Below are 121896 nucleotides of genomic sequence, written 5' to 3'. Positions count from 1 at the left end.
ACGTCACGTCACCCCTCCCGTGACGCTCCCATACCTCAGATATACAGGGTGGAAACGTTAAGTGTTCTCACTCGATTATTTCTAAATTATACAAGATATCGAAAAACTGATTACTGATTCTGAAAGTGCTTTACGAGCTCTTTCAAACGATATCAGTAATAGGTTACAGAATTAACTGGATCTATCCGAAAATTCAATGTTTTCAACCTCCATACTAGATGTATGCCACTATGCCAGCCACACAATATTAGAAGTGTTAATTTTTTTATTTTAAATAATAAACACTTAAAATTAATTCGTGAATTGCATTCTTATTTAAAATTATTCACGGAAAACATTGGATTTAGGCTTTACTTGCTATAATATTATCAAGACATGAGTGCTATGATTGTGGCAGTATTAAATGTATGGAAGCTGAAAACATTGAATTTTCGAATAGATCCAGTTTATTTTATAACTTATTATTGGTACCATTGGATAGAGCTCGTGAAGCACTTTCAGGATCAGTTACCAGTTTTTTGATATCTTGTATAGTTTTTAATATTATGAGGTTTTACTAAATGTATGGAGGCTGGAAACATTGAATTTTCAGATAGATCCAATTTATTATGTAACCTATTATTGGTACCGTTGGATAGAGCTCATGAAGCACTTTTAGGATCAGTAAGCAGTTTTTGGATATCTTGTATAGTTTAGAAATAATCGAGTGAGATCACTTATCGTTTCCACCCTGTATTTATACTAAATAAAACAAGCATTTAGAATAAAAGGCGTTTTTATTTAACATTGATTACTCCCTCGCAGACAAACATTAGCTCTATGTTAAGAAGCGACCAATAATTGAGTCGTTCCGATTTATAATTATACAATAGGTATATTTCAACACCAAAATATATCAAACTTAATTGTAAGTGCATGTTCAATGATAATATCATTAGACTACATGGGTCTGGGATGATTTGAATCAATAGTCTGGTCTGCGAGCACGTAGAATTTTGTCCATTGACCCCAAGCTACCCATCCTTATCGCTCGCGCGTAATTATATTCTACAGTGGCGACAACTGGTAAGAGCAATAAGAATAGACTTCATTGAAGAGTTGTCGTTGAAGTAAAAATCCATTTTGAAAATTCGTAGGTTGAGTCTACATTTAGCCGATACATAAATGTACCAAGAATTCTAGAATATTGAATGTACTTCCCCCAGCACATAGGTCAAGTTGCAAATTTTAACGACTACACTGTGCCTGGAAAACGTTACATTAGTGACAACTGACGGTTAATACCGAAATCGCTTCACACAGCGTAAATACATACAAAAAACGCCGGTGCGAAGCGATCTCGAAATTACAACTGTCACATTGTCTAACTAAGGATTGCTTTGGGGCTACAAATAATCCCAGACCTCTAAAATCATAAACTAAAGATATTGAAGTACGTCTGTACAACATTCATACGATATAGCTCGCGCAACGAGAGTTGAGGCAAACACGCACTCACACTGATGTAATATTTGAATACAGAACACATTCAAATATCGAATACACTAGCTATCTCGCTCTGCTAAATGTCTGCAAGCGAGACAGAAACTTGTCAGTGCGACTACCTAAGACAGCGTATACAGATAAATCTTTCCTTGTGTCGATGGCCTCAATTATCTTTGCGCGAACTATACATACATGCCAAACTATTAATTAATAGAAAACAAACTATATTTATCTATATCATTTCAAACGCAACCTCGTACCGACGTGAAAAAAAACGAAAAAATATACAATCCTTAAGCCTTAGAGAGTAACGTGAGCTTAACCCTTTAGCTGGCGCAGAAAGTAATTTTCATTGAATTTGGACCTTAACACAATGGGATAAGGTAAAAAATGTGGTGGCAATATGAGAATAAGCCTTTAAAAGGTTAAAAGTATTGCAAAAAGCCATAATGCGATTCCCAGTGGACTAGAAATAGGAATTTAGTGATTCTGTAGTGTATGTTAAACTAACATTAATTTTATCTCTTTTTTACATCTATAGAATGAAAGAGACGGCATCTGACCAACTAAAAATGCTGTTAAAGATATTAAAAACCGTACAATTGTCACAGAAAAAGATAATACATTGACACATTCATCGATCTGTCTCTCTCTTTCAATCCAAATGAAATATTGCAAAAAAAGCTATTAGTCATGACCACAAATTCATATTTTTTGGAAGCATAATAATAAAATAACCATAATTGAGATTAAATAACTAATTTAACTTAAAAATGATACCGTAAATCCATTATTATATTGGTAAAATATGAAAACCACCTCTTTGGCACTTCTAAATCAACTTCCAGAGATCTTTTGTAGAAATAAACAAAACATGATAATTTAAGAAATTGATTCCCAAAAAACAAGCTGGTTTTAGCAGACTTATCAACTCGGAAAGGGATCAACACAGTATCACCTTTCGCGAGCTGTCAATCGCGAGGCGTTTACGTTACGGTGCGGATAAGTGTGCGTTGCAGTATGGAGTTTCATATAAAGAATACTGACCGGCTCGAGTTGATACGGTTACGATCCCTTTCTGGGTTAATAAATGAGCTACATCCTTTAATGATTTGATTTGTCGCCTAGTGGACGCAAAATTGGCGAGTGAAGACAACTATAAACGATATCAAATGTGTTTTTAAGTTACCACACGAACACAGTTTGGTTAAACTGTATCATCAAAAGTGACTACTCAACACAATTAGAAATTTTATGTGTGAAATCTTAAATCATCAAAATCCTGCTATTTCTCTAAAACTGTGATCTACGAAGTGCCAGCCCACATTACCCCCAAACAATCCACGTTTAAGTGACAAAATCATAGCCGAGGAACTTTTTATTTTTCCGTCTCACCCGAGGAGCTTTCTTCGGTGTGTCATATTCCTCACCTTCTTGCTCGTAGACCACATTATTCTCAATCACCCAGTCTTCCTCATCCGTTCTCATCTGGATCTGTTTCACTTGTTCTCGGACAGCTGAGAAGCGTTTTTTCTTCTTCTTGCTGGATTCCGGGGTCTCCTTGGTCCGCTTCCTAGGTTGTTCCTCAAGAACTAAGTGCTGGTATTCCTCCACAATGTAGTTTTCTGGCTCGTAGCTGGTCGTGATCTCGACGCCTACGGATGGGTCGACGTCCGGTAGTATGTAGTAGTTCTCGAAATTGCCTGTTGAAGAGAAGGAACATCAATTAATATACTGTTCTGTGTATAGGTATAATAACAAACTATGTTAAAAGTTTGTGTGCACAGAAGCACGGTAATACTATCTACCGTGACAGAAGTATCTTTTAGTTGTAATAATAAATGCAATTTCTTCTTCTTTTTTTGATATCACAGTTGTGTCAACTATTTTATTTAGAACAACCGCCGTACGCCTTTGAAAGAACTAAAACTAGTTATCATTTTAAATTTTTTTTCTCATTCCCTAATCAATTAAAATGATTTTTTAATGAAGAACTAAATAAATGTGTTATGAAATGAACCGAACTAACCAATTTAAGTATTTTTGTAGCTTAAAAGTATAATTCTAACTAACCCTAACATCTTTGCCCCTCATAAACAAGAGTCAAAACGTGGCCTACGTTTCACGAAAAGTAAGTCTAATTGTTTGTAATTCCTAAAATAAAAAATAAAATAATATAAATTCCACAGGGACCCAGTGGAATTTATTTTATTTTTTACGGCTAAAAGATGCAAGTGATAAAATCTTATTGACGATTTTAGACGACGTAGGGCTTATCGTGCCAAATTAAAAGTTTATCGTGGCGCGCATTCAAGGCCTAATGGTCATATCTGTCCCCACCGGGATTCGAATCGCTTACCGCACTCACCAGGCAGCGTAATCTCGTTCATATCGGCCGTGAAATGGCGCTTCTTCTTGCCGGAGTTGCAGTGCTTGATGAACGCGTACTTAGGCTTGGTTTCTTCAGGGATGATGTTGACCATCCACTCTCTGAAGATAGAATTATTTATTTGTTTATAAGGATCATCACGAAAGTAAAGATTGATTTACACGTATTAAGAAGTTAAGTAGATATAGTTCCAAAATACTGAACTGTCCTATCCATGACAGTGACAGTGGGGCGCCACCGTCAATACCGGATCGCTGGTTCCGATTTTTGCCATGTTGGAAACCATATAGTTGAACGATGGTAGCGCCCCCCTGTCATTGAGTTTGGTGGGACAGTTCAGCGTGGGTCATCTATAACTTAATTTTAAGTCTATGTCAAAACATGTCAAGTGACTTATCCGAAAAATTAAGTTAAGATCTTAAAATCACCTACTTGCTAGGTAGGTAATAGCCTGTTAGATGGGGATCGTCAACATATTAAGCGGGTATCAACAGCCGCAGTATTTATTACTGACAAAGCGGGTATCACCTGCTATTTGGATATCGCCACCCTGCTAAGCAGGTATCACAAACCTACTAGGTGGGTATCACCACTCTGCTAGACGGGGATCATCCCGCTAGGCGGGGACCGTCCTGCCAGGCGGGGACTGGAGATGGTTCCGACCTCCATGACATCCTGCTAGACGGGGATCGTGCTGCCAGGCGGGGATCGTCCTGCTAGGAGGGTATCACCAATCTGCTGTTTAGGTATCACCTGCAAGGTGGCTATCAACAGCCTGCTAGGCGGGGATCGTGCTGCCAGGCGGGGATCGTGCTGCTAGGAGGGTATCACCAACCTACTACATGGGTATCACCACTCTGCTAGGCGGGGGTCGTGCTGCCAGGCGGGGATCATCCTGCTAGGAGGGTATCACCACTCTGCTAGGCGGGGATCATCCTGCTAGGAGGGTATCACCACTCTGCTAGGCGGGGATCATGCTGCCAGGCGGGGATCGTGCTGCTAGGCGGGGATCGTCCTGCCAGGCGGGGATCGTCCAGCTAGGTATTACCTGTGCTCTGCGGCGGGGATCTCGGAAACCTGCTCCATGCTGATCTCCTGCTCCTGAGCTATCTCGTATATGAAGTTGTCGGAGATGGTTCCGTCCTCCATGACATCCTGCCAAGCGGGGATCGTCCTGCTAGACGGGGATAGTCCTGCCAGGCGGGGATCCTCCTGCTAGACGTAGATCATCCTGCCAGCCAGGGATCGTCCGCCAGGCGGGGATCGTGCTGCTATTGGAGTATCAACAGCCTGCCATTCGGGTATCACCTGCAATTTGGGTATCATCGCCCTGCTATCACCGACCTGTGCTCTGCGGCGGGGATCTCGGAAACCTCCTCCATGCTGATCTCCTGTTCCTGAGCTATCTCGTATATGAAGTTGTCGGAGATGGTTCCGTCTTCCATCACTTGGAGGACTTCGCTGCCACCGGCTGGCGATGTGGACGTTTGGGGGACTATCTGGAAGAATAATAAAATACGATTTTTAGTACTTTAACCCTGTATCAATAATTATGCGCAGTGGATCAATAATTATGCAAAAATCTCCGCATACTAAAATAATGGCTCATTTATTTGTGACAGTTTATATGAAAAGGGTCCCCTTTTTTGGAAGATTTACGGCCGAATACTGAAACACTACTCAAATCTGTCACTCAGCTGACGGGCTCCTAAATTTAAGTATCCTTCAATTTTAAATGGTATTCTCAAACGCTACTCAACGGATTTGAAGCCGTGATCAGCTAAGCAGCTCTCAAATGTATACATAATGGCAACATTTACCAAAAAAAGTATGTTTTCATTTACACAAATGATAACTTTACGTCTTTTATCCATTACACGCAGCATCGTTTGGTTATGTATTGTCTTTTATGGAAATATACTCAATCAACTTAACATAGAACAGTTTATTTTTAGTTTCTATTATTTATAAATCTCGTTTTATCATATAAAAAAATTAATGCTTGCATTTTTATTTAATTAAAAAAATAATTTTAAGGGTGATACTTTTTATTGTTGAAATCTATTAAGTGGCGATCGTGGACCGAAACGTAACCACAATTGACATTTATCATTGTTGACTGACAGAGCATCAAATTGACAAATCAACAACTCTTGGAAATGCTGCTATGCGATGTCCCCTTAATCCTCAGAAATAGGCATGTTTATGTAAAGCGATTTCATAGCAGCTATTTTGGTTGTTACTTCGTGCACTATACGATGCACAGTTGGCTGTTAGATTTGGAAGATATCACCTAGTACACGTTCATAACTTCCCGTTGCGTAGAACAGTAGGGTTATAATAAGTATTTGGTCCACTGGTTGTATGGCATTTGGTGAGGGGTTTCAAAGAGCTTCCAAATTATGAATCCAGAAACAACACCGTTTCTTTAGGGACGCGGAACCTCGCTCGGAATTGCATGTCATTATAATAATATTTTTCAATAGCGTTCAGCCTTATTGCGTTCCTGCGATTAGATCTAGGTATTTCCTCGAGGCTCGAAAGAAATGATAACGATGACACACATTATTTACCACTATTTAGGTCGATTTAGGTATAAGAATAGGATTTAAGATACCGCGCAAGCACTCTCAAATTTAACAGCTGCTTAAGACGATTTGACAGTTGTTTGAGTAATGCTTAGCGTTGAATGGCGTTTCAGTATGCGAAAATTCATTTAAGTGGCGTTTGAGTGCAACTTAATTTGAGAGGTGCTTAAAAATTGAGAACTGCTCAGATATTGTTTTGAGTATGCGAAATGTAAGTTTAGGAGCTGCTTAACTATTTGAGAAGCCGTCAAATATTTAAATGGCGTTTCAGTATTCGGCCGTTAACCATTTTTTTCTTGAGAAAAGTTGTTGTATTTGAGCAGTAGTATAAAGGGTGTAAAGGGGGTGCATTATTCATTTCGAGTTTCGGAGGCCAGATGTTCGCATATTTGTCCCTTATTCGCCTCTCACGACTTCTACGGGGTTTACAAAGTTAATAAGTAGGGACATCTATATTTACCTCTATAATCTGCTTAGGATCCTGCATCTTGGTGATGACCTGTTCCGCCTGGGTGATGGAAGCTTCGCTCTTGTCGGACTCCACTTTAACTACCCACAGCTGCTTGCGTTGCAGGTTCTTGAGGGACCTGGAAGGAAAGCATTTCATCATCAAGTCATTTAAGTACAAATCACATTTACCAACCCGCAAACGGATCGTACAAGGTGGACCGACGACATCATAAAGGTAGCAGGAAAGCGCTGGACGCTACCAATCGGGTAACATGGAAAGCATTGGGGGAGGCCTATGTTCAGCAGTGGACGTCCTATGGCTGAGATGATGATGATGATGAAACGGATCGTAACCGTATCAACTCGAAATGGTCGGTATTCTTTGTACGAAACTCCGTACTGCAACGCAAACTTATCCGCACCGTAACGTAAACGCCTCGCCTCGCATAGATAAATAGATTTTTGTATCACTGTTACGGTTAATGTGATAAATTGAAAATTATTAATAATAACCGGTTATTATGAATAATTACCGACAGTCGCGGTAAAAGTGATAAATTAATCACATTTAACAGTGATTATTTAATAATTCAACCTTAGTACTAACAAATTTCTTAAAAGCGAACAACATCTTGTGTACGTGCTCGTGTACAGCCAAACTTTTGAACGTTTTGATATCATATATTAATATAATTTGGCATAATGAGTTTGGAATGTTTCTTGCATAATATTACTTTTCCATTATGCCTATAACATAATGTTGTGATTTAAAGTGAAAAATAGGTTAAGGTGCGGCGGGGGGGGGCCCTTGGGCCACCCCTAAGCCGCCTATTTAGTTTTATACACACATAAATGACCTCATATTAATCACATTAACCAAATCATGCGGTAATTATTCATAATAACCGGCGATTATTCATAATTTTCACATTTATCACTTTGACCGTAACATCACTACTATGATTAGAAATAAAAATGTTTTTCATTTGTATGTTGCACTTTAAGGCTGAACGTTCTTCAGGGAGTTCAAAGGAACGGGACTATTCCCACCTCCCGTTCCTACCGCTGCAACTCCTGTGTAGCCAAGATCTACAGCTTGACCGCCAATAACCCAACCAGTGAAGGTCAAGTTTGTCCCGGGGGAAAGTTAAACTGTCATTGGACCCGCAACGAAATTAATCAGAAGAACAGGCGCGTTCTTTAACGTGCCGTTTATTAATCCGAGGTACCATCATCATCATCATTTCAGCCACAGGACGTCCACTGTCAGGTCGTCGGTCCACCTTGTGGGTGGACAAGAGGTACCAACTGTTAAGTATTTATTCTGTTTTTTTCGTTACAAATGGCGATAACTTTACTGGAGAAAGATAGGTTAAGATATTTTACTGGTCGATCTTTTGATATGTTATACCTATATTAATTCAATATAGCGATGATTTATAACCCTCCTTCTAGCGCAGTCGGGTAAAAAGCGATAGTAAAAAAAATATCTAGCAGATAAACTTACAGATATCCGAGCGTGTCGACCAACTGCCTCACGTTGAGACGCGACACATTCTCGGGTTCGTGCTTTGGCGGGTCCACGGAGTAGTTGTGGTCCATCCGTATTATATCCAGCACTGTGAACAATATACATATTATATTAAAGCCCGGTCCGTGAGCACTTAGAATTTTGTCCAATGACCCCTAGCTACCCATCCTTATCGCTCGCGCGTAGTTATATTGCTGTCGCGACTGTGCGACGGGCGCCCGCAGTGAGTGTGCGAGCGCGACAGCGACATAATTACGCGCGAGCGATAAGGATGGGTAGCTTGGGGTCATTGGACAAAATTCTACGTGCTCAGAGACCGGCTTTTAACTAAATATACACGGTATAAAAATATTAATAAGACTTGTAAGACTCCCTACAACATAAAATGCAAGACAAGGCAGGTATTTGACCGCAATCGCACCTGGTGTTAAGTGAGATGCAGTCTAGGATGGTACTTTGTAAAAATAAAAAGGTTTGTTAATTTATTATAACAATTTTTGTTATAATTATAGTTATATGTCGTCGATGTGATGTATATATATTTTATTTCATTTATTTAACAATATAACAACAGCATTCTATTGTAAAGCTACCATAAGTCAAGCAAAAAAATTCGAGTTTATTTTCTAGGTATATCACATAATATGCACGTGTATTTAACGTATACCTACTATACGGTATATGTATACATATACAAATATTTTATACGGTATTATAATAGGGTAGGGTAGTTGCCACCACCAGTCAATCGACAAGCTATGAAGTCACTTTTTTGCCAACACAAATATTGATTAAAAAATATTGTTCTACTTGAAAAAGGTACAAAAAATTAAGTTGCATAGAATTTGGTGTATATGATACATATTATATTGATATAATTCATATACTTATTCGTATTGCAAGCATGCTAAGTAGGCTTTTGCCCAACAGTGGGAATGGTGGGTACCTTTTGGTTTTTCTTCAATGAACTTTTCGAATAGGTTCTGGTACCCTCCGGACGCCGGGTCTGTAACGAGAACTCTAGGTTACTACCCTCAAAAACATAACTGTCTTTGACGCAGTTGGGTAAAAAAAAAGTTATAGTGTTGGGGGAGTGACGGTAGTTAAATATTGATTGCGACTGAAATGTAACGATACTTTTTGTTATACAATAAATTATTTCATTAAAATTTCTTAGCGATTAGAGTCGCTTCTCAAACTATGCTTGAGGCAGTTCGATTTTTTCAAGTTGTTTTATTTAAAAAATATTTTATTTTTTGCGTCTTCTAATGACATCTCAGTAATACACTGGCCCATTTATTGTCCCGAAGCAGTGGTAGGGTTAACACTGGGACGTGTAACAGTGCTTTTTAAAAGCCTACTTGCAAAATTAAATGAACTTTATGAGCTTTTTTTGATTACTTCTCAACAAACATATCAAGTAGTTGTTTTTGAGATATCATTGTCATAATTGCAGTTCATGTTTACGAATAATACCAATAGCTTAATCAATACTATAATTAAGAAAACTTTCGATACATAATTAAATTACTTTATATAGTTTTCACGAGTATCGATATACCTACCTATTCAAAGCACTATTAAGTATTGAGCAACTTATTAGTTTTGTACCAAGTGCATTATTGCATAATATAATATGGCATTGCATGATAGACCTAGTTCTCATATTTAACGTATATTTATGCCTATTTTTATAATACAGCTTGTGTTCCTCAAATCATAACGTATTATGTACTAGCTTTTGCCCGCGGCTTCACCCGCGTGAAATTTAGTGTCACAGATCGGCATAAAATAGTTTATAGCTATAGCCTAATGTTAATATGGGTTACAAACAATAATACTGTAAAGTTTAAAAAAATCCGATCGGTAGTTTTTGCGTGAAAGAGTAACAAACATCCAGACATCCGGACATCCAGACATCCAAACTTTGGCATTTATAATATTAGTAGGATTAGTAGGATGTATGCATTTTGAAAAGAACAGTATTTATTGCTTGACTGATGGAGTTTTATATTTAACAAACATAAAAACATAATAATATTGTTCACCAAGGCTTCTCCCAGGCTTCCTATGTCCTAGACTCGACAAAAAAAAATTAATTCTTTTGAATATTTTTTCATCATGATCATCATTTTTCCTGAACAAAGGACTTTCCACATTGACCAGTAGGGAAGAGTCTGCATCTGGCGCCTTTCTGCTACCTTTATAATATCAACTGTCCCTTGACACTACTTTTTATATTCCCAGTTGCCCCACCAGCGTAACATCCACTAGAGGCCGTTGGGATATAATTTTCAAAAAGGTCCCAGTTTCCTCCCCTGCTTATGAAGATCAGTAATAAAAGACTAGATCACTAAAACTATCTCTGTGAACGCGATACTTAAAAACTATCAAACTGCTTTTCATGAGTTTTCACAATTTGTTGAAGGAGGCTGGTCATTTTCGTAATAAATTCCTAGTCGTCCCCAGTAAATCAACCCTGGTAAAGATGGGAGCAACTGAGATTTACGCCCGTATTCACAACAACCATTTCTATGAAGGCTCACAGTGCGCGTGGATGCGGGTCACCCACGAACCAATCGCAGAGCTCTATTCAACGCTGTGCGTTCGATTTGCTGCTTCACTTAAGCAAGAATCGTTTGTGAATACGGGCGTAAGATTTTTTTTTAATTCTACATATATAATTTCCCACTTGCCCCCGGTAGGGGCCAATGGGAATAAAATTTCCCACTTGCCCCAGTGGGGGCGAATGGGAAAAAATATTCTTTTAAAAAGCACTTACTCTTCTTATCAGCAGGTGTTTGCTGCACCGGAGCCACCTTCTCCTGCAAGGTCAGCAGCTCGGGCAGCATGGGCGAGTCTATCCACAGTCCTTGCGAGTCCAGCTCGAAGTGGTACCTGAGGACAACGAGATTTTGTGTGTGGGTTCCAAAATCCTAAGTCTTAGACATTGAGTTATAATGTACTACGTAGTAATATTACTTCAATGGTCTTAGATCGTTTCATCCACGAAGAACACCAATTTTTGGTCCCGGTCGCGCGGGGTGCGGGGAGTTTGATCCGAGCAATCCGAGCGGCATTATTGTAGTGTGCGTGTGCACTCATGGATGATGTGGGCCTTTCACATAGGAGTTTTTGTATAATTAACACCGTGTTGACGACATTGAGTAGACTTTTTTTTAAATACCTTCATCCTTCTTTTTTATTTAATGTACTAGCGGCCGCCCGCGACTTCGTACGCGTGGATCCGTTTTACCCCCTTCATCTATCTTACGCGGTTTAGATTTTTTCATACAAATGTTTTTTCCCGCTAACTCCCGTTCCCGTGGGAATTTTGCAATATCCTGTTGTAACTAAGCTTTAAGTTTACTAAGGTACCTGCATGTCAAAGGACATCATCCACGTTTCATATATTTTTGGTCCAAAATCAAAAGTGCCGGCCAACAAAAAAAAGTGCTGTATAAGGCGGACGTATTCTATCAGAATACAGCACTTTTATTTTTTGGCCGGCACTTTTGATTTTGGACCAAAATGGATGATGTCCTTTCAAGAGTCTAACNGAGTTATACTGATACTATAGTGTAGCCACTAACAGCAGGGTTGCTAAGTCGGCCGAGCAGCTGCCGCACTCGGTCTGATGTACCTACTGATATTGTACATGCTAACTAAAGACTGAGTAGTACTGACAGCCGACTGATTGGCGTTAGCAGTGCAGTTGCCATACTCGCTAGATTAAATTTTCATCGACTACACCAACACCCGCTGCACTAACTCGCTCGTCACCGCCCTCGATGAGGAGACTGTTGTTGGGTGAATTATTCCATTATGAAATCAAAATCAAAATCAAAAATATTTATTCAGTTTAGACCACAAGTGGCACTTATGAACGTCAAAGTGGCACTTATGAACGTCAATTTTCGTCAAACGAACGTCAAAATTGAGAAATAGTCATAGTCTCACTGGGCTCCTGAATGGATATCACGTCTGACAAACGTAGCGTGCGACACGCCACCTTAATACTCGATGAACCGACTAGCCCAAGATTATCTAGAGAGTGAATAGGTTTCAGTATACTTTTGACTGTTGCAATAATTGCAGGTATAAACTCAGATGTGTCGTATTACATAAGAAATAACCAGAAGGTACCAGACGTGTGTTATAATTTAATAACTTGAGTTCGTGAGCACGGCTAACCAATTCAGGCAAATGTAGTGCAATTATTTGAATTATTTTCCTGATACTGTGATTCATTGAAAATTGTGTGTTGGGAAAAACACAACATTTGCTAGATTTAACATTTTGTTAGGTACTTAGCCTTACGACCTCTCTCAAACTTGTAGTATATATGGTACATACGATTATATACTTCTTTAGAGGTTGCCACCATCGAAAAACGGCCACGGGCAAAATACAAAAAATAGAGTACACCACTTCTTGCGGAACTGAGTTTTATTTATAGTTTCAATTGATGTTCACTGTTCTTTTACCCTAAGGTTTAGTCTCACTCAGGTCAGCACTCAAGGGAGGATCGTACAAGCCCTTTGAGAGTGAATCCCTGGGCGAAAAGCCTCTCGCCCACGTATTCGTTCGAAAACGTATTCGTTCACTTAGCTACGACACTTCGTGCAAGAATATTTACTCAGTATTTCCGAATACTCTTCAGGATATATTTGAAAGAAAATCTACAAGAAGGTACGGCAACGGCATTATATTATTGTTCTCGTAGCTAGGTACCTGCATACTTGGTTTTAACCAAAATGGGGCAGCCAGTAGCCAGTGGGTATTGTTTCTTCATTAAACGGTACATGAGTACATACTTTTTTTAACATCCTCGTTACTGAAAGCGTTTCCATGTTACACAAAATGACGGTCAATGCGGAAGCTCTTGTTTTTTCCCACGGCACTTTAAAAAGGGCAGGATATTAAACGTTTTTGTCTTTATTTAATTAACTATTATTATATTAATAAGGGGCAAATCATACGCTGATAAGCGTAATATGTGAACCCGACCTCGATCCCTTATATCGGAAGAACATGGGTAAACATATCGTTATGAGATGATACGGCAAAAATTAAACAAAGCTTCCCAAACTGTTGTGGACCCCTGAGGATCGGCAGAAGAATCGAATATGCAAGAATAGACTCAGCTGCACTAGCTGCTTAGAAAATGATTCGGAAAAGGGTTCGGCGAACTACAGTTGAATAAAACGACATTTTTACGGCTATCGCAAAATAACACCTATTACCATTAAATAAGCTGCCACAGTGTTTATTTTAGTGCATAACATAATACCTAGGTAATTTTACCTCAATCCACAAAAATAAGTAGGTTGGAACGCTTAATATCAGTGTCACACAAATCTTGAGTGTTAGGTACCTAGGTACGAGTTTATTATGTTACTTTCAATATAGGTACGTCAAAGTTTTCTTGCGCATTTTCCCGCTGTAAACAATGAGAAAAACAGTAACAGACGAGATCAATATGAAAGCACCAACACACATTAAGCAAACAAAAACCAGATTGCATGATGTTACCTTTATGACCCTCATTTTTCTTCCCGAGCTGTTTTTTTTTAGTATAATTGCTATGCTGTTAGTTAGATCATTCTTTCACAAAATGGTTTCGTCCTATCTTTTGTGAAAATTTCGCTTGCTCATCCATTAACGACTTTATTTATAGCAATAATTCTATGCGATGTTCTTTATAAAGTTTTTTCATTTTATACTAATGGTATGTTGTTATTGTAGGTACTTCATCTCAATTAATTAGACTTCAAGGTCGATTTGATGAAACTTAGTGAATAATTATAATTTATTTAGTGTTGGCAAAGAAAATTGGCCAGTACCTACCTATAAATAGATGGTATAAACGGAATTAATCATAGGTACTAAGAAATAATTTGTTACAGGAATTTTGCACTTTCCCCAGCGATGCCTATTTTAAATAAAGGGATAACGTAGTCCAAAAGTTTAGCAAGCGGTGGTATAAAAGTCAAAACTCCGGCGAGCGTCACCGCGTGCGGATATGAGACCCATTTCCGCCTACAATTAAAGCGCAGATACGTTCAAATTTGCAACGATTCTGCTGTTTAGCCCACTTTGCCCGGGTATTGCGGGCTTTCAATGGCTTCTCTTACGTTGACATTTACTCAATTTATGCAACAGTGACGAAGAGAGATATTAAGGGAGCCATTAAGTTGTTACCCAGTCTATGATTAACAGAAAATAATGTATTTAATCTTTATACATCACATGGTTAACTGGCCAAATGTGAGTTTTCGAGTTACTTTTCAAAATATTTTTCGGACACTAGGAGAGATAATTAATTCATCCTCATCACCATCATTTCAGCCACAGGACGTCCACTGCTGAACATAGGCCTTCCCCAATGACTTCCACATCGCCCGGTTGGTAGGTAGCGGCCGGCATCCTTGTTATCCTGCAGATAATTAAATTAACTATACAACTTCAAATCGAGCCCAATATTTATTACCCATCAAAATTGTACAAATAGGTATTAACTCTACATTTAATAATACTTTGCTCGGTAAGGTACAAAACATCTTTTATATTGAGATCCAAATTGCTTTGAAAACGAAGGTTTTCTATATCGTTGAACGTAATTTCGTTCGCCTAGTTAGTACATCATCAATATACAATATTAGAAGGGAACCCGATCGACCTGTTCTATCAATTCAGGTTGAACATCTACTCGGTTCAATTGAGGGAATTCCTCAGGGAGGATCGTATAATTAACTCAATCATATTCCTGCGGATCTCGTGTTCTATTATTGAGTCTATAGTTCCATCGTTTTAGAATAATGTAACTCGTGCTAGTTTAGTCTGCTACGTGTGTAGTGGGTTTATAATATTACGCACATATTAATGTACGCACGGATTGACGTATCATAAACTGGATGAAATTAATGAAAGGTCTGAACAGCATTCTTTAGAAGTGATGCCTTGAATTAAAAACACTATTTGAGTACAAGTATTTTTTTCTAATTGAGTGTCAGTTTAGACTGCATTTTTAGTTAGCATACTTATGCATATGGAGAAGCTTATCTGTGAACTAAAGTAACTCTGTTGATGATACATTAAAAATGTCAAACTCGGTTTCATTCATAATACCGTTTTCCAGTCACACAATGCCTAGTTTCCTAATGTCTATCTCTAATAATAAAGAATAGGATTTTTGCAATCTAAGCGTCCATAAATTATTTTAATTTATACCTAACCGTTTACTTTGCTTAGGATTAGGATCTATGAATACCTATTCTGTTGTTTGCTATAATACTAAACGGTCTCCTGAACAAAGGCAACAAAGCTTCACTATTCTGTATAATAAATCACGGAATCAAAGGATCCAGCTTCGCCCCATTTCTTCGACTTGGTATGCATCTTGCACCTTGAATCGCAGTATCTTATGTAAAACAGGTCCATTAGTAAAGCAAACGAGCTAATTGTCAACGACAGTCTGTGTAGCAATTAACAATTAAAGCACTTACCTCCACAGCGCAGAGAAAAGAGCCAGCACCACTAAATAGTATCCTAACTAAACCTCTGATTTACAAAAAATACTAGCAGCAACTAAGTAATTATCTCGAATGTCCTACAGTTCTTTTCGGTCTCCATAAATCAGAATAAAATACAATATTTTATGACAACTAGGTCATTTAAGTTTGATAGTTCTTCATCGTATATCGCATCGTCAATTAATATTGATGTGTTTTAGAGGAAAAATGCCACAAAATATTACGATTTCTTATAGATTCTTATTATAAGAATGAGATGCCAAGCTTATTAACTAATTTAATAATTTTTAAGTTGTGACGTAGGCGACTGCACGAAGCAGTCTCTAAGGTCTCTAAAATAACTTCTGATTGGATTCTACAATGCAACTCTTCTATTTGAGCTATGTAGTTCAGACTTCGCAGTCAAGTCTCACGTTTGTAAAACTGAACCTTGTGTTTTATTATTTTCCCGTAGCACAAATTAAGAGAGTGAGTTTCGAGTTACAAAAATGAATGAACTTTGACCTAAATTAATGACAACATTTAACAAATCGGTTTTAAATATTAAAATTGAAATTGTAAAATTATTTTTGTATTGGATAGAGTTGAATAGAGCGGAGCATAAATGAAAAATTTTGCAAAAACGGAAAAAATATTTAAACGATTTTCACGCGTACAAAGTGCTCACTAGCTGTGCTCGCGCAAATAATAAATATTTATATAGAAATGGATAGAACATCTCGAAATTATGCCTTTCTTGGATCCCTATTACGAAATTCAAAATTCAATATCAGTCATCGATTGGTCTAAATATTGAAATTCAACCAATCAGAAGCCTCAATGACTCTTCAAGCACCTTAACGAATGTAGGTACTAAAAATGCACTTTCCCAAGAGTTGAACTGGAGTACCTTTTTGGCTGCACTCTCAACTCTTGCTGTTGGCAAGCGCATACAATCCATACAAACGCCGCCTTGACACGATTTCTGTGCGTACGCATTATGTTCTGGGGCACTTTAGTTTGTAGTAACCTTAAAAATTAAAAAATAGTAGAGCAGTACAAAAATAAGATCCTTTTAATTTTTTTATTTATGTCACATTACAAGTTATTAACAAAAATTAACGTTCAGAATTTTAATTAAAAAAAAACATTAAGTAGGTGTTGAATAATGTATCTTCCAAGTTACCTATCACGTACCTTTTATTCAGATAGACGGAAACATGGTTAATCTGATCAGGGTTCGGGTTTTCAAAACGTGTGCGGTGTTTAAATAAATAAACCATAAGCCTTCTGATAAAAGGCCTGTCATCACTTGACGCAGATATTATGGCCAAGAATTTTTAGAAAACCCGGAACAAAACACAAGTGTAAACTTAGCATTGGCCGTGAATGAAAGAAAAGTTCTAAGAAAATCCACTACGTTGGCAACAGCATGGAGTGTTTCCTTTTGGCAACCAGCACAATCTATACATTATGCAACCAGGACTTCAGATAGTAATAGTAAATTTACTTTACTAAACCATTAACAAACAACCATTATTTATTAACAAGTACTAGCTATAGATAAAATTAAATGCTTGTTGAACAGACAAAAGAAAACTGTCTAAAATTCGAAATCTAGAGCACTTTTCCGTAATCACCCAATTTGATGGTACCTACTTTCTTTGTAGAGACAAAAGAATGAGAAAAGTTGTTCACATTATCTCAGCAATAAGTCACCACCCTGATTGCTGAATTAATTTCATAATTTATTTCTCAACACAAGAATAGTAGTTATTACCGCACATTTCAATTTATATTACAGGGTATTAGTTAGGTAATTGTAATATTAAAATAACGTAAGCATTTCCTCTAAAAAAATAGTTATTTTTGCGTAAAAAGCTATAGTTCATTCATGTCCGCTTATTTTTTCAATTCATATACTTCTGTAAACCTTGTGCTTTATATAAGTCTAGAATAAGTTACAAAACCGCGCCATCACCGCTAATCCTCAATAAAATCTCGCTCACACCACCTCCGCTCAGTCTACAAAAACTCAAGACTTAGTAACACGTTACGCAACCCCAGGATATTTCCTTAAATTTCGTCCAGGAGCGTTAGCATTGACCATGAATGCAGATCGCGCATGCCGCGAGTGGCGAGTCAAGTAGAGTAGCACCAGTCTCAGACAGACCACTCGCGCGACGACACGACATGCCCGCCGCACATTAGCTACGCCGGGGCTCGCGAACGCGTGTGCAGTGTACATACAGTGCGTTAAAAATATTACAATCCTGAAAATGACGGGGGACAACCACCAACACGTTTGTAGCTGATTATTTTCGGGTGTCGCTTTTTGTTGTCTTGAATGTTGTGTCCGCATTAACAATGTTGGTGTCGTAATTTAGGAAAATAAGGGAACAATAATAGGTAATTATAGAATAACGTTGTCGCATGTTGGACTAATATTTTTATTTGGGTTATTGTAAAAGTTGAAAACGGTAATTAGGTTAACATTGGCCTTTGGGTGCCAAGTGGAACTGTTACTGCCGATGCAATTGCCAAAATAAACTTAAATTTGAATTTTGCAAAGTAAGAAGTGCATTAAATCGAGTGCCATTAAATTGCATTCGGAACTTTGATGAATTTATTGAGGAAAATGTGATGCGTCAAGTTTATTCACAGACTGAATTGTTTACTACATGATTAATTATAATTTTGTTACAGGAATTAATTATTTGTTTGCTACTTAACATTATTACAAGCTAATTTTAGATGTACCTACTCGTACTTACAATTACCTACACCTTTTTATTCAAAAATGATCGCAACCACTCCCAACAAACGCTCGTCTCCGTTCAATTTGACAATGCCCCAAATAATAAATGTAACAAAAGCTTTCTCACAAAGAATGACGAATCGACATCGAATCCTGTGGAGGCAATGAAACCAAATATTGGGCCCCGATGAATAATGACTGTCATAATACTTAGTACTTTATATTCTGTAAAAAAAATCCTCAATGATACAGCTATGATAATTTACATAACAATGTGTTTAAAATAAAACAGAACTGTATAAATATTACACTTTACATTGTTAGGAGAATATTCATTGCTGCGAGAAAAACTAAAGGCCTAACTAATAAGCGCTATGATGTTAAATGTGCTAGAAACTTATAAGTACTCGTAAGTTATCTGAAACAAATAATTTTCAATGTGAATAACATTTTTTATAATTAAAATGCGATCGATAAATGTATTCTAATCTTTATATAGCCGGATTAATACAATATTAGAAACAGTTTCAGATAATGTTCGTTATTCACAATATGTAACAATGTTGCAGTCTACAATGTATTGTAAATAACCTAAAATTAACAGCCTCGTGTAGCTTTAGCCGCTTAATTACAAAATGTATTATTTTGCACACAAAAGCAACGGCACAAAGACCCAAGAAAATATCTAGTTTCGTAACGACAAAAACAATAGGATTCTTGTTTGTTCCGAATTATGAATACAAAACCCTCCGGGCTAGCAACCAAAAGCACATTGATACCTTGTCAAATGAAAGACCGACTTTTTCCTCAAATGGACAATGGAGGTCTTCGATCTTTGCTTTGGGGTCCATTTAACAAAGCCAAATGCAGCGAAAACAACATAAAATGCTTAAGAATGTCAATAAGCTTAAATATTTCTAAAAATATCACTCCTGCATTCTATAGACGTATTTCAAAACAGTTAAGCAATACGAATCTAAAAATATTAGAAACAGAAACGGAACGCGTCGCTGTTTGCGTTTTGATCTGCGATATGATGTAGTCAATCGAAATGGATTTGCTGATGTTTTGACAGAATTTCGGTGAAACTGTTCCAAGAGACGTGGTTTTAGAAACGATACATCACTGTGTTTACCGCCATTTGATTGAAGTCGGAATAAAAACTCTATCAAACCGTTCAACGGTGGAGGAAGTTTAATGAGCAAACAGAGCTGAAAATAGCAAATACATAATCAATATAGTAACACAGTTGCAATACTTCTACAGCAGTGTTGTTGTCAACTTTTTCCTTACAAGAATGTGCCATGAATCCATTGTTTTTGTGATTAATGGCGTCTAATTACGATGTTTAATAATATTATACCTAAGAGAGAGAAGAATCAGAATCCTACTACAGTTATTTGTAACACGACTGAAGTAGGCCTATGACTCTGATATTTCAGTCCCAATTAATACACCTAGGTAGAGTAATAAACCTATATCACAGTTTGTTAACCTCTGAATTCCATCGTGGTTTAAATCTCTTTTAGAACCCGAGTCTAAATTCTATTTGTCAACTTATTTAAGTTATTTTCGGGCAAAAAACATTATGCATAAGATCCTCAAACCTCACAAAGTGCTAAAACTTCACACCCGGACCGTAACCGAATCATTAAGGAGGTTAAACGTAGTCCAATTGATATAATCCTCTTGTCCAATGTTGTCGCCCACTTAAGTCTGACATTGCCACACTATTACCATTCCCTATCACGTGGCGCGAACGTCCACGATTAATTCATGTTTATTAAACAAATTAACGATACTACAAAGCTATTAGATACGCAATAACTAATTGCAGAGCACTGTGTCTGTGACCGATCGGTAAATCTAAAGATAATTTACGCGCTGAATTTCCCGATAAAAACTACCTTGAGTAACATTTTTCGAGTTAATATTCGATTCTAAGCGATTCGGTAACTCTTTTATTAATACGAAAAGTACCTCTATTACGAAAAACTTTCTAGTTCGTTTCGTTTGCGTATTCAAAGTGCCATCGAAAAATTTTGTATGAAAAATTAAACAGCGCCCCCTAGGGCGGCTATAATATAGGGGGCGCTGTTTAATTTTTCATAAAAAATTTTTCGATGGCACTTTGAATACGCAAACAAAATAAACTCGAAAGTTTTTCGTAATAGAGGTACAGCTTATTCGTTGCCTGCTTTTGTTTTTCCCGAACACTTACCCGGCCTTTCTCAAGGCCAGAGTGATAGGCACTTACAGGGCAGATATGTACCACCCTAGACAGCATCTCATTTTCAGGTTAGTACTTATTTTGTTTCAGTTTTACGAAAATTGTATTCACTTGTTTTTATTGCATTTTAACAACTGAAGCTGAATTTTAATATGCTTTTACTTCTATGCAAATTTTTTTGGTAACTGCGACATAGTAGCTATTTAGGTTGGCAACTATCATATCTAATAACCATGTGTAAGCTCCGATTCCCATAGATTGTTATTAAAGTACAGAATTTAAACGCATTAAACTGAAGTACAATGAATGTAAGTATTATGTAAAGTAATACATTCGTGAGTCTTGCTAAGTTCACTGTCGTGTTTTAAGGTAGGTAATATCTTGTAATCCACAACTCCTAAATTTCTCATAGACGCAAATAGATTTTACATGAACGTTTATTTATATTACGAAATATAAATAATACAATTTAAACTCTCCCTCAAGAAAATAAAGTTGAAGTTGAATAAACAACTAAAGTAAAAGGAAAAGGTTAGGCTAGACAAGATAAATTGTTACGACGCTTTAGGATTCTCTTCGGTTAGTTGGAGCAATTAGTGAAACTGGTCTTTCTGAACTTTTAGAACTTGGTACTTTTGAAACTCCTTGATAAAGTTATCAATGCCCACTTTGTCTTGACAGAAGGGTTGTACGTCACTTGAAACTTAAACTGAAATCCCATCAAACGTCGTTCAGTAGATTTAGAGTACGTACAAGATACATCGGTGCAAGTTGCATGAAGTTTAGGCAGTGACGTGATCGTTTAGGGCATCGACTGACTGCAGACTTTTTGGCAGAATCGTGTGTGAAATGCTTTTAATACAAGTATGGTAGCAAAAAACTTATGACAAGTATTTAGTTCGTGTGTAAAATGCTTTCACATAAAAGTATGATAGTAAAGTAACAGTTATTTTTGCACGTTAGCTTACAGTTCAAGTTTGGTTACTTTAATGGAATAAAGACAGTATCACAGATTCCTAATAAGTCACCGGTATGATGAATGATGATATGAAGAAAATTATAACAAAAAAAAAGTATTTTAGTGATTGCACCCCCTCAAAACCTCTGCTGTGATTTTCAGTTTTTTTTAAGTAATTGACATACAATCTAATAATTCAGCTTAGCAGTATAATAAGTATTTTCAGTTTTACAAAAAGTTCTATATTTGGTTATGAAATTGTTTATTATGAACCATCATCGAATAATCGATCGTATTATGCACCACTTGCAGTCTCGTTTGGGTGCGGCGGCCTAATGTGTTACGTCACATGACCAATTTATAGCTTAAAATTAAGCTCGATTTGCTGCCTAACCTCTTATCGAAAATTAAGTTTTGCCACCTACCTTATCACTCCGCCCAAGGCCGGGTTATTCTAAACTCTGTCTAGATCACATTATACAGATTAGCGAAATGTTATTTCAGCACAGAATATTACACTAACTCGTACTTGAACTTTACTGATATTTGTCTGCCGTTTTGTTCGCTAATTTCAGAAGAAATATCCACTCAAAGTCCAAAATTCACTTGACTGTTACGTGCTAATACTTATATTGAAGATCAAAATACTGCGAATAATGAAACTTACTAATATAGAGTCTTACTCTTACTAGCCTGTAATTTAGAAACATTTGTATACCTATGCGTCGTTAACGATTTTGTATTTGTTTTATATTTCGTCGAACATTAAACTCGTATTTCTGATTCCCTTCTGTCCTCTGAGCTATTCTGTAGTAGAGGAGCAGTTCTGTGGTTGATCTAAGCAGGATTTATTTTTATATTTTAACAGTCCTATCATAACAACTATACCCATCACTGCGCCAATTTTTAAATGCCAAAGATAAGATAAATATAGGTAGAAAGGGCTCTAATGTTTTATTGATGAGTCCAAAGACTGTTTAATAATTTTGCATAATATTTATGAATATTTCCATGAATTTCGGCCCTATCCCAACAGCCGCCAATAACTTATACTTCTAATAGTTAGAATAGTGATAAGTAGGTATATCCTTGTTGAAACATAAATCTTGCTCTATATTATTCTTGTTGGAACGCGACGGCAGAATTTAGGCGGTTTTCTCGCAAGAAAGCAATCTCTTACAGACAACCTGCAAGAAGACAGTTGTTATCTAACATTCTTATTAAGATCAACGTTATAAAGTTTTAAAACATTATTTATTTTAACTGTATGTATAATTAAATAAAGTGAAGGCATTATTTTATGCATTTGTTTATTTGATTTGGAACTATACTAGAGACATAAAAATACATACAAGTGAATCCTTTGGGAAAATTCTACGGCAAATGCGCTGCTGACCATGCTTGGTTCTCACAATGGCAGACGCTGCAGCATAATTTATTATGATGTAGGCGAATAATGTTGTTAAACATGCCTCGGCCGTCAAACTGTTTTGCATTGCATAAAGACTACTTTTAGTGCAACAGGAATTAGTAATAATCCTAAATATATTTCCCTTGACTCTCGAAAATTTTACCATACTTAATTTACATAAAATTGCTATTAATAACAATAAATAATATTCGAACCCTAACTTTTTTGCTAATAATTAGTTGGTTATTTGTGTTCACGTTATTGTGTTAATGATTTATGGTCCTAAACATATTAAACGCCCACGTTAGGTTTAGAAAAGCTCGAACTAAATCGCCGCCCGCCCAAGCTCCTACGCTGCCAAACCGCCCACCGGTTCTGAAAGTTTAGGCTAAGTCTGTATACAAATACATTATCTCAGGAGCCTGTGAGCTGTGGTTCTTGAATTTCATGCTAAACGAAACACAATTATGAGATACCAGGAATTAGACTAATTGCCACAATATTAGCATAACTTTAGCCAATTAAAATTTAAAAAAACAATCTAAGGAAAGTAAAAGAAAATATTAATATAGGTCGAAATCTAGTTTAATCGACAAAATGCTACCAGTAAAAACATAGGCGTACAATAAAACTGTCAGCCATCATCACCTATCAAATAGATGGTATTTGCCTAACAATTTCAAATTCAAAGAAATTATTTTTAGGTACTTTTTCATGGCACACATAAAATGGCCGTTCCAAAATAATATAGCCCTGTCATCGTCTTAGATACAAGATATTTGCTCGTGATGTGAAGTGGACATACGTTCCTATCACTTTGTTTGTACACGGTCATTTTAGTATATTTACTAGACATAGGTACCTAATGGTAAAACTTCTTCCCATAGTCACTCGATGTAGGTACTCAGCGTATTACAAAAGCCAAGCTAAACAGACGGACAGATAGACAGATATTACGTCTTCGTTGAAGTTAGAGCCTTATCGAAAACAAGTTAAGGCATAAAAAGCAAACCCTTCTAATTAATTTATCAGTGATTAATTACAGTCACGTCTTTAGGCTCGTGACTTTTAAGGCTAATGAATACCATTTAGCACAATTTAAATACTTATGTAATCAAAAGTTACAAGTCAAGATTACAACAACGTGGGGTATTTTCAGCTGGCTAAAATCGTAACTTCTTGGATTTTATCTTTTTCAGGAATTTCGCCTAACACTTCAAGAAAAATAATGAAAAAGATAATTAATTAAAGAAAACTCAACTCATAATTTTGTAACGCTCAAAATTATTTCGATTCCAGCATCAAGATCAACTCAAGTAAACGTGAGAGAAAAGTTTAAATATAAACCTACCTCATTACATGCCTGAATCTAGTTTTGAGTGTAGTTTCAGAATAGGAGCCCTGTGTTCAGGTAGTTTCGCAATATTTCCATTAATTTTCCCAAGGCTCTATACATAGATAATGTCTAACCATTAGGAACAAAGTCACATAGGTACCTTACATCCATCTTACAAACAAACAACGTTGGTTCCGTATTAAATGTAATAAACCTATTTATAGATTTATCATACAACTGTATGGACTGGACGATGTGCGCAGTAATAACTACTAGGTCATGTATTTTCCTTATCGTATTGCATCACAGGAGCAACACATTAATTGAGTGACACTTTATTGGGCAATTAACTGAAGGGCTTGTCGTTAACGAGTCACTTATGCAGACTGACTCAATACTTAAGTTATTGAGTCATATCACTTAGCAGAACTTGTCTAATTGCACTCTTTCGTTATATTAGACATNTTTTTTTCACCTACTTTTTGCGAAAAAAGTACCATACAATGTTATATTTTTATAATCCTGATAAATGTAGCTTTTAGGTCATATTTTTTTTTATTAGATTATCTCTAGTGGTTTAAAAGTAAACGACGTTTATTTAAAAAAATACTTTTTGGTTTTTGTGAATTTTACTCAATATTCCTAATTTTTTGTATGAAAAGGCAAAAAGTTTGTTCTAAAAATGAATTCGCCATCCTTTAATTATCCGAAAATGATACCACACTTGCCCTAATACCCATAGTTTTGAAGATATGGGCCTTAAAGTGAAGCGCGGCGGAAGGAAACTTGCCCCCCCTCCCCCTGCTACCACAGGGGGGGCTCCCGATGTCTACCGACGGAAATCCACTCAGTAGCACCCAAAGAACCACTGTTGCTAAAATGAGCCTTCTATACCAAAGTGGAGGGGTTCTTGCACTAAATTCCCTACTAACAAAAATGAATCTATGTTTGAGATTGAATTGAGTTTTGAATCATCATCATCATCATCATCTCAGCCATAGGATGTCCACAGCTGAACATAGGCCTCCCCCAATGCTTTCCATGTTGCCGGGTTGGTAGCGGCCTGCGTCCAGTGCCTTCCTGCTACCTTTATGATGTCGTCGGTCCACCTTGTGGGTGGACGTCCCACGCCGCGTTTTCCGGTACGCGGCCTCCACTCCAGAAACTTGCTGCCCCATCGGCCGTCAGTTCTGCATACTACTACTTCTACGAGATCAAATCAGAAATGAGGAGATCCGTAAACGAACTAAAGTCGCTGACATAGCCCGACGGATTAGTCAGCTGAAGTGGCAATGGGCATCTTAATACCGGTCTAAAAAAAATTCTTTCTTTTGTTTCAATTTTATGAAATTACGCAACGTTTTCCCTTTCACACGTCAGATCTATTTTTATAAGAGTTTTTTAACGGATCCATTCTTATTGCAAGTATGGCGGCCTACCCTAATGTGTCTTTCGTACTTGAAGGTCTCTTGTGGCCGTCGTTACACATTATTCGAACGTTACGAGTCTTCGCTTTTAAGGACATAGATGGATCCGAAAATACGGAAAGTCTATCCTTAAAAATGCTTTATTCAGTTAAGTCATTCAGATATTCTAAAATTTGGATTTCTTCAAAACAGAGCTAGAAACTTCGAATAATTTTCACACTTATTTAGTAGAGCTGTGTGACTTAAGACCTTTCACTATATAACTTATTATACCGCGAAGAATAAATATGGTAATTTTTATTTATTGCTTATACGTCAAATAGTGGCTATCTGTGTCGAATTCGTGTTTTATGTGTTATACGAGTAGTATTATTTAATTTCGCATTCCTCGTGAGTTATGGGTATTTTCAACATTAAATATCCAATTTAATAAGCCTGTATGAATAAATTAAAATCAATGACAAAGTCCTTGACTGGGTAACTTAAGACATCACCTTAGAATTTCCCAAAGGTCTTTTCTATAAATCACAACACAGTCATGAAAAGTATTAGGTAGGTACTTACCTATTAATATTGTGACACAGGGACAATAGTCAACTACTGTCGATTGACACTTGTCACCGTAAAATAAATTAATTATGTGTCAGCCAGTAACTTTTAGAACATATAATTAACTAGCGGCCGCCCGCGACTTCGTACGCGTGGATCCCGTTTTACCCCCTTAGGGGTGGAGTTTCGTAAAATCCATTCTTAGCGGATTCTTACGTCATAACATCTACCTGCATGCCAAATATCAGCTCGATCCGTCCAGTGGTTTGGGCTGTGCGTTGATAGATCACTATGTCAGTCAGTCAGTCAGTCACCTTTGGGTTTTTGTAATATATATTTACCACTTAAATAATGGGAATTAATATCCTTTAAGACTTGCATCGAAGCTTTTATTGTGCACTGGTATGTTATAGTTATTACATTATTGTTGGCGTCAACATTAATTACCCTATAATCGTTCGCTATGTAAGGTGAACTTTGAATAACTGGTGTTTACAAAATTAGTTCAAGCACTGGCTAACCTTCTTCTAGACCTTGATAAAAGGTCTCGATTTTATCCAACTGCAAATGTAAACAATGTTCACCATATCCCATGTATTAAGTTATTCTTAAGTTATGCTTAAGGACTGTAAGTTCCATTGATTAGTTCATCCGGTCAATACTACTAACGCATTGCGGTAAAATTACGGCTCTGATATTTATTTATTATACTAGCTTTTGCCCTGAGCTTTGTTTGCTTAGATTCGATATCCTACCTAATTATAGCACGTACCTACTGTTGTATTCTGATGTATAAACTATAACAAAGTAAAATTGTATTTTAAAACATCTACTATCCATATCCCCACAAACTTAAAGTATAGATTTGCTTTCTAACTACTGAAATAATTTCTAATGTAATAAGTTCAAGGTGTTATAAATAATAATAACGTCACGCACTTCAAGAGAGCTTTTCCTATAAGTACATTAGTTTATGTATTCTAAGTAAACACCAACCTAATTCCATATGCCACACGCGAGTCACTCCCTTACCCCACATAACAAACTGCAGCCGAAGACACGTGCTCAACTAATCGTATTTTAATGTATTCTCGGCGAACAGAATACATTAATGCCTTATAAAAATTAAATTGATTGACACTGCTGGCCAGTTTATTACTGACGCGACCGCAAGCATGACGTGCGAGTGTTGTCTGTGGTACAATATGTGGTGTGATTATTTGGAATTGGAACATATTTGACGAATATGGAATTCAAACAGCTGGGTCGAGCTGTCGGTAAAGTGGTGCGAGGACCAGTGTTGTTCGCTAAGAGATGTGCGACGTCCAGAAACGAATATTCACCACGTAAGTTTTGGATTTGTGCAGTTATCTGTGTACGCAAACTTGACCTTTAGGAGCGAACACGTTCCAATGGAAAGTGATAAAATTTCATACTAATCGCTGAGTAGAAACTTATTTGCAATCTTTGGTTGGATCTAGAGGTCAGTAAGTTGTTTTTACCGTCACTAAACTTAGACATTTTAGTGTGATTTAAACTGCTATAATATTTCGTGTTCCCTTTAACACATTGAATATTAATTGTAAACAAAATTATCATCGGAATGTAAGTATACAATATGATGTAGAGAGATGTCTTTTATTAATATCATTTTAAAATCTAATATGTACCACTCACCAGATCATTAGACTTGACATTTTTTTTTGCAAAAAAGTAATATCTACAAATGTTATCACAAGTTTTTCAACTCTCTAAGTTGATTCATCACTGCTCGATTCAATAACACAATGTGTGTCTGTCTGGTTATTATCTACTAGCTTTCCGCCCGCGGCTTCGCGCGCGTGGACCCCTGAACCTTATTTTTTTCCAAAATAAAATTTAGCCTATGTTACTCGTGGATAATGTAGCTTTCGAATGGTGAAAGAATTTTTAAAAACGGTCCAGTAGTTTTTAAGCCTAATCATTACAACCAAACAAACAAACAAAGTTTTCCTCTTTATAATATTAGTATAGACTAATAGCGCAATATCACATAAAAGTTATTTTGTCATGACGGCGGTGTTTTAACAACTGCTCCAACAATTTTATTCCATTCAAATAAACAACAAAATACAGTACGTATAGCGAGGTACGTTTTAATGCTACGGATGGTATATCATGGTAAACTCTATAAGACCTTAATAAAGCTGTAATAAGTGTGATTTTAGAACAAATGTAACTGCAGTCTGTCTTGTTGACTTTTCCCGTGTCTCCAGAAAACTCGATTCATACTTACTGGATGTGACAGGATTTTGTGTATTAAATTAAATTAAAAAAAACTTATTGATGCGAATTTCTCGAATGTTTCAACCTTTCCCTATATGATTGTCAATTATCTACGAGTAGGTATTTGTTACGAATCGACATAAGTGCGAGTTATAATTACATGCTTCTGGTTCGTTACATTTTCATCGCATTATAGATTTCTAAATTTAAAAATAATTAAATAAAAAAAACGAATTGACACATTACGTAGTAATGACCCCAATATAGGTTATTTCCTATTTCTACCTAGGTAAATACCGAAAAATATAAATCTTAAAATGACATTACCATTAATTCATCTTACTTCTATGACACCCTAATAGCAATTTTAACCGTTTACGAGAAATTAAGTGACGTATGCAAACGATAATTGTTATTAGATGAATAGTGATTCATTTAATGTATTTAGGATATAGAGTTTTTACCAACTCATTGATTAGAGAAGTGCGTTCTGTTCACGTTTATATTAAGACCAGCTGATCCGGTGAACTTCTCATATTATAGATTTTAATGGTGAAAGAATTTTTCATATCCGTCCAGTAGTTTCGTACTACAAATACAAACTACAACGTAATAAAAACTAACAAACAATCAAATCTTTCCTCTTAATAATATTAGTGTAGATTATTTTGTAGAAACAAAATGTAGAGTCGTATTTTTCTATCTTTTGGGTTAAAAAAACTGGTGTCAGATATAATTAGCCACGAATCAAAACACGGAATCATATTTCCCTGCTGCATTGTTCCAACATTTGCTCCATTTGAGATTCGAATGCAGAACCTCTGTATCAAGAAAGAAAAGTTAGACAATTCTTACATAATAATACTTTTAAAAGTCGGGATGGTAAGTATTTAAAATGAGATTTAAATCATAATCAAATTAAAGTTGACCTTTAAATGCGACTTAATTATCTAGAGAAAAAAACATCAACACTTGTGTAAACATGCCCGACGTGACTCAACAAAATATGCTTTTACTTTTAACTGGCCCACAAAAACTATTCGAACCTTTGCGAATTCTCCGATCCCACAGAACAAAAACTATGACCAATATCACATGTTCAACCGAACATGCTTTTTTGGGTAAATCTGTTATTTTTACTCCATAAGCTTATTCCTAGTGATGTCCATTGTTCAAACAATAAATTCAAATTCAAATTGTTTACTCAGTATTATTTTTTTACATTTTTGGGACACGATTGCGGTTTTTGTTTAAATACTTGTGTTAGAAAACCCCGCATAGTCCATACAGTGACTAACATAGTGAATATTTTAACAACTAATATTTATTTATTAGAGGCGATAGTAAACCGTACCGTCGTAAACCACAGGTGACTAGTCAAGTAATCAATACTTAATACCTGTTCTTAGAAATCCTACACCCGACTATTAGTACGAAGTTATGTTTGCTGTTTGTGGGCTTAGTTATATGAAAATTTTATGGGTGAAGTAGAGAAAACGCTTTATTTTACTTAAAGTAATAAAGAAAACATTATTTGCGCAGTACTCACGTACCTACTCTACAGCACATTAGATTTCAATTTGTTTATTAGCAAAATACCATCAATTTCAATTACAAAAATATTAATGTACCGTCGCCTCTACTAAATCCTTCAGTCATCTTTCTATATCGCAATCGAAGTTAAAGTATCTATACACTAGAAGGTCCTACATTAAAAAACTACAACATTAAAAAATATTATAACACAACTATGACAAATGTGAAGTTAATTAAAGACAATAAGCACTGGTCTGACAAAACGAGTGTGGGTGATGTTCAACACGTTGTTTTGCATCATCTATAAAATTCTCTAGTTCAAATCAAACCGCTCGATATGAATTCGTATCAAAGGGCGATGCTCCTATTAACTTAACAAATACAGTAGAAATTCAATTATAATTTAAGTTTCAAAACTCTTGATTTGAAAGACTCGTATCGCATCACTAAACTCGAGTACCGGCTCAACAGTTGACGTCGGTCAGTTCGGTCGGTGACAAATGCTGCCCATTCCGACCACACATGGCGATCGTACTTTCAGAAGAACTTTTGTCATACTAGAGCATTTTTTGTGTAATATTGTGTTACTGGAGTAATAGATAATCGTGTCTTTTACTCGTAATGGCTTACAGTTGGTAAAAATATCTCTAGTATTCAAATCAAAATATTTATTAGTATGTACCCTTTTCAGGGCACTCATACACGTCCCAAATATAGTTTGACCTAGAATTACCCTAGAAACCCACAAAATTTCAGAATTCTAGAGCATTTTCACATAGGATTTTTTTATTGTGAGCTAAGTTATTTATGTGCTGATGGCTTCAATCGCAGATATAGTGTTTTTTATTAAGTGGGTCAACTTTTAACATTGTAATAAGCGGTAGAAAAAACTTTGCAAAAATCAATCTGTCAGTCAAATAATGTGCAGTAAGTATCGAAGATCTAAAATTATACGCCATTCCTCGATGTATTCTAAACAAAACGAGTACATCAAAGTAGACAGGCAAACAGTTGATTTTACAATGTAAACAGGGGGATATGATAGATACGCAAATGAAACTATCAAGGAGTGAGATTGACCTTCGATTGGTTTACTCTATGAAACGGATTTGACTTTATTTTTCAGTATTGTAAAAGAAACAATGTGACGTCATTCTAAACTTAGCTCGGCATTTGTTTGTAGCTTCCATTGAAAAATCAACTAAACATAGAAATTAAAGTAAAATCAAGTATTTTTAATGTCACGCAATAAATAAGCCTAAAAGCTGCAATAAAGGTAACGAAGATAAGGTATTTATACAAATTGTTAAAAAAACTAAAATTCCCAATGAAATTATGTAATATTTGTTTTTATTTGTTTAAACGAAGAAACGTGCTCTTGCATTAACAGCAGATATTAAGATCTCATTAGCTATAATGTCTACTTAATAAGCGTTGTTTTGACACAAGCTATCGATTGACTGACCCCTGACCCAGCGACCCTCTGCGTGTAGATCGCACTGAAGATTATTTTTACAACATGTGCAAGCATGGAGTGACACGCACTGAGTGAAACTTTCGTATTCGTAAGCGTGTGTTGTCGTAAACCGTAATTGTGTCTAATGATTTATGTTATCGAACGATGCATCATAGAAATTACTACGAATTAGATCATCTACAATTTATCGTGTGGGCTTTAACGTACAACTTTACATAGAGCAGGATAAATAACTTTTTAATTATGAATAGAGGATGTTAGACTCATAAACATCATTTTGTCAAGTAATGTACCTACCTAGATAACGAATAGAGATGTCCCTTTGCTTCATTTAAACCAGATTTCGGAATATCTGGAATTGAGTCCAAAAATGCTGACACATTCCGCAGAAATCCAGATTTTTGGAAATTAAAACGTCTTTATTCAAATAGATCTCTGCAGCACTCTGAAACGTCACTCCGCAAGCTTTTTTCGCAGAAAATGTCAAAAGTATGAAATGTGGGTTGTATTTTTGGACTCAAAGGGAATTTACATACTACACACTCAGGTCTCTTGTATGTAAGCATTAATTTCCTATGCTATCTCAAAGCATATGGAATAGGTTATTTTGAGCTTCAAGGATCTGAGAAATATACAGTCACGGAATGAAAAGGTTCGTCAGTTTTCAAATTGATTCCTTCAACGAATCGCGAGCACATAAAGGTAATATTATTACCTTTTGAAACTATGTTACAGAATAATCTCGAGTTAGAGAAAATGATATTTAACTGTTCGTCAGTAAAGTTCAAAATTATTCAGATCAAAGTTGTTTGACGATTCATCTTGTCAAGAAGATTATTATGATTGATAAACTAAAACCTTCTTGTTGGTTCAACAGGCCATTATTATTTCTATTAAATAAAAAAAAACTACATTTTGTGACATTGCACTGATGGGATAGAAAAATAAACAAGCAAAAACCTTATTCGTTAGCAAACGTCATAGTTATTTATTTCAATGTTAGCAGCACTGTTTCTTGCACGGTTATGTTGGCAGGTTTGATTCTTTCAGTACCTAGTGCAAGCGAAAAGCGACACTAAGGTGACGAACCTTTTCATTCCGCGACTGTAGGTACATGAGACTCTCTCTTATCGGATTTTTCAATTCACCGCATTTTTAAGAATTTTACTAGACGTAGGTACAGTAAGTAGATGAAGGTATCCATTCAATCAAGAAAATATGTTATTATTTACCCTGCTTAGTATGAGAATAAATTCTTTATTCATGGGCCTTCATTCCTCCATTCTTAAGTGGTTATAAAGAATAACGATCTGTTTTCCGAGGATGAATAGGGAATTTAGCATAACATAAATACTTACTCAGATATTACGTATACATTATACTCGTACCTACATCGATTGTGACATTAATCATTTTGCTGAAGTGGCTCTTCTTTTATACAAGCGGATTCGTATAAAATTTACAACATAAGTGTGTCCAGTTCTGCGTCATGCTTCAACAACAAAAACAAATGAATTAGGGCCATTTTTATGACGTATTAGTTCTTGCTTAAATAAAATACCTAAAGGATAAAAAAAGCTTTTTATCAAATCTTATGACGTCAGCATCTACGTAAAGCTCTACATAAGAATAGTTTGTGTTACCTTCATATTGTGACATTTAAATATTCGCCATTTATTTCACTAAATCACAAGCTCACATTTTTCGCTCGATTCGCGCATGTCGTCTTTCGGAGTAAACTACCGTCATTATGTTGCAAATTGTATGACAGTCGTGGAGAATGCAGACTGATACATTTCGTTCCGTGTGACAACTGACGCCAGCGCCGCCACATTGTCACAGTATTACAGTATTGTCGGTGAGACTGTGACATTACGTGCGATGTGACATTGTCCACACTACGAGTAGAGTCGAGTTTGGTACATTTTACGAATTTTCATTGTGAATTCGTAAACCAACCTTGATCTTGCGCTGACAATATGCCATTTTGTTTTCGTTGTAAGCTTGGAAACGGCAATTAGTTTGGATGAAAGCCTTAATTTTCTTCGTCGCGACCGAAGAGATATTGCCAGATATTTTAGGTAAATCCTACGGCGTTACAAACTAAAGAATAAAGAATAAATCTACGTAGGTGCGCGTAGACGGCCTGAAATATTCTGAAATACGATTTTAAACTGTTNGTGTGTAAGAGCTCTAACGAAGATAAGGTATTTATACAAATTGTTAAAAAAACTAAAATTCCCAATGAAATTATGTAATATGTGTTTTTATTTGTTTAAACGAAGAAACGTGCTCTTGCATTAACAGCAGATATTACGATCTCATTAGCTATAATGTCTACTTAATACGCGTTGTTTTGACACAAGCTATCGATTGGCTGACCCCTGACCCAGCGACCCTCTGCGTGCAGATCGCACTGGAGATTATTTTTACAACATGTGCATGGAGTGACACGCACTGAGCGAAAGTCCAGGACTTTCGTACTCGTAAACGTGTGTTGTCGTAAAACGTAATTGTGTCTAATGATTTATGTTATCGAACGATGCATCATAGAACTTACTACGAATTAGATCGTCTACAATTTATCGTGTGGGATTTAACGTACAACTTTACATAGAGTAATTATGAATAGAGGCACTCGCAAAATTTCGAGTGTAGCATTGCCTGCCTTCCTTTCATCTGCTTTTCACAGGTTTTTTAAACCTCTTTATATCTATTTTAAACTCGTCGCTCCGCGATGCTGAGGTCTCGTGTTTGACAGATGCAAGAAATGCATGGTCAAATTTGTCCAAGATCGATTTACCTTTGTCTTTGTCTTCACAGAGGCAGTGGGACGAGCCGCTGTGTAAAATCACGTATGATTCTCTTTTGTCTTCTTGCACAGATGATACACACCGTGCTCGTCTCATTGCTGTTGCTGAAAGAGAGTCCGGATATTGGCTGAACATTGTTCCTTCAGCCAATATCGGGACTGTCCTAGACAACACTTCACTTTCCGTGCTAATTTCTTTGCGTCTTGGAATTAGTTACACCCATCCCCACCTCTGTCGTTGCGGGATCTCAGTGGATAGTTCTGGTCATCATGGCCTCTCCTGCGTCAAAAGTGCAGGTCGCATTCCTCGCCATGCAAGTCTTAATGACATCATACGTCGGGCCTTTACATCAATTCGTATCCCGGCAGTACTTGAACCCTTAGGTATCTGTCGAGATGATGGTAAAAGGCCCGACGGTATGACATTAATTCCTTGGTCTAAGGGTCGGGCATTGGTCTGGGATGCGACTTGCTGCGACACTCTTGCCCCCTCCCATGTGCCTTCCACGTCGAGGGCTGCAGGCGCTGCGGCTGCTTCAGCGGAATCTTTGAAAAAAAGCAAATATTCCGCTTTAGACAGCTGCTACCGTTTTGTACCTTTCGGCGTGGAAACGCTGGGACCTTGGGGCCCGGAGGCCAAAAAGCTTTTCACTGAGCTTTCCTCCCGCATCATCGAGGTCACCGGTGACCAGAAGGCCGGGTTCTACCTTGGCCAGCGTTTAAGCCTAGCGATCCAACGCGGAAACGCTGCCAGCCTTTGGGCACCGCTAACCTCACCGACAGATCTGGGGATAGGGATACTTTTTTAATTTAACTTTTATTTTCCTTTTTTGTAAATATTGTATTTTTTTTGTATATAGTATAGTTTTTAAGTTTGTAAATTACCTGTACAAATTTAGTTTGTTATTGTTTACTAAAAATAAATACTTGCACCCAAAAAAAAAATGAATAGAGGATGTTAGACTCATAAACATAATTTTGACAAGTAATGTACCTACCTAGATAACGAATGGAGATGTCCCTTTGCTTCATTTAAACCAGATTTCGGAATATCTGGAATTGAGTCCTAAAAATGCTGACACATTCCGCAGAAATCCAGATTTTTGGAAATTAAAACGTCTTTATTCAAATAGATCTCCGCAGCACTCTGAAACGTCACTCCGCAAGCTTTTTTCGCAGAAAATGTCAAAAGTATGAAATGTGGGTTGTATTTTTGGACTCAAAGGGAATTTACATACTACACACTCAGGTCTCTTGTACGTAAGCATTAATTACCTATGTTATCTCAAAGCATATGGAATAGGTTATTTTGAGCTTCAAGGATCTGAGAAATGTACATGAGACTCTCTCTTACTCGGATTTTTCAATTCACCGCATTTTTAAGAGTTTTACTATACGTAGGTACAGTAGGTAGATAAAGGTATCCATTCAATCAAGAAATATGTTATTATTTACCCTGCTTAGTATGAGAATAAATTCTTTATTCATGGGCCTTCATTCCTCCATTCTTAAGTGGTTATAAAGAATAACGATCTGTTTTCCGAGGATGAATACGGAATTTAGCATAACATAAATACTTACTCAGATATTACGTATACATTATACTTGTACCTACATCGATTGTGACATTAATCATTTTGCTGAAGTGGCTCTTCTTTTCTACAAGCGGATTCGTATACAATTGACAACATAAGTGTGTCCAGTTCTGCGTCATGCTTCAACAACAAAAACAAATGAATTACTTCCATTTTAATGACGTGTTAATTCTTACTTAAATAAAATAAAGGATAAAAAATGCTTTTTATCAAACCTTATGATGTCAGCGTCGACGTAAAGCTCTACATAAGAATAGTTTGTGTTACCTTCATATTGTGACATTTAAATATTCGCCATTTATTTCACTAAATCACAAGCTCACATTTTTCAACGCTCGATTCGCGCATGTCGTCTTTCGGAGTAAACTACCGTCATTATGTTGCAAATTGTATGACAGTCGTGGAGAATGCAGACTGATACATTTCGTTCCGTGTGACAACTGACGCCAGCGCCGCCACATTGTCACAGTATTACAGTATTGTCGGTGAGACTGTGACATTACGTGCGATGTGACATTGTCCATACTACGAGTAGAGTCGAGTTTGGTTAATGTATTTTACGAATTTTCATTGTGAATTCGTAAACCAACCTTGATCTTGCGCTGACAATATGCCATTTTGTTTTCGTTGTAAGCTTGGAAACGGCAATTAGTTTGGATGAAAGCCTTAATTTTCTTCGTCGCGACCGAAGAGATATTGCCAGATATTTTAGGTAAATCCTATGGCGTTACAAACTTAAGAATAAAGAATAAATCTACGTAGGTGCGCGTAGACGGCCTGAAATATTCTGAAATACCATTTTAACCTGTTATATAACAAGATTTATTCTATTATTATGCTAATATCTTAACTCCAATATAATTTTATGTTTAGTATTGTACTTTCGGTCGTCAAGTTTTTATTTTGTATGTAAGCTGTATTTACCTATAAAGACACATCTTTTGGTCTTGTCATCATAGCATGCATTACTTGTTTATGTAAAGTTGTGTTGTTGGTAGATCTTTATCAATAAATAAATAAATAAATAAATAAATAAATAAATTTATTTTAAGGACTTAACATTGTTTCACCTTGTAATAAAAAATAATAATAAAGGCTTTTTTTAATACATCTCTACAAACATAAAAAATACTTTTTTTTTTCGATTACTATAATATGTATTTAGATTTTAGGTAAACACATAAAAACATATCAGGCGCTGCTAAAATAACAATTCCACTAAAGAAAATAAAATAAATATGCTGCATTCAAAGCCGTTTGAGCATTGCACTTCAATCTTTGCCAATCTTTCATTTGCATACAGCCGTCTCACTCGCCTCTGAACCCAATGACAAAGACAAGCGACCTTTGCCTCCGACAGTTTATATTGTCTAAGCCCATACAAATGGGTACGTAAATAGAATAATAATAGTACTAGAGCATTGACTCGCTTTACAAAGAAGAAAGATCCTTCTAAATTATTATTAGTTTTGTATAGCAGGCAACTGCCTACTTAGTTGTAAAACGTATTTTGTAAATTCCTGTAAGATTAAATCTGAAATACATTAAACTAGCGACCCGCCCCGGCTTCGCACGAGGGCATTGAATTTGTAATATTTTAAACCTTCCTTTTGAAACACTCTATCTATTGCTGAAAACTGCATTAAAATTATTTTTATTGTAAAAAAAAAGTCATAAACTCTCATAAAACTCATTTATTTTTGCAAATAGGATTTTTAAAAAGCACTTTTCCTAGTATGCTATGTATTAATGATTACCACTGATACAAAATTTACAGTAATTGTTGTAAACTTAAAAATACATAGATCTATGTATCCATCTCTATAATTGCATTAAACATGTCATTACATGATTGATATTGAAATGTCACAGCTAAGTTGTTATCATATCAGTAATACAGATGGAGATAAGTAATTTCCTTAACTTAGTTTTATTGTTATTACTTTGTTTGTAAACAAGCACTTATGTAAAACATGGTGGAGTTCAGAGTTCGATATATTATGATAATGTTATCTCTTGCAAATAGAGGTAGAGTAGCTAAGCCTTTTAATATATATACATAATATAATACATTTGTTTATGTACTTATTAGTACTTTTTAGGAAATATCTTCTAAAACTTCTAACCAACGTCAAACTATTGTTTCTGAATGAAAACAGAAAATTACTCAACATTTGCTTAGTGACCATGAAAGTCTATACAAGACATAATGCTCTAAGTTATTTTAGTGACAACTAAGATTATATTTTTTCAAATCTTACGCACAGGAAAATCAAATTGTTAAATATTTAGGTACCTACTGCCAATCAAGCAGAAATTCTATAAGTACTTATAAAAAAGAGGCAACACATCGAATTAACTACCTACATCTAACTAGGTAAATAATACTTATATTTTTGTTACGTCAGCCCTGTTGGCATATTTTATATCTTGGCCCTTAAATTGAAATAAATGCTATATTTCCTATGTATTGGTAACCAGGGCCATAAGTTTGGCGGGTGCTATCGATCCCTGACCGCAAGCCACCAGCATAGCTCCGGATTTACAATGTTTAAGGGTTAACGACGGCTACATTAACCACTTGTGAACTTCAATTAATTTACTTACGTAATCGATTTTGAGTTTAGGATACGCAATAGTTAGGGACATTAACTAGGGTGATTATTTTAGTCATTTCTAAGACATAAAATCAAGTTACCTACGTTGTTTCTACCCCTTTTGCAAAAGTCCTTTCGCTTAAAATGTATTAAGTAGATACTTACTTAATTAATCATCATCATCATCATCATCTCAGCCATAGGACGTCCACTGCTGAACATAGGCCTCCCCCAATGCTTTCCATGTTACCCGGTTGGTAGCGGGCTGCGTCCAGCGCTTTCCTGATACCTTTATGATGTCGTCGGTCCACCTTGTGGGTGGACGTCCCACGCTGCGGTTTCCGGTACGCGGCCTCCACTCTCTTAAATTACTTATTAAAACATTAACATGAAAATTCCCAAACGATTATAAGTATTCTCTTGCTGAAAAGGTACCCAAATACTCTACATATAGTTTCCGTCCTCTACAACTCCTGTTCAATATTGTAAAATTTAAATTAATAAACCTTAAATGATGACATTCGCTTGATGGGTGAGGATGGCCTACCAGTTGGTTTGTGCCATATCTATCAAATAACTTATATACCATAGAAATCCATAGTTTGATCTATCCAACCGGATATCCCCAAACATCTCAACTATAAGGCTTATGTCAATTTGATATAATTGCCTTACCCTCCTCAAGCCCGAACTAAGTGGCTCATGTAAAACAAATAAGATTATCTTGTCAAGTCCAGACTAAGTTTGACCTTCGTACAAATATTTCGACAACCAGTGTAAAAAAGATATCCAACTTCGTGAAAACGCTTCATACATAAACATTTGTGGCCCAGGGTTTTGGGTAAATAAAATTGATATTACCCAGACACAACTAGAGATGAATAGTAAATCAGTGCTTGAATATTTTAAATGTAAATGGGGCAACCCTCTACACTGTTTAAATACCCTAGTACTATATCTGGTTACATAAGGGTACAAAATGAATTTCTTACGTATGTTTACTTCAGGCTTTATTAATCTAAGGCTCTAGATTTATATTTGATAATGGCAGATTATTTATGGGAATGTCAAAAGACAATGATTTTAATACCGTAATGAAGAAAGGTAAAGATTTTTTGCTCATATCACATTGAATTAAATTAGCCTACTTTTATCGAACTAAATACAAGCAAGGGAAGCCGTGGGTATATTGAAATTCTATTTTACATTAAAAAAAACAAAATAGAGCGAAATACATAGCATTCTTCTTACATTTAAACAAAGTAACATACGAGTACAAGGCAGTTTTAATTGCAAAATTCGTCGCTTGCCTCTCTAACTGACGTAACTGACATTTAGCAAAATTTTCAGGTGATTAGACACATCGATTCATCTTGCGAAATTCGATTCACGAATCGAAGCGATTTCGATATTACTGTCACGTTTGTAACTTTGTCCAGGCACCCCTGGTAACCTTGTAACTTTGTCCAGGGGGCAGAACATGGTAAGCGATAAATTCCTTCAAAGTTATGCGCAAACGTCTATGACAACTGAAAATTTACGGGCACTTGTCCAGGGGGCAGAACATGGTTAGCGATAAATTCCTTCAAGGTCATGCACAAACTGACAACTGAAAATTTACGGGCACTACAGCTAATAGATACAGGTGCGTTTAAATATTCAGCAGCTCAGTGCAGATGTGGAATCAGGTCAGCAGGTGAACCAGGGTGGATTCTGTTAACAAAGCCATAACTCTCCGTCCACGAGAGTGGCCGATTGGTATTCCACACTGAGACCGCGGTCCCGGCCATTAGTTTCGCTAAATAATTTATGGTAATACCCCAGACTTCAGCTTACCTCCAATATTAACAACCTTTACGGCGATTCGCTTCTGTTTTTATGGCAGCCGTATTGGCAGATCAGATTTCATTTGCATTTGTATGATTTTTATATGGAATACATAAAAATTGTTTGCTATGTAGATTTATACGTAACGATTGGTTTTTTTAGACATCGAGTATGTTTGATTTTAATCATACTATATTTAATTCACTTTCGTAAAATAAGCTACGTATGAAGTTATCAAAATATATATTGAAACTAGTTTAATATTAGCAATATAGAGATAATTTCATTATTTTGTTTTATAAATATATTTTTTTGTCTGTATATCAAAATTGTTTGTTTCCCAAATATAAATAAAATAAAATAATTACGCAGACATTCCTTTAACTCTTCACTCGATCCTAAATTACAGTCTCAAATCAATTGGTACTTTTCTGGCACAAAAATAAACTTTTATTCATTTAAAACAAGCATTTACCTCATTCGTAAATCTATCACGTTTATGTTACATAATTTTAGCCTGTCCAAACCGGCACACCTTTCATAAGTCATTCATTCCGAGAAGATATATATCTGACCAATATATTGCCCCATGTTTATAAGTCAAGGCCATTTCCTTCCGAAAACAGGCTTTAAGCACAATACAGGTTAGTACAGTAGGCTTGATTTAAAATTTCGCAATAAAGCTATTAGAGGCCAAAATAGAGATCAAAATCGCAAATGGTCGCTTTAAAATTTTATTTGCCTGCATAAATTCCTGCGACAGCACAAATAATTTCAGTTGCTGTCTTTATGAAAGTATCAGCTCTACTATTTATAGTAGGTATGCTTTATATTGGTTCCCCCCTTCGAAAGACATTGTAATAAATTCGAGTACCTAACTAACCCATTCAATATTAAAAAAACTTAATTTGAAAACTCAAAAGTGCGCATGCCTTTGCTCAAAGTAGGTGCATATTAAGTATTTATTGTTGCAAAACAGAACCTTTTCGTTCGTTTCAGCCAAATGACGTCCACTGCTGGACAAAGGCCTCCTCCAAGGTTTTCCACAATGCACGGTCCTGCGCTGCCCGCATCCAGGCTCTTCCCGCGACCTTTACGAGATCGTCGGTCCACCTAGTAGGAGAGACCGACAGAACCTTTTACAGCTACGAAAATACCACCGTATTCAGACTGTGCTGCTGTCTGTACTACTAGTACCTTGTCTTCGGACTGACATTTCTCGCAATCAAATCAGCGTTTATGATTGAGTCATACACAAACGGGACTTCTAAATATACCTTCCACTTTCTGTCCAAAGTATGACAGCCGAAACACGCGGTCATTCCCACGACGCCATGAACAAAAACGCTAAAGGCCATGGCCGCTGCGCCGGCGCAGCAAGGTTGGTGGACGGACTTCCTTTAAAATTAAAAAAGCGAGTACTTTTAACTGTAATCGTAGTACCGTACTATGATGGTGATCGTTCCGAATTCTTGGCCAATTGCTCAATCAACCAATTGATTATCAATTTTAGGTTTTAATTCCTCGTTTGATATTACCGCAAACGCTACCTTACTTTAGTCCCTGTCCCTACTTATCTTGCACAAATATCTTTATACACTAAAAAAAACTTTAAAAACGTCAAACTTAATATATTATATTTATTATATATTTATTTAATTAGGACAACCAACAAGACAGACACAAATTCAAGCAAAGGGGTTTACATACATAATTTTGTCTTAGGACTAGGTGCTATCTTAATTACAGGCTGCCACGGCATGCAAAAGTGGACTTTGATAGAATGTGAAACTTAAACGTACAGCTGATTTTGACACAATAAGGGCCTTTCCTTTTTTTTCAGGCAATGTTTAGATATAGTTTCGTAGCGGTTTCTTCTTCTGTACTGTATCAACTGTTAAAATCTATTTCAAATAAACCTGGCGTAAGAGCTTTTTATTTTTATGAGCTGCCATGACGTCTAATCGAATCGTCTTTCAGAAACTTATTTGGATAATCAATTAGTAACGCACTAACCAAACTGGGAATAAAACCGAAAATCGAAACTACAACCTTCGAGGAAAGAGAGCATAACTCTGCCCACTGACCATATAAGCTATGATGATGTATGTAAAATTGCTAGAGTACTTTACAGTTGAGCTTTACATTCTAAGCTCAGATTTTTCAGCCCCAAAATCTTAACTTCGGTAGCAATTTCTCATAATGCTTCTGAAAACTTACCAAGTAATGACTCACTTTTATATTTGTCATAAACAACAAAGTATGTAGTCACGATGTGTGTGCACATAAGAGAATGTACGTACTAAGTTGCACTATTTAATTTTATGAGAATTTTATGTATTAGGTATTAGTTAGTATGTTTATCTCTGAGGTAATCGTCCGGAAGACCGACAGTGCATTACTTCTCAAGGTTTGTGGATGCCAATTTAAATTTAAAATTCATAAGGAAGTTTTTAATGATAGCAATTTGATGATATATCAGTCTAAATAGTTGTAAAGAGTTCATTTAGTATATTTATCGATGATCTTTTGGTAAGGACATGTACACACATGTGTAGTGTATACAGGGTGTCCCAAAAAAATGTGTCAAGCCGAAGCCCAGAGGAAGAGCATCATTAGTGCTATCCGAATCACTCTCATGTATGTTCCACGATTTTTTTATAGTTTTCGAGTTAGTTATTTTTTGGGACAACCTGTATAAACACATGAAACTGAAAGCGGTGATATCTTATGCAGTTGTAATAGGTACAATTTTGCAACAAAAATAGGTAAGTATATTATAGTCTGATGTGCTGGCTGCTGTGCCAACAAACATCAAAACAAAACTATTGCCCGCTACTTTATGTGCTTCGATCATAAAACAAATTGTTCGTGTAATCACGGTTTAATAAAAGCAGCGAGTCAATTATCGAATTAGGAAACCATCGAGAGCGATTCGCATTTATTTGAAAATTGCAAACATTAGTCTATTTATAGACTAAGTGACGGGATCACAATCGAGCTACGGCCTGAGGTCACGAGCCACCTCCCATTTCCGTCATGCATTATTACATACATCTGTTCTAAATAAACATAAAATCAATGCAAATTGAGTCCAAAATTTAGTAATTCTACCACTTAACTACATTATTTCGTAAAATTTTGCAAAAAAACTTATACAAAACTGTAACTTATCCGCAAGTTTTAAGCGCTGGAATCGCTTGATAGTATTTGATACGGTGTTTTTATTGGTCCGTGTTAAACGTCTGCCTTTTCATATTTTTGTAATACGTGTCGAATGACGAGCGTGGCTAAATTAACTATACACAATGAGTCAAAGAGGCTGTCAATGTTACTGGTTTAGGCAAATTATCCAGCGGACTGAAGAGTTGGACGAGTATTAAAAACAACTATTCAATAAGATCGTCTCTGTTAACGTCAGAGTTGAGCAAAACGACTTCTTACAACCTCTACCTTGTATTTTAACGATCACACTCATTTGGCAAACATTGAAGGCAATTTTGTTAAATTACTCACTATACTGTTAACAGAACCTCTCTTTTGCTCCTGATTGAGCAAAAAGAGAGAGACTATTTCAAATTGAGTTAAATCATGGAATGATTGATGCCTATTATTTTTCATCTGAATGGGTTTCAGTTTCGTTGCTGTTTTTTTTCTTAGGTCAATATTCATTTACCTATCTAAAAATCAAAAGCGTACTGAAAGCCAAAGAGAAGTTAAGAAACAAAATAAGAAGCAATTACGCAGTGAATTTTCATATCTTTAGGCATAGTCGTTTTCATTTTAAAGTCAAAGTTAAATTCAGAACGAATCAAGTACGCCAGAACGAATTTTGTATTGCTCGGTTCACTATACTGTATTACAATTAACTTTCTGGCCAGTGGCTTGCAGTAATTAGTAGCCGAAGCCTGAGCAAACAAGAGCGGCATTAGACCACGTTGACACAGCTTAGCGCAAACACCCCGCTTGATTGAAAGTGGATCGAGTCAATGTAGTAGCACAATACATAAAGTAAGTTAGTATAACCACATTATTTGACAAAGGAGTCAATGGCCGAGAAATTATTATACGACGATATAAGCGGACTCTTAATCCGAAAGTGGATTGACAAATCGCTGAATCGCTATTTGGAATTAAAGAGAGAGAAAAATAAAGTAGGTCTTTAAATCCATGAGTATAATTAACTTGTACTATTATTAATGCCAAAAAAGCTCTAATATGCTAAAAATATGATATGACAAGGGGCAGCAAAACATCAATACTAATTCTATATACGTACCTACTCGTACTTACATAATGTACGAGTGATAGGCGATCGTAATCACGATATCAAAAAGTCCCTACAATAAATAGCCTAGTAATGTTAGTTCTAAACTAAACTATATCTAAACTAATAAAAGTAAAAATTAAAATATACAGGGTGTTAGGTAAATAGGTATATGAGCCGACACTAGCCCATGTTAACATGGTCATATAAATGGTATGGTGAAGTCAGAAAATTGATATCTTCATTTTAATTATTTTATTTTTCATAGAAATCGTATTTTATAAAATTTATTTTGTATGAAAATAAAAAAATGATGATATCAAATTTCTGACTTCACCATACCATTTATATGCCCATGTTAACATGAGCTAGTGTCGGCTCATATACCCATTTACCTAACACCCTGTATAAGTACCTACAAGCTTTATAAATAAAAATTTCATTCAAATCGCTCTCTTAGGGAAAGGTGCCCAAGTTTAGGTTTAAGAAAAATAAAGAAAAATATCTTGAAACAATAATAAGTCACTACGTTATGAAGGCCTCCCCCCTCAAAAGCTCTCACAGGATCGATAATGATCTGTCTGTACCCTTCAACTGATTCAGATTAAGTTATTTTCAGTCCAACGTATAAATAACTATATAAAATATGTTTCGTGGATAAGTGGCGATGTCCTGTTACGGTTAAGTGGACTTTATAGCATCATGACATGACAGAAGATTGAGGTAACTACAGTATAATTTGAGTGTGCAGGGGCCAGTGTAACGAACTTTATGTACAATTTGACGTACATAAGTTCTGTACAAGTGAATTGCTTTTTTATAAAATTTAATCATGGTAGATGTACGAGTAAGTACTCAAATGTTATAAGAAACGAATAGCCTATCTTTTAATTTAGAGTCTTCTCAATATTGCACTTGTACATTCCTTTTCTACTACACTAGAGCTACTTGAAAACACTAACCAGCTGAAAGGTAGTTTGTTACCAAGCCGCAACGGAATAATATTGTTTTACGACTCCGTAGGCTTAATTAGGTAACAAACTAAATATGCTTTCGTTTTTATTAGTCCAGTTAGCAGATAAACATGCGTGTCCCGCAATTTCCCACGTTCAATACTTTCGAGGAGATTGCTATGCATAAAATGAAATGGCACCCCTGACCTTGTTTTGTCTAGACAACGAAAAGGTCGTTGTTTTTGTGAAGTTTTCCTGTCTTATGAAATAGTGACATCACAGTGCAATAACCTAAGTAAGAAAATTAAGACTGTTTGCTGTTTCGTTCTGAAAGTTTTTGTTTAAAATATTTTTCTTAGTCCGCATAAAATGTTCTTTAACAGAAATATATTTTCGCAGTTTTTATTTTGTCTAATTCAATAGAATCCAAATTAAGGTGTATTCAAGTAATAAGACCTTTTAATATAAATTCGTTAAACAAGCTCGTGTTGATTAATAGAGCAATTAAATTAAGACAGAGCTTTCCTTTGGTGTCAAATTGGTCCCTCGGAGTGATACAAATGAGGCTCATTATGCCATGACAGAGTTGTTCGCGTTATGTACACGTAAATGAGCATGTCTACGGTAATTATTGTTATTTCAAATTACGAATACATCAGTTACTTACTTATTCTATTACTTAGTCTCTATTTGCTTACATAAATTTAATGGTGTCATATTTTTAGTTCACTTACTTTTATCAAACCTCTAAAGTGCCGTATGAAGACCAAAAAATAAGCAACAAAAGATCTGCTAAGAAATTTTCACTCTTTTGAGCTTTGAAGTTATGTTCAAATTATTATTATTATTATGTTTGAATTAAAAGGAATTCCAAATACAAATATTGATACTGTATTGCGGGAAATCCAATAAGAATGAAAAAGAATGGGTAGTAAGCGTTAAGTTTGACAGGGAAAGAAATAAATTATGCATGGAAATGGTTAAACGCAATAATCACTGGCACTATAGCAGTTAAATGTAAATCATTTCGGGCATTTCATTACAATTTAACAAGAGTTGGGCAATAAATAACAAAAGGCCCGTCATAAAAATAGCTTTCCAGCAAAAGTAATTTCTTTTTATCATTTAAATTTCATTGTACCAACGTACGCATGAGCACGATTTCCCTTGGGTAAAGTGAGATATCTTTTTCCATGCGGTTGGCTTCTAAATTTCCTGAAGTCTCCAACTTTAATGCTGCCGAATGGTAATTAGATGATTTTTTAAATGACGTCCTATTTTATTAATTAACTTATTTAAGGTTAGGGATTTCCCATATTATTGACCTGTTGAGCCTAAAGTTTAATCTTAACTTTGAAATAAATGTCAAATTTTCATGTTTAGGCAAGATGGATGAGAGAACTTTTCTAAGATATTTTTTTTTGTTCCTTTAATACAAATCTATTTAANGGTTAATTTACTCAACTATACCTAATTAAAACAAAAACCACGATATTATCAACTTTTCCCATCAGGTTTATACACCGGTACCAGTTATATCAACACCGGCGTGTATTAATCGTATACACATAACATTTCGCATTAATCCCCGACGACAATGCGAGTCCATGTATTGTTGTTGTAAAATCTGAACAATAGATCATAGTTACAACTGCAATGAACTGAATCACAATATAACAATGGCGGAATGAAAATATTACGGTTGTTTCTTTTTATTCTCTAGTTTTTTATTTTAGAGCTCTAGTTATTATTGCAATTAATTGCCTGAAAAAGAAACTTTAGTAGTCATTTATGGTCAGCTATCTGGCTGAAGTTCACTGACCAATAAAATAACCTTTTGAATTCCGCCTCGGTATTCCCCTGTTAGAAATAATATTGTATAATATACTTTTTTCCGTAGTATGACTAACTAAGTATATTAAGTAGGTTTTTTGCTATTCTATTAGTTAATGTCAAATTTTTGCACAAAAAATACCTATGATAAGGATAAAAATATGTAAACTCTAATCGCACCATTTCAATTCTGAAAAACAGCCATTTTCCCTATCTTAAGTCAAAAATTCTAGATATCCGTTGGATTATTGAAAAACTTAATTTTTCATTCTCGAGAGAGAATAAAAGCAATGAGCAACCAATATCATTAAGCAAATATCTTTATTAACTTTATATTAGAATTTACTTAAAAGTATCCTAAGATTTTTTTATCGTTCTTATTTGGTAAAGTTCGTATTATTTGAATATTTTTTTCGGTACTATCCCTTGTCTTTTACCTGCAACTAATGCGCAGTCACCACTCACTGCCAATGGTTACCACCATCCGGTAGGTATCGTGAATGAACTCACGAATACCCAGAAAAGTTCCGATACCCCTACGTCAATATCGTCAAAAAAATGAGGAAAAAGTTTATATAGTGATGTAGTATCGTCAATCGTCATAACGACCCCTGACATTCGGCCAAACATCATTCTCCTGTCAGCTAGACATAATTTAGCGCGGCTTCTTTCGAAAGTGCGCTTTCATTTCTCGTCACTTTGTACCGGTGTTACTAGTGAGTGCGACGTTGTCAATTTTGTTTGTGGCAATGGGTTTACTACGCTATAGCTAAGCTATGGTAAGTGGGTTACTTAATATTTTAAATTCTTGTTTTTTTAAAAGCTTTTTTTTACTTTTTAGCCGACTATTGTGTTTTTTAAAAAACTGTTCTTATTTCTGTCTTTTTTTATTGATAACTAATTATTTTTTTCTAATTACTTAATTTAATTTCACATTTAATTATCATTGTATTGAGTTAGCCAAGTCAATAAATTGCCTTTTAAGTTTATCACTTCGAGATAAACTTAACAAATGCCACCCACAAGAGTGAATCAGCGAATTAATCGAAAAACGAGATAAATGTGTCAATGTCACACCAGTTAAAGTTTCCATTCGTAAGCAGTAACAAATCCTGGCCACTCACACACATTCGCGACGCGTTAGTAAATGCATCGGAATGCGTATCGATACCGATACCGTACCAAGCTTTAGTGACGGCAACGTGATATGCACTAGTAGTACGTTCCTACAACGTACTCGCTCCTCGCCGCTCCCGGTTGTAGCAGCTGGTAAACAACCCAACATGCTACCATACACCAAAGTAGCAATTATTGGGTGAGAAACACCGCTGATCTGCTTCTGTTTCGTCAGTCATTGACATTAATTGGCCTGGACGAGGATAAAATATCAGTGCATGTTCGAGTGCTGACACGATCAGTATTGTGTACTGTGTATTGTACGAGATCATAGTGCATATTTTCGGGGGCGCTGTACCGTGGCTGAAGCCCACCCAGCCGTCAATTGTGTTGTGCTATGTGCGTGTATCAGTCGTGTTGTGCTAGCAGTCGCTCGCGCCGCACTCTCTTGAAAATGACATCAAGTTAAGCCCAGTGTGTTGGTGCGTTCGCGTGCGTTCGAAATGTGTTGCACGAGATTCAGTAATTACATATTCCGTAGTGTCGTGAAGTACACATGTGGACTTGCCAGCAGGGAAAGTAAGTACCGAATACGGGCACATTGTTTTGCGTGTGGGCATAAAACATTATTCGATAAGCTTTTGCAATTTGCACATAACAACGACTTTGTTACAATTTATCTGGAACGTAAACAGTTCTATTTATATCAAACTGAACGTTCAAGAACTCGACCTGGGTGTTCTCTTTCTACCAGATCACATTTACAATTATTGTGGGGTCGTATACGTATATTCGTGGTATATCCTTTTGTGTACGTTATTCTTAACTCCTTTGGTCTTGCTATTATAAACGACTTGCTGGAACCGGCGAAATAACAATATAATACTGTCGTGTGAATAACAATAGTTATATTTGTACGTCTGTCGTTATGTTAATTACACGCTAAAGCTTATTCAGAATAAATTGTGGAAACTGAAACATGCGTTGAAAATCATCTTAACAATGCGTCGAAAATTGTTTAGCCGTGGAAAAATCAAAACACTAATTGGAAAACGTACCTCCTTATCGCAAAATTCTAAGACTCTTATGTACGCAATGAGGAATTGTTTTTTTCTAGGTGACCGGTCTACTACCATTCTATACTAATTACCATCGCAATTCCAAGAAATAGAGTAATTTGATGATTAAGAGAAATAAGTAATTTGCAACGCTAATTATTCGTACTATAAAATATTGACATTTAAAAATCGAGTGTGCTTTCATTGGTCAGTTTTATTTTATCACGGCAACTGTTAAATGAAGACAACACTCCTTCATTATACCTTAAAACATGGAATTAGTTAAATATACTCGTAGAAGTAAGTACTTATAACTAGTTATGGTAATTTAATTTCCATCGTCTACTAGTGCATAAATCTTATTACTTCATTAAAATTTCAAATGATATTTAATAGTTTAATACAAGTAAGATTTTAACAAATTTTAATACGTTCACGGAGTTCTCAGTTATTTGATTGAGACAAACATATTAATTAATGGTCGTGTAAACAAAACAATAATGTGGAACTAACCAAAAATGATTTATCCATCAATTGGCTCAATGAACAAATCTTGTATTAAAGGAATACCTAGTTTCTGTTACGGTTAAAGCAAAAAATTCGAACCACAAATCGTCATGAGGCCATGAGTCCATGACTCAGTTGGGGCATTGTAAACATACACTTTTTGTACCACTTGTATACTCGTACTGTTACTCGCCGATATTTACATTCATTTTGGGCAACTGTTTTTTCGCAGAGGCTAAAATTAACCGAACAGCTATAAACTAGAACGCGTAGTTATGTTATTAAAGAGCGTAATAACTACAAAAGATATACTTCTGGATATTACGGCCGGGCCTTTGGATTTGTTATTGTCTACTCGAACATTTTATTAAGCCAAACTCAACTAACTACTTGTTTTAAGGATTCATTTTTGTAAACAACACTTGAAGTAAAATCTGTATTACATAAAGTACTTACACTATAAAACACTTCCAATTTTTTTAATTTACGTAATTCACTTATTGACACCAATGGTCGTCAGAAAAGATCCTATAACATCCAAACTATGTATTTGATTGATACGATTCACTCTATGGCCAGTGGGAATGAGAAGCTGACATTATAATTAAAGTGACAACACTGTCTGTTGTAGCATTTAGTCGAAACTAGCGTTTCCCCCAGGACCCGTGTATGTGTTTTATTTTTTGGCATCTCATCCAAAGCTTTTAAATAATTATGATTAAATATGACGCGAGCTTTACTTAATGTCATTGATCTAAGTATCTTGAAAATACAACTTTGGTCTTTATGAAATATCCCAAAAAATCTAAATTTTTGTGGCATTATCGAATATTTATTCAAACATGTATAAAGATTAATACAGTATCTAAAAACTCTGTAATACAGTAAATAAAAGAACACTGACGTAACCTTTGGTCGTGCCAAAAGCTATACACTATACAGGTTCTTTGCGAATGGTAATTAGACACTTAAAGGTTTACCTACCGCAGTTAAAAAGCACNTTAATGGTCGTGTAAACAAAACAATAATGTGGAACTAACCAAAAATGATTTATCCATCAATTGGCTCAATGAACAAATCTTGTATTAAAGGAATACCTAGTTTCTGTTACGGTTAAAGCAAAAAATTCGAACCACAAATCGTCATGAGGCCATGAGTCCATGACTCAGTTGGGGCATTGTAAACATACACTTTTTGTACCACTTGTATACTCGTACTGTTACTCGCCGATATTTACATTCATTTTGGGCAACTGTTTTTTCGCAGAGGCTAAAATTAACCGAACAGCTATAAACTAGAACGCGTAGTTATGTTATTAAAGCGTAATAACTACAAAAGATATACTTCTGGATATTACGGCCGGGCCTTTGGCATCTCATCCAAAGCTTTTAAATAATTATGATTAAATATGACGCGAGCTTTACTTAATGTCATTGATCTAAGTATCTTGAAAACACAACTTTGGTCTTTATGAAATATCCCAAAAAAAATCTAAATTTTTGTGGCATTATCGAATATTTATTCAAACATGTATAAAGATTAATACAGTATCTAAAAACTCTGTAATACAGTAAATAAAAGAACACTGACGTAACCTTTGGTCGTGCCAAAAGCTATACACTATACAGGTACTTTGCGAATGGTAATTAGACACTTAAAGGTTTACCTACCGCAGTTAAAAAGCACAATGATACTGTCATTAAGCAATAAACATCCAAACCTACAAATGTTGGCAGTGGTATATACAGGTTGTCCCAAAATTTGCACGTCACACTGACACCAGAGCTTAAGACGCAACTAACAAGTATATTAACCCATTTTTAAAAATAACTAATATGAGTCATATTTCAAAACACATCAAACTTTTCTATGGACATGAATAAATAAAATATTGGTTATTTTAAAACTTATGAAACTTTTCTATGGACATATTAAGCTTGTTCGATGCGTCTTAGACTCAGCTACCTCCAGTGTGAGTGTGACGTGCTAATTTTGGGACACCCTGTATTTTAACGCATAGATAACGCGTATTACACGCTTCCGCCCGCTTGTCCGACCTAGACAGTCAACTGTCGGTCTTTATCGGGGGTCCCTAAGGAACTATACAATGTTACAGCATTGGTAAGAATATACCTACTCTAATATGTACCTACTTGAAGAACAAGCAAGGTTTCTTCCACTTAAAAAGATGCAACGATGAATGCAGCAAGATGACTCGTGGTTTCAAAGAAGTAATCTTGTAAATGTTATCACGATTCCAAATTACAATTAAATTGACATACTTAAAAGGACGTGTCGTTTTTGGCTTTTTCAATACTAATCACAAAAACTAGTCATTTTACGATGTTGTCTATCTAGATATTTCGCTAATAAGTTTTTGGGGCTGAAGGGTGGTTTTAAAAGGTGGCACACAACAGCTTTTATCACCTAAAATAAAAGATCTTCAACATTTCCAATTCCATACATGGCTATGTACGAGTAAGTAGATGAAAACTGTAGATATTGATTCAATTTATACGTAGATCTGAAAAAGCTTTTTGCAAACTTCTACCTGAAAAAGGCCTAATCGACAAAGGATTCCACGACTTCCTATAACTTAGGATTTAGGAAGTTAAAACCAAGTGCAACACTCTCGTAAATCTAGCGTGTCAATTTTTATTTCCAATTGAAATAATGAAACGCGATGACCTTGACACGGCGGCCAAACATTATCCTTTTGTCTCAATTGGCCGGTAATGGACGGACGTCTTGTGCTATTCTCAGATACAATTTACACTTGTGCGAGTATTGTCAAATTGCACCTTAACTGAACCTCGAGGTAAGCTCACGAGCTGTGAGGCTGATGCGGGTTTTAGAGCTAAGCTAACGCCCGTATTCACAAACGATGATTGCTTATGCGAAGCAGCAAATCGAACGCACAGCGTTGAATAAAGCTCTGCGATTGGTTCGTGTGTCACCCTGTGCGTCCACGCGCACTGTGAGACCTCATAGTAATGTTTGTAATAGTTTAGCTTGCATAGATTACGCAGTTTCCCGTAGTGTTCGTGTAGGCAGGTACTATACAGACACAACTATAGAAAACTACGTCAAGTATGCGAGCTAAGCTAAAAAAGGGTAGTTTGGATGGTGAAATAGATAGATAGGTACTCTTTATGAAACGTCAGACAGAACAAACAACAATAAAATAAATACAAAATCGAATCGGCACAATGTAGGTGGTCTTATTGCTAGGTCCCCTTACAGACAACACAGGAAAAAGCAGTTAAAATAAAAGGATGATATTATTATTATGGTTTGCATTAATGCTAGGTACTTCATTTTACTATAACATAAATAAACCTGTTATATCCAACATCTGCGACAATGTTATTCAAGTGAGAAATTGATAAACAATAAACACACGTCAAAAAAGTTCATGAACTAAAAATATTTCAAGTTTAATCCAAAAAAGAAAATAATCCATTTTTATGCATTTGCCAAGTATATTGCATGCTTTTAGATATTTGTTTTTGTATAAAATAACCAACTTAGTCGTCTGTTTTAGACCAGTTTTAACCCAAATTGCAAAACTGGATTTTCAAGCTCAATTTTTAAAGTCAAATTTTATTATCACATTAAACAAAACTAAAAGGTTTTTAAAATTGGATTCTTTATTTACTTATTAACATTTTCTCAATATTTAATTTTTCAGCCAAATATAACGCCAAAAACGAATAGTCAATTACGATAGGTAGACGATATTGAAACGATATGATTAGTTGAAGTGTAAATATAAGGGTTACATACTAAATGCGTGTAAGTTTCGTGAAATGTGATGAACCAGTTTGTATGGGGGGCGACTGGAACTAACTGACAGTTATACCAACGGGACCAGAAAACTATATCAGTCAACATGCCTAAAGGTAAGTGTTATAATCGAAACCAACACTTGCATGAATGCAGGCCACTTTGGGGGAGGCCTTTTTTTAAAGTCAGGAAATGCTTTGTGCATACCCACTGGGCGATAGGGACGGCCAGTGGGCTATGTGGAACGCTCCCCGTCTGCTCACTAAAGGTGGGGCCTACCCACGGTGTCCACCGGAGCCCAAAGAAACGGAGCCGCGAGTTATTGTCCTAGCTCGGACATTCGTCCGCAGCTCCGCCTCAGGTTAGATCCGGCTTTGAGGTAACCCCCAATCCCCTCCTCCAGTTGTTGCTTTGGGGGAGGCCTATGTTCAGCTGTGAACGTCCTGTGGCTGAAATGATGGTGATGATGATGAACTTGCATGGGTCACATAAAGCATAATAAATCTTCCCGCTTGGGAAATAATAGTTATAACAAGAAAGTTTTTATACCGAAGAGTAGACCCGTTAACTCTACATCCCCCTATTATGCTAAGAATGGGTTCACAATAGTCCAGCGGTCAACGGGATCGAACTACCCTCACATAGGTAGACCGATGCTGCATGATACCGTTGGCTATTGCCGCCTCCAAATGTCATTGAAGCACACATCACTCGGTTTAATATAAAACAACTACTTTAATTTTATGTACGACATTATAGTCGAAATACTGCTTTAATGACATCGTAACTGAATTACATCAATTTTATAGAATTACTTAAGTAGGTACTTTTTTATATAATTTACGATCTGCTACACAAAAACCTGAAGACAATCGGCAGCTAAAATTGAACTCGCTCGCACATCATACCTATTATTAAGATTAATTTAATTTTGTTCCCACGAGGAAAATCTAAATATATAAAAGGAGAAACTGACTGACTGACTGACAGATCAACGCACAGCCTAAACGGCTAAACGTAGGCACTTGAAATTTGGAAGGGACGTAGCTTAGGTACCGTAGAGGTGCACTAAGAAAGGAATTCTCGAAATTCCCACGGGAACGGGAATTAGCGTGAAAAACGGGATTCACGCGTACGAAGTCGCGGGCGGCCGCTAGTACATAATATAATTAATTTTAAAACAATGTGTTCTTATATTACTCGCACTTAAAAGCCTAGAATAAAGAAATACCTAAATGGTGAGTTCACCAATACGATGAATGAGTTAATATCTACAGGACTTCCCGCTTCCCGCTGCCTTAATTTTCCTCTAATGATATCATATCATACAGACTCTTTCAGCAACACGTATCAGATCTCATAAAACAATAAGGAAGATTAACAACCCACATTATTTGTTTTGGTTTCATCTTTCATTCGCTGGATTAACTAACTGCATATCAAATGAGCAAGGTATCTTTTTCTCAACTTTTTTCTGTTGCATACGAATAAAACCCATTTTCAAGTACTTTTCGCAATATAGGTACACCTTTTTTTTTCGGTGGTAAAAATGCATTGAGTTGCATACCCGCCGCTGTAGAGAATGCCACTTGTAGCTTCGCCTTTTATACCGCAATTATTGTAAGTAATTAAGGTTTTAAATAAATAACATTCAGATATACAGGGTGTGAGGTAAATGGGTATATGAGCCGACACTAGCCCATGTTAACATGGGCATACAAATGGTATGGTGAAGTCAGAAAATTGATATCTTCATTTTAATTATTTAAATTTTTATACAATCGGATTCTATAAAATTTATTTTGTATGAAAATTTAAAAAAATTAAATGATGATATCAAACTCACTTCACCATACCATTTATATGCCCATGTTAACATGGGCTAGTGTCGGCTCATATACCCATTTACCTAACACCCTGTATACAAATGCACATTGCAGATGCATGTTGATGATAAACTTTTGATTGGCACTCATAACTCTCGTTAGTTATGCGTCTTTCATTTATGTCATTGACATTTAATTCCCAAACCGAATGTCGCACGACCTTTTCCTAGGCACCTTCATAGTCGGTAGATTTGGCACTTTCACCTGTTTCTTTCTTCGAGGACATAACTCTGATTCACAGACTTTATAAGCTGATATAGGATTTACTACAGAAAAATTGGCATAACATGATAAAAAAAATGCTTTTCGTAATCATCATAACGATGGTCCCTATTGACTTGCAATTCACGTGCCATCTCATGGCGTCATCATGGTATGTACACAACAGATCGGCAAGCAAGGTTAGCAATCAAGAAGCGAATGAAACCAATCTGATAAAATTGCCGTTTAAGGCTATTAATCGAGTGGCATTAAATGCTTGCCCGGTGCATTTTTGATTGATGCACCGTGAATGCATTCGCTATTATGTCGATTTCCATCCATGTTGTGCCGACTGAACAGTTTTGTTACACTTTTGTGTCTTTAAAAGCACTTAGGCCTGCTATACACGGACAACTTGAAGCAGTTAGTGTCGGCAGCTTCAAGCTGCGACTGCATAGCAAACTACGGAAACAGTTGACTGCTCGAGCGGTTCCGTGTATGTGTGTACGTAGTGTATAGTAGTTTGTTATGAAGTCGCAGCTTGAAGCTGTCGGATACTAGCTGCTTCAAGCTGTCCAAGTATGGCGGGCCTAAGATTACACACGCGCTGTTTGCTCTTCGCTTCAAACTTATATAAAACACATAAAAATCGGCCTCTAAAGCTTAACAGGAACCTGTCAAATGTCACATCTCTATTATTTGCTTTAATTCGTAATGCTCTAAATATATTAATACGCAGTAAAGTTGAGCTATTCTGCGTAAACGCACCTTACATTAGTCATGTGTGTACGAATTTACCACAAAGCTTTATTGGTATTCTTCTTGATTATTTCTCAGAACTATTTAACCTTATATGTAAATACTTACTTATATCTAAACATACATATCGTACCTACTAAACCTTGCATAATACTGGGAGCTTCCCTATGATATTGTCGAAAACTTACACATTCATGACTTCAGAACTATTTTCAATATGCCATTAATTCTGCATAAAAACGGTAATTTTATCAGTACCACTATATCATACAGAAGTTCACCAACATCACAAATTAACACTGCTAGAGAACTTTACATAAAAGCTGTTACAGAATCCATAAAAAAGAAAAACAATAGTGCTCATTGAACGTCCGCGCCGTCCATAATAAATCATTCATTTGACACAGAACGCGACGTCCAATACTAAAGTAATATCCGGATATATCTTTTTGCTATAGCAAACAACAATATTTCACCGGTTTCATCAAACATTTCGCTCTAGTGAGAGGTGGCGTTTAATTTAAGTTTGTGGACAGATAAATTAATATTTCGGAAGAAACATCTGATACTCGCAGCGGTTCTCAATCTAAGAGGGTGAGATGGCCCAAAGAAGGATTGGTAATCTTAGGCTGAGTTGCACCACCTAACTTTAACCGACTGTAACGCTATCCGGTGTATTTTGTATGGAGCTTGTCAGATTTTTGACGTTTGTTAAAGTTAAAGTTAAAATAAGATGGTGCAGCCTAGAAGAGTTTTGTCATTGTTATGTTTTCACTTCCTCCATCCATGATCTGATTTTACCTAACATTGGTATTAAGACTGATTCTTTGGTTATCCACAACTTTAAAGTTTCGTTCGTATCGTTCGTCCTACCTCTTACATAAAACGTGTCCAACGTGATGTTAAATTTTCAGTATAGCAGCTTTTCTTAAAATATCTGTTGACTAGCATCACACTGATAAGTCGTAGTCTTTTAAAGCTCTTTATACTCGTAATAAAATTCAGCCTTCAATACATTTAAAGACATTCAGCAAAGCAGATGACCTACATTTCGTTTCCGTACAGAGTATGCTTTTAAAACAAAGGCTTTATATCAGAAAATAAGTGCCGGATAAATAAGGAAGAATTTCATGTCCCAATTCTCTAAACAATCACTGAATCATGTTGCTTATTATGATATCATTTTCTGGTATCTTCAAACACAAAGACATATTATGATTATAACTATTATTAATAGCAAAAAGTTTAGAACCTCAGCTGTACAAAGTACAATACCAGAAAGTCAGTCGTGGAGTTTGGCACAGATGCTTATTTAATTAAAATTTTTAATCTGTTAGCCAATTGTGTGACTTCACTCAAATCATTCATATTTAAATATATCTTCATCTTGGAGCTGACGGCCTTGATAATTGGTGATATAAATTAAAACATATCGTTTGGGAATTGGTTTTATCATTAGGAGACATTAACAAAGATGTTGTTTAAACATTTTATTGTTTTGTAGGAATCCTTTCTACAGGTTTCTAGCAAGTATAGTAGGAACATAAAATGTCATACTGTCACCAAACAATTCATACACTCTCATCACCACTCGTCCTCTTGCGACGACAGTGTGACATCTCGAACTATAGTATAATTCGAGATGCACATTGCACACTGTTGTCGCAAGTTGACCCACTGTTCATTTAATTCCTTTACATCATCATTTTTTGTAATACCATTCTGGAGGGTTTTGCCCTAATCGCCACGCTTGGCAGGCGGGTTGGCGATCGCAGCTTTTTGTTTGGTTTCGCATGCAGACGCTGCTGCCCGTCCGGTGCTACAGGAGTTTGTCGCCTCTTACGCCACTTCTGTTCATTTACATCAAAAACTGTAAAATAACTTATTCGTCATCATCATCATCATCATCATCTCAGCCATAGGACGTCCACTGCTGAACTTAGGCCTTCCCCAATGCTTTCCTTATTAAGGTTGCATAATAGATAACTGTTGTTAATTTTAACTTCGTCACATTTTTAAACATTCATATGGTTAGCGTTCCTTGTATGAGAATGACCAACATCAAGCATGATTGGGGCTCTTCAGTTACTCGACGCCACTTGAATCAATGAAGTGCCATTGGCTCATTGTTTAATCGTGTGTTTTATCAGCTGTACTGTAATGCAGTGCATGAGTCGGTGACACAGCCGTTTAATATCCGACCGTGCAGTAATCTACTGTATAGCGGTCATAATTTAAAGAAAGATAAGTTTTGGATAGGAAATTTTTTTGGGGATATTTTGTTATTTCTTTAAGGCAACATCAGGTATTAAATATTAAGCCTAAAATTACTGGTACTGGAAAAATTTGTTTTGACCCAACTGGAAAATTTTCTAACTACGAACTCAAGACTGGATTCATATAAATAACTTATGAGTATGGGTAAAGTGCTTCCTTTAAGGGAATATTATGAAAGTACTACGAATTGTATGCCCTTAAGTATCATATTTAAACACACAATCAAATAACAAATAATTCAGTCATATGATGACCATGTATCTACATTGGTATAAATAATTTGCTTACGTTTCAATACAGTCATTTATCATTTAGTACAAAAGACGCTTTTGATTTATGAATTTTGCTTGTTGTTTTCCGATTATGTAACCGTGATGGGAGCATCATCATCATTTTTCATTATTTTCTTATTTTATGTCTAGGATTTCTAGAAGTTTTCATTTTTCAAATGTATACCCTTTTCCTCCTGTATCACATGTAGGTAGGTGTTCTCATTGAGAATTCCGTGCGCTGAAACAGTCAATATTTTCAATGTTGTCACATCGAAAATACATCATGACACAATTCTCTGCCAATGCATTGAATCTTAAGTAGCATCTTTGATATACTTATTTTAAGGTTCCATTTGCCGATGCGCTCGGTCAGCAATTTGTTATCAAACTTTTCACGTGTGTCATTCGCCAACGTAAACACTGACCGTTTTAAATTTATACACAGTAAGTGCATTGGATTGAACAATAACATTTGCCTTGCCCGAGACTCTATTGTGGCCTGAGCCCCGATTACGGTAACTTTTAACGTCTACAATCCAGACACGCTTCATCGATTCTGCGCTACGATTGGTCAAAACAGCTGACGTACGCTGTTGAACGACCAATCGTATCGCAGAATCGAGAAGCGTGTCTGGATTGTAGACGTTACAAGTTACCGTAATCGGGGCTCTGGACTATTGATTTCGGGACGGAGCCGGCCAGCCTCACTGACCCTATTGCCTTTTGTTCGTCACATTGGAATTGTAAAGTGCTCACGTAGACTTTATTGTAGATTGTAGGCGCTGTTCCGAATGTGATAGATCCTAATCAGCCTTTTGAAGCGAAACTCCATTTGGAGAACTATTAACATTACCCGACTCTTTTAGTACCCCGACGTTGAGATATGAATTGCGATTTGTCATGAAGGTACTTATAGGGACCGTGAAAAATAGTTCGAGAAGTCGACTACAACTACAAGATATTATGCACTTAAAGAAATTGGTTTTCTTTGTACGTGATAAGCAAATACTAAGTTACACAGCGTCTGAAGATTTATCTCATGATTCATTGCACGTTAGGCTAAGCCTGAGAAATACTTGCATACTGGACTATTAATCATCTACCACAAATAAACATAAAGCGTACAACATTTGTCTCATGCATGACACTATAAAATTATTACAACAATAAAACCGCCTTTGTATTGCTATTGTGTCTCATTGTGCATCTTTATGACAATAATATCATTTATTTTTATGAATGATTCTGACTTGCCGAAGCCGATCAAGAAGGACTTTATGTTTCTTGATTCTGGGCAATCAGGTTGTATTAATACTGTTATAACGCCCAAAGCTACTACTAAGCGATGTCTTAACCAATTTATTTACACGAGTTAGCTAAGTAGGCTTCTTGCCATAGCGTCATACTAACTATACAGAAAGCTGCTTGTTTAATGCTTCAACCACACTAGCGCGTGCAGATCGCCATCACCGGCTCAATCATAGGCCAATGACAGGTCGCGCGATCTATGACAGTCCGTGTGTGGTAGAAGCTTCAGTGATGGCACTACTTGCAGAACCTGCACTCAGATGTCCTGAATTCTCCGTTAGTTCTACATCACTAATTTCATTCTCCTTGTCCCCAGGCGACGCCGATATGTCGCTGAAGCAGGGCAGCGGCACCGGCAAGGTCCACTTTGGTGGCCTAGACGATGTGTCCTTGTACGGCACGCCGGTGGAACCAGCGCCGCCAGCGCCCGACGCCAAGCAAGGCTTCCTCCGCAACCAGCTGCAGGCCCTCTTCCAGCCGACGGACAACAAGCTCGCCATGAAGCTGTTCGGCTCCAAGAAGGCGCTGATGAAGGAGCGGATCAGACAGAAAGCGGCCGGCCACTGGGTCATACATCCATGCAGTAGTTTCAGGTTAGTAGACTTCATATTAATCTATCTTTTCCCCGGCAAACTTTGGATTTATACAAAAAATATCAATCATAATAAAAACTGTATTCGTGTCCAATTTCGCGCAACTTGAAATGTGTTGATAGTGATCTATTACGGGACTATTCCCACCTCTCGTTCCCACCGCTGCAACTCCTGTGTAGTCAGGATACAGCTTAACCGCCAATAAAAACCCAACCAGTGAAGGTCAAGTTTGTCCCGTTTGATAGATCAGTCAGTCAGTAACGTTTTATAAAAGGTCATTGATTTATACATTCGGTGCCTTTGTCTTCGTTCTACGAATATATTATTAACTACCATAGATTTACAAACCTCTAATAATGACTCGTTTTGCACAACAAAATTGCAACAGCTTGTTGAATATTTCTAACCTAAATGGATAACTTAGTAAAGTAAAAGTTCATTTATTTGCAAACTTCTATAAATCCAAGTAAACTAGGATCCGCACAAAAATTGCGACTAGAAAATGTATTTCGCAGCAAGATACATGTGGGGCATAAAGTTTAGATTGTTACACTTTCTCACAGAGTCGGACTCTGGAATATTGTGTATTAAATATGGAGGGAGAAAAGTACACAACATTTGTTATGTTCTAACATTGGATGATTTTTTATCAAGAGAAAAGTAGCATATAGTTCCTTAAACCAATAGATCTAGCTCAAAAGCAGAGAAATAATTTAAAAATCAGCTAAGGTGGAAACATTGTGTATCGCCTAACTAATGGATAATCAAATTCTACGTGAAAGTGTAAAAATTATATTTGTCCTATGAACTAAGACTTTTAAGATGATCTTATGTCGTTCTAAGATGTATCTTATGTCTTACTTTTTTCCTAAGGCAAGAAAAGCACAAATTGCTACTTAGTTGTGGTAACCGTAAAGAGGATTTAATGGTGCCACCATCTGGTCGTATTCAATTTTTATTACACCGGACATTACAGATTTGCTACTAAGATAGCTTCCTCACTTAGGTCAAACGTTCAGTGAATCTTCAGAATTTATCCGAAATGTAGAACGGGTACATTTACGGAATAAACCACTTTAAAATGTTTTCTGCTCGTAAATCTGGAAGGTAATCGAAAAATCCTTTGCAAACAACTAGATCTTGAAAAATTAAGGGAAATCTTAACAGGTAAAAAAATTGGAGTTTATTTTAGAAACTAGAGACGAGAGGCATTTTCAGTGCATTGTGGGCATAGACTATAAATCGTACACTGACAACACCGAAAAAGAAAATACCATAACACGCTAGCTTATGACATAGAGCACAAAATGAGAAGTGATTTTCCATTTTACTTATTTTTTGTTGACACGCTCGTCACCAATGTGTGAAATATATTTTTAAACCTACCAAGTAAAAAGTTAAATATCGACAGACGAAGTATCCACTTTGAAGACAACACAACTTTACACTAAGCAGCGCCACGATGCGTCGATGCATAAAAATAAAAACCCAAGGCAAAAGTAAAGATTTTCTTGCTGCTGGGTTTTTAATCTAAAAAGTGGCCATATTCATATCACAACTCTGTGTATGTTATGTTGGAGGCTGTGTTTCAAAATTATGTTGATGAAAAATCTAATATTTTATTAGGACTAATGCAAGTCCATTCATTTTTGAATTTCATAAAACATGTAAGTATTAAGTTCTCTTTCCAAACTAACCAAAAATACTCCAGTTAAAAATGTATATTTAACCATATTAAATTCCAATTTAATGATTATTGAGCAACAGTTAATATACGGGGTTGTTGTTAAAACGTACGCTAAATGAGTAGCAAATATAGCAATTCGATGATGAGACAAAATCAGTGATTGAGTTATTTAGTAACAACAATCCACACCACATTTGCATTGCAAAATCGCACTTACTGCAATAACATAAATACCACAATAAGTATTAGCTTCAAATACTGCAGTCTGTACATGTCCTTGTGTATTTACAACTACACTTACTATTACATGAACAAAAAGTACAAAAGGGTATTCGACAGGTTTCCTCGTCTGTGACATTGTAGTTAATTTAGATCAGCAGAGCATGTCACGGTGGAAGGATAAGCATCATTAGAGACACACGCCATGGGCATTGGCAGCCATTGTCGATGGCTGCAATCAGCTAACGCATTATCTGTTTATTTGAACTACGGAAAGGCATATCGTTTTGTCACACAAAGCATATACATAGTAAATTACATAAATTCAGACTAGATGTGATATGATGTGTTACAAGCCCACCACTTTCCACTTTAGGGGCAACACTAACCAACTGATACATTAGCAGAAGCTTGAACATGTTCAAATGTAGAAAAATATGAACCAAGTCAATTGAATTAATACAATAAAAAGACCTTGACTCTTGAAACACCGAAATCAAATATAAATTTATAGTCAACATTAAATTTTATTAATAAAACTGCCGAAAACAACTAGTATAAAAACAATAATGTTTTAGAGACTGTAAAATAGCCATTCACACAGCTGACTTTTAGTTTTTATGTGCTGTTTTAAACAGGACCGCAGCGTTTTACAGCCCTTATTAAACTTTAGGCGAATCGGTGTCGATTTCTAGTAATTGAGTTATATTGGACTTAACATGCAAAATCCTCCATTTGCATGTACCAATTTCAAATGCTACGGCACCTGAATTACATGATTGCTTAAGCTGCAGCCTGAACTAAGTTATTACCTGATCTGTGAATACAGTATTTTGTACGCTATTTTTTGCAAAAGAGAAAAAAATACTGGCAACTTTCCTCTCTAAAAACTATGATACTCCGAGTCTAAAAATAGGAGTAAAAATCCAGGTTTTTTTTAATTGGTAAAATAAAGAATCCGACTAATGTTGTGTAAATGTTTTCTTTTTCAAATACATAACTGTGATCTATTTTAATCATGTAATAAAGGTATATTCTGTAGAAACCCTCGTCTTTTAACTTAACAAACCGCTAGTTTTTGTCTCTAAATCATTTATGCAATTACTGGATCCCAAAATAAACTCGCTCCTTTTGAAATTAATATTTGATTCGGCCAATCCTCCGGGCAGACCGTACAAAGGCCGCGTTGAAGCTGTAAAGCTGTAATTAGGAAGCTTCCCAAATAGCTGTAAACAAGGTTAGCTATTCAACAATTAATCCTGTTAATAGGCTTTTGGTTGGCTATTGTGTACCTGAATAAGCTTTAAGCTGTAGTTGGAACTCGTAGGTTTTGCATAACAATGATTTTAAGCGTTTGGCATACAGCTGGCATGAGGCCGATGCAACATGATGACATTTTCATATCACAATCAAATTAAAATTTTGTTTATGTAGGTCCTTATCAGAGTAGGTGCTTGTAAAAGTCCCAAATATAATATCTTGCTCTAACTTTGAGATCCACCTACTCACACTTTAAGTTAGTAACAGTAGATTTTTTTACTCAAATACCTTACGAATTATCTTTTCTACACCTATAAATACTTGTGTGGAAACGTATGTTTTTTATTGCAATCTATTGCACCGTTATACGGATTTAGGTTCTGTAAATTGGCAACTTACGTCCTAGAACGGTTTACCTGCGCTCGGATCCGAATTAAATATCTTCGGGCACAATTTCCTGGTGCTACTTCGCTGTAAACTTTGATAATTTGCAATGGGTTTTCGAACACAGCAAAAAGCCTATTAGTCCAAAAGAACACCAAGAAAAACTTCAATCGATACTTCAATAAGCTCTCAATTATTTTAATAATAGAACATTCGTTATAGAAACTTAGTTTATTGTTTTTGAAAGCGTTACGTCTGACTTTTCATTAAAATCTTGCAACTTCAGCGATAGTCAGTTGTTTTCAATTACTTTATTTACAAATCCAAATGCATCGAAATTATATAAATCAGTTTTACAAAATAGGTATTAAAAAACTAATGAAATCAAACTTTATAACAGATGAAAACAGAATTGACATAAACCCAGACAGAAATATTCGTCTAACTAAAGTATAAGTGAAGTGTAGTGTTTGAAATTTATAAATGTACATGAGTCGTTATGTTTCAGATTTAAGATACTTAACTAAAATCCTTTTAAGTTTAAGAATATAATAAGAATGCAAGAATAAGCTTGTTAGATTCGTTCTCAATTAACTTTATTATCGCTACCGCTAGCTTTTTATCCTGTTACCTTAGACCAAGCTCTACCGTAGCGTCCGAGGTGACAGCTTCCGCTCGGTTTCCGAGGCGATTAGATGCGATCGATCGGACGATGTCGAATTCATCCGTTACAGATGCGACTGCAATTTATACGGGACGTTTTATTTAATTTCACCCGTAAATCTTCGCAGAAACATCAAAAAATAGGTCGAAAGCAAACGAATAGGAAAATAATGACGTAGTTGGCATAAATAACTTTATTTTTGGCCTTAAATGCCGGTTATTCTAGAAATGTACTGTACTTTTATGTGCTTTGAAAGCATTAAATACCTAATGGTCAATGGAGTATTTATAGCGAATGCGTGCCGTACAAAATGTATGTGAAAATGGAATTTTGACAGCTCATACATAAGTATGTGGTTCAATAGAACATAAACCCTGTGCTTTGTTATAATGTACAATTTAGTTACTTATGAAGTGTTCTGGAATTTTTATTAGTCTACTGCAACGCCTAACTGCTGGGCAAAAACCACCCCCAAATATAATTCCTACTTAGGAAAAGAATTTCCCATCCAGGAAGTATACTGACCAGTAGGCCTAAGATGCGCGCCGTGATAACTTTTATCGACGTCAAAATGTATGGGGAAAATCGATAAAATGGCGTGATAACCGCTTATCGCGGCGCGCATCTTAGGCCTACAGAACTCTACATTACTCACGCCAATTTTCCTGTGCCTATCCCTAATTGGCTTCCGCCCGCAGGTCGCCATTGCGTGTCAATTATTGTGACCACCTCTCCAGGCAAATCCTGCTGGGAAGGTCAATTTAATGTCTTAAGCATGTCTTCAAAGGCGTTTCTTCCCTTTTCGAAATAAGTGCCACATTGCAACAATATTTCATACCTCAATTTCCGGCAACAGCTCTAATTAGGCCAAGAGCTTCCTCGTTGTGGATAAAAAAAAAAAAAAAAAAATCCATACGGTTAATGCTCGATGAATTTGGCTCCAATATCGAGTTATTTCAGCATCTCTCCGATTAAATCAACCTTCATTCGCACGCGCATTACAAAATTAGATTGAGTGAAAATGCATCGAAGAATTATAAACAAACCCACGATGACTCACAATTAATACAGGCCTTTTAATCATAAGATACTGATACGTTAATCCGATCCTCTTCCTTGTTAATGGATTAATTAGTCTTATATTAATAGCTATTTATCTTAATATAACGTAACACAATACTTGTTTCTCGAGTACTCTCAACTAACCAGGAACAGTTCATGCGGTTTTCCCGGCTGCTTCGTGTTTTACAAGCATGTTCATAATAAACGTGGCTCCATTAATAAAATCAACAAAGTAACGATGTTCATCAAAAGCTATTGCTGCTATTGGCGGAACAATAGAGCTCCAGCGAGCACGGAATAATGACCGCACAATATGCGCAAGTCACTACGTAGAATCAAGCGAGAGAGGTACAGTAGGTTTATCATGATGCCCGATCCAGCAGCAGAAATAAGGAAATAGGGCATGTAAGAACTAATTTTATTCATCTGCTCCTAAAATTCCCATTCCCAATACCATTTGAAAACATTTGGTTGGTTTTAATGTGTGTGAAGCCTACCTACTACCTACCATTTTCAGAACCTATCAGTGACAAAACACAAGATTACTTAGATCTGTGCAGCTGTGCTCCTCTAATTACTTTCGTCGTATACTTTTTCTGATGACGCTGTAAGTCATCTTTGCTTAAGAGTTATTTAGTTTTATTTTATAAGGCTTCCCACAAAACCGTAAGGCACATAAATGAATTCCTATGTACTATGTGCAAGGACTTTATGAGCATCAGCAGTCATTAAGCCTACTACATGATCTCTATTATCGTAAAAGTATTCACAAGCTCACGTGCCAGAGATGAAATCGACCAGCGAGATTTTTTGCCAAATGGACGCTGACTTTGAGTTATCCATGGCAGAAAGGTACCAAACATCTTTCTTTCACTTATTTTTAGACTGTTTTAGGGTTATATTCTTTTATGTAGTCGCTGTACAAAATTATCAAAAGCGAACAGGCGTGAAATATTAACATTTTCAGCATTTTGATGTTATTCTAGTTATGAATACAATAATTATTTATTTAGAATATCTATCAGTACATATATCACTAAATAATTACTGCTCCAGCTGCTCAACTCACCTCTAGTTAAGAGTCGGTCGTACTCTTGTAGTAGAGACTGCAGATAACTATAACAACAAATCAAAACAAAAATCACAAACACAACATATCACGCACAATTCCTCTCCCATAACAATCCAGGAAGCCCGTTCATTGAAAGGAGATACGACCAGTTATCGTCGCGGCGCAAATCTCTGCAGGATCGCTGAATACAATTACAGCATTAGGTCCCATTGGCTCTACCTGCCGAGACCAGCTTGAACCGATGATAGAGGAATTCCGTATTAGGGAGCATCAAATCGTCATAACATTATGGTTATCTATCACAGGAAAATGCGTCGAAGATTCTTGCCGTTTGATAGGACGGGTTCAAGGGCTTCATGCAATATGATTCCATATTATACAGTGTGAGTCACGTTAAAGTGTACATATGAAAATAGATGAAACTAGACCTATTTTTATCGACAAAAAAGAGGTCATAAAATTTTTGAGATTTTTTTTTAATTTTTTATAGAATTTTTTTTCTTCAAATTACTTATTGTAAAGAAAACGTAATAACTTTTAAACTAAGCGGTATATTCTGATAAAATAAAAACAGTAATAATGCTAAATAACAGGCGATACTAAAAAAATACATAAAATATAAAAAAAATGCCATTAAATAATAAAAAATGATACTTTTTGAAAAAAATCTGCTTTAAAATTCGTGTTTTTTTGGTTATTTTATAAATTTCTCCAAAAAATGCCCCTATAACCGGTGGTTTTTATTACTTTGTATTATTTTCTATCGTATTATCTTTTTAAAACAAAATGTCTCTATCCCTATCACAACATTTGCTATGATCGTTTGANGAAATGTACCTACTTTACTTTTATGTGCTTTGAAAGCATTAAATACCCAATGGTCAATGGAGTATTAAGTAATATAGCGAATGCGTGCCGTACAAAATGTATGTGGAAATGGAATTTTGACAGCTCATACATAAGAAGTATGTGATGCAAAAGAACATGAACTCTGTGCTTTGTTTACAATTTAGTTACTTATGAAGTATTCTAGAAATGTTTGTTAGTCTTCTGCAACGCGTAACTGCTAGGCAAAGACCACTCTCAAATATAATTCCTACTTAGGAAAAGAATTTCCCATCCAGGAAGACCAGAACTCTATATTACTCACGCCAATTTTCCTGCTTCCGCCCGCAGATCGCCATTGCGTGTCAATTGTGACCTCCTCTCCAGGCAAATCCTGCTGGGAAGGTCAATTTAATGTCTTAAGCATGTCTTCAAAGGCGTTTCTTCCCTTTTCGAAATAAGTACCACATTGAAAGAAAGAAAGAAAGAATAAGTAATTTATTTGGCACAAAAAAAGATTGCAACAATACTCGTATTTCATACTTCAATTTCCGGCAACAGCTCTAATTAGATCCATACGGTTAATGCTCGATGAATTTGGCTCCAATATCGTGTTATTTCAGCATCTCTCTGATTAAATCAACCTTCATTCGCACGCGCATTACTAAATTAGATCGAGTGAAAATGCATCGAAGGATTATTTATAAACAACCCACGATTACTCACTATTATTACTATATACGTCTTTTAATCATAAGAAACTGATACCTTAATCCGATCCTCTTCCTTGTTAATGGATTAATTAGTCTTATATTAATAGCTATTTATCTTAATATAACGTAACACAATACTTGTTTCTCAAGTACTCTCAACTAACCAGGAACAGTTCATGCGGTTTTCCCGGCTGCTTCGTGTTTTACAAGCATGTTCATAATAAACGTGGCTCCATTAATAAAATCAACAAAGTAACGATGTTCATCAAAAGCTATTGCTGCTATTGGCGGAACAATAGAGCTCCAGCGAGCACGGAATAATGACCGCACAATATGCGCAAGTCACTACGTAGAATCAAGCGAGAGAGGAACAGTAGGTTCATCATCATACCAGTACCAGCAGCAGAAATAAGGAAATAGGGCATGAAAGAACTAATTTCATTCTTATCTGCTCCTAAAACTCCCATTCCAATACCATTTGAAAACATTTGGTTCGTTTTACTGTGTATGAAGCCTACCTACTACACACCATTTTCAGAACCAATCAGTGACAAAACACAGGATTAGATCTGTGCAGCTGTGCTCCTCTAATTACTTTCGTCGCAGACTTTTTCTGATGACGCTGTAAGTCCTGTTTACTTAGGAGGTACTTTAGTTTTGTAAGCATTAGCTTCCTACAAAACCATTAGGTATTTAAATTAATTCCTATGTACTACTTAGTATAGTGCAATGCACACATGAGCATCAGTAGTAGTCATTAAGCCTACTACATGATCTCTATTATCGTAAAAGAATTCACAAGCTCACGTGCCAGAGATGAAATCGACCAGCGAGATTTTTTGCCAAATGGACGCTGACTTTGAGTTATCCATGGCAAAAAGGTACCAAACATCTTTCTTTCATTTATTTTTAGACTGTTTTAGGGTTATATTCTTGTTATGTACGAGTAGTAAGTAGTTGTATAGATTTTTCAACAGCGAACAAGCGTGAAATATCTAAATTTTCAGCATTTAGATTATATTTTCCTAGTTAAGAATTCAATGTTAGTGTAAACCTACAAGAGGCAAGTGAAGCATAAGGGAGAATCGTACTCCAGCTGTAGAAACTAAATTACCTAATGATAACGTCAATATTACCTATATTTAATTACCTATGAAGATTAATACGTTCCGAACAAAATGTTGAGATTTTGAATTGAGCATTATACTGCTCAATTCAAAATATACCGACCAAAGTATACCTACTTATTATTAATTTTAATATTTTGAACAGATCAATCTTATCGAAAATCGCAATCACAACATATCTCGCACAATTCCTCTCCCATAACAATCCAAGAAGCCCGTTCATTGAAAGGAGATACGACCAGTTATCGTCGCGGCGCAAATCTCTGCAGGATCGCTGAATACAATTACAGCATTAGGTCCCATTGGCTCTACCTGCCGAGACCAGCTTGAACCGATGATAGAGGAATTCCGTATTAGGGAGCATCAAATCGTCATAACATTATGGTTATCTATCACAGGAAAATGCGTCGAAGATTCTTGCTGTTTGATAGGACGGGTTCAAGGGCTTCATGCAATATGATTCCAAATAGGCAACAGAAATGTTTTGAACTTAACATAGGGTTTGAAATGGGCTCTAATAAGCCTGACAGAGTCTAATTTTAAGATATTAGTTAACAGTTTGGACATGGGATTAGTTAGGTCGCCTAAAGAATAATTAAATTATAACTATTTATTTACGTTTTAAAAGCAAAGGAAGTTATAGTTCTTATAAAATTAAATGTGTTCAAAATGGTTACTTCTAGTACTAATAAGGGATTACCTAATTATTGACCTCATTAAACCTGGTGAAACTACGAGTAGGTATTTAACATAACAAACAACAGCATAGAAAAATGTGCACATTCAAATTCTCTTTTGAGATTATGTACGTCCATATTTCGTAACTGTAAGGGCTCCCATACATCTAGTTTCACTGGACAATGCCTGTTATGCTGCACATAAATAAAATTATTGTTCAAATAGGCCATGTTACGTAATTTTTCAGTTCTAGTAATGGTTTCTCACACGACATAGTGACCCTAAATTCTAGTAGACAGCAGTATTTAAGTTAAGGTTTTTCACACGAAATAGTATCCCTGAATCCGCGTAGAAGCAGCCCTATTTGCCGTGATTGCGTACTCAGGTCACCGTCACAGATGTACGGGGAAAATTGATTTTGCCAGGATGTATTGGACGACACGCTTCTGACAATATTTCACAATCAAAAACGCTGAGTGGCTTGAAACGTCTGAAGTTAATGCCCTCAAGACTCTTGAAGAGACAATCTAAATGTACGAAAAAACAATCTTTCCTTTTCTCTCAGCTGATATGATTTTCCTAGAGACACTTAATATGCCATGTGTGCGAAACTGCTTGACAAGGGTACGAAAATTACATAGATATGATCTTTGACCTTAGAAACGCTTCTAAAGTCTGACATCGGGGTCATGATCCTAGTAATCAGTAGTGACAACCGACACAATAAATTAAGACATTATAGTCTCTATAATAACTAGGATTGGCAAGATTAATCACATCGTGCAAATTAGGGTAAAAATTGAAAAATAAATGGCCACAGATACATTCATCAACATTGCTTATCGAGTCGGTAAACGAACGTCGTTTACTGGCACGAAATTGTAAATGTCATGCCTGAAACTGACAAAATTACGGCCGAAAATCTCTATACCTAATGATGATTAAGATTATTCGAAAACTATACAAATAGAGTATGAATATACATTCATAGCTGAAGATTATGATTGTGTGACCTTCATAATGAGAAAAATGTATATTCAAATTATAGGTAACTTATAGGGCTCCCTGTGACGCAAACTCATGATGCAATCTCTACATATCATATCATCATAACTTCACCCGACGCCGCGACGATCGAACATACTTTTTACTTCAACCCGCAAACTATTTCATTTACACCGACTAGACCTCTGAAATTTGAACACGAATACACGATGCCCAAAACAACTATGCAGATGAAATTTTCATCAAAGCGGCCACGTTCCCCGCAACTCAATAACCCAATACATCAAATAATATTCACAATTTAATCAAAACAATGCCAATATTTACAGCTCAATCTATTTTAAAAGTTAATTGCAAAAATCTGTACTTACTATAATATTATAAAGCTGAAGAGTTTGTTTGCTTGAACGCGCTAATTTCAGAAACTACAAGTGGCCCGATTTGAAAAATTGTTTTTGTGAGGAAGGCTTTAATTAGGCTATACAACATAACCCTAAAGTCAATAGGGGCGGAGCAATAAAGAAAAATGTTGCAAATAAGGGAAATATAGTGTTTAATATAAGTAGGTTCTTACACTTTTTTATGTAATTGCATAGGTGCGCTTCATTCTTGGCGACCTTATTCTCATTACAAGCATGGAACTTTACTCGTACCTGAGCAGAATTCTAATGCGATTGCGCCTGAGTCATTATCTCCGAGCTGGTCAAATGTCAAACGTTATCTCTCTCGGAACAATGTCAAGATCGAGTTTCAACAAACTGCAATCAAGGGCGAGCCCCAGCACTACTAGGAAACAAACTTATCGATATTGTTTCCTACAACGCCCATATCGCCGTGAAATGTTTTATAAACATGCCTCCGCTGTGACAATATGAATTATGGTAGCTGAAGCATGTGGATTGCGAATGCACTCTCGGCTAGCCTTTATAAAGTGGCCGGTGATAAGCAAAGTGTTGGCGATCTACGAGGGTTCGTGGATAAATTGGGGGTCCTATTGGTCCGGAATGAAATGAAAAATGCAGCCAGGTTTCCCTTTTTTGGATCGATGACCTGATGACGGTTGCGGAAAGCACCAACAGCTCTTAAGGAGCCGTTTGCGGCCCCATGTCATGAACGGCCTTCCAGAGCTTCGAGACAAGACTAAACCAATAGTTAACAAGCTGACTGAATTAAACCTGTGTCTGTATCTCCCTCATGATCCAACTAATCCTGCATCCACAATGGGGTCAGCTGAAAAAACCTAGCAATGTTTGGGGAATTCTTTTTACACTGTTTTGTAACACGTGACTATTTCATGCTATGTGAACTCGCGCGCAAATAAACAAGCCAGTATTTGCGGTTTATTCATGCAAATAGTCCCGTTTACTCTCCCTCAAAAATGTACGAGTGAAATTACGAGCTACCTTCGATAAAATTGCCGGGACCCTTCGGTTTGGCTGTAGTATTTATCAGGGCGAGCCCAAAGGCCACACACGCTTCACTTCACTTTGTTTCCCAGTATGTAAGCTAATAATTTAACAGCTGGCTCCTACTAACGTTACATATTTAAACCGCTCGACCTGAAAATCCATTTTGCTTTAAAGCGATTCCCGCTAATGGAAAGCATTGGTATACGAAGTTAATTATGACTAATTTGTAATTAGTAGATCAGCAGTTTGTTAATATTGAACGCGGTAGCTAAAGCTCGGTGGAAAGGACAATGTTCGTTCTCCATACATTGTTCGCCTAAGAACCAACAATTTTGACATATTACTACCCGAAAGCGAAATAATACGATTCTGTGTGTAAGAACAATGATTCCTGATGGACACTTGCCATAAAATTAATGATTAAGAATATTAAATCACAGCGATTTTATAATATGTCGTTTATGACAACATGGCGTCTAATGTATTGTGTGAATGTATGAACACCGATTCGCGAAAAATGTTTTGTATTGTCGTCACGCCGAGTCGCAGCCAAATAGTATAAAATAATAGAACAAGTTTTAGAAATACAACTCGGCATTCCACTTTTATAATATGCCCACATATTGCACGTAAATAAACAACATGAATCGTAGGTTGTTTCCACCCTTGTCATCTGACACATGAAATAAACTCCTATTGTATTATAGATATCGAAGCCGAATCGTATATAATAATAGAATGTTTTATTTTCAAAATCGATATTTTATTGTCTATGATGGCCGCAGGAACATCACTATACATGGACTCCCAGCAATAAAGTACGGTAATGCCTCGTACAGATTTTATCGGCAAAAATTATGGAACTTGATAGGTTTTAGACCATGCCACGCACCAAAACGTCCGGAAGTTGTAATAGTATTATAGAATAAACGTTAAAAGACTTATTTATTTAATTTTTCAATGCTTAAGTGTCCATTAGAATGAAAGGGTGCTTAATGTATTAAAAAAAATAGAAAATAATTATGATGGGTTAATGTTTTTGGGCGGTTTTTAGGCGGTTTTTGACAATGTCCTTTGATGTTTAAATTCATAACAACACTGCTTTGGGCAATGTTACATTCCGATTTTATCAATGCTGATCGTACTAGGTAGATTCCACGCCTATTAATCTAGTAGAGAAATATTTTACTATGAAGTATTCGCTATACAACGCATGCTATTATGTTATCTTAATGCTTGGGCCAAGCGTGAATAAAATATTTCCATTGTTATTTAACATTCAACATAAATAACACGCGACTATTTCCCTATTACAATCTTTGTCACCTTACAAGTTTCACCTTACATATATCAAATTCATTTGCATCCGGTATATAACTCGCACTATTAATGTATAATAAAATGGACATCGGTAAGATTTAAAGTGTTGTTAAACTTAACGACATATTATAAACATGATTTACTGTAAATAATATTGTTTTCACATCAGCCACCATTAAGGTTGCAAAATAGCAGCTACAACTACTTAAGATGTCGTAATATTTAGTTATATGTCGTATACAGGGTGTTAGGTAAATGGGTATATGAGCCGACACTAGCCCATGTTAACATGGGCATATAAATGGTATGGTGAAGTCAGAAAATTGATATCTTCATTTTAATTATTTTATTTTTCATACAAATCGGATTTTATAAAATTATTTTTGTATGAACATTAAAAAAATTAAAATGATGATNAAATGGTATGGTGAAGTCAGAAAATTGATATCTTCATTTTAATTATTTTATTTTTCATACAAATCGGATTTTATAAAATTATTTTTGTATGAACATTAAAAAAATTAAAATGATGATATCAAATTTCTGACTTCACCATACCATTTATATGCCCATGTTAACATGGGGTAGTGTCGGCTCATATACCCATTTACCTAACACCCTGTATAAATAAATTACAACTTCACGTACAGCTGCAAAGGAAAAACAGATCGTAATTAGTCGAATAACGTAATCTAACCGTTTATGTATCGAAAAAAGTGATTAGCTCCTAATCCGGGCCAATTCGACAGTATCATTCCAAACACCCATTCATCGTCGCAGAAAACAAAAGAAAAGCTCTTTTGTTTTTGTTCGTATCAATTATCGCGCGACGATTTATCAGAGGCGACGAGTAGGCTAAGAGCTAGTGAACGCCAGACCTAAGTTATTTTATAAAAGCTGAAAGTTTGTCAACGCATGCTCCCAACATAGGTGTTAGCGCATCTGATTGTCTGATAAGGGATTGGAACGGTCAAAAGTGGGCCTTGTTTCCTCATCAGCCAAATAATTTTGACCATTAAAACCTCTTGCAAGACAAGCATTTTAGGGTAGCTGCCAAAACCACGATGACCCAAACTTCATGATGGTCCACCGTTCTTACCTATGTTGGGGTTGGGAGCAAACTTTCAGCTCTTATAGAATAACGAAAGTCTGGCGTTCACTCGCTCTTAGTCTAAGAGGCGACGAGCGAATTGGACGGATCCATCTTTAAAGGCGGTGTTACCTCATTATCATAATGCTGCAGATGTATAAATGGCACCGAAGACGAATCCGCTGCGCTTGTGTGAGAGCGATGCACTTATACTGCATACTCGCGATTATTGCATGTGTGGGTTTGCATGCAAATGGCAGTTATTGCAATGCGCGTAGAGACTGTTCCAACGAACTCTTTAAGCAGAGCTTTTAAATTGACTCACTTTACGTTAATTCAAACTACTAACTTTTAACTAACCGTATATGGGAACCAGGTCGATTCCAGCCATTCAGATCGGATGAGATTTTCATGCATGCTGTATTAAATTGCTGAAAGGAATGAAATTTTACGTGGTTGGGACCAAAATTGGTATAATTATGTACTATGGAATATCCAATGTTAGGGGGCGTCCATTAATTACGTGAGCCGCTTAGGGGGGGGAGGGGGTCAAGAAAAACCTCACTAAATCTCACGTAGGGGAGAGGGAGGGTCTCGACAAATATCACGTATTTTTTTTCAGCAAGAAAACTGGGTTTTTTAAATAAAAAAATATATGTATTTTAAGATAATAATGATAATTTATTCATTTTTTATCCTAAACCGTTTAAATTTAAACTTGAATAAAGAAATTAGAAGAAACGGTTTTTTTAATATTAAATCTTAATCGAAGCATAGATAACCCATTTACATTGCAAATATATATTTTAAGAAATCTCACGTGAGATTGTGGGGAGGGGGAGGGGGTCCGGAAAAATCTCACCAAATCTCACCAAGGGGGGTGGGGGGTTGAAAAATTGCCAAAATTATCTCGCGTAATTAATGGACGCCCCCTTTCTAAAAATTACATTAAGTGTTGAAAAATATTGAAAACCACATTGTTTGCCGCCGCCGCGGTTGCGGTCTTCGAACACGAGTAGGTATATACACATGTTCGTGTTCGTTAATGTGTTGGCAAATATCGCTCATCTACATCTTAGTACTGCCAGCACATCAACCTACCACAAAATACATACTTATTCTTAATAGCAACAGAATTTGAACTTTGAGCAAGATAAAGCTAAGCTTAGCTTTGCTAAGAGTGTTATAATTACTTTAGTGGCTTGCCGATTCTAATTATCGTCGGATCTAATTCGTGCCACTATGCCTCTGCTAAACAGATATTAGGCACACAAATGGCAGCTTAGGCCACCGCTAATATGCCCTAGGGCCTAAATTGTGGAGCAGTGCAGTGCTTCAGAATTCAAGTCTACTTAGGTAATTTAAAGTTATACCTACTTATCTTAACAAGTTTCAATCCGTATTACCTGATGCAAACCAGTAATGAAAAGTATGAATTTTAAATGCTGTCTACATTTTATATATTTTAAAGAAGTAGTAAAAATTGTTTAATAAAAAAATACTCCTTCCAGTATAATTTGTGTTATGTAGAACTTACTCGAAATGCATGTAGGTAGATTGTAGTTAAGAAAACAAATAGTATGGTTTGCTCTTATTAAAGCTTTCTGTTTGTATAGTTGTTCATCATACAGTCATGATTATAAATTCCATAATAAAACGTAGTTAACTAGTCAAATAACCGAATTGAATTCAGGCCAAATGTTCGTTCGTCTATTCAGTGACTGTTTTCAATCAATCTTAAAAGCTTTTGTTGCAATTCCTTAGCAATCAATTCCGACATGTTGGCTTTGCTTTAGTATGAAAACTGAGATATACCAGAAAATGTACAGTCGTCAGCACAACAGATGTAAAATAGCACGTATTTCAAACTACATAAAGTACCACAGTATAACCAAATGTACCGTCATTCCTACGTACCTATCTAATAAATTAGTGTGTGTGAGTTCTAGACAAGTAACATTCTAGACCAAATTGAGTCTGAATAGTAGAAATGTTTCATGGAGTCAAGTGTATACCTCTCAAGACTTTTATACATTTTCGCCTGGAAAACAACTAAATACATATTTATATTTAATTTCCTACCTGACTAGTGACAAGTACCTATAAAACATGTATAAAACCTATAAGACATTGTATTACTATAGGTTGATGGATCACTAATATAAATAAAACGTTGGCGAAGGTTGCTATTAATTTTGAACTTTAATTGTAGGTAACCTTAGGTCGAAGGTAAGAACAAAGTGCCCATAATTTCTTCTAACATAGGAATTTGCTAATGGATCAATCAATTACTTATACAGTCCAAAGTAGGTAATAGCTGATAATTGGGCAGTTTTCAGAATACCCTCAGTCAATGGCCTCTATCAAACTGTCAAATCAACGTGTGAACTGGTTCCCAAGGATTTTCCAGGGAGGTTACCCTACTTTCATACTTCAATATTGCAAAAGCAAGTATCGACGTTTGCCGGCTGAACACGGCTGTTGCCTTACCGTGTATTGTACATACATAATGTAGATATATCTGTACATATTATGTACCTAGTACTGCTGTTACGAAATCCCGGCAGACGTTTTGGCGTATTTGCGAAGAATGTATAAAAATGTATGTGTACATGTAACGACGAACGGTTAGAGACCGCTTGACATCGCATTTGTGTTTAAGATAATGTGCTCTCCCGTTTTCCTGTTTTGTTTTACAGACATTCCTTTTAAGAGATCGGTAATGGTAACATCAGGGACTCTTTGTAATGCTCGTATTAAATCTACATAATACAATAAATTATTATAGCAACCCGTTAAAGAAAAAGTTAAATATCAAAGACAAAAATCTGAAGACGTAATAGAACAATTTGCAGGTACATTTTAATTGATGAAATAATTTTGCATGAACCTCTGTTTTTCTTGAATGTCACAATAAAATCTGTTGAAGTACTTAAACTGTCAACCTTTGCTCATAATTTAAATTGATCGCGATCTCTAACTACCCTTTGTGTTCAGTAAGCCTCACTGAATTCAAAAGCTCATGAAACGTCACACAATCCCATAACCAGGTCGATGAACCCAGCAAAGAATTGCCATCAAGTCACGCCAATTACCAGCAAATATGGACATAAATTCCGATACAGTAGTAAAACAGTAGTAATAAATGCTGGGAGCTTACACAGGCATATTGTCCGTCTGCCCTCTCTTAATGGGGGCGACTGGGAAAGTTTTAATTAAATAGGTCCAGTGCGCTACAGATCTTCTATCTGCCCACTTTGTCTTATGGAGCGTCTTGTATGCGGGAGAGATTGAGCGAGATTTCAGCTTGGGATGCTTTGTTTGCACTTTCTGGAAGGTCAGAAGGTATTTTATGTATGAATATTAATAGACCTGGAGTGGTGGTTCATCGACTACAATTCCATTTGCCGGTTCGTCAACTCCCCATTTTAGTACATTCATAAAATACACTGTGTGTACGTACTTCGCCTCTTTGTCGCTAACTTAAAGGGGTACCTAATAATTTTCTTTTTCGGAATCGGATCTCATACTCATTACGCAAAGGGTTATTGTATTTCAAAGTCGTATGTCACAATTGAAGATCAAAGAATTACGTAGGTACTTTGCTGTATAATCATTTAGAAATAATGGTCTTTATAATGTGAAATTGTACAAGGTATTTTACATAAAAATCGTTACTCTGAGTAACTTTGGCTGAAAATACTCTTTTAATCACGTACCTACGATTTTAGACTGGAAAATAAGTTTATAGTAATTACCAACTACAGCATATGCTGCTAATGCCTGCACAAAAAAATATATATATTACTTTTTTAAGGTTATAGAATTATTCCCTCAGACTAATTCTTACCACCTACTGGATTAGATCCCGCGACCACGATCTCGTTTTGTCAAGTCGGAGAGCGAACCACTGACATACGAGTATGTAGCGTTAGCGTCGCATAGAGCATTACCCAATTTGTCTCAAGAGTGCATCTTCGAGAGCGAGATTGTGTAAAAACTTTGAATTTTATTACAAATGGATAAGGTTCAAAAGGAATGTGAAGCTGACTCTACGAGCTCTAAGTTTGTTACCCTTATTTATTTGAAAACGTGGTTGCATTCCGGCAAGATATTCTTTAGATTTACTAAAGAAAGCTAGTTCTAGCTCAACACATTTTATGCTTCCCTCGAGTAGGTGGTGATTCTGGTAAATAAATGAAAGAAAGAAAGAAAATTTAGTAAAATAGTTTACTGAATGACTCCAAGACCTTTGACGATCCTTTGTCGGCCGTTTGGTGTAGTGGTTCAGAATGGACTACTATACCGAGAGGTCCCGGGTTCGATTCCCGGCCGGGCAGAAATTGAAATGATGAATTTTAATTTCTGTGACGGGTCTGGGTGTGACTATGTATAATATTTATGTATTTAAAAAAAAAAGTATATAAGTAGTATATCCGTTAAGCTAGCACCCATAACACAAGCATTAAGTTGCTTACTTTGGGGCTAGCTGGCGCTGTGTGAAATTGTCCAAAGATTTAAAAAAAAAAAAAAAAAAAGAAAAAAGAATACACTATAAGTACTTTAAAAAATACATAAAGAAAGATAAAGTGCAACTATCGTGATTGACGTTATTGCATTAACGTTATTAAAGGCAATTGAACACGCTTATTTAGGAAATGCATAATTTATTTTACTCTGTCGTTCAAATACATCTTACATATTCACAATCTCCTGGGAAAATTCTAAGAAGATGTTACGGGAGCAACTGTGACGTCACTCATACTCCAAGGGCTACCAATTCATAAAATTCGACACAATTTATAAAAATTAAGTCTAAGCCGAAAAAGATATTAATGAGTGAGCCTGTTCTTCATGAACGTAAAATTCAAAAGAAAATATATAAAACAGACTTGCAAGTCGCAGTCGACAGCCCTAGCATGACTCTCGTAAAAGAGTTAAATATTGACACTGCAATCTCTATCATAGTCATGCACCACCCTAGACTGCATAACTGCAACTGGCTAAAGTATAAAAAAATCTTTTGAACCTTATACGTGCTACAAGTTAAAATAAAGTAGCAGCCGACAGCCCTAGCACCTTTCTCATCAGGCGGTTAAATATTGACATTGCAATTTCTACATGGTCATGTACCATCCAAGACTGCATGTTTTAAACTGGAGCTGCTGGAGTCAAAATAAAAAACAATGAGTTTTGCTGCTTACCTACAGTTGAAGAAAAAAATATTTTGAACTTTATGTGTATCATAGACGTAAAGATCAAAATAAAGTGGCAGTGCAATCTCTATCATGGTCATCATGTACCACCCTAGACTGCATCTGCAATTCTGTGAGTATTTAACTGCTACTGTCTGTAGTCGAAAAAACAATGGATTTTGAGGAATTTTGAACCTTATGTATCCACGCAACACACGCAGATGTAAAGTTCAAAGTAAAGTAGCAGTCGACAACCCTAGCACCTCTCTCGTCAGGCGGTTAAATATTGACACTGCAATCTGCGTCCGTAGGCGCTTTCTAATAACAGCTCGCGCCGCCATAGATTAAGTTTTCGCCGCCCATTCCCGCTTATTTGCCCTTTGCAGACTTCTCTCTCGGCGATTCAGTTGGTTAACTGTTGAACCATTCGCTGAACTAACTGAAGAACTCTTTTTCTCTTTGAGTGGAAAGATAATGTCTAATCGAATAGGGCTGAGTTGCACCACCTAACTTTGACCGTAACTTTGACGATAACCGGTATTTTTTGTAAGGAGTTTGACAGATTTTTGATGTTTGTCAAAGTTAAAGTAAGATGGTGCAACCCAGCCTAGGAGAAGTGTTTTAGCTTATTGGCGTATTTTAATCATTTATTATTCTAATCGTTTTCCGTTTTAGTAGCTTTTCACTTTCTTTGCCATTCAATATTTTAACTGACTTATAAATTAGCGTTTTAATAAGTATCTCCCATATTCTGAAATTTTGCAAATTTTCAGCAACAGTCGCATAAATTGTTTTTAATAATCACGCCCTTGTGTAAAACAAAGGCACGAAAAACGTTAATCTACACAAAAAAGTTGAAAAGGTCTACCTTTATGTTCCTGACGTTTCTAGATTCAGTTGCAAACTATTGTGCTTTGGAAAAATAGCTATAACAAACAAACCTGCTTAAAACAAAGCATGCAACGTTTAAAAAGCACAAATAAATCGTGCCAGTGAACAAACGCCCGTGCAACGTTAATTCACACAAAGACCTGCGGTTTTTCTTTGCTCCACAACTACATATAAAGAAAGGTAACTGGGCGTAGGAAGATACAATATAGTAGGCTATTGCTGGAAGTTATCTAGTATTGGGGATATTACCTAAACAATTGTAGAACCTTCGTACTTTGAACGTTATAGCAAACAATAACATTTTAAGTAAATAATAGAAAATCAAACGAACTTATGACGTTCGATGATTTAAACGATGTAATTCACCCGAAGAAACTACATTTTATTTACTTGCAGTAGCACGAGTTGGTTACGATTACTACTGTCAGGCCTGGCTCACTCCGCGCGGTACATCCGATAATTACCTACAGCGAAGCGCCCGCCGGCGGGTATTATATCAATCGAGTGTCACGCGCTCGCCCGTCAGGACGCTGGCTTGCGTTTTAGTATGATTATAATTCTATGATCGAAGTATTATTTAAAAATGGACATAAAGAGAAAGAAATATTGTGCGGCGTTCGGGTGTTTAAATTCGAAGAGAAATTACCGGATTTATCTTTTTTTTTCGCTTCCCAAAGATGCTGTGAAAGGTATGTTGGCCATGTAGGTAATCAATAATAAAATTCTTAGGATAGTATAGGATTCTTTATTTTTCTGTAATAGTATGTTTAATTTATCTGTCTTATGTTAAAATAGGTAGGTATGAATGAAGACATTGTAATAGAACAAGTTTTTTTAATCCTAATTAGGTATATTTGAAATGTTATTTTTACTTACCTACATACGTACCTCATTACAAATAAGTAGATTAATTATTTTTTCACTAGACAGCAACCCTAACAGCGTAAGAAGAGTTCAGAGGCACGCGATAGAAAGAGACAAAACTTGTAGGTGAATAAAATTGTAGGTACGTAGTGCTGTGCGAGCTGAATTCCACTGTATCGCGTCGCAGCAAGACTCGCATTTATTTAAATCGTCGTGCGGAGTAATCCTTCTGTACCTGTACTATTACTTATTCTGTGCTACTGTGTGCATTAATTGGCTCAATATTTGTTTCGCCTATTTTATCGAGCAAAAGACTGCTTGACATTTTTAAAGTAAAAGAGATACAATATAAATATGGTAAACACATTTCGCTTCATGTAGTCTAACCTATCTTTTTCAATCCACTTGGCAGTTGAGTATAATGCTTAAAAAGGAAAAGAAAACATCAATTTAGTGTTGTTCTCAATTTCCCGCCTCCGCAGTACTGTAGCGAATAATTCCTTGAAACATTTAAGTGGGTGCTTTAGGCTCGGAATACAGTACGAAGATATCATCAATCTGTCAGCTTTAGTACGTTTTTACAGCGTATAATGTGTTTGAGAGGAGATCTATATGGACGGCATAATGGCTGAATTATTGACAGAGCAGTGACAAATGTGGCCACAGCCACACATCACCAAGTGTTCATTGAGACGGTGATATATGTAAGCGGATTATGGGCCACAGGGCTGACACAACACAACTAGTATACAGCCCTGCTGATAGATTATGCCATATAACACAACTAGTGTAAAGTCTAGCCATTTAATATTGAAACCAAACTGTCCACGTATCTTGTAGGAACCTAGCCTTTGATTACAATGAAGTAATGTTGAGAGTACTGAGAAAAATCAATATTATTAATATGCTTCAATGAACTTTTACCATACTTGATTTCCAAAATTACCGCAGTCTTTTGTCCCGGAAAACATATTATACAGTGTTGCGCTACGTGTAACGTTGTAACTGTAAATGGAAAACTAATTTTACACATGGTTAATTTGCTGCGAGCTTTTATAGGAAATTAGGCTATAATTTTCGCTATCGCATAATTTATCAGTGACCCTACTATTGCTAGGTAACTATTAATAGCACATTTCATCAAAACAATAGATTAATAATTATAATAATACATTATTGAGTGCTTAATAACATAACTGAATGATATAATTTGCAGCTGTATCTACACTCTAATTTAGACATTAAAATATTATTTTTATTTTCATCAGCTAATGCTAATTAGGTTATCTTCTGAAGTAACAACCCTACAGTATCTGCAATGACGTTTTCAGTGGTTTGGGCCTAATCCATTTCAACCAAACATTCATAGAGCGTATTAGCACTATAATAGTATTTTAGCAAATTGTGAAGTTAATGTTCGTCAAATTGCATTTAAAGTGTAATTTTACGATGCACTTGAAGACTCATTTACCGACTCTTCTGAGACTAGTTTACATACATTAGCCTCAAGTCTAGACAATGTTAAATTCATTCGACGTTACGATGGCGATGGACGCTACATCTCTAAATTAAGTAGATGTAGAGATTATCTAATCGAAATCTAATGCAACATTATCTATAGGCACTGGCTCTATACGTACTTTTAGATTGGTTTTCCGCAAGCATCGATTGTAAATTTTATTTGTCTGACACTACAAGATACGTTACTCCGGAGAAAATAACGCCATTCAAAAAGCTATCCAATACAAAATTTGTAACTACATAATGAATGTGATAATATTTTATGAAACATGATTTGTAGATTAGAAATAATTATGTATGTTAATTTATCATAGCTCTTATCTAACACCAAACATACTTGTAAAACAACTATTTATGTTAACCAACTTGTACCTTCTACGCAAGCATCCAAGGACGCAACTGCCCTAAATCGCAAGTCGTCCTATTTAAAAATAGCTAGTACAATTTTACGATTTTGCCTAGCTTAGTGCTTAGCAATGAAGACATTTGCGAAGTCTGTACCACCCAGCGCTGGTACCCAACGGAATATAAATTAAATGAGGCAGCTCGAACACGTAGCTATGAAGAACGACGATGGTACACGGTATTTTCCGAATAACGCAGCGAATTTAAATGAGCAGTCGATACATCATGTAATCGTGCTTACAGTGCCGTTGATATGGTAATAGCTTAATAGCAAATATGGTGGCAAAAAGCAGCTTTTTGAAAAAAGAAGTATTTATTATTTACACAGAGATAGGCTCTACTTATTTTGAGACTAAGAAATTGCTGTGGTTGACAATGATATTGGTTAGTATCAAGTAACCTTGCGTCGCACAGTCTTACTTTAACTATTAGAAACGTCAAAAGTCTATCAAACTACATACAAAACACCGGTAATAGTTATGTTTAAAGTTAAGGTGATGCACTGAGGCTAAGGCTAAGTTGCACCACCTAACTTTGACCGTAACTATGACGCTAACCGATGTTTTTGTATGGAGTTTGACAGATTTTTGACGTTTGTCAAAGTTAAAGTAAGATGGTGCAACCCGGCCTAAGAATACTATGTGAGTATTGTAAATGGTCATGCAAGATTACTAAGCTTGATTAAAATAGACAACGTATTTCCGACAGTTTCATATTTCCGATATATGAGACGTTGTTCCTGATGAGTATATTCAATAATCGGCTTAGTGTCTGGCTTCTGAGAAGGTTATTAGCTCATTTATCAACGATCCGATTGGGACCCAAATTTTCTACAAATAGCACCAATACCCCTATTGATAAACGCACGCGCCTCACGCAGTATATTGGGGTTAATGTGAACTATATGTATTATGATTTTTTACTTGGTCACGTAAACAAATCGGTAAGGACTGGAGTAAGGTTAAATAGCATTTCAGACGTGGTTGGTGGATGATGGATAATAATTTGGTAAAACAGGCAAATAAATAGTATGGTGCTACTATTTTCAATAAGAAAAGTATCGAAAAGAAAAAAGAGCGCAAAGATACCACAGACCAATTATGACATAAGATATCTTCGAATCTATATTTATGGTAAAACTAGTAGTAAATAAATTCATAAACACCACCTATTCTCAATGTTTAGCTATTGCTATTATAAATCTTATTCTTGGGGTAAATAATGACGATATCATGAGATAAGCATTTCTTCTACATTTTGCCCTAATATTTACAAAAGCTCTTCTATTGTGATTTGTTTGATAACGCTTTCATACTCTGGCTGGGCATTCTTAATCTTAGGTATATTGTAAAGCTGTATTATTTAGCCATCTATTGGGCAAAAATAAGCATCGTCATGAAAAACTTTTGTCGCCATGTCTATTGTATGCGACGGATCAATTAAGTGACCTTCTTTTACAACGCATCGCGATGGTGAGTGAAAACAAACCGATGGCGTTACACAGGAACCTCGCTTAATAAAAGTCAACAGAATTCCAATACTGTATAATGACGTATTTTGAACAACTGTTCAATCAAGAAGCGGGACAAATGGAGCAGAAATATCCATTCTACTGCCAAAAGAAGAAGAGAATCAAATGCATTCCGGCCATTTTTACGGACAGTATAAAAATGGAGGAATTTATTTCATTGAGGAAATTATGCGCACTTTAGAAACGTCACGAGATTAATTTCATTGGTAGAATTTTGGAACCGCAGTTAAAGAAGTTTGTGGGATATTCTAATTTTTATCTTCAAAAACCATTTTGGCAGCACCGCCGTCATTTGTTAGAGGAAACGTTTTCATGCTTTATCATTGCATATCAGTTGCACAATCTGAAGTTCAAAGTTATATGTATAAATCTTTTTATGCAAAGATATAAATCCACGGTTGTAGTTACCAAGTCCATTTGTCATGTGTCGTTTAAACGCGAGTTTATAATTGTTTATACCTTAGCTTTAACTTATTAATAAACTTTAATTAACTGAGAAACTAAACTATACTCATATACTGTTAAATAATGAAATTAACTATTAATAATCATAAAATAAATATGTCTAAATGACTGTAAGAAAACGCTTTTTGACTCGACATTTCAAATGTTACTTGTTACAATATCACATTTAATTCTCATTGAAACAGTGCCCAGATGAAATTACAAAACTTAGGTATGTTAAAACTTCAGCCAGTTCAAAGTTCACGGTAGTTACTTAAACTTTAACAAATGTTAAACTACTTGTTCAGTGCTCTCGTTTTTATTTCTAGCGAGCTTTTACGAGTGTAATCAACCCATTATAACACCTAAGACTATTATAATACGAGCTTAATATTCACAATTGTTTCTATGCAGTAATAGCTGCACTCTGTTGGGACTTAAAACTGTCTTAAAACTATAGCATTGTGTAAATATACGATACTGGTGACTATACTAAGTACACGAGGGAGTCGCGTGTTTGTTGGTTCAGCCATTTCTCTTACTTATCGTCTTGGGAACCCTCCACGGTATTACCTTGTATCTACATTTGTATAGTGTAAATGACAATTTTGCACTACTTTCTACTTATGTTTAAGAACTAACTTTTTAGATAATAAAACTTTTCAGGAGCATAAAATTCAGAATTCTCACAAATAGGATATGAATGAATATTGAAGAAAATATCGGCGATTTTATACTTTAACACCTAATATGTTATGAAAGGTATTGCTATAACTATGGGCCATAGTTATAGTCTACCTATGGGTTTCAAATCCGGTATTAGATGACATTTTATTAAGCTTGGCTTATTTTGAAATTTCTCTTCAGTGTTCACTTAGATACAATAATGTATTTTCTATTGCCTTTTTATGCAAATTATGAAGTTTCACGGTAGTAAAATATGATTTTCTATGCATGCTAGTCCACCAAAGATCGACGTGGAGATATTAAAGAACCATAGGAATTTTATCTATATGTTATAGTCAAACCTCGAAGTTCTGGCACTCCTAGGTTTGACTAGTCAATCCTCAGGTCTGACTAGAGGTCTTAGTCAAAGCCCAAACATTTCGGCCTTTGACTAAAGAATGTTAGTCAAACCTAGGAGTAACTAATTTGGTCAGGCAAAGGTCGAAACTCAATTTAATGAAATCGGGGTTTGACTAGTCAAACTTCAATTAAGACTAAACTAAACTATACTTTATTCTGATCTCGAATTTATTGCATAGGCGTTACGGTCTGTGAAGTTACGAGTAACTAAAATTATTTACTGCGGTTCTTTGTCAGTGTTTCTAGACCGATCTTGAAATTACTAATTTTTAGGGTTCTGTTACCTTAAAGGATAAAGAGTTAGGGCCCTATTACTATGACTTCGCTAAATGTTGTCTGTCACCAGGCTCGTATCTCATGAATCATTTTCAAAAGATTTAGTTTTTTAATTAGGTACTTTAAAAATAAATAATTCAATAAAATACTTAAATATTTAAGGGGGCTCCTATACAGCAAACGTGACTTTTTGCAGTTTTCTGCTAGATATTAAAACGTAAAAATGTGAACCCTTGAAATATTCACTTAATATTTAGTTGCATATCTACTTCAAAAATAAATCATAAAATTAAAATAAAATAAATATTAAAAGGGGGGCTCCCATACAAGAACAGAGTCGCACGGAACCCTTCGTGAGCGAATACGACTCGCATTTGGCCGGTTTTCCATTTTCTGTCTACTTCTGACCGAGTCTGCCAGTCGTTTCTAGGATTGACTAGGCAAAGCCCGATACAGATTAATTTAGTTTCGACGTTTGACTGAACAGTTTAGGCACTTCTAGGTTTGACTTAGTCAAAGGCCGAAATTAAAATTCACTTCGGGGTTTGCCTGAAGGCCTTGGTCAAACCTAGGATAAACCAGTCATTCCGCGAAGAGACTGCATATCGACCTTTGACTATGACATATAAAAATAATTACTATTCCTGTGGTGTATCGTTACATCATACATCATGTTCGACAAGCTATAACCCCAGACACGTGATGCCAAAATTAATTTTAGGCAGTACGTGCCCAAATGCAATGACTAAGTGGTTAGGATAATAATAAGTCGGTTTAAAATAAATATAACAGTTCCTTGACACAGATTGTACTTGTGAGGAAATGACAGAGAATCTGATCTGTCCCCACATTAGTAGGTCGCTAATGTGACAGTCACGAAACATGTGACAATCGTGACGAATTATCGCCATATCTAAAATATTTACAGTCTTCGTGTGTTTGCACAAAAACAAATTAACCAATAAGCAACAAAATTTTATGACCGAAACAAAGACTTTTTTATTGCGGTTATAATACTGAAATCAAACAACACAAAGCTTATGTTGTCATTAAAACGAATATCTATTTCGAAAGGTCTAAAAATATTTGCAGATTGCTTATTGCTTTTTTTCGCCATCCTATTTCATGGTTTAGTTACCAAATTAATGTTGTATCGTAACGAGTAATAATAATATGCCAAAAATTATAACATAATATAAAAAATCTTCAAAGTTATCTGTTCATTTAGGTCTGTGTCACACTCAAGCGAAAAGTGCCCGTGTCTGAACAAAGGTCTAGAAATGGGGGGTAGGGGGGCTTGTAATGGCGCTTCGACACGTTCAGGTGGCCGGCCCCTAACTCGAGGGGCCTCGGCGCCCCTTGAGCCCCTCAAATCCCGTCGAGTTGAGAACTCTAAAATTTACCAATACGGATAACAAAGAATTTTTATTCAGTTTAACGCTTCGTCGGTCACTTGTTTGTTTCGATCATTTTGGCACGCACCCCATAAATTGATAGATAACAAATAATATAGATATTCATTTATTTCGAGTTCATGAACCTAATTTGAGCCATTTTTCATTTCATAGGCAAAATATTTTCCAATCTTCCGATATCTGAAAAAAATCACAACATAAAACGGATTGAGCTCAATCCATCTTCGAAAATACGATCAGATTGTTCACTTTAAAACTTGATCGATAGGTTGACCAGCAAAAAATGTTTGTTCGCAAATTGAATTCGAAAGTTTTATAGTGGTTTAATAAAAGTAGTTTCCGAGTCCTCGATCGGACCAGTCGCTAGGGATATTTTCATGTTAAACTTTCCCCAAGCATCGGTTTCAGGTGGTCGCCATTTATAGTTTCAATTTCTCTTAAAATCTGTCCTTAGCTTACCTATTCTTTTTAGCATAGAGATTGAATGAAACAACACAAAAAGTTTCTGTATCTGTAACGAACTTTTTTTCTAAAGTTACGTGAATATCTGGCAAAGACATTAAACTTTACTATTCCTACGTAGTTGTTCCAACGCATTCTGAAACTGAAAATATTATTATTTTAAAAAGAGCTTTTCAATTGTTTTATGTTTTCCTTTTCACTCTACAGTGTTCGATTTGTTGAGCCGCCCACTCGTTTGATCATTTTGTAAGCCGATTGAAAGAGTCGAGGGCTCTACAAGGCAGCACTCCACGTCCCTCGATGACCAGTGTCTGTTCTGGAGACAGATTCAAAGAAAACTCGACTTTCATTGACTAATGTTGGCTTAAGACTTCGTTATAAAAACAAGTGCGCATCACGCAGATTCTTTATTGCACACTAACACAACTGGTGACATTATAAGAAATACCTTTTTATTGGAAATACATTGGAATTTTGGCGGTCTTTTCTTTTTAGCGATGCTTTCATAGATGCCTACTTAGTACTATTTTGTATAAAATTACATGACAACACAGAGCAGATAAAGTAAGTAGTAAAAGTAAGTACTTACTTAACTAGTTAGATATACCTACATCGGAAAAGAAAATATTTACAACATATAACTTTTACTGCTCATAAAATATCACATTTTAAGCTTACCTACTGAAAACTATGTTACTTTATAAAGGCAACCACTATCTTAGTGTTTACGATCCACATACATCTTTGTCTCAGAGAAAATCTTAAAAAATTGTAGCAAAACTTTTTGTAACATATTGTTTCTTCACATATTGTTGTTTTCTCTTGATTTCAGAGGGCTTAGTGTGACTTTACATTAAACGTCGTCACTAGCGTTAAAAAAGATTTTAGTTCTTGAAAGTTTCCGCTAAGGGTGCTGTACAATCCGTCATACATTTAATGTCACTTTTTTACGCAGTTGACATCGAATGCGTTTCACGTAAACTGACACTACGCCCCTAGCTAAGGTTCCGATTCCGAATTCACCTTCTAACTTCGTATAGCAACATGCCGTGTTTGATGTTGTAGCTTAATATAAGCTGTAAGAAGCTACAGTAATTTGCATACCTGCACAGCGACACAGGGGTTAAGCCTACCACAATAGAATTATTCAGCGCGTCATGAAACGTCGCTTTGTGTAGTGTTATGCAAAACCCGGACGTTCTGACCCTGGATAACTTGTAATACCAGTAAGAAGATGTATATACAATTGAGTTCTGACCAATAACGATGATGGGAATCTTTATCTATCTCTCTCTATGATAGGAATCTAACACACAACTTCAAAACTTTTCTAAGAGTCCAGCTAGGACTTTACCACATTGAATTGAATGCATTGTCGACACATTCACCAAGTTTGAAGTTCCCACAAAATGACAACAAGTCACAAGTCATCAAATGAACTTCCAAGGAGAAAAAAACTGTCCCATCTTGAAACCAAAGTCCCGATTATTATTTTTACCTACCGTTCCGTTTAAAACACTGCCAACACTAGGTAAGAATATCTTTAGAATTTCGCCAATACTTGCTACTCTCAAAACGTAAACTTGTTTACCAAATGCATCTGACGTGATGCAAATTTCAAACGCGGTAGAACAAAGGAAATATCAAAGCCGTCTTTCACTGCCTAAACAATCCTGACAATATTCAGCTTTGAAAATATCTTGAGCAGTTTCAAATAAACTAAGTTAAAGAATTCCCAGTAGAAGAGTTTGAAGCAAATTTTGCAAGGTGACTTTGTCAATTTTATCAGTTTGTAAATTTTTAATACTAGTATGCTCTACTTCAAGGTAAAAGTCTGATATCAGGCAGGGAGGTATTTAAGTATGATCTTAAGGGTCCCACAGACTAGCGCTCCAATATTTCAACTGAAATTCACATTTCTGTATGTATTATGATACGGATGCTATGGTAAACAAAATATACTAAAATACATTCTCAACGTTATTAAATTTTTAGCGTTTAGAGTCGCATCTCAAACTAATTTGAAAATTATAAATAACTTGAAAAAATCGAACTTAGGCAGTTCGATTTTTTCAAGTTATTTATAATTTTCAAATTACATTCTCAACGATTGTAAAATGTATTATAACTCATGATTAAAAATAAACCGTTTTTCCATGCGTCTATAAAATGGGGATCTTAAACATTTCTACATTTTCCTGCTTTAAATATAACATGTAAAGTCGATTAATAAAATTATGGAAATACGCTCGCGTGTATAAGCTGAAAACATAGGAGTTATTTTTAGGTAAAATTACCTTTTATTTGTTATCGTGCAGTGTCGTCCCACATATAGTTTTGTTTCAAAGGTCAGGGGGTGTACCTTGACATTCGCACCCCAAATGCGAGGGCGAACATTGCAAATTAGATTCTTATTACGACGAATTGTTTTGTAAATAATACATGTTGATTTGCACTGAAATATGAATTCAAACGAACACTGAATGGATTATTTGAAAAGGTTAGATCAACAAGGTAAAATTCATGTTCAATTTTAGGTTTCTCTACAGAAACATTTTTTGAAACATTGCAGTTCATTTTTAAACCTAAAGTCCAAGATTCTGACATGGTGTACGCTTATCAGCTGTCTCCAGGCTTTTTTAATTGGACCAGCTCTATCATACCATTAGATAATATTTTATTGTCATTGGATCCGCAACAGCACCTGGCCATGCCCTTACATAAAATAATATGACATTTAAATTTTGTAGGCTTACCCACAGACATCGATACATGTGAAGACTGTGAAGACAAAACCACGGTAATACTATCTATACAGTATTCCAACTCGGCCATATTTTTGAAATAAATGTCAACAGTCGCGCGGTATGTCACAGTATGACAACATGCGATAGGGCTGCCCACCTGCAGTACCCAGTTTGATTACATCTGCCTACTTAAAATTTCTATCTATAGTCTTTTTCACGTAAGATGATTCGTATGACGTTTCGAGTTTGAAAGTTATAGAGATGTCACATAACTAAACCATAGCGATTTATCTATCGATTTTTTTCTAAGAGTTAGTAAAACCTACTTTTAGAAAAATATTTTGTATAGGTGTTATTTAACAAAAAACATGTTTTTTTTAATAACACATATTATTGTAACATTTTTTTATTGATAATATTCAAATTCCATGGACTTCATGTTAAAAAAACGATTCCTAAAAAGTAATGGTTCTATTTCTTTAAATTAAAAACTATTAATTTATTTTCAATGCGTTTATTAAAGTCAACAATCGAAAAATATAGTTGATTTTTGTGATATTTTTAATAACTAAGTATTCACAACAATCGATTAATGAACCACGGAAATAATCGATTTGTTAGACAATAAATACCGCAGCACTAAATCTATTCCGTTTCACACATTGCGGACATTAAATAAAAAATATTTTTACATCGTATTTAATTAAAATATAATCAATAGACTCAGATTTTACTATATATTTCAAGACAAGTAGTTAATTTTTTTTTATTATATTGCTAATAAAATACAAATATTTTTTCAAGAATATTCTGCGTATGTAGTATGCGTAATATGGATAACCTTGAAGTGTCATACGGATCATCTTAGGTGAAAAAGACTATAGTTTTGTAATTGTATTTTTTATTTAGCTAGACAAACAAAATACTTTGTGAATGGAATAGGTTAAAAATGTGTGTTGTTTTGTGATTACTTATTAGATTTAATTTAGTAAAAACTACTTAAATCATTTTGAAACTTTAATAATCATAATGATCTGTTACTTTAATTCGTCGTTGAAGTCGTGGGCAAAAATAAGCTGGTTTAATACAACATCATTTTCATTTCCAATCAAACTGACTGAAAATAACAATTTGACTAGTTTTTTACCAATTTGACCGTAAATGACGGTCATTCAAATTCAATCAGTTTTGTCATTTTTAAATTTTAACACTTGGCCCACAGCTTGGCCACCGACGTCCATTCGGCACATTCGCGACACCCCCGGCTTTTGCATACCGAGCGCATACCGAGATTTGAATTTCGAAAGAAAGTTCTCGTTTCGTCTGTTTATATGAAGTTACAATACTGTATGATATTATTACCGTGACAAAACTGAGTAGGAGATCGCCCTGCGTCGCACCTCGTAGACATTAGATGACGTCATATGCATTAACCAAAGCAACGCTTCATTATAAACCTGCGCTTAGTGTGGCACTGTAGCAACTCGATCACCTCCTTCGAGTCTCATCTCGCGAGTTACCATTGTTAACTCGGACAGGTGAATGACGTAGACACCGAAACTGTTATCGATTTCAGCTTAATCGATTCTCTAATCCGATTATCAGTTTAACCGATATTCATTTCAGCTGATGCGAGATCTTTGAGGACTTTACAAGTTTTTCCTCTCTGTATTTTAATGTCTAAGAAAACCCATCTTGATGAGATTCAATCTACTACTTGTGTTGTCAATTGTTTTATGCGTTTACATTGTCTAGTTGCCAAGACATATTAGTTGCTACACCGATAAATTGCAATGATAGAGCTATATTGCACTACATATATCTTAGAGTTTCTTTTATATCTAGCACTCCTAGGAAAATGCCCCAAATGGATTCTGTAGGATGTTAGCAAATAATTAGACAGACTGAAACCGGAGCTTATAGTGGTCTAGACTCTAGACTAATACATCCGAGAATGCCCTCGATGGAACTAGATAGAAACACAGTATCATCTTTGTTAGAGGAACAAGATCCCAAAGCGCCTTACGTCGGAATGCAGATGCACGAAACAATTCACTTTGAAGTTTACTCTGCGAATAGTGACAACCAACATTTAGTTTAGTTATTCAGTTAACTCTAGTTAAGGCCTTTTGTTCTCTTCAAGAATCTTCAAACTAAAGTTAGGCAGTGGCCATAAATAATTACTTAGCACAATGTTATTTTGATGTATGTTCTAAAGCTTTAATACATACTTAAGTACATTGAATGCTAAACGATTTGTAAGCTATGTAGTATCTTGATTTAGTTTCTTGTAATTTTTCCTAAGTCAAGCCTGACTTTCAATGCAATTTAGTTGTGGTATAAGCCACTATTCTCTCACGACCCAAAACTGCTACTTCATTCATTTCCACGAAACCTGAAACCTGTATTACAATAACGCCCAGCTAAGCCGCGCACAAAGGGACCCAAGACCGCTACTCAAGCATATTACAATGAACTGCACAACTGGTGCATTAGCAGGTGCTCTTCATTATAGTGCCATTATTATAAACGCTACCATTAACGCCGATTCACATACGATGACATGTGTATATTTGCTGGGTCATAAAAATGTCTGCATGATGGATGATACGTGCAGTACTTAGCGAGAGATAAAGCTCACAGTTTCTGACCTTGTTTTCAATCATTTATGTTAAAAAATAAACAGCAATATTGTTAACATTAGTAACATTTCCTAAGACTGTTTGTGTTGTTCACGTAACTTTCTAATGTGTGTTAATTATAGGCCGTGTCTTCTTGAAATCCAAAGTTGTAGCGAAAATAGGTGATTTCCGAGATTGAGATGAACGTGACAATCTGTGATTACTGAAACAGGTATTTCAATGACCTTACAAATTATTCCCTAGTGTCTTGCTAGTTAACAGACGGGTTATTCCATCCAGTAATTGCTCCAACCATACCATCTGTTGTTCGCATTGTTAGCCCAGCCAACAGTGATCAACCAGTCTTCGGCAAATATGGCTAACACTCAAACCGCATACCTCGGGGTCATCTGGCCTATTATGATATGTGTTTCTGATCTTGAGTCTTGACTATTCTGAATTTGGAAACATTTCTGTTGAATCATGAAGGTGATTATCTCACCTTCTTTCACGAATTCTACAAGTACTAAACGTACTTTAAAAGCACTATAAATACATGCAATAACCTTCAAAGATTTAGATGAATGTATGAAATATGAATTCAACATTTGGCATTTCCGCCAGAGCCTGAGCCGGAACGCTATGAATGAGTGGGCTTTCCAATAATAGACTATAAATTTTTGATACGGCTGAATGTACCGTATGATCATAGCAAAGTGTTTTTTTATAATGTTAATTACGAATATTTACAAAAACTAAAAAACATATTCGCTTAGATTGAGGGATATGTTTTACTATTTGGAATCTATTTGGAATCAAGCCTTTCAGAGGACACTGCTGATACGATGGTATAAATCATCATTCTTCGATTTTTCTGCCCCGTCCACCGTGAATAATGATGCAGTCATTATTTCAACAAGCAACCCTCGATCGTGACAAATGTCCGATATAATTAACGAATAAAATACCACCGCGTTCGTGAGTTGGACTCGAGTATAAATTAATTATGTTACCATCGTCAGCGCGCTTAATCAATACGGATTATTATACAGGATCAAACTGGATGAAACTTGCATAATTCAGTGATGCAAATTAGTGATGCGTTGAGTACTATCGATACCTTTAAGCTCTTACATCGTTAGCTCAATCGAATGCACTCTTTATTACTATTTTCAATTAGTATTTTAATTGAGATATAGGTACATACCTATTGAAATGAAGCAATTAAAAAGGAGAATAGAGTGTATATTCTGTATTCAGTGATAGACTGCTTTAAGTTTAGCTAGCATCCAACCCAATCTTTTCAAAGATGAGCCGTAACGAACAGAAAAAAAAGTTAAGTTTACCACATTTTTGCTTTCCTGAAAATTTGAATTTACTAGAAGAAGTTGACGTTGAAGGTTTTGTAAAAAGCTGTTATATTGATACCGTTAAATTGTTTACAAGTAATATGTTTGTATTTGTTTATGCAGAGTATAATTGCAATACAATCTAGTGAGTCACATTTCAGTTCTTTTCACCGATTAACCAGACACTAGCACGTCACTATAATATCAATGATCGGAATTTCGCACGGGTCACCGCGCGCATATCTGGACACGCCTGTCTGGGCCTAATATGACCCGGATATGTGGATAATCGCGGCCGATAACTTTATCGGCATTAGGTTGTAACTGATGTTAACGTGACGTCCATTTGCGTCCATTTGTTCGCTGACTACGCGTTTAGATTGCAGCTGTGCATCACTATTGCTACACACGTGATGCGGGCTTTCCCAGCTTGGGAAGGTTTTAGTGTTGCTGAATAAATTTAATCTTTGCCCTAAATTGTAGTACATCTATTTGCGAGTACACACACACTGAGATTAAAAGCAATAATTTTAATTATTGGTTGTAGGTATTATATGTATGTCTAAAGGAATATACAATTAATACAATAATGTTCTATTGTCTTCTAAGTCACAATATACACCACAGATAAATAATTGTTCATAATTTATGAATCTATGCACTCCTAAACAATAAACATCAAATAAAGCATCTGCTAACGTTTCCGCGAGTTATAAACGGCAATGAATCGTAAAAAAATCCAATCATCAATAGCCGCTAAGAGATTACAGCTGGATCCGCTTGTTACGACCAGCTCATATTATATGTGGTATGTAGGTGCTTCGGAATACGCCAATGCTATGGTGGCCATCAGTTCGATTCAATCAGTACCTATAGGAAGTTGTGAATCAAATCTATTTTATTTATCCTCTGCCATATCAAGTTAAACAAAATTATTACACTTCTAATTTAAAATTGCACGCTGAAACATTGAAAAATGCTTCATAAAAAGGCAATAATGTTATTTTCTTTAGAACCTATATGTAGGTGCTACACTCGCGAGCAAAAGTATGGAATCACCCCATAACTACGGACACCATGTTTGTGTTTTTAAACTACTTACACACGTGCTTTGCTTTCACGTGGCCTGCACTATCCAACGATTGCCTCTTTAAAATAAAATAGAATTAAGCACATACCTACTCTACGTAATTTCTTTAAAAAATATTTTAAATCAATTAAACTGGCTTGGCTCATGAAAATAACCTCGCCCGACAATGCCAATGCGATCTAAGTTAAAACGAGCTTATTCAGAAGATGCCTATTCCCTTGTACTTTGAAGGCCCAAAGTTTTCATGAATTCAGGAATAGGAATATACCTACTAAGTTCAGTGATTAATAGTCCAGCTTCTAAAGCATATTGCCCCCAGCCATCAGTCTGTTGATGTCTCTCATTCCGCGATGGAGCGTTCTGTTTAACGGCATCTTAAATGGCTCACTGGATGCGGATATCCGAGTTAAAAATTCCGCGGCTTTAACGAGCGCCATCAGGCCCGGAACGACCTTATTATGGTGGATGAGCCTATAAAATAGGTAATTTTCAAGCGTAGCACATCGCCTGTACCTGTGTAGCCTTCGATTTTTAGCATGCCTAGATGGAACTGATTTTTCTGACACTATTGTCACATTGTCTTCTCCTTTGTTTCAATACATGTTATTAATACATTAAAAACTACTTTAACGAGCGCCATCAGGCCCGAAACGACCTTATGGTGGATGAGCCTATAAAATAGGTAATTTTCAAGCGTAGCACATCGCCTGTACCTGTGTAGCCTTCGATTTTTAGCATGCCTAGATGGAACTGATTTTTCTGACACTATTATCATATTGACTTCTCCTTTGTTTCAATGCATGTTATTAATACATTAAAAACTACTTTAACGAGCGCCATCAGACCCGAAACGACCTTATTATGGTGGATGAGCCTATAAAATAGGTAATTTTCAAGCGTAGCACATCGCTTGTACCTATACAGGGTGTTAGGTAAATGGGTATATGAGCCGACACTAGCCCATGTTAACGTATGCATATAAATGGTATGGTGAAGTCAGAAAATTGATATCATCATTTCAATTATTTTAATTTTCATACAAATCTGATTTTTATAAATTTTATGAACATTTAAAAAATTTAAATGAAGATAGTATCAAATTTCTGACTTCACCATACCATTTAATTATATGCATATGTTAACATGGGCCAGTGTCGGCCTATATACCCATTTACCTAACACCCTGTATAGCCTTCGATTTTTAGCATGCCTAGGCGTATGAGGTGGGAACTGATTTTTCTGACACTAAACATATTAATTAACTTCTCCTAAAAACTAAATATAATCATACAAATTAATGAGACATTCATTTGTGTTAGAACCAGATTATAAAATAATCTAAATTATATTTTCTGCTATACCTTCATCAAATGGAGGAGACGTAAATTGTCTCTTTAACAAAGTTAATTAAATATCTACTCGTTAGGACCGCTTGGAAAGAAAATGAGTCTTTAGAATTTCGCAAATTAAACTCACTTTGTCAATGAGATGGAATGGAAACAAGGTATTGAAGAATTTAATGTGTCTTTTTAAAGTTTATTTAACTCAACCTGTTGGAAAGTAAAATAGCCGAGGATTTTATGAAAAGAAAATATGGAATCCCACATAACAATTCCGCTTTTCAATCCAGAACACGTAGCAGGTAAATGCCTCGATACTATTGCGAGAAAACTGACGGCACATTTCCAATGAAAATTGAAAATTCAATCTTTTCCATTACGCTCTGTGCTATCGCATTTGAATGCACAATACTAACTGCATAAAATTAAGGTTAATTAAACCAATTTGTCCCGACATTCGCGTGTGACAGAGCAATTTCTACCTAAATGTATTAAAAATAACACCGCTTTGCAGTTTGGTGGCACGGCGTAAATTTTTACATAACGAAATCCATTCAGTGATTGTCATATTAATTGAGTTGTTGACAGTGATGGCTTAATGACTAATTATTTAAAATCACCTGAAAAGCTGGAACAAGAACAAAATGATGTAAATTAAATAACTTTTCGAAGTAGAGCTTTAAAAATGTAGAGCTGAAGTTTATTTTAACAGTGTGATGAACAAATTTTCAAGAAATGCAAACATGTTAATGCCTGTATAATCTTTAAAAACCATAGCCATTTGTTACTTCGGTGCACTTATAAAGCTATTTTGACAATTTATGCGGAGATGGATCCTACTGTACCTAACAGTAATTTTTTGTTTTAGTCATTGGCATGCTGAATATGTTACTTTAAAGTTACCACCTACTCGTACAAGCGTGCCACAGGTATTCTCTGTAGAGCGGAAAAGTTTCATCATTATCACTATAGGATTTAAATTGCTTTCCATTTGTTCCACACGGGAGTCCTGCAATAACTATTTATGGCGGACTGCTGCGTAGGAGAATAAAAGTTTAATCGACTCGACCGTGTTACGCATTCCATTAATGATTGTATTTTGTTTTTTGTGATTTGATTTAATCCGAGTAGCATTTTGATTGGATAGTAGAGTATCAATAGGGACATACATACCTACCTGATTTTCTTGCTGAAATATCTTAGTATGATCTTAGAATAATTGTTAATGAGTAGTCATAATAATTCGCGTCGAGATACTCGTAGATACTTAAACGCTTTATTAATTTCTATCTGCTAGATTCAAGCAAGCTTTATGTAGTTATTAGTATTTTTGCAGGAACGAAATATTATATTCGTATAAACAAAAGGCAACGGCTGGATGAAAAGACGGAAAATCGTGCTCTATGGCGTCTATTAGAGCTTACGTCCAACAGTAAAAACAGTAGAAACATTGAAAAATAATAAATCATGACAATATGTGACATGGCAAAAACCTTTAATACCAGATCAAATCATACGTAACATTTCTAATAATAACGAGCAATCATCACACATAGAATTTTGTCTTTAGAAAGACAATGATATCTAGGGTAGCAATTCAGCTGAAAATGTATTGGCCAAAATGTTCAACTTTCTCATCAAGGTAACATCACAGTAGATGGCTCCAATTTAATGTCTATGATGAATCGGCCACCGCAGTTTACTGCTGCCATTGTGTTCGGACCATAGACATTCCATCGTAGACAATGCTGAGCTTTGTAGTGAAAGCAAACATTCACGGTTTTATAGAGTTGCGTTTTATGGCTATTACACATACCTGAGGTACACACACCTAAAGAATTATGGAACTACAAAAAAGATATAGAAGGGATAGGTATTATAAGATAGGATAAGAATAAAAGTTATGATCTAAAGCAATACAATGACACCTAGCTAGTCTTGGTACATAGACTCAAGTTAATCCAAAAGTTTTATTAATTATGGAAAATTAACACAAACTTTTCCTGTAAACATTAGATTGAAATCAATAAACCTATGTAGGTAGGTTCTTATTATTACGTATTTTCTATCTTTTGGAATTGAACAAGCAGTTATGCAAGCCTTAACAGCATTTTAGGTTGCACAATTTGTAAGTCCATACCACAGTGGATGCGCCAAACAACTCATTCGTGTTGGCAATAAGCCACGTAGCAAATCTAACAATTCGGATATCTAGTGCCCTGCCTTTTCTGTTTTTCTTGCAGTTTTGACATCAATATGCAAATGCTTTCAAAGATGATTACATAATCTGAATTTCAGTATGTAAAATTACACACCTAAAATTTTTGTAGCCCAACTTCTCTTTCTAATATGTGAGCTGAAACAACTCTATATTCTCTCAGGTATAAATATATATATATAGCATAAAGCCTATTAGGCTTTATGCTACTTTACAGATACCTGATATCTTAGCTATTTATTAAGATACGAGTATGTCACACGACAAATATATTTCTTTTGAAAAAAGGCTGTTTTATCGTGCCTATGTTTAATCAGAAAACTAGGAAACGGGGAAAACTGGCCTATGTTTCATTCAACTAAAACTGTAGCCAAAACTACATTATTTATTCAACATACAGAATAACTAAATTCGAGACGGACGCACAAAATTGTAAAAGCACAGAGCAATCATAACTGTGGTCCATCGAAGAGTCGGTTCAGTCTCTCATATGATATTAATAGAATTTTTACAGCCGCAACCTCAGCTTTTATATGCGTAATTTGTACAAATGCTACACCTCCGCGATCCAAGTGTTTCCCCGACGACTCCCGAGTGGATTATTTAAATTTCATTTCTACAGGAATGGAGGCCACATGTTGGGGTCTGAGTCTATATTACGGGAAAGGGTAAAAATTGCTGTTTGTATTGTTTTTGAGCTGTTACAGTTAATTCCATTTTTTAAGATAATCATTTTAAGGTAACTAGAACACTTTTAGATCCTATACATTTTTTTACTAAAAAATATTCCAAGTTCTCTAATATCAAAAACTTTTTTTCTTGACGTGACTTTTTTAAAGCTCATCATTTTATGAGCATTGCAAATATTGCGTTATGTAGATGATACAGTTATATCGTTATCGTCAATTTTGATAACAAAACGTTCAAAGAACTGAACTAAAAGTAATATCAAATTTCACAGCGTTTAATGAATGAAAAAATGTATTAATAAACAAAGATTTCATTTAAAAGCTTTTCCAAAAAGTAGCTTAAAATACCAAATAGTGAAATACTCGTAGGTTTGTGTATTGGCCATGGATATTCGGAGTATATTTGGTCGCCTTATAAGATTCTGGAGAGGTAAACACTTCGCCAGTATTGGTTTTCGGAATGGAATCGACTTGGCCACGTAAACAAACATTGATACCAGTTTGGGAATGAAAGTTGTAACCTTAAACCAAATAAGACCAGAGCCCCGATTACGGTAACTTTTAACGTCTACAATCCAGACACGCTTCATCGATTCTGCGATACGATTGGTCAAAACAGCTGACGTACGCTGTTGAACGACCAATCGTATCGCAGAATCGAGAAGCGTGTCTGGATTGTAGACGTTAAAAATTACCGTAATCGGGGCTCAGATGATTTTAGGTTAAATCCTTGTAAAAGTACTACCGTCGATGAAACTGAAAATAGAATTACTTCTAATATGAAGCTGTACCTATTTTATTAGCATTATCCTCATGTAGAAGGTATTTTTCTAAATGGTCTTTTTAAAAACAGACAACAGGAAAAACGAGGTGAGATTTATCAGGCAAAGTAAATGATAGGTACCTATCACCCTAAAAACCTACATTCGCCCCAACACCTGATACACAGGCAGACTTTATTGAACATATTCCTGACCGATTAGTCTTTAATACTGTGAAAGTACCTATCAAAGATTTGAGAATTTAATAAGTTCCGTGAAACCGAATTAATCCGTGTATGATGGTTGTAATCCTCATAAACTTGAGTATAAACCAGCATTAAACTAAAAATCACTTTTTATAACCAAAAGTATTTCGAATAACAATTACTTACTATGTCCTTTAGAATAAAGCAGAAATCCCCTGCAAAACTGCCTTCAGCAGNTCCTTTAGAATGTCTACGTAGCGATGATCGTCCCATTTCCATTCGCCTGTTTCCATAAAAAGTATAGAAACTATGAATTATAGTTTCTACTACTTACACGATTCTTCAACAAATCATCGAATACCCAAAACTCTGGGCATCCGCCTCAAGAACGTGGCATAACTCACTGCCATCGCTCCCTCCGACAGTGGACTTATTGTGGAGATTTTTCTGGCTTATTGTGGGAAATTACAGTAATTTAGCTCTTTACGTCGGGCCACATTGCGGCTGAGGCGGAATGAACCTCCTGTTATGAGGCTACGCGTAAATGCCATTGTAAAATTACTGCGGTTCCTGAGGAAAAGGGGCAAGTGGACTGCTTGAGTAGGTAGAACGGTGGACAAGAAAGGTTATTGTAATGGGAAAACTTGGGACTAAAGGTTTCACTTTTATCATGGTGATAACTTCTTATACATATAGGTAGTATAGCCTTTAACTGCTGAAGTCACAAGTATAATGGCAGACTATGGTAGCTCAAAGGCGCCTCTCTAGCCTCTACTAGGCTTTCTGTAGTTTTAATTCCCAATGTAAAGTGGAAATAGCACTCATAAGTGATTTTCAGCATATCTACGAAATTGCATGCTTAAAACCAAAACATCAGATTACATGCTTCGGAGAACACATAAAGCTCAAAAATGAGCCATATCAAAATAAACATGTCTGTCATAAAATTAAATAAAAGTGCTTTACCAAATTACCTCTTTATGCTATAGCACTCATGCTCCACTGAAACTTTATCAATTTGTGAAAATGCGTGTCATACACCCGTAACAAATGCTGACCTACTTAAATACTTGAATTTCATAACCTTGATAACTGATTGACTGATTACCCCGATATAAATAATGAACATGATCTCGTAAATCTAACTGAACTTTGTTTCTTTAGCTTGAATAAATCACTCTTGGCTTTTATAAACTTTTATGAATATCCTATGAAGCTTTTGATAAACTGATTCTGCAATGGATAGTTCTAGAAGCTGTTTTATTTGATACAAATTATACGTCAGCCGTTACAGTTAAAATATGAGGGTCTGCATCCAACATTATACGGTTTTATTTCCAAGTCTGGCTGCTTGACTTTATAAAACAATTTTAAACTTTTACACCCCGCTGGTGTGAAATGGAGTTTATTTTCTACGTGGTGGTTGGTAATACGAGTCCATTTTCTTTTCCCTGATCCTATTGCACCTGGATAAATATAAAACTTTATGCACCTACTCGTATAAACTTCTGTCTTTTGTGCTTGTTACTTTTTTTGCAGAAAACATTACGTATGGTTTTACAAATTCTTCTGAATCTGATCGATACTACTATCTATATTTTAGAGTTATTAAGGTGGTAGGGTAAGCTATTTTTGGGACGTGTTTAACAGAAAAGGCCTACATACTACTATGATACTACTTTAGAATTAGAATGCGATCTTGAAACAAAGTTGGTGACGAATGTTGCTCTGATTACAGTTAACAAGTCTATGAATCACTCATAATCGCTATGATTTTACAAATCTAAACGAATCAGTCATATAAAAAACGCTCATCCCCCATCCAGCCTTAATAGTGCCGTCAAATAAGGATATACCGTCATCGCACATTGTGGCGTTCAATTATTCACACCAGCTCAATATAAGCATGATGTTCGTCTACAAAGTAATGCGGCCACGCAGGGGACACGCTGCAAGGGTTGCCAAGTTTATATTAACCCCTTTTTTTAGAAAACTATTTAGTTCAGCTGTGTATCATTTGCTTAAACAGCTTTGTATTAATTGATATTTCTACGTTAGATATGGTCGTAATGCAATAATTCATCTTAGTCGTGACAGAGTGGTCGTGGTCGTCAGAAGTGTGATTTGTTGTGGGCAGATGTTGCTCGCCTTACGATGTCTCACCATCTTCTATTATCGTCTAATTTCATCATAATATTATATTTATACATAGGTAAATGAAATCACACCTTCAACAACAGAAATATTATAGTCATACTTCCTAATAAACACATGGATAGAATTATTTTTCAACGCAACAGTAGGCCACCTAATTGACCTCAGTGTGTCTATTAAGAAAAAGATATTGGTTTTAAAAAAAAGTTTTTGTGCATTCTTTCGCAATTTTTTAGAGTATTTTACTTTATTGATAGCACTTTTCACGTTATTTGGAGTGCAGTAAAATATGGTCTTTCAAAATTTATTGGAAGTTGGCATCCCTGCATCATGCGCGAGATTAAACGGCATGAGATCATTTGGATCATTTCACGAGCAATTGCGAATGAAATCGCCACTCTATTAGGTAATTGTGACATGCACGCGTTTGAACAACGATGCGCCATAGATTTACGATTTAAGTACAGATACATAAAATGATTTTAATCTAGAGTTTATGGTAGATAAATATAAGTTTTGAACAATTTTTCATCTGATAAGCCAAGGTACATTTTTGTTGCATCTACAGAATCGCTAGGTACCTACTTTGTCTTTATTTTAAAATGTGCCGTCCTTCATACATAGTCGAATAAAGTCTAAGTCCTCAGTTTTCTAAGAAAAGATATCAAAGTAATACTGGGCACTGGCTTAGATTCGTAATCTTCTGGGTAAGCTTGGTTAGTGCTCTTCCACAAAACACATCTAGACATTCCCGGATACATTGTGACCAAGCCACAAAGTTTTAAGAAATGCAGCAACTATTACTCAATTTATCAGATCACGAGTTCACCGAGGTTCAAGAATCCCACTTCCTTGAATGCGTCAACTCACTCTAACTACCGGACGAGGTCTTGTATTCTTGTGGCGATTCCACGTCAGTTGTTCCCATCTGTCCTCCCACTGGCAGTGGGGATCCATTACTCACCTGTCCAATCGAATTAACAGGCCATTAACTAGCATTGCAAAGGCTACAGACGATGGCCCGCAATGCGCTTGCTTTGTGCTGAATTTATGCTTGCTGACTATTTACTGTCAGAGATCGGAATAGCCCCGTTACTGCTTAAAGTGATAGCATAGTGGGGTAACTAATTCATGATCGTTATAGTGTCAGGATGACTGGTAAATTAAATTATGTTGTAGATTTGGCTTAAATGGGTTGACAATCCTAATTACTAACTGATTGAGAGACTTTCCTTCTCTTTAGAACTTCGGGAAAATCATACATCTTACATTCTAAGTCTACTTTATCTACAATACATCTAAAACTTTCGTAATAACTAGGCGTTGAATAATCTAAAATCCTGAAGCTGAAGTGACAAAATATGCAATTGTAGTCGAATTGTGTTTTTAATCTTCCACCGAGCGCAGTGAAGTTTGCAAACTGAAATGTCTTTTCTTCTTACTGCTGAAAAAATAAATCTTCACATAACTATGAGTAATAGGTTCTTATGAACGGCGAAGTTGGGTCGTCGACGACAAGTACATCGAAACTTTGAGGGAACTTTACATATTTTATGACAAATAACTCAAGTTCGTTGGAGAACCGTGTCAGTTTCGACAACATACATAGTTTATACGAGTTTCATGCAAGTACCTACCTAACCTATGGAAATTACGGAGCCTAAAGAGCTATTTTATGTAACATTCGAACTTGAAACTGCTTTAAGATTTGATATATTTTGCGTTAACCTTTAGTTAAAAGCCCAATCTATTCCTCTACTTTGGCCAAATGAACTGTATTCAATTCAAATACTACTCGAAGTACATTGAATTGAAATGCCTTTGTGCCTACAAAACCCAACTCGCTATGGATTTCGAGGTGATTTCCTTACAACCCCTTAAAAAGGTACAAATCAGAAGATGTCTGTGCCTTTTTCGATGACGAATGTCTCATATTCAAGAGGAATATGATTTAGTTTAAGAATAAAAGGCTACCAATTTAAATAGTGGTGGTTCAACTTTAATTTCCTTGTCTTTCTGTAGGTACATCTCTTGTAACCATATTTTCTCAATTGTTACAGATTCTACTGGGACTTATGCATGCTGCTGCTCCTGGTGGCGAACCTCATCATCCTGCCAGTTGCCATCTCCTTCTTCAATGACGACCTCAGCACGCGCTGGATTGCCTTCAACTGTCTCTCTGACACCATATTCCTTATAGATATCGTTGTTAATTTTAGAACAGGTATGTGTATTTGTTGCTTTTTCTTGTCTTTGATGTCCGGGAACCGAAAATTCATTTAGTTTTATGAATCGCTCATTATTATGATCATTTTTGTAAATAATTTTCTTTTTTTAATTCACAAGTTACTACCTACCTACTTACTTTTATAGTTTTTATGATAGAAATAGATTCTAATTTGTCTTTTTCTCTCATTTCAGGAATAATGCAGCAAGATAATGCAGAACAAGTGATATTAGATCCCAAGTTAATAGCGAAACACTATTTGAGGACATGGTTCTTCCTTGACCTCATCTCTAGTATACCACTAGATTATATATTTTTGATCTTCAATCAGGTAAACGTACGTTGCAATTTGGCCGTGTTGTTCTTATTACTAGTTTAAACCTGTCTTTTATGTTATTGATTCTGTTTCAGCTTGGGTGTTATTTTAATAGGCAATTTTTTTCATTGTTGTTTTCGTATATTTTGGTTTCTCATTGTGAATTTTTTACCCAACTGCCACGAGAACCTACGTCATCGTGTTCGGTTTATGTCGTATTTTAGGGGTTTAAAAGTGAACATGTAAAGGTTTGATTGTTGCACACTAGATCCATTCTTCATCTGAAGATTTTCTATTTCATTTTTTATAATTTACATCACGACTCTAAACTTTTTGCACGTTAACGATTGGTAACCCATATGATTTTCCTCGGGGTTGGACACCACTAAAATATCTCAGTTAAAAGTACCCGTTTACCTATTTACGATCGTATGGGGTATCCACCTTCTTCCTAATATTCTTAACTTTTGATGAGCACTTTTCGATTTTGTGCACCAACAGCTCTTGAATTTTTTCTAACCGCACTTGTTGCTGCCAATTAATTTCTATTTAATGATTCCTATGTACCTATTTATACCTTGTACTTGCTCCTTTGATTGGTTCTTGCACGTCGTCTTCAAGTCTTAAATCTCTTTCTTTTTGTACAATTGTAAGCATGATCTATTAAATGCTTTTCTATTAATCTGTCGATTTATTGTTTTGGACATATCTACCTCTCTGTAAATGCAACTTAATACCTACTTGTTAATAACACGTACCCGGGGTTTATTCTTTTAACCTTGTACAACACGACCAAATTGTTTTTATTACTTACATTTAATTTTATTTTTACCAGATTTACACTAACAAGCAATTCAAAATAAAGATTACATACTTTAGACAACAATTAACAAGAAGCTTGATAATAGACAGCCACAGGCTGTTACTAGCCATATCTACAGTTACAAAAGCTTTCACTAATCTGATAGACAGAGTCCCACTGGATAACTTTTCCGATGATGTAAATTGTCAAAACATAATTATAACATGTTCGATTATGCTTCAGCACTTTTCTTTGGCTGATACTTATAAATCTTTCGAATCAGCAAGTATGCATGTCTTCACTTCAACTGTAAAAAGAACATTGCCGTTTTGACTCGGTGCTCTAATCTTCTGCTTAGAGTAGCCGGAGGCGCGTTATGTGTTATTCACTGTGTGCGTTTGTGATTGCAGGATTTTAGCGAAAGCTTTCAAATTCTCCACGCGGGACGAGCGCTACGGATACTGCGGCTAGCCAAGCTGCTGTCGCTAGTGCGACTGCTGCGACTCTCCAGGCTCGTCCGATATGTGTCCCAATGGGAGGAAGTATATGTAAGCCATCACCTCTTCTAACCCACACTGGGTTGCTACTAACTACTTACTTAACCACTAACACTGCCCTAATATACATTACGCTCACATTTACTAACACGACATGACTAAATATGCTACTACTAATTTTTAATAATATTGGATTAAACTATCGATAAATGAAGACGTAATGGAGACCTTGAAGATTTAAAATGTAGTTTTATGATTAGTGTTGATTATGATTATGACAAAGATGTGATATAATTACTTTGAAATTGTTCTAGCGTGTAGTGATCCCTGATGATTACTTAAATGGAGTTGTGTTGTAATCCTGTATTATACCATTGATCCCGCCCCCACTGTATGTGAGCCCCACGTCCCGCTCTGCACTTCTCTACTGCTTCTCTGCAAGCTTCTTTCTGCCTGAGCACGCTCTCACCGTGACGTCTGACTTCTCTCTCTTCTCTATGCGCCCGCGCCGCGAACGCCGCGAACGCCGACCCGAACCGTCCCCCACTGCCAACATGACATATGATTTGCCAAACCGTTCAATGTTGATTTGCAGCTTTTTCGAAGCCTCTAGAGTTGATGCGCTGATGTCAAACTGTTGAAAACGCAATCCCCCAATCATTAAACTAGAAAAACGTCGGGACCACAAACTCTTATTAAATACAATACATTAGAAGCGAGCACCTCAACAGAACTTGCACTAACGACCTTACAATACCATCATAGTACTCGAAACTAGGTATACTTCAAAAGCGAAAATAACCCGCGTTCGTTAGTTTCGGAAGACCGTAGAGTAGCTTTTCGGACGACGGGAACAAAGCGGAGATTCAGTGAGAAGTGGAGTACGGGGAGGGTGGTGGTGACGACATCGCAGTGACGTTGTGTGCAGATGAGCCCCGCCCCGCAGCCGCGCGACGAGCCGGGCGACGCGGACGGCGGAGGCTCGCGCGACCTCGCCTCCCAGGTGCCGCATGCCCCGCCGCGCCCAGCGCACCCGTAGCGTAGGGGCCTAGCCCACGACCCGTCTCGGTGTTAGTGCATCCTGTGTGTGCCCGCACGCGCCCCGCCCCGCCCCGCACTCTCCGCGATGACCAAGCCCGCTCCGATCCCGCCCGCGCAAAGGGCGCGCCTGGCTCTCTTCCTACTATCTCGTGTTTCTCGCTTGTTTTCTAGATCTTGCAGAATCTTCAAAAAAAGCGCACGGAACGGAGGGGGCGCCTCAGCTCCGACGTTGCCAAAAAGAAAAGTGACACCAAAAGCAATCTGATCTTCAAGGTAACCAGGGTCGGCACGAGCCGGCGCGCATGTGCTCGTTCGCCCGCTTAGCATGCTGCCGGCGGCGCCGCCCGGCGTCCCATAGTCCGCTGCGCTCGCTTCGCTTTCTTTCTTTGGCGTTTCTGTTTCCGACCCTCGTCCCGCCGGCGGCCGCGCGGGCGGAGCGCAAGAGCCGGCGAGTCGCGCGACCGCGCGGCGGCCGCGGCCGCGCGACTCCGCCGGTCACCTACCACGCATGCTCGCTCGTGACTCGTTTCACGCGTTCATACTTTATTTTTCACTACTTTACGAATTCATCGGTAGAGAATCATCGCGATGCTTAAACTCGAGCGTCCTTGTCGCGCGCAGTCCGCACGGCTTCCTTTAGAGGCGAAACTTCACTGTGGCCCGACCTTGACTATTGACATTCTGTTCGCAGTTCCTCAACATGGCATCGGTGTTCATGCGGATATTCAACCTAATCTGCATGATGCTGTTAATCGGCCACTGGTCCGGTTGCCTTCAGTTCCTCGTTCCTATGTTGCAAGGATTCCCAGCCAACTCATGGGTCGCGATAAATGAACTTCAGGTAAGTTAGAGCTCAAGCTCTACACCGAAACAACCTTTCCAGAAAAAATAATCTAAACTGTACTTATTGAAAATACTGACCTAACTGTAACTACGCCGTAGTAATTATCCTGAGATCATCTGAATTGACTCTACATCACGCAACAAAATCATCAAATATTTTTTTAAAAGACTATTTATTTTAGTTTCAATTCATGACTTTAAACACTAATTAATCACCATACATTCCCATTCCAGGAAGCATTCTGGCTGGAGCAGTACTCGTGGGCGCTATTCAAAGCGATGTCGCATATGCTATGCATCGGCTACGGCCGGTTCCCGCCGCAGTCGCTCACCGACATGTGGCTGACGATGCTGTCCATGATCTCCGGGGCCACCTGCTACGCGCTGTTCCTCGGTCACGCGACCAACCTCATCCAGTCACTCGACTCCTCGCGCAGGCAGTACCGTGAGAAGGTATGAAGATGCTATTTACTGGGTATTCACTGGGTGGGTCTAGACAAAGTGCACATTAGAAAACCAGTCGAAAAATTATCGAAAGGCCTTTTTTTCGTATGGAGTTATGAGGGATTTGATTTTCGATTCGATAAAAAAGTGCAACTTGTCTAGGGGGACAGGTGCCACTCTGGTTGTTGAGACAAACTTCTTACATTTTCAGTATTGATATTTGATTAATATTGATGGATGAAAAATGATGTTGATCATCACCGTCAGCTGTCATTTAGTCTCCACTGCAGGAATACAAATTTCTCTAATTTACCAGAAACAGATGGAGAATTTGGCCTACACTCCTCACACTGGCTGGATGGTAATAATTACAAAATGTAAACGTAAGAAGGACATGTTTCAATAACTAAAGTGTGACACTAGCAAACATTAAGATGCGTAAAGCTGAGTTGCTTGCATCATCTTACTTTAACGTTTAACAAACGTCAGAAATTTGTTACGGTTAAAGTAAGTTGGTGCAACTCAGCCTAAGTTTGCAATCGGCTTTCACAACCGTTTAAAAGAAAGTTTATTTATTGTTCGAATAAAAATGTATTGTGCTAAAATTGTAGGTACCAATACCTAATTAAAAAGGGACCATCACCATTAATTATGATTCTGTCTTCAGATAAACTGGAAACGATAACCGTTATGAACACCTGGTTCGTAATAATGAGTTTTGTTTTTCAATGGCATAATATTTTTTTGGAGCGACAGTAGTCGAAAAACCCATTTTTTGTGCTAAAATCATCTTAATCTTCAAAATGACTTGCAAGATCTAAATGAACACGATAGACTTACTTACAAAAGTTACCCTTCATTAACGCTGCCGACCAAAATCACCATTTTTAAACCTCTACTAAACTCTACATTGCCTGTTTCAGAGATTAGACGTGAGTACAGAGCAAATGTTTGTCGTGTGTCGTCGTTGTTACGAGAACAAACTATATTGTTCCTCCATTCCGCACTGAAACTCATACGTTCACTTAAATTTAACGGGTGTTCATAACAGTTTTCTCCTCATGGGCCGCACTAACAATATCATCAGCTGGAAATAAGAATTCATACTCGTATTACCATCTTAGGTTGCAATTTCTGTTTCTAACAAATGCACGATTGCAGTTTGCTTTCACTAGGTAGGGTTGTGAGTCGGTGTAGTGGCTTGGATTAGTGATGAGCCCGAATATGATCTGAAATATTGGTTTTCTGGTTTAATACTACTATAAGTAATAAAAAGCTATGATGTTATTTACTTTGGTCTCGGTCTCAACAATACTGATATTTTATCGAATAAATCAAGCTCATCACTACGCATTTTCGGAGTGCAATCAAAGTTAAAGACAATCCTAAAGAATTACCTTCCCAAATTCCAGGTGAAACAAGTAGAGGAGTACATGGCGTACCGCAAGCTTCCCAGGGAGATGCGGCAACGGATCACCGAGTATTTCGAGCACCGGTACCAGGGCAAGTTCTTCGACGAGGAGCTGATCCTGGGCGAGCTGAGCGAGAAGCTCCGCGAGGACGTGATCAACTACAACTGCCGGTCGTTGGTCGCGTCCGTGCCCTTCTTCGCTAATGCCGACTCGAACTTCGTGTCCGATGTCGTCACCAAACTACGCTACGAAGTCTTCCAACCCGGTCAGTAAATTTTCATCATAAGAAATATGTCTGCCTACCTACTAAATATGAAGACAGAGTGTATGTTGTTGTAATATTTAGAGAAGGCGTTCGCGCCTGGACTCTGAGGCAGAAAAGACACCAGTATTGCATTAAATTTTCCACAAATATAAATTAAGAATCTTTTGGCAACTCTTCTGGTCTTCTGGTCCTACACCACTTTATAAACTACTACTATTTATAACTATCATCTAGGTACCATTTAATCGATGCTGTGCCAGATTATTCTCAATATCTTTTTCATTTGATTCCAGGCGATATCATAATAAAAGAAGGCACCATAGGCAACAAGATGTACTTCATCCAGGAAGGCATCGTAGACATAGTGATGGCGAACGGCGAGGTCGCGACCAGTTTATCGGACGGGTCGTACTTCGGCGAGATTTGTCTCTTGACCAACGCGCGCCGCGTGGCGTCCGTGCGCGCTGAAACTTACTGCAACCTGTTTTCATTGTCCGTGGACCACTTCAACGCTGTATTGGACCAGTATCCGCTGATGCGGCGGACTATGGAGAGCGTGGCGGCGGAGCGGTTGAACAAGATCGGGAAGAATCCTAACCTGGTGGCGCATAGAGAAGATGATACTACATCGGAGGGGAATACGATCAATGCTGTGGTGAACGCTTTGGCTGCGGAGGCGGAGCATGTGAGCCTGAGCGACGACAGCGTGGCGCGGCTCAGCGAACGCTCGCTGGGCCTGGCGCTGCAGCCGCTGCAAGCCGCCTCGTGCCGCATGGCGGGCGTTGCCTTGCCGGGATTAGGTAATTATTGTATGAAACTTTATGATTTTATTGGATGTTGTGATTTATGTTGTGTGCGTCGATCCAAAGTCGGATTCTTATGAAAGAGGTTCTATCGCACGATACTTAAGCTAGACCTGCAACCGAATTTTGTTACATAATGCTATAACACTTTTCTACGAATTTTAGATAAATCTACCTTTACGGACCGCATTAATTGTCCTGTCATCAGATAATTTAATTATTCTGAACAAAAAGATTTAAAATGTTAAAATAGATGGTAGAGATATTAGCTTGGTTTTATTGTTTTAAATTAACATAACATTGCTAACCAATTCTTCGTTCGCAGGAGTGGCCGCAGCAGCGCTGCCCCGACCGAAATCCGAGCACGACTTCAGCTCCGCGCAGGCGCCGGCGCTGTCCGCCAGCGGCGCCGCCTTCCACAAGTCCGACGCCGGCATCGCGCCCTGACGCCGCACCCTGTGCTAGGCCCGGCCACAGCACTGTCCCAGGCCCGGCCTAGGCCGACCCGCGGACCAGGCCCGGCCTACGCCGCGGCCGACCGATAGCAATACTAGGCTTAGTGCGAGCCCTGCGCCCGCGGCGCCGCCTCGCTAGTTGTAGCGTAGAGTATTAGCTGCGACTTCGCCGGTAGTGACGTGCCGAGTCGGTTGAGGAATCGAATCCTGACTCGACGATTCGCATCCTAACATCGATACTCGAGTACTGGCATCACAACTTTTGAAATTTCGTTTGTTAAGTAGCATAGCAACTGGTGATATAGTAACGAATTGCCGCGGTCGATGAGAATGAGTCGATTCTAGTAGTCGAGTGACTCGATGGTCGAGTCGGGCTCGGCACGCGCTGCAGGCCGGGCGCGCACGCACAGCGCCGCCCGCTGAATCTCATTTTGTGATCTTATACTTAATTCTCCTGTGTTATAATTTAGGTTAAATTTTATATCATTGACGCTGTGAGGGATCGAATACGACGTATTGCGATTGTATAGATATACCTGTTATATATTGAGAATGATACTATTGAATCTTTATAGAGATACCTTGCCATTAAAAGAGAAAATAATTATATAGACTAGACTGAAATGTAAAGATATCACTATTTTATGCTTTGTTGGCGTATGAAATAGACCTCTATTGTTGATGCGGATCCGATCGCGGATGTATAATGTCGGGTGTATAAACGTTCCTGATAAACACGAATCGGAGATATTATATTTGAAGTTGTTTAAGTACATAATAACGATTAGGAGTTGGATCGTGGGAAGTGACGGGCGTGAAACGTCGCTGCGTGGCGCGGGTAGGTGGTGAATCTGTCTTTGCTAACATCTTGGCCCTACCCACAATCGCGAAGAATGCCATTAGTTAGTTCGATCTTGGCAGTTCGATTATTTAGATAATGTTTTAGAAAATTAACATCACTCGAAAGGACTATATTTTAGAAGCTTCTGTAACACACACTTTTAACCTTGTTTATAATCGGCATAATGTCCTTTTTCGAATACTTACAAACGAACTGCCAAGATCGAAATTAAAGTTGAACTACCTACTTAAGTCTATGATTATTCTATGCAAAAAGTGATTGTTAACATATTACAGGTAAATAATTGAAATAAAGAAAAGATACAATGTTTGCAGGCTTAAGTAGACATAATTGTTAATAACAATTTTTTTAGATAACAAAAATCAACGCTAATACAAATTGTTTATTCAACTTTTATGAAAGTTACGCGGGAAATACAAAAAAGTTTATATTTGTTGACTAAAAATAAGGTAAGAGTCGCCCACGCCGCGACGCTTGACGCGGCCTGCACTGCGACGCACAACTGACGAGCCTCACGCGACTCATAGCACACGGTTGCTTTCTTCATTTTAATTATAAGTAGTCATATCTACCGATAACGGACATAATTAGCGCAAACAATTCTCTCGGTTTCCTAAGTAGAGGATCAGTAGCGCTTCGAATCTTTTGAGAGTTTCTTTGTAAATATTGTAATGTCGAGTAGCGTTGTCGATTCGTCGATAGCACACCATCGGTAGATGGTCGCGTAAATTGGCTATGCTAAGGCAGACCGTGATGGGTCCGCGTAGCGTAGCGCCATTGCCTTCGGCATCGATTGACCAATCGTTGCCTCACATTGCTCAACTATCGATAGTGGGCTATCGAGCGACAGCACTGTCGAGGACTGTGCGAAGTGTAACTTGTAAGCGGCCGCCCGGAGCGGTCCAGTCAATTATTCCGCCGCGGGACTCCTTCTCGGTTCTCGATGCACACTTCATACCTTGTTTTAATTGTAGGTGAAAATAATTTATTGTCGATAGCGATCATTTCGTAGGAATAAGTAGGCCGGAGCGTTAACAAATTCGGACGAATTACGTTGTGATAGAGCAGCGGTCAGCTGCGGCGCGCCCCGGCCGCCGGCTCGGCGACTCGTAGAGATAGTAGTGCGCATGACTACATGCTTCTTACACACGAACTTTGGTCTATCATTTACTTGTCTTCTTCTACGATAACCACCTTAGTTTACAACTCCGACTACTCGACAGCTTACGCAACCGCTTACGAAGTTTTAAATAATTTTAAGTTAGAATAAATTAGATAATATGAGTAACATATCCTAGCGAGAGACCACCGTCCCGAGCCGGCCGCCGCCGGCGCATCTTTTGGCACGATCATCGTTGACTATTTCTTATAGTGTCATGACAATTTGTAAAGAAGGTTTTGCAAATGTTGACTTTTTAGCCAAAATATAGTTAATGAACGACGAACCAATACGCAGTAGCTTACTTGTAGATGAACGCAGCCTAGGTCTCAGTTTGGCGACTAACACCAATAGTTACTTTGTACTGGTAAGATATTTATATACAATTGGTCTTAGCAGAGTGACTATCTGTCAATTTATCTACAAAAGAGATATTATTGCGTTTAATCCCCAGAAGCATTTATTTACTGTTGTTTTATCTATCTACCTAACATTACTGCTTTTGTAAATTATATAAATTTTATAGAAGAGATCTATTTTTATTGTGAAGTTGATCTACTGGATGTAAGAGAAACCTTTATGAAACCAAATGTTTTTTTGAAATCTGGACTGTTATTTATTGAATAATTTACTGATTTCTGGTATCTAATTTCACCAAAAGTGCTCATCGCTGTCAAGAAAATTAGAGAAAATGCATTAAAGAATGAAGAAAACCGCCTAGTTGTTTTTGTTATCTTCCTCCATCCCGTAGGCCACACACATCGCAAATTCAGTCGTCAAAGCAGAGCGTAGCGAAGGCCGTAGTCTTTACAGAAAAGCCTCGAATGCGATGAGGGGCTGAGGGCGGCGCAGCACAGTGGTCCCGATTTAATAAAACATGGACATTGATGCTAGAAGCACGAATTTTTTTTTGACAACGTTAGCACCGAGGAAGATGCTCCAGTTGATGAGACTGCGGAAGTAGATGTACAATCATCGACTTCTAGTATAAATAAAAAACCTTTTGAATATTTATGCAAAATTCTTCTTCTGCAGAAGAAGAGGCGCTCTCTAACACTTTTAGATCATTCTGAGGAGGAATTAGTTTACGCTTTATGTGCTAAACTGAAAGAGTCTAACAAAACGAAATTAGCGACTACATATAATCAAAGAACTGTTCCAAAACGAAGAACAGTGTGAAATAGTAGACAATCTTTTAACTTAAAACTGTGTCTACCTGAAGATAAACGTTAGCGCTAGTTACATCATGAAATTTGTCAAAATGGCAATATCGCAATTTGAGATTCATTCTCGCTTCAGAGAGTATTTATGAGCTTCCATACTATCAAGTTTCTGGAAATAAAAAAAACTTGTTATCCTTCATAGAGAGATGATATTTGTGTGAGTTATCAATGATGGACATATTGTAAATTGGGCAACCTCTCGTATAAGCTACTTATTGACGGCCAGCGGACCTATACATACAACGTTGTATAAGTATTTCCCTTAAATTTTTATTTTATTTTATTAAAAGCTGATGCATACGAGCGCGCGCGAGTGCGAGTCGTTGTTATGTGTCATCAAAGGTGTCCCTTATACACCATATTGTAATTCTGGCAATTTTTCGTGGAAATATTTAATATAAAAAAATCGATTTTTCAACCCTCGATAACTCAAAAGTACGCAGAGATAAGTGACAAAGTATCTTCGCATGAAATACTCAGAATCACTTGTTTTATAACATGTGTGAGCGGCATCTTGACATCGTTTAAGAATTTCGAAAAAATGACAGAAACGTAATTTCTTCCATACAAAAAATATGTATATATTTTTTTTTACTACGAAGTAGACGTCGTAGGATTGTAATATTTTTTTGCCTTATTAGTTATCATAGCAGTAACCATCAAAAAAATTTTCGTGCTTCTAGCATCAATGTCCATGTTTTATTAATTCGGGACCACTGTGCGCAGAACCGGTCGTTGGATATCCTTGAGGTAGGCATTTGTCCAGCATTGGATGTCATTTAGTTGAAACCAACGATTCGCGAATATCTGGCTTCACCTGTTATCGCAATGTGTATGGCCTAATAGGGGCTGGTGATAATCATTAGTCACAATCTAATGCTATTCAACAATATTTGATTGATCTAAAACTTGTAAAAACGTACATTTTAAATTATAGTAGGTAGGTAGGTAATTAAGTAATTGTTATGAAAGTTGGCTCTATCACAGGCTCTATATTCAATTTTTATAACATTCTAAATTATACATCATTGGTCTACTTGATTTCAAAAAACAGAATCCACAAGTGAATCGAACGTTCTTTCATCTATTTTCATGAAAATTATGTAAAAAGCGCTCTAACCATTTTAAACAGTATCTCAGTTGATTGACATCCGTTCTTCTGATTACCGGATGCCTATAGATGATACGGGATACCGGATCTGCCCCCCTAGACAAAACGCACTTTTTGATCGAATCGAAAATCGAATCCGTCAAAACTCCATACAAAAAAGGGGCTTTTCGACCACTTTTCGACTGGTTTGCGATCTTATAATTTGCACTTTGTCTAGACCCACTGTACTACACATTTCGATTTAAAAACCTTTGTACCTATATGCTGACCTTAATCTAACCGGGAAAGTCCAGTGCGTGAACCATCATAAAAAAACGCGATATTTAATTGAACGTTAATTGTGACTTTTTGTTACATCGTGGTTATAATAGATGTCCATGCGGGAGGGGGGGCAGTAGGCTGCACAACATAGAGTTGGTTAATAACTCTATGCTGCACAAAGCCGGAAAATTTTAGAAATGCATACTAGCAACACTGATATTTCCTGTCATCTGCATGAAGCTACAGATAAAAATGGAGGCCACACTCCGAATACCTACTTGAAGCACAAACTATGTATCACTATCTCGCTCTCTGTGGGCAGACTCTCTTTCTAAATAAACAAAAAATATAAATTTGCTCAAATTCAATGAAACTCAATGTAAAATCTTTATTTCTTGACATAGGTATCATTAAAAATGATAAGTGTAAATACTGGTAAAACGTTAAGAAGAAATTACTGTAAAAAATGTGAAAAATATTTACAATGATCCAATGTCGTAAATCACGAAATAAACACTTACGCGTGGAATCTTATGTCACTTCCAGGACACCACGTACTACCGCAACCACGCACTACAAAATTTTGCATCATTTCTAGTGATAAAACAATGATTATTTCCTGTAAACAATCTCAAACGAAATTAACTGCATAATAAACAAAATAGTAAACAACCGCCATGATGGGCCGGATTGGGCCGATGTTGCCACATGGTACCGATTCCCCAGGAATTGGGATTGTAATTCCCTGATTCGCCAACACATTAAACCTAAACGGCCGACAATTTTGTGACTTTTAATTCAACTAGGTAATCGTAGTTCAAATATTTAATTATTTATTTGTTTAACTTATGATTTGGTTAGTGAATTGGCTATTTCGAAGAATTTACTAGGAGATTTAAATCAGGAGATAGCAATACTACAGTTCACACTAAAAAGAGAGGTAGGGCCACAGAGAGCGAGATTGATAAGTAGGTATTTGACTCAAGTTTTTGCTCCAAGTTTGCCCTCCATTTTTATCTTTAGCTTCATGGTCATCTGTTCCAAATGTGTCAAAAAACTGTCAACAAAATTGTCAATGCGTTGGGATGTCCTCGTATTTTTTAGTTCGTGTTATGTGGTTCTCAAAACCAAGTTGTGGCCAAAATAAAAGAAGAAGAAGAAGTATTTTAAACCCTTTGCTCGTTCCTCAGGGCTATTTTGGCAATATTGCTGAGTTTAATCGTATTTGTTTATAATTCCTTAGTATTTTTGAAAAACTCCAAAACTGAAAGTTAATTTTGTGTTGTACATTATTTTAATTGTNTATTGAATATTTTACTGATTTCTGGTATCTAATTTCACCAAAAGTGCTCATCGCTGTCAAGAAAATTAGAGAAAATGCATTAAAGAATGAAGAAAACCGCCTAGTTGTTTTTGTTATCTTCCTCTATCCCGTAGGCCACACACATCCCAAATTCAGGCGTCAAAGCAGAGCGTAGCGTAGGCCGTAGTCTTTACAGAAAAGCCTCGAATGTGATAAGGGCGGCGCAGGACCGGTCGTTGGATATCCTTCTATCCAGGTAGGCATTTGTCCAGCATTGGACATCATTTAGTTGAAAGCAACGATTCGCGAATATCTGGCTTCACCTGTTATCGCGATGTGTATGGCCTAGTAGGGGCAGGTGATATCATTAGTCACAATCTAATGCAATTCAACAAAAAATAGTAGGTAAATAAGTAATAGTTATGNAACATATCGCCCCCCAAAAGATACTGCACTTCCTAATGGATGCAGGACTCGGAGGCGAACTGTAAGGAAAACAGCGGCGATCACAATAGATCGATAACGGTCGCAGTGATACTAGGACTTTATTGAACTAGAATAGCCGCTCAACACAAATAAAAAAAAAATAGTTATGAAAGTTGGCTCTATCACAGGCTTTATATTCAATTTTTATAACATTCTAAATTTTATTATACATCATTGGTCTACTTGATTTCAAAAAACAGAATCCACAAGTGAATGGAACGTTCTTTCATCTACATATTTTCATGAAAAATTTGTAAAAAGCGCTCTAACCATTCAAACAGTATCTCAGTTGATTGACATCCGTTCTTCTGATTACCGGATGCCTATGATACGGGATGCCGGATGTGTACACATTTCAATTGAAAAACCTTTGTATAAAATATGCTGACCTTAATCTAACCGGGAAAGTCCAGTGCGTGAACCATCATAAAAAAACGCGATATTTAATTGAACGTTAATTGTGACTTTTTGTTACATGTCCAGGCGGGAGGGTGGGCACTAGGCCGCAGGTCAGTTCATTGGATGTCGAGTCAAGTCGGGTTAAGTCTACCTTAACATTAACCCCCTTACTAATAAAACTTACACGCTCGTTGAACAGTGTTTTAAAGTGACGTTTAGTATGGAAATGTCATTTTAAGACAGTGTTCAACAACTGTGTAACGTTTTATTAGTAAGGGGGTTAATGTATTCCTTGTCATAGATTACTCATGTTACAGTTATGCTCATTCTTCTCAAATATTATTCTTTAGTTAGAGTCTAACTGTTAGACCGTAAAAGTAATGTGTATGCCATCTCCAATAGAAGTTTACAAGCACGATAGGCCAATATGACTCTATTCAGAACCGGAAATTATTAGAATATAATTGTACACTAGCAACCCTGATATTTCCTTCCTGTCATCTGTTCCCATTCCATTTGTCAAAATTGTCAAAGAAGTGTCAACAAAATTGTCAATGCGTTGGGGTGTCTTCGTATTTTTTAGTTCGTGTTATTATTTTAAACTCTTTCCTCGTTCCTCAGGGTTTGGCAATATTGCTGAATTTAATCGTATTTGT

The 121896-nt window shown here is 36.5% G+C and overlaps 3 protein-coding genes across 17 annotated transcripts in view; 2 read left to right on the top strand and 1 right to left on the bottom strand.

The window, feature by feature from the left end:
• Positions 1–757: 757 nt before the first annotated feature.
• Positions 758–33689, bottom strand: LOC114351975 (uncharacterized). Its single transcript, XM_028303369.1, has 9 exons — positions 33684–33689; positions 30164–30171; positions 11226–11340; positions 9390–9449; positions 8420–8531; positions 6923–7049; positions 5219–5373; positions 3845–3975; positions 758–3188 (listed from the first exon to the last, which is right to left on the bottom strand). Exons 3-9 carry the CDS (start codon positions 11293–11295, stop codon positions 2833–2835), a joined length of 1011 nt encoding a protein of 336 aa, XP_028159170.1. The 5' UTR covers positions 11296–11340; positions 30164–30171; positions 33684–33689; the 3' UTR covers positions 758–2832.
• Ih (hyperpolarization activated cyclic nucleotide gated potassium channel Ih) lies at positions 18129–117139 on the top strand. Of its 12 annotated transcripts, XM_028303361.1 has the most exons (13): positions 18129–18366; positions 54161–54371; positions 61275–61551; positions 107392–107555; positions 107753–107895; positions 109087–109224; positions 110386–110487; positions 110906–111055; positions 111292–111510; positions 112425–112433; positions 112914–113178; positions 113472–113978; positions 114307–117139. In XM_028303361.1, exons 2-13 carry the CDS (start codon positions 54362–54364, stop codon positions 114426–114428), a joined length of 2106 nt encoding a protein of 701 aa, XP_028159162.1. In that variant the 5' UTR covers positions 18129–18366; positions 54161–54361; the 3' UTR covers positions 114429–117139. The 12 variants fall into 12 exon arrangements, with proteins under 12 accessions (XP_028159162.1, XP_028159166.1, XP_028159156.1 ...); XM_028303365.1 differs by lacking the exon at positions 54161–54371 and having other exon boundaries at positions 18129–18260; XM_028303355.1 differs by lacking the exons at positions 18129–18366; positions 54161–54371 and adding an exon at positions 27764–27972.
• Positions 117140–121776: 4637 nt separating this feature from the next.
• The window catches only part of Bdp1 (transcription factor TFIIIB component B'' homolog Bdp1), a 13859-nt gene continuing 13739 nt past the window's right edge, over positions 121777–121896 (top strand). For all 4 annotated transcript variants that reach the window (XM_028303352.1, XM_028303351.1, XM_028303353.1 and 1 more), the window contains exon 1: positions 121777–121896. This exon is cut by the window's right edge. The gene's annotated coding sequence lies outside the window, so the exon portion shown is untranslated.

Source organism: Ostrinia furnacalis, unplaced genomic scaffold (genome assembly GCF_004193835.3).
Source record: "Ostrinia furnacalis isolate ACB-3 unplaced genomic scaffold, ASM419383v2 OfSCF1233, whole genome shotgun sequence".
In the NCBI taxonomy this organism is placed as follows: domain Eukaryota; kingdom Metazoa; phylum Arthropoda; class Insecta; order Lepidoptera; family Crambidae; genus Ostrinia; species Ostrinia furnacalis.
Note: the sequence above shows the minus strand (reverse complement) of the source record. Positions and strands in the feature narration are given on the sequence as shown.

Bases quoted from the DNA above. Each gene is read 5' to 3' on its own strand.
- LOC114351975 (XM_028303369.1), bottom strand. From the start codon at position 11,295: ATGCTGCCCGAGCTGCTGACCTTGCAGGAGAAGGTGGCTCCGGTGCAG. The intron at 9,450-11,225 runs GTAAGTGCTTTT...TTCTCGTTACAG, and splicing joins AACACCTGCTGATAAGAAGA to ACCCGGCGTCCGGAGGGTAC. The intron at 5,374-6,922 runs GTAAATATAGAT...TTATTCTTCCAG, and splicing joins ATCCTAAGCAGATTATAGAG to ATAGTCCCCCAAACGTCCAC.
- Ih (XM_028303355.1), top strand. From the start codon at position 27,873: ATGGAATTCAAACAGCTGGGTCGAGCTGTCGGTAAAGTGGTGCGAGGA. The intron at 61,552-107,391 runs GTTAGTAGACTT...CAATTGTTACAG, and splicing joins CATCCATGCAGTAGTTTCAG to ATTCTACTGGGACTTATGCA. The intron at 109,225-110,385 runs GTAAGCCATCAC...CTTGTTTTCTAG, and splicing joins CCCAATGGGAGGAAGTATAT to ATCTTGCAGAATCTTCAAAA.